The sequence below is a fragment of the Microtus pennsylvanicus genome, chromosome 18 (genome assembly GCF_037038515.1).
Source record: "Microtus pennsylvanicus isolate mMicPen1 chromosome 18, mMicPen1.hap1, whole genome shotgun sequence".
Classification (NCBI taxonomy): domain Eukaryota; kingdom Metazoa; phylum Chordata; class Mammalia; order Rodentia; family Cricetidae; genus Microtus; species Microtus pennsylvanicus.
In genome coordinates this window covers 23,217,244-23,361,422 of record NC_134596.1, presented here as the reverse complement: position 1 = coordinate 23,361,422, position 144,179 = coordinate 23,217,244, and the positions used below count along the sequence as shown (strand labels likewise).

The 144,179-nt window shown below is 46.3% G+C and overlaps 1 protein-coding gene and 1 non-coding gene across 2 annotated transcripts; both read left to right on the top strand.

Annotated features, from left to right (window-relative positions):
* The first annotated feature begins 62,991 nt into the window (after positions 1-62,991).
* On the top strand, positions 62,992-131,894 carry St8sia2 (ST8 alpha-N-acetyl-neuraminide alpha-2,8-sialyltransferase 2). Its single transcript, XM_075952822.1, has 6 exons — positions 62,992-63,251; positions 98,161-98,223; positions 102,532-102,660; positions 107,099-107,356; positions 112,990-113,283; positions 128,935-131,894. The coding sequence occupies exons 1-6, from the start codon at positions 63,154-63,156 to the stop codon at positions 129,218-129,220; spliced, it is 1,128 nt and encodes a 375-aa protein (XP_075808937.1). The 5' UTR covers positions 62,992-63,153; the 3' UTR covers positions 129,221-131,894.
* On the top strand, positions 84,490-84,632 carry LOC142838001 (small nucleolar RNA U109). The gene has a single exon (XR_012908450.1). It is a non-coding gene; the product is annotated as a small nucleolar RNA U109 (small nucleolar RNA).
* Positions 131,895-144,179: the final 12,285 nt, after the last annotated feature.

The following is a 144,179-nucleotide window of genomic DNA, read 5'->3' as shown; positions in this document are numbered from 1 at the left end:
AAGAGAAACAGATTTTAGCATCCACAGGTGGAGAAAACAAATGAATATAGAGCAGAGATTCTAGCGATGTTACCACAAGCCAAGGAATGCTGGCCAAGGCTGGAAGAGACAGCTTACTTCCCAAGAATCCCCAGATGGAGAACTACTCTCTTATGGTAAAACGCTGCAGATCCCCAAGTGGCGGCAGTGGGCAGCAGACACAAGACCATGGTGGGCCAAGAAAGCAGCCAGTCCCAAGCAGAGAACCATGTGAAGGGTGAGAGACAAAGATGCACCATGCAGAGAAGGTGGATATTTATTTAGTGGGTTATGGAGGGGAAGGAAAAGGGGAAAGGGAAGAAGGGAGAAGAGCAGAGAGAGAGAGGCAGAAAGAGAAAGAGAAGCAGAGAGATAGAGGGGGTAAGGGGAGAAGTGGGTAGAAGGGAGAGAGGCAGACACTGCCTCCTCAGGAGAGAGATGGAAAGCAAGGAGGTCTCAGGCTGGAAGAGGAAGGAAGATCAGCTTGCCTCAGTGGACATGGGGGGAATGGGCAGGGCTTAGATCCACTTGTCTGGGGAAGTGGGTGGGGCTTGTCTGTTAAAGGGACAGAACAGGCCATTACACACTCCATTGGCATGTTTATTTCAGACTCATTCCTCTGAGACAGTGAAAACAATTTCTCTATTATTTGAAGTTACAATCTTATAAAAAAACGTTGCTACAGGAGCCATAAGAAATGAATGCTGAGCTGGAGCAAAATATAAGTCAATTTGGAGAGCAACTAGGTGGGAAAAAAAACTTTCACAGAGTTGTGGAATGCTAAGGATGATGTAGGATATGGGTTCAAGAGTGGCCTATTGAGTGAAGTCTCTGCAAAGCAGATGTCTGGGTGGGCATAGTTGAACACAAAAGGATGGAGCTGTGGCCTAAAGTCTGGGCTAAAGTCTGAAATTTGTAGGTTATTAACAGTCAGAGGAATAAAAGACATATTAACATCTAGAACACTGGGAACAAAGGGCTAGCCTGGGTTTCTCAGTCCTGGTGGCCTGATTGTGTCATCTAGGATGCTTTCCCACCCAACAACTGCTGAGTAAGTACCCTTCCCAGAGAGGCTCATTAACTTGTTCCTTGCTGCCCCTAGCCCTTCCTGGAGTTTCAAAAGCCTCCAGGTGATATTAATATACAAGTCAGGTCAAGAACCAGTAATACAGAGAGCAGGGGAGAGAGAACCACAAATGCCTCTGGCCATGACTACCAAGAAAAGAAAAAAGAAGAGAGGGAAAGAGAGAGAGACAGAGAGACAGAGACAGAGACAGAGAGAGAGAGAGAGAGAGAGAGAGAGAGAGAGAGAGAGAGAGAGTTTTGAAGTGTAATACCCAAGCTCACACAACAGCAACACCTGGAACCTTGATAGACTGTCAACTCCAGGCTTCATGCCAGACCAAATCAGAAATCGGATGTCCAGCCCAAGAGGATGCATGGTCGCAAGACCTGCAGGGGTGTGGATGCATCTAAGAAGTGCTGGGTTAGAGAGCAGTTAGAGCAGAGCCTCTCCTGAGAAAGGAGTAGAAGCAGTCCATAGGGTTCCCAAAGACCCAGGAAAGCATGATATTTGCACGCAAAGAGGATGGTATTTCTTTGTAATTTTTCTGGGTTTTGGTTGGTTGTTGTTAAAGGAGTAACGCTGCTGCCAGTAGGTCAGACACCATAAAGCCTGGCTTTGACAGACAGCTGTAGCACTGAAGCTGCTGCAGGAAAGCACCCTCAGGTCTAGGCATAAGCAGAGACTTCCAGAACAGGACTCCAATCGTTCAGAAAATAATCTTAAGAACTGACAAGTGCAATTAAAAAGCTTCTGCAAAGCAAAGGAAACAATTAGCTTAGCCTGCTATACATCTCAAAGGGGATTACTACCTAGAATGTATAAACAACTCAAAAAAAAAAATAAAGGCAAAACACCCAATCAATAAATGAGCAAATGAAATGAGCAGAGCCTTCTTAAAAGATGGAGTGCAAATGGCCAATAAATATAGGAACCGAATGTTCAGCATCCTTAACCCTCAGGGACATGCAAATAGAAACCGCTCAAATTCCAACCCACTCCAGTCAGAATGGCTGTCATTAAAAGCAGGAAGTAACAAATGCTGCTAAGGATATGGACCACGGGGCCTTTATTCCCGGCTGGAACGGGAGAGTAAACTGAGGCAGCCACTGTGGAAATCGGTATGAAATTTCTTTATAAAAAGATTTTTAAAAACTAACTAAAAATACAACTACCATTAGATCCAACTGTCCTGCTCCTGGAAACACATGCAAAGGCATCTATGAGATGCCTGTGGATCCATGTTTATTGCACACTATTTATAGTAGCCACGTTATAGAATCGGCCCAGGTATTCATCAGCAGGTGTGTGTGTAAGGAAGATGTAGTATACACACACAGTGGAATTTTATTCACTCATAAAGAATGAGATTATGACATCTGCAGGAAAATGGATGGAACAGGAGACCATGAAGCTAAACTAAATAAATTGAACTCAGAAAGATGGACCTCAGGTTTTCTCTCATATGTGGAACCTACATGTTATAACTATTCATGTACACACATATGATTTGGAAGCAAAAGAGGAAGCATTGGGGAAGAAAAAGAACCCATGAGAAGGGAAGGGGGCTACAGAACAGGGCAATGGTGTGTGAATACAAAGTATATAATATGCTTACATGAAAAGGTCATTATTAACTCATTTTTTATACAATGAATATACACTAATAAGTATAGCACGGTTAATAAAAACTCAGAGACAGAAATTGGGGTTCAACCTGAAGGTCAGAAAAGCAAAACAGCCAGCCACTGACTCTTACCTTTACCTTAGTCCGAAATGGTGATCCTGCCTTCAGGGACCTCAGAATGAGACTATCTGAGAGCTGTCTCCTCCCGTTTTATAATTCTCTTTAGTGCTGAGATTAAGAGCATGCACCACTACCACCCGGTTTTTATGACAAACTAGCGTGGCTACTCGGATTAAAGGTGTGTATGACCACTGCCTGGTCTGTAAGGCTGATCAGTGTGGCTATTTTACTCTCTGAGCTTCAGGCAAGTTTTGTTCACTAAAATACAAATAAACTATCACTACAAATGAGTGAAAAAATGGAGGTGTGGCAAGTCACAGGACTGAGGGATGAGTTGGCAATCCTAGACATGGAGCCCGGGACAGAGGAAGCGAACTGGCAGTCATGACTGCTGAGGGGAAGGAGAAATTGCCGGACCTTTGTACAAGTCTATAGGACTGTGCAGTTCCCAAGATGTTTGCTTTGATTGCATTTCTCAGGCGGCTAAGAGTCTCGTCACCTTCTGAGGCTGGATTCGTGTTGGCATAATCGGTTGAACAAAGCAGGACAGGGACCGGCCCGGAGAAAATAGCAGTGCAGGGCATGATTCAGCCCTGCATGGAGTTGAACGTTGCTATCAGTCCATGAGTGCATCATGGTACCCCTCCCTCTTACCAGAGCAGGGTGAAAGGCAGCATCCAGTACCGGAGTTCTGCCGGATGTTGAGGATGCTGGCAAGAGAGCCCTGATGCTGTGGAGAGGCCCTCTGGTCAAAGCTGGAAAGGAAGGCAAGGAGGATGGGGGGATTGTTGATGAAGGGGGGGACATAGGTAGCTCAGGTGATGGGCTGTAAGTGTGAGGATGAAAGAAAGTGGTGGCCATTGGGGAAGGAGGCAAGGGTTTCAGAGAACGGATTGCGTGAAATACCGTGGCTTCAAAGAGGTATTCTTTTTCCTTTAGGGGAACCCTGGTGGGGCATGAACAGATGTGGATCCTATTAGGGCTTGACTGGAGACAGTCAAAGGGAGTGTGTGGTCAGGGTGAGGGAAAAGAGCATCAATTAAAACCACTCATCCCAACAGGTCCAGTTAAAGAGACTAAGGGAAGATAGGAGGAGCTTGGATTACTGTGCTTTTCTACAGACGTGGCCCTCCAGCCTCCAGGGCTGTCCTCGGCAAGGCATGATGAGTCTCCGTGTATGGAAAATGCCAAGAGCTCTCTGTGCTGTACGCACACTGTGTACTCCAGCCTCCTGCACGCCCACTGCCAGACCTGCAATCACAGGCCTGAGGAGTCACGCTTGCTTCGTTGTCTGCTACCACTGACAGGCAGTGTGAGCAAACCAGACTTACAGACAGCCATGTCCGTACCTGCATCATTGGACACTGCTGTCCTTTAAAGAAGCAGGGGAGGATGAAATTGCATCATTATTGATTAAAGATAGCAATCTCTGTGTTCACCAAAATGTTCATTGTCTGGCTCTTTTTTTTTTTTTTTTACTTTCTCTGTTAACTAGTCCCTCCTCTCTCTTTTCCTTCCCAAGCTGGTAAGTGGGAGAAGAGGGGAGCAAAGCCATGGGCTCACTCACTGGTCCTCACAGCCTCATGCTGAGGACCACCCCCCCTTGCCTCCTGGCCAGGGTTTAGGTGTGGAAAGGAAGGAAGGGCTACTATCTATTTCTTGGATACCTTGCTAAAACCCAAGGTAAAAATTGAAGCCTTTGTCATAAGCTTGCACTAGGCGTTCCCTGGAGTGGGTCTCTTTATAGCTACCTTCTTGGAAATGCAGGATTTCTCAGCTTTTGAAATCAACCACAGGGCCATGCAGGAATTTCTGGGGCAGAAGGGGAGTTGGATGCTATCTCAGTGCCCAGTGTTCTTAACCCCGCTCCCTCTGTCTTCCAGACTAATCCATTCTAAGCCAGTGCCAAGACGAATTCTCACAAGCTACATTATGGGACACAAAAAGCAAGCCATATTGTTCTGGAAATGCCCCCAAATGGTATAGATGTTTCTCTAAATTGTCCTCAGCCTTCCAAAGAATTTGGAGGAGGGAGACAGAGACACATCAAGAACATGTGTTTCCAACCCCCGTCTTCCTGTGTGTTCGCTGTCTCTTTCTTCCCCACAGAGGAGGAATGTTCACTCCTCTTCCTTTTCCTCTCTGGCAGTAGCTGCCTTCTGCCACATCTTTCTTCCTTAGTACACTTGTCCCCCACCCCACCCTGAGCCCCACGGAAGGGACTGAAGGCAGAAAAATCAAAGGAAGAAAACTGGGTGAGTGAGAAAGCAACATGAGTGAGGAAAACTTGAAATGTTATTTTAAAATAATATTCCGATTGTACTAATGGCTGGTAACAATGTTAGAGACTTGTGTGCCTCTTTATGAAATATATTAAAAGCCGGTGAGGTGGAACTGCTAACACCATGATATAAGTAAAGAAATCGAGGCCCAGCAAGCCCAGCCACATGCCCAGCATCACAGTTATAAGAAACAGAGGGAAAGTCTCAAGCATAGGTAGGTCCATGTGACTCAAAGTCACAACTGCTGGCTCCTTCCTCTATTGCACTAGGTTGATGGACCCATCTAGCCTGTGTGTGCCTCCAAATCCCAGAAGCCATGGACCTGGCGTTTGCTCTCCCTAACACCTTACATGCTGTGTTTCCTCTCCAAAGCAACTGCCTTATATAAAAGAAAATTACCATCCCTGAAATGTACAATGCATTTAGGAAGAAAGCCGGGCTGATGTTCATCTAGTTGTCTAGATCAGCCAGGACAACTGTCAAAATATTAAATAACTGAACTGTTGAAATATTTTCATCTGGTTGATAAACACCCTCTGTCTCTAATCCCCCAAATAGTGCCATCCTTTGATGCCTAATCTTGATCGACTGCTATCCAAGTTATAGTCACTGATAAATATCTTAAACACAGTGCCTAGAAGAAAGACAGGGAAGTTTCATCCTATTGGGATTTGGGAATATATATATTTCATCTTATTGGGATTGAATATATATGTATATATAAGTATGTATAATTCATCCTATTGGGATTGAATATTTATGTATATTGTGTGTGTACATATTCAGGTGTGTGCACACATGTGTGTGTAAGAGTGTAATTTTCCCTAGAACGTTTTCTACATCGTCTATGGTGTGAATGAGGCACCATGTGAATGCATAGAGCATAAAGCCTAGCACATAGCAGGTGTTCACTAAACAAACATTAGCCGAGCTAGCATCTAAGCCACGTTGCTGAAAGTCTCTCCCTGGAGGGAGAGTCTGGAGCCCAGCAATTCTTGGAGCTGAGAGAATTAACACATATTCTTTAGAAAGGAAGACTAAGGCAATTTTCATTTAAATCCCCAGCATGGAGACATGAATCAGCTGTGGCTGGTGCTGGAACATCTGGATAAGCAAGCCAAGGCAATTGCCTGGCTGTTAGAACCACCGGACATGATTAGGTACTAACTCATTGGCAAAAGCGAAGTGAAATCGAAAGAGATGTGTGCCAATGGCAGAAGCCAATCATACTCCCCACCAAGCCCTCCCCGTGGGCAGATGTTAAATGCTAACATTTGCTGAATGCTATGCCCCCTTTGACTTTCCATGCCCAGTGCAGAAAGCTGATAACATTCCTTTTTTTTTTTTTTTTGGTGTTGGGAAATGGCTGTGGGGAGGGTCAGTAGCCTGTCCAAGGTCACACAGGCAGCAAGACGCAAGGTTAGGCATCCCATCTGCCCTTCCTGGTTCTAAAGCCCTTGCTTGCCTCCTCCACCACGTGTGCCCATTCACTGGGGAAGAGGCAGTAGATTGCTCGTCCAGATGTGCCCACTACTTGCTGCTTTGGTTTGTTTTGACGACTGCTCTGTAAAGAACTCACAAAAGCCATGGTCCAAAGACACATTCCCAATTAGACATGCTTTGAGCAAGGCCCACCCACAAGCCAGAGAAGCCTGCTCGGTCTGTGATCATGGAGAGAAAGCGTAATGAGATGTAAAGAAAGAAACAAAACACACCAGCGCAGTTGCCAAGAAAAACAAGAGATGAGTACAAGTGATGAGACCAGTGAGCCAAAGGCCTCCCAGTGTGTTAAGTGTTCCCCTGGTGGTGGAGTACTCGGTGGTACTGGGACGAACTCTCCCATCAATGACCTCCCTGGGTGAGCTAGCTTAACCTTGGCGTGGGCAAGAGCTCTGAGCCCCAGGGGTAATGAGTGTTGGCTCCGACCACTCTGGTTTTCTGGCTGGGTGGGAGTCAATGTTTCTGAACCACGCATGTTTACAGCTGGCATCCATGCAGAGGCAATGGGTTGGTGTGCAGACCCTGGAGGGACTTCTGCCTTGAGTCTGCCAGCATCCTTACCCTGAATCTCTGATATCTATCCCTGGTTAGGGTTCTATGTAGTCTGTAAACCACTCTCTATCATAGATGGGAGGGCTCTCTTAAGCCTCAGACCTCTCTGCAATGGTATGTTAATCTGTTTGCACTTCTACAACAAAATGCCCTGGCTGGATAATCTATACACAATGGAAAGGTGATGTTTACCCGCATGGTCAGAGTCAGCTAAGGGATATCCTCTACTTCAAGATAGCACTCGGTCACTGTGTCCTCGAGAGGGGACACAGGTTGTGTTCTCACAACGGATGAAACTGTGGACTTGCCCACTTCCATCGTGTCTACGGCATTAATGGCACTCGTAAGGATGAAGTCCTCGTGGATTAATCATCACCTCAAGTCTCACATCTTAATTCTGTTATTTTGGGTTTAAGTTTCAACAGGAATTTTTGAAGCCACACTTTCAGACCTAGCAGATGGAAAAAGAGTTGCATCAAGTTTCCACCCACGCCCAGCCCACATCTTTTTGTCTACTTTCTTTTATTCACTTATTGTTGAGACAGGATGCCACTACATAGTTCAAAATGGTTCCACACGCACTCTGTAGCCCAGTGTGACTGTGGACTTTAGGTTCCTCTCTCTCCACCTCCTGAGCGCTGGGATTAGGTGTGTGCCACTGAGTTCAGCATTTTGTTTTTGCCGTCCACTGTTTTAATCAATAAACAAACCGCCTCCTAGGCGTGAGAAAAATGGTGCTCCTGGAATGGGAAGTAAATGTTTGGTTTTGATTTTGGGGAGCCAAGGGAACAGTATCCGGTAAGAAAAACTCCCTGAATCTCTTTCATCCAGAATCAAGCCCTGACCTCATACTCCCTAGGGAAACTGGCAAATTACTTAATTCATTGGGCCTCCATTTCTTCACCAGTAAATAGAGATAAAAGTATCTAACTCAGAACTGAGAAGTGATAGCACACGCCTTTAATCCCAGCACTCGGGAGGCAGAGGCAGGCAGAACTCTCTGAGTTCGAGGCCAGTCTGGTCTAGAGAGCAAGTTCCAAGGCAGGTTCCAAAAGCTGCACAGGAGAAACCCTGTCTCAAAATAAATAAATAAATAAGTTGATATATACAGAATGCCTAAATGTCCACAAATATTTCTCTTGCCCCCCTTCTGGAACCATACTATTCCCATTGTACTGAATTTCAAGTTGAGAGTTCTGTTATATGGGAGGCTAGGGAGGAGAAGAAGAAAATTGGCTGTAGAGGCCTGAACCTCCTGGTCCCCCACATACATCGCAGCTATAGAAACCCAAAGCAAGGCTGGGCCATACAGTGGGAGTGCCCGGGAGTTCTGGGGGTGACTGGATGACAATTCCCCCATGTCTAGCATTTTTAATTTACTAGAAAACATCCATAAATTTGATTACTAGATTCTCTCAGAGTGCACTATGCTAGTGTGACGTCACGTCGGTGGTTTTCATGGCCGTGTGGGTTTTCTGATTAGTGGGTGTGGTCCAGAGCCCTGTGCCTTGTCACAGAAGGATGGGTAAATCCATCTACAAATGCCCTCCCTTAGTTCCTTTGGGAAGACCTGGAAGAGCAGACTTCCCGTAAGAAAAGATCTCATCTGACCTCCTGGAGAGGCTCTCCTGGCTTCCCCTACTGTGATAACCACCATGACCACAGGGCCAAGGAGCAGAGTGGTTTATTTCACTTTACAATTACACATCAAAGCCCATCATTGAGGGAAGTCGGGGCAGGAAGTCAAAGCAGGACTGAAGCAAAGATGGTGGAGGAACGCTGCCCATTGGCTTACTCTCCATGTATTAATTGTTCATCCTGCTTTCTTTCTTTTCTAATTTGCTTTTTATTTTATATACACTGGTGTTTTGCCTGCATGTATGTCTGGGTAAGGGCGTAGGTCTCCTGGAACTGGAGTTACAGACAGCTGTGTGCCGCTATGTGGGTGCTGGGAACTGAACCAGGGTCCTCTGGTAGAACAGTCAGTACTTTAACTACTGAGCCATCTCTGCAGCCCCCCATCCTGCTTTCTTATACAACTCACGACTTCCTGTGCAGTGGGCTGGGCCCTCCCACAGTCTGAGGGAGGCATTTCCTCAATGGAAGGTTCCTCTTTCCCGGTGACTCTGGTTTGTGATCAGTTGACAAAACAAAACCTAACTAGCACAGACTCCACATCTCCTACCCTAAACTCACATAAAATAACCTTTTCTAACCATCCAGGCTTTCTGTGTAGCATCGTCTGGCAGATGAAGCATTGTGAAGTCTCTGAAAAAAAAAATACCGTGACTTGCGGCATTTTCCTTCCGTGGGGTACACATCACAACTGTGGCTGGTTTCAAATGATCGTGGAGCTATTGACATGAAGTTAGGAGAAATAGCTCTTGGGAACTGGTGTAATTTGACTGTTTCAGGTTTACTGCTAAATTTACCCACATTATCTCATATTTTTCCTGTCGAGAGTTCTGTGAATTAGGCATTGCTGTCTCCGTTTTATAAGAGAGGGACTTGAGGAAGAGGAGGGAAGTAGCCTGACCAAGTCATAGCGCTCTTGCGACTAGAAGTTGAAGGCCTCACTCTCAAGACTCCCCCATACCCCACCTCCTGGTGCGCGGGAGCTTTTGTGGTTGCTGCTGTTTAGGGTCCTCAGGATCAAACTCGGGTCTCATATACCCACTCCCCTTATTTCCATCGCTCCTCCCACTTCCTCACTCCTCAGCAGATCAGAGAGGATCCAAGCCATCCCTTCAATTCCTCTGTTGTCGTTCCACTGTCTTTTTTCTTCCTCCACTGTCCTTCCCCAGCCCAACACACCAAGGCCTTAATCCACCCCATTCTCTCACCTCAGGATTTCACAAGCATGTTTTGATTTCCTCAATACCAATGCATCACTCTTTCCAGGAGCTGTCCTGCTGTGGGTCTCTCGAGGACATTCCTCTTCCTAGACCACCACAAACCCCAGCACTTCACTTTGTCCTAAGAGACGGTTCGAGACAACTACTTTCTTTAACTGAATGAAGATTGAAGGCACCCTGGCAAGCTGGATGAGTGAGGCCCAGAATGTTCATTAGGGAATGTATGCAAATCTTTCTCTCTCTCTCTCTCTCTCTCTCTCTCTCTCTCTCTCTCTCTCTCTCTCTCTCTCTTCTCTTTGTCTGTCTCTGTCTGTCTGTCTCCCTTTTGGAGAAGGTAAAGTCTGTATTCTTCAAAACCTTCTAAAATACTACCATAACATTGTTATCCAATAGTAGTTATAGTTGATGTATGATTAATAATAAAAAAAAATCTCAGGGAGAGAAATTGGGGTTCAACCTGAAGACCAGAAAAAGCAAAGCAGCCAGCCACTGACTCTTACCTCGACCTCAGTCTGAAATGGTGATCCTGTCTCCAGGAATCTCAGAATGAGAGCTGTCTAGGCTGGGATGAGAGGTGTGCACCACTGGGATTTAAGGCATGTCTATACGGTTTCTATGGCAACTAGTGTGGTTTCTGGGATTAAAGGTGTGTGTTACTATTGGTCTGTAAGACTGGTCAGTGGGGTTGTTTTACTCTCTAATCTTCAGGCAAACTTTATTTATTAAAATACAAATGAAATGAAACATATAGTGGTTAAGAGATAAGGCTCAAGATCCAGGTTCAAATCCCAGCACTGGAATATCGTAGCATCAAGCCTTGGCTTCATTTCTATTCTTTTCTGTACCACAAGTTCCCTAGCTATAAGTGGTAATGACATCTGTTTGAAGGGTTGTGGTTGAAGGGACTGCATGAGATAGCAAGTGCACAGCCCACAGTAGAGAACGCAGCCCACAGAAAAGGGCTCGATGAATTTCTATTACTATGATTATCTTTTAAAGTCCCTTTGATAACTCACTGTGACTCACCATAACCAATCTGCTTGTCTTCCTCCATATTCTGCCATATGCATCCACATTTCTAAGCACTGACCACCTGCCAGACCCTCTCTTCCCCACCTCCCTACATCCAAACTCCTCATCATTCGAATCACAGGCTCACTGGCAAAGGGCAGTCACCACAGGCATCTTTCCCAGACCCTCTTCCCTTCTCCCTGTCGTTAGAACCACTCCCTGCCCTTTTCAGTTTCTCCACAACCAGTCTTCTTACCTCCTGGGATCTTAATCCCCTTCACTGTGTGACTTCTACCTCCACAGATTTGTCCCTGGTAGGTGGGCTTAATGAAGCTTTTTGATGTCTTGCAATGAGCTCGGACTTTGCAGCCCAACAGGTTTTAACTCTTCCCTGAAAGGCTGGCTCTGTGGCATTGGATTAATTATCTGTGCCCTCATCTACACCTCAGAATTAGGGCTCCTGTCAAATTGCTGTGAGGATTTAGAGTGCCAGCCTAAGAAATACCCAGCATCAGAGCTGACCGGTTCTCTCTCTGGATATCCTGGACTTTGGTCATAGCTGTATGCACAAGTCAGCACAGACATGATGAAAGGGATATCAAACTGACTGGCCAAGCATGTTTGATAAGTGCACAGTGCTCTATCAACATCTATGAGCACATCTGTTTTTAGAGTGTCTACTTTACCGTGCCTTGATGTAAAAATGAGGCAGCTTCTCAGTACGAGGAACCTGATTTCCTTAAAACCTTCTACAGTGACAGAGTCAAAGTCATGGTTGTGACGAAAGTGTGAAGACAGCTCACTAGCACGCTGAGAAGTTAGGCAAGCTTTCACAACTCAACATCAGATATCAATGGGCGTAAGACACAGCTTACTATAGACATCACCCACTGTAGAAGCTGGAAGGCAAAAGGCCTCCATTCCTGGTCCTGGCTCTGCCAATAACTTCTTGTGGAATCCTGAGCAAGACCCTTGCCCTCATAGAGATTGAGTTTGTCCTCTAGCGAGTGAGAACAATGGTTGGGCAGATAACTAAGATCTCATCGAAACCTGCATCTGTGGCAAACCCTGCTACCCTCTCAATTGCCTCAAGTCTCAGGCATGTGGCAATTAGCTCTCATTTTGGTGTTGGCATGTCACGCTAACAGCATCCACCTCTCCGCGTTGCTGTCCACCACTGAAGGGCCATTCTGAACCATCTGCTCAGCCTGGAGCTGCATGTGTGACCCAGAGCACAGCAGGAGGAAACCTATGAACCGAGGGGCTCGTCAGTAAGAAAGGCAAAATGAGAAACTGTTTCCGTTCTACTGACCCGGTACATTTGGGTGGTCTTTGATTGACGTGTAATTAGTAAATTGCTCCCCCATTTTAGCACTAAAGATTACAGATTTGATTTTATGGCTCAACTGCTATTATTTGGTCACTGCATGCCCCTACTGCAAGGTCCATATGTTAAAGGGATGGTCTCTGGTATGGTGGTGTTAGGAGGCCTTGGAACCTGTAGTGGGTGGGGCTGTGTGGGAGGCCTTTAGATAGAGGCATGCCTTTGGAGACCCTGTATTCTCTTCCATTTCCTCCAGCACATGTTCCTGCCATGATACATCCCTTCACCACAGAGCCTAAAGGCATAAGTCATAAACAATCCCACACCGGTTTGGAATTATGATTAATAGAATAGTTATTTATTTAAAGGGGAAAACTTACAGATCACCATCCCAGACAACAGCCCTCTGAGCAATCAGAAAAGGAGATTAGTCGCTGGAAGCGGAGCCAGAAGCAAGAGAGTGAGCGGAGGGCAGTTGCTGCTTTTTTAAAGAGAGAGAGACCACGCCCCAATGGGCTGGTATCTTACGGATATTGGCTGAAGGAGCAGAAGGAGCTCCCGCAAGAGCCTAAGCAACAGGGCCGGCCAACTTTGTACTAGAACCTCTGAGACCATGAGCCGAATGACTGTTTTCTTCAGGTAAGTAGAGCACTGCAGGTATTTGCTGCAGGAATGGCAAGCTGACTTACATGTTAGCCATTTGGTTATCACTAAAAAGATAATACTGATCAAGTCTCTGCTATGTAAGAGACGGTGGGTTGTCCAGTGTGGCAGTCTTTCCTGAGCGTTGATTGACTTGCCGAATTTGTACCAACCCTGTGAAGAATGGCATGAGCAGTGGGAAGAAGACTAACCCTTTGAGAGCTGGACTAATGGCTTTTATATTACTGTCTGCATTTAATTTCCGGGGAATGTTATAGAGATGAAACTCCATCTCTATGCAAAGGGTTATCATTAGGTGGGAAAGTTCTTGGTGTTTCCTGGTAGACACATAAAATGTTCTCCAGCTAGCTGAGAGCATTGATTTATTATAATGTCTTACATAGCCCTTTTCTAATGAGCTCATAAAGATAAATAAGTACTCATGTAAAAAAAAATCCTAAAAATCCCACAAAGTAAAAACACAGAAATGAGAAACCTGAAGATGTTTAAAAAGTTCTTCTGGCATGAATTGTTAGGTCAATTACATCTTAAGGATCCAGTTTTTCATAGTTTAAGTAAAATTTGACCAGTGACATTGATCTAAGGAACAAGCAGCTACATTTTCCTGATTTTTTTAATGTTAAATATAATACAGTAGTATGCGTCATTTTCCTTGGGTTTGTTTGCTCAAGAAAAAAAAAGTCTACTAAATTTATACAGGTTTACTAATCAAGTAAGCTAATGCTACTCATAAATGATGTTTAACGTGATGAGAATCATCAATTTGTATTCAACCAAATTGAATCATTATTCTGACGAACTTTATCAACAGTAATTATGCTTCACATTGAACTAGGTTAGATACAATTTTCAACATCGTTAGGTGGATTGAAACCTTGAACAAATACCAAGTTAATTAATGTATTTTTAGGTATCTAGCTATTTTACAAAGTAAGAATAATGAAACATTAATCACTAAACAAAATTTAAGGTTTATGTAATTTGCCTCTTCTTTTTGTATGCTATCCAGTTATATCTTGGGTCATGCTGATGAGTTTTGATTTTGAAGTGTCCAAGTGATTTCTTTGACTGAAAAAGAGAATGCATACACTTATATGCAGCCTAAGTTTTGTTGGCCTTCTCAAATCCTTACGTTTGACAGGTGGTTCCCAGTTCTCTGCACTTGACTTCCTCCATGAATTAGGAGTGAGTCACTGTGGGTAAGCCATAATCAACATACGGTTGAAGACATACCAGGAGCCTCATGAAACACAAGAACCTATGTGCTTTTGTTATCTCAAGAAGGAATATGAAAGAAAATAAAGAACAGACTATGGGGTGAAGAAAAAATTATTTTTTCCCTAGTTTATAATACCAGAATCTAAAAAACCATGAAAAATGTTCATATTTGAGATAAGTCCCTTCCCTTCCCCTCCCTCCTTCTCTCCTTCCCTTCCTCTCTTTCTCTCTCCCTCTTTCTCCTTTCTCTCATATATTACATTTAGATGACAATTTCTCCTCCATCCCCTCCCCCATCCTCTCCTTTTTCTACCCACCCTCCCCACCAGATCCACGCACTCCGTCTTCCCTTAGATAAGAGCAGTCTTTCCAGGCACATCAACCAAACATGGTGTAACAAGCTACAATATGACCAAGCACATACCATGACATCAAGGCTGGACGAGGCAGCCCAGTAGGAAAAAAAGTGTTCCATATGTAGGGAAAAGAGTCAATCACTGCCTCCACCCCCACTCTTAGGAATCCTGCAATAACACCAAGCTACTCAGGCATAAACATATATCCAGAGGACCTAGGTCAGATCTCTACAGGCTCCCTGATACCTGTAAGCCCCCAAGAGTCTTAGTAAATTAATTCTGTGGGTCGTTTTCCTATGGTGTACCTGATCCCTCTGACTCTCCTATTCTTCCTCCCCTTTCTCGTCAGGACTCCCAGAGCTCTGTCTAATGTTTGGCTGTGGGACTCTGCATCTCTTCTCATCAGTTACTGAATGAAGTCTCTCTGGTCTCTTTAATGAAGATTATGCTAGGTTCCGGTCCCAGAATACTCTGCGAGCAGGACTAACTGTAAGTCAAAAGTTTTATAGCTGAGTTATCATCTGAGTCCATCCATTTGACGTCTTGCTAGGTTACAAAAGATGGCTGGTTCAGGCTTGGTGTCCCCATTGCTAGGAGTCTTTGCTAGGGTTACTCTTACAGATTCCATAGAGTTTCCATTGCACTGGGTTTCCACCTTGGCCACCAAGCACCCCAATTCCAGTCATTTCTCCCAGTATTTTCTACATCCTCCCCTTGATTTCTCCTGGTCCCAAGACCATCCTTAAAATTTGTTCTATTTCCCCTTCCCAGGGAGATCCTTGTGCCCCTCTTAAGCCTCTCTGGTTACTTAGCCTCTCTGGGTCTATGGACCACAGTGTGATTATATTTTACTTTACAGCTAATAATGACCTATGAATTATACCATGTTTGTCTTTCTGGGTCTGGCTTACCTCACTCAGGATGATTTTTTTCTAGTCCTTTCCATTTGCCTATAAATTTCGTGATGTCCTTGCTTTTTACAGTTGAGTAATGCACCATTGTGTAAATATATCACATTTTCTTTATCCATTCTTCGGGTGACGAACATCTAGGTTGTTTTCAGTGTCTGGCTATTATGAATAAAGATGTTATGAACATAGTTGAGCAAGTGTCGTGATAGGGTGGGGTGTCCTTTGTGTATAAGCTCAGGAATAATATAGCTGAGGCTGGAGGTAGATGGACTCCCAATTTTCTGTGAAACTACTATATTGATTTCCAAACGAGATGTACAAGTTTGCACTCCCAGCAACAGTGGAAGTTGCTCCACAGCCTCACCAGCACGAGCCATGATCATGTGACTTTTTTTCTTTCAGTTTTTTTTTTTACATGGTGAATCACATTGACAGATTTCCATATGTTGAACCATCCGTGCATCTCTGAGATGAAGCCTACTTGATCATGGTATTCTTTGATTCAGTTTGCCAGTATTTTATTGAATAGTTTTGTATCAATGTTCCTAAGAGAAATTGGTCTGTAATTCTCTTTTATTGATGCATCTTTGTGTGGTTTGGCTATCAGGGTAACTGCAGCCTCATAAAAAGAATTTGTCATCCATGTTGTTTTCAGGTTCTAGCTATTACAAATAATGCTGCTATGAACATAGCTGAGCACATGTCCTTGTGGTACGATTGAGCATCCTTTGGGCATATACCCAAAAGTGGTATTGCTGGGTCGTGAGGTAGGTTGTTTTCTAATTTTCTGAGAAATCACCATACTGATTTTCAAAGTGGCTGTACCAGTTTGCACTCCCACCAGCAATGGAAGAGTGTTGCTTTCATACTGCAATCAGTGTTTTTGATCTTGGCCATTCTTAAATGCCCCTCAACCTAAGAATGGATAAAGAAAATGTGGTACATTTACACAATGGAGTACTACACAGCAGAAAAATAAAGACATTTTGAAATTTGCAGGCAAATGGATGGATCTAGAAAACATCATATTGAGTGAGGTAACCCAGACCCAGAAATATCATATGTACTCACTCATAAATGGGTTGTAGACATAAAGCAAAGAAAAACCAGCCTACAATTCAGAATCCCAGAGAACCTAGACAACAAAGAGGACCCTGAGAGAGATGTGCATAAATCTAATCTATGTGGGAAGTAGAAAAAGACAAGATCTCCTGAGTAAATTGGGAGCATGGAGACCATGAGAAAGAGTAGAAGGGGAGGGGAGAGGAAATGGGGAGAGGAAAGAAAATACATAGCTGAATAAAAACAATAAAAAAAATACTTTGGCAATGTTCCTTCTGTTTCTATTGTGTGGAATAATTTGAGGAGTACTGATATTAGTTCTTCTTTGAAAATATGGTAGAATTCTCCACTGAAATCATCTGACCCAGGTTTTGTTTGGTTTGGTTTGGTTTTTTTGTTTGTTTGGGAGACTTTTAATGACTGCTTCTATTTCCTTATAGGTTTAAATTATAAACAGATTTAAACAGGGGTTAGTTTAAAGAGTTTTTATGATCCCGGTTAATTTGGGTATGTTGTATCTATCAAGAAATTTGTCCACTTCTTTTAGATTTTCCAGTTTTATGGAGTACGGGATTTTGAAAAATGATCTGATGATTTTCTGGATTTCCTCCATGTCTGTTGTTATGCTCGCTCTTTCATTTCTGATTTTGTTAATTTGGAAAGTCTCTCTCTGCCTTTTAGTTGGTTTGGATAAGGATTTGTCTATCTTGATGATTTTCTCAAAGAACAAACTGTTTGTTCCATTATTTTCTGTACTGTTCTCTTTGTTTCTATTTTATTGATTTCAATCCTCAGTTTGATTATTTCCTTCTGTCTACTCATCTTGGGTGTGTTTGATTTTTGTTGTTGTTGTTCTAGAGCTTTCAGGTGTGTTGATAAGTGGCTAGTATGAGATTTTTTTCCAAATTCTTTATGAAAGCACTTAGTGCTATAAACTCTTCTCTTAGCACTGCTTCAATTGTGTTCCATAAGTTTGGGTATATTGTACATTCATTTTCTAGGAAGTCTTTAACTTCTTTATTTCCAACTTGACCCAGCATCATTCAGTAGAGAGTTGTTGAGTTTCCATGAATTTGTAGGCTTTCTGTGGCTTCTGTTGTTGTTGAAATACAGCTTTAGTCTATTGCGGACTGATAAGATACGGGGTGTTATTTCAATTTTTTGTATCTGTTGAGACTTGTTTTGTAACCAAGGATGTGGCCAGTTATGGAGAATGCGCAATAAGATGCTAAGAAGCAGGTATATTCTTATGTATTTGGGTGACATGTTCTATAGAAGTCTATTAGCTCTACTTGATCCATAATATCTGTTAGCGCTATTATTTCTTTGGGATCCTTGCTGTGGATGTTTGCTCTGGGTGATAAAATCTACCATCTCTGACCCAAATGTAAGAGGAAAACAACCCATACCATCTTACCAAGTAGGATGAAGACTCAGATACTGACAGTTCTTCTCAAGGGTGGCCTCTCAAGGTTTCAAGGTCTTCTTCAAAATGCAGTGATCATCAGTTAATTTACATTATATAGAGATATAATTATATATATAATATTTAGTGTGTGTGTATGCATGTGATTACATGTGTGTGATACAGTTTTGTACATATGACTGAGTAAAAGTGTGAACACACACCTGTCTGTGCTGTGCCTTTGAATACATTCAAATACTTGGTGGAACTGTTTGGGAAGGGCTATGAGGTCTTGTTGGAGGAAGTGTGCCATTGGGAGTCAGCTTCAATGTTTTAAAAGCCTACAAAATCCAGTTAATTTTCTCTCCTCTCCTCTCCTCTTCTCTTCTCTTCTCTTCTCTTCTCTTCTCTTCTCTTCTCTTCCCTTCCCTTCCCTTCCCTTCCCTTCCCTTCCCTTCCCTTCCCTTCCCTTCCCTTCCCTTCCCTTCCCTTCCCTTCCCTTCCCTTCCCTTCCCTTCCCTTCTCTCTCTCTCTCTCTCTCTCTCTCTCTCTCTCTCTCTCTCTCTCTCTCTCTCTCTCTCTCTGCCTCTTGGTTACTGTCTCAGTACATAAGCTCTCAGCTACTGCTTCAGTGCCAGTTTTGCTTGCCTACTGCCCTGCTCCCTGCCATGATGATCATGGACTCTCTCTACTACCCTCTGGAATGGTGATTCCCACCCCCAGATTAAATGCTTTCTTTTAGAAGTTGCCTTGGTCATGGTGTTTTTTCACAGCAATGGAAAGTAACTAAGACCCTGTGTAAGTCAGTGGTTAATGTTGGACATTTTCTTCAATCACTCACACCTTTGGGGGGGTGGTGGAAACAGATTCTGTCACTTTACCTGGAGCTCACAGATGCCACAAAGCTAGACTGCCAGCAAATTGCAGAGATCTGTCTGTCCCCACCTCCCAGCACTGGGCTCGCAGACCCCAAGTGCTGTGCTTGGCTCTTTATATGGGTGTTGGAGATCCAAACTCACATACTTATGATTTCACAGAAGATACTCTACCAGGTTAGCTCTCCTCCTCTAACCAAGCCCCGCACTGATCACAGTGACTCACTACCCTTAGTTATGTGTGACCTTCTCTAAAAGTCTGCCATTTAACATAGAGCCGAAGGCATCCAGGAGGCCCTGAGTTCTAGTCCCTCTTCAAGAAAAAAAAAGTGAAATAAAAAAATTAACAGATAACGGTGAGCAGTAGAAGCCAGCCAGGATGCCATACCTCATGGCGCATGCAGTGGGCATCACTATAATGAACAAATATGTGTTGGAGATATGGGAAAGATAGAAAAGCAGAGCAGTATATGCGCTGTGGAGAGACAGAACTGAAGATGCAAAGGCAATGGCAGATAGAAGAGTCTTAAGAGCGACATGTTGTCATTGCCCAGTCAGGCCGGCGGGAAGGTGTGCAGCAGCCTGGAGCTGAACAGATTCAGCCCTCAAACAAGCTGCCTGGCTGCTGGATCACCCTGGTTCTGTGCAATGATAGGGGTCTGAGACAAGGAATGGATCACTTTCCAAATGGGACGGCCTCCAAAGACCATCCTTGATGCCACCAGAGGCCACATTGGTGCACATAGTCCATGTGTGTGTATGTAGTCCATGTGTGTGTACGTAGTCCATGCGTGTGTACGTAGTTCATGCATGTATACGTAGTTCATGCATGTATACGTAGTCCATGCATGTGTATGTAGTCCATATGTGTGTATGTAGTCCATGCGTGTGTACGTAGTCCATGCATGTGTACGTAGTTCATGCATGTATACGTAATCCATGCATGTGTACGTAGTCCATGCATATGTATGTAGCCCATGAATGTGTATGTACTCCATGCATGTGTATGTACTCCATGCATGTGTACGTAGTCCATGCATATGTATGTAGCCCATGAATGTGTATGTACTCCATGCATGTGTATGTAGCCCATGCATATGTATGTAGCCCATGAATGTGTATGTACTCCATGCATGTGTATGTACTCCATGCATGTGTACGTAGTCCATGCATATGTATGTAGCCCATGAATGTGTATGTACTCCATGCATGTGTATGTAGCCCATGCATATGTATGTAGCCCATGAATGTGTATGTACTCCATGCATGTGTATGTACTCCATGCATGTGTACGTAGTCCATGCATATGTATGTAGCCCATGAATGTGTATGTACTCCATGCATGTGTATCTACTCCATGCATGTGTACGTAGTCCATGCATATGTATGTAGCCCATGCATGTGCATGTAGTCCATGCTGTTGCCCCAGATCATGATGAAACCTGAGGTCCATGAAGATGAACACAGTCTTTGCTGCTAAATGAAGCCTTGGTGATGCCCCCCGGCTTTGCTATCTGGCAGGGAGAGGGCAACATGTGGTTGTAATGTAGACACCTACAGCCATATAGAGAGCCATGGTCCATGCTGCCGCTGGTCCTGATAAGGCCAGGGGGCTGTGTTGATGTCTGTGACCCACGTTACCACTGAGAGTCATTCGGATGTCCATGATATGTGCTCCGGTCTCAAACCATGTTAATGTCTGTGGGCACAGCTACTGTGGGGCACCATATCAATGTGAGTGGCCTGCAGTGCCACCTGTGCCCATGTTGATGACGGTGGTCTGAGATGCCGCCAAGAATCTTGTCTAGGTCTCTTTGTAACACACCACCCCCGTCTGTGCTCTATGCGCTACCATACAGTTTGTGAACCAGGCAAGGGGCTGGAGATTGAAGCACACAAAGATACACAGAGACACGGGTCATCCTTGAAACAGGAATGCCCCAAGAATTCCTGCCCTTTATTGTGTACCAGAGCCGTTTATATAGGAATCCTTAACTGATAGCCACACCCCAGCCAAACCCACCAGAAACTACTCCCCGGCCATCAGGAACCCCTGAGGGTCTTGTGCTCAGAGTAGCTGCAAATATTACAAGTTGTTTACCAGAAACTCAGGATCTGGGGGGTTCACAGCTCCCAACAACTATTGCAGATGGGGGCCATGTTTGTGGTTTGTTTTGTCACCTAAACCACAGGCCCCCACCTTCACCAACTGGAGGAAGGGGGACCCCTGAAGCACAGGCCCACTTGCACCCACTGGAGGAAGGGATGAGCAGACAGCGGTGTAAGAACACATCCAACAACATAAAGGCCAATATGGCACCACCACAACCTAGTGAACCTACAAGAAGACATGAACATCCTAACGCAGAAGAAGCAGAAGAAAACAACCTTCAATATAAACTTATGAAGATGCTAGAGACCCTTAAAGAGGAAATGAAAAATTCCCTTAAAGAAAACAAAAGATTGGAAGAAATCAAGAAATCTCTTAAAGAACCCCAAGAAAAACAATCAGGCGGGTGAAGCAAACAGTTCACACTGTTCAAGTCTTGAAAACTGAAATAGAGTCAATTAAGAAGACACAAACCGAGAAAAAATTCTGGAACTGGAAAATATGGGTAAATGAACAAGAACTACAGATACAAGCATAACCATCAGATAACAAGAGATGGAAAGAATAATCTCAGGAGTGGAGGATATGATAAAGGAATTAGACTCATTGGTCAAAGAAAACATTAAATCCAACAAATCCTTAACACAAAAACAACCAGGAAATCTGAGACACCATGAAAAGAACAAACAAAAGGATAATAGAGATAGAAGAAGTCCAATGGGGTACAGATCTATATAGAGAATTCTCAGCAGAAGAATCTCAAATGGCCTAAAAACACTTAAGGAATTGCTCAGCATCCTTAGCCATCAGGGAAATGCAAAACAACGCAGAGATGCCGTCTTATACTGGTCAGAATGGCTAAGGTCACCAGAGAGGATGTAGAGGAGTCAGGGGAACACTCCTCCATTGCTGGTAGGCATGAAAACTTTTACAACCTCTTTGAAAATCAATATGGCAGTTTCTCAGATAATTGAGAATCAATCTACCTCAAGACCCAGCAATACTACTCTTGGGTATATGCCCAAATGATACACACTCATACCGCAAGGATATTAGCTCAGCTATGTTCATAGCAGCATTATTCATAATACCCAGAGCCTGGAAACAACGTAGGTGCCTTTCAACCAAAGAATGGATAAAGAAAATGTGGCACATTTACCACAATGGAGTACTACTCAGTAGTTTAAAAAAAATGACATCTTGAAATTTGCATTTGAATGAATGGAACTAGAAAAAAATCCATCCTGAGTGAGGTAACCCAAACTCAGATAGACAAACATGGTGTGTACTCACTCATAAGAGAATATTATAGCAAAAGATCGTCAGCATATAGTTCACGTTCCCAGAGAAGTTAGGTAATAAGGAGAACCTTAAGAGAGATATACATGGATTACCCTGGGAAGGGGGAAACAGACAAAATCTCCTGAAAAAATTGGGAGTGTGGGGGGGATAGAAGGGAGGGAAAAAGAAGAGGGGAGGAGAGAAGGGGAGGGGGAAGAGAACATGAGGGAACAGGAATGCTCCAAAATGCAGACGTTCAGAGAGGGAAAGAGCTGTCTTGATTGAGGGAGCCATTAAAGGGCTAGCAAGAAACACGGCTCTAGAGAAAATTTCCAGGAATCTGCAAGTATGACTCCAGTTAAAACTCTAAGCAACGGTGGAGAGGACACCTTTTCTCTGTGGCCTTCCCCTGCAATCAGATTGATGACTGCCTTAATTGTCATCATAGAACCTTCATCCAGCAACTGATGGAAGCAGATACAGAGACTTACAACAAAGCACTGGGCCAAGCTACTGGAGACCAATCCAAGAGAGGGTGGAGAGAAGGGGTCAAAACCATGATGGTGATACCCACAGAATCAGCTGACCTGAGCTAGGGAGAGCTCACTGATTCTGGACTGAGAGCCAGGAAACCTGCATAGGACCAAACTAGGCCCACTGAATGTCAGGGACGTTGCGGGGCTTGGGCAGTCTATAGGGCCAATGGCAATGGGACCAGGATTTATCCCTAGTGTTTAAACTGGCATCTAGGAGCACATTCTTTATGGAGAGATCCCTTGCTCAGCCTAGATAGAGGAGAAAGGCCTTGGTCATGCCTTGACGTGAAGGGAAGTGTCAGATTTTGTTGACTCCCCATGGGAAGCTTTACCCTTTCTGGGGAGTTGATGGGGATTAGATGGGGAGAAGGGCTGGGTGGAAGGAGTGGAGGGGGTAGGGATGAGGATAGCTATGTAAAATGAGAAAAGACTGTATTTAAAAAATTCTTAATAAAAAGGGAAGGAAGAAGAAGAAAGGAGGAGAAAAAGGAGCAGCTGCAGGTGGTACCACACCACCAAAGCAGCAGCATAGAATTTCATGCCCCACCTACCCCTGACTAATTAGGCAGGCACCTGTGCCTAGAAACCAAAACCACCATCGCCAGCACCCCCAGTAGCCTGCCTCACGCAAAGGGCTCATGGCTTCTCCGAGCTGAGATCTTGATCTGTGGGGAGGAAGCATCCACCCATCCAATCCTGCTTCTTAACCCGCTGCTAGAAAACACTTACATTCCCAGACTCTGCACAGCCCTTCCAGACAAGTCTTCAAAGCTAATTAAGCTTAGCATTATTATTGTTTTTATCACACGCAGCTCCCACTTGGCCCTCAGCCGCAGAGACCACAGAGTCGGCCCTGCATCTTTAAACAGAAACAACAGATTTGGGTTCAATTAAAAATTCATTAAAATGCAAATTAGTTTGTAAATTTTTTCCCCTCCTTCTGACGATTTCTCGATGTGGCTTTTTAATCATAGCTGGTGCGAAAGATGAGGTGAGCCCTGGGAGGATAGAAGGGAATATCTAGGGAGAGCCACCCTTGGTAAGGTACGCTGCTATGGAGGCTTAACCCCTTCCTTACCCCACCATACCTGCGTTCTCCCGAGAGAGGATCACTTTACTACTCTTACAAGGTGCTCCGTAGATAAACTCAAAGTAACTTTCCTATCTCAATTTCATTGCGTGGCGTGATCCTAACAGGAAAATGACTGCTTGACCTTCTCCGTGTATATTCCTTGCCTACCTGGGCACCTCATTGTGTACTGATAATGCTTTTCCCTGAAGACTTCACCTCTTGGCACTGCATTGAAATTTGCCGGGGGGTGGGGGGGAGGTGATGGGTTCCAGCTATGACAACTGACCCCTTCTTCTGGGACTTATCCAAGTAAAATCTTTGTCAAACCCTCTGAATGACAGAAGTCACAGAGAAATGTCTAGAGATGAATGACAAAGTTTCCTGTGTGTGGAAAACAGACGTCTTAAACTTTCATACTCAGGTCAATCTCCGCAGCAACCGTGTGAGCTCTACACTGTTATATCTAGCTTAAACGTGGAAGCTGGAGGATCTTTTCCCAAGTCATTGCTAGGGTTTGAAAGTATCCTCCAGGGGCTGGAGAGATGGCTCAGAGGTTAAGCCTGCTCTTCCAAAGGTCCTGAGTTCAATTCCCAGCAACCACATGGTGGCTCACAACCATCTGTAATGAGGTCTGGTGCCCTCTTCTGGCCAGCAGGCATACACACAGACACAACATTGTATACATAATAAATAAATAAATAAATATTTTTTAAAAAAGTGTCCTCCACAATCCATGCTTTGGCAACTTCATCCCCACATGTATATATTAATGTCATTTCAGGAGAGACCTTTTGGGAGGTGAGCAGATTCATTCACTTGGAGGCTAATGGGTGGGGTATTTGGTTTCTTCAAGAGTGGCTTCATCATAAAAACGTTAGCTCAGTGTTGCTTGTACTTTCTCGTTATGTGATGCCCTCTACAGTAGCATGGTGTGGTAAGAAGACTCTCAACAGGTACCGGGGACACAATCTTTTTATTTGTTTGTTGTTGTTGAGAGGAACACTGCCAAGAGACACCGTGCTAGTTTATTGTGTTATTAAGAGGACTTTTAGTGCACAGATGACGAGATTCACTATGGTGCTTTCGTGCATGACGTCATGGACCCTGTTCTTATTTGCCCATCTTTTCCTTTCTTTCCCCATCATTCCTCCTGCCGTCTCCCACTGGTCTCCCTTCTCTCGCCAAATAGTAATAGTTCCAAGCTCATTTCATGGTGTGTGTGTGTGAGTATGTGTATGTTTGTATGTGTATGATGTGTGTGTTTGTGTGTGTATCTTGCCAAATAGTAATAGTTCCAAGCTCATTTCATGGTGTGTGTGTGTGTGAGTATGTATATGTTTGTATGTGTATGATGTGTGTGTTTGTGTGTGTATGTGTGTGTTTGTGTATGTACGGTTTGTGTGTGTTTGTGTATGTATGATGTATGTATGTGTGTACATGTGGTTTTTGTGTGTGTTTATGATGTATGTGTATGTCTGTGTGTACATATGTGTGTATTTGTGTGAATGTATATGTGTATGTAAGTGTGTGTATATGTGTGTTTGTGTGTGTGTATGTTTAAATCTAGATTCTGCATCTAAGAGACAAACATGAGATCTGTCCTATTAAGTCTAGATTATTTAGCTTAGCATGATGATTTCCAGTTTTATTCCAGATCATATAAACTAATTTTGCCCTTCACAGCTGAATAAAAAAAACTCCATTGTGTATATATACCACATTTTTGATCCATTCATTCGTTAATTGGACATCTTAGTTTCATATCTTGACTATTGGAACCAATACTCCAATAAATGTGCATGTGCAAATAATTCTGTGGTGTATTAACCTGACTTCCTTTGGGTTATATATCCAGGAACCGCATAGCTGGATCGTGCTGTTCCAGTTTGATTGTTTATTTCCATAGTGGCTCACCAGTTTACATTCCCTACCCCAGTGACTAACTTTTGCCCTACATCTTTTCCAGCAACTACTATCGTTCATTCTCTTCATCCTAGCCATCCTGACAGGGGAGAGATGGACTCTGAATGCAGATTTCATTTCTGTTTTTCTGAGGACTAAAAATCCTCTTCTTTGGAGATTACTCATTCTCAAGAATTTTTAGAATAGAAAACGAACTATGACGATCACATAACTAAAAAGCAATAGCCAGGACTTGAACCCATAACTCTAGGCTCCCACAGGCAAAGATCCTTACAGTACACTAACACTAATCCGTCACTCTGTTGACATATTTTCTTGCTCCAGCCTACTGTCTCGCTGACTTGGCTGGCTCTATGTTTAGCCGATCTTGAGACAGGCTGGTTGCATCCCCTGATGCTGGCTTCAAGAAGGAAAAGCTCTGCTTGCCTCCGACTCAAAGAGAGATGCTCTCTCTTGTCTTCCTGCTGACTGTGAGAAGCTGAGCAGTTCCTCCAAGTTCATTAGATGTCCCTAATTGCTTAGAACACATCCAGCAAGTATGGCAAATGCAACTTAATTGAGAACTAATTAACTTGTTATAGTTATCTCATTATATGCCAATTATATGTCTAAATATTTCTTTCTTCTCAGATAAAGGAATAGAGAAGTCCGTAATAAAACTGGAACTCCGAATGAGAGAATTCCTGACCAGGTCCTGGGTAGACTCGAGCCTGCAGGAGCCGCAGGGAGGAACTGTGGTCCTGAAGTCGTCAAGCTCATTAACACAGCTTTAGAGGAAGACGTTCAAAGGCACTGGGCAGAGTTTTGACCTTCAGAAAAATTCTCTGTTAAATCTGGTGTGAAATGGAATTTGGCCTCAAAGTTCTAAGAGATGGGACCTGGCAAAGGCCCACCCAGCTTTTTTTCTAGCTGTTTAAGGTTTGGGCTTTTTATCCCTTTGTGTACTTTTAATCTGCCCTCTTCTGAGGAGATTCAAGGAGACCTTAACATGTGTCTGCCTGCTGCTATCGGGAGCATATTGCCAGGGTGGGCTCAGCATCCACCCAGCTCCCAGGTAATCACTGCCTTTTAATCTGGTTTCAGTGGCAATGTACTTGAACTCCTTCCTCTGCTGAGTTTCCAAACAAGCTCTTCCAAAAAAGAATCACCAGGGGTGGGACTTCTAAAAGTCACGTGCCTCCTGGCCAGTAAAAAAAAAAAAAAAAAAAAAAAAAGAGGAAAGAGAGAAGGCAGTGTATTCTCCGGCTGTTATGGTTTACTTTCTGCTCTGATGGTTCTTTCTCAAGCAGGTCCGTTGAAATCACAGAGAAAAAACACAGTTGATTTCTTCCCATCAGAAACTCCCATCAACATTCAGACCCGGCAGATAAAGGGAGCCAGATCCTATTCTCGCTGGCACGCCACCATAGGAAGTGATGAGCCAGCGAGCTTGGGCTGTCTTGTGGAGATCAGTTGACTCTGTGAGGGACGAGTGTATCCGGGTTTTCATCTTAATGAAAAGCAGGGATGACTGCTTTGAAACGCTCCACTTGATCCCCCAACCTTTCCAGTTTGACAGCTGGAGTGCTCTCCACATCATTGTGGCTCCTGTCTCATTACAGAACCTCCCAGATGCATGATTCCCATGGCTTTTCAATTCCTTGGGCCTCACAGTTGATGTGTATGCTCTGGCCCGATGGTGTTAGCACTGGGTGTAGCATCCTAGAGAGGAATTTGAATGCTGCCAAGGTACCAGGTCCATGGCAGGAGCTCCTTCCCTTCCCAGTCACCAAGCCAGATACCCAAACTCTCTTGCCCATATACGCTTCTATAAAAGAGTGTAGTAGGATTCCTTAGCTCTGGGATTCATAGCAACAACAAAAGAATTAATTAAAAATGATGAGTGTCCTCTGGAATTAAAAGGATAAAGAACTTACTCTACAGACAATTTAAACTGGGTGGAGCCCTCAAATTACAAATAACCCACAGTGAGCTCCCAATAGGAACCTCCAATTCCATCTCACCCTGAAAACACTGTGACCCACCAATTCAGTATCACTGGATACCTTCCAGAAACCTCAATCATCAGGGTTTGAGGAAATGTACTTTTCTGCCTAAGTTCTTCTGGGCAACTTCCACAGAGTCTGCAACTACTTTTAAATTTTATTTTGTTTTTAATTGAGTATGTATGTATGCACATATATGCGCGCATGGGTGCAGGCACTTGTAGAGGCCAGAGAAGATCCCCTGATGTGAGAGTTACAGGTGCTTGTATGCTGCCTCGCATGGATGCTGGGAACTGAACTCTGGGTCCTCTGCAAGAGCAGTACATGTTCTTACCCACTGAGTCATCTCAGAGTCCCCAGCTTGGCTGTTATTCCACTTGGGTCTACGCGGCAGGGACACGGTTTCTTTGTAACAAGCCCTTAATGTGCTACTCCTTGCACAAAGCACTCCATCTCTTCTCGGGCATTTGTTCAAAGTTCACTTTAAGTACCGAGTATTTATCAACTGTATTGCTCTGCAAAGCGCCCGCCACAGGTTGCTCATTATGGCTAACGGCTCCTTGGTCTGCTCCGCATGGCCCTCCAGCTCTACCTGGGAGTCTCCCCTGTTAGCGTTCTGTTCTCTTTGGTCAGCTGCCTCTCCCTCAGCCTGCATCCTCGTGACTGATGGCAAATTTCAGGTTCTCCTCCTGGAGGGAGGAGTGTTAACGACTGGCTTGGGACAGTCGTTAAAAGAGTCCCTCCATGGCACAGAGAGGTGGCGGAAGAAGCGTAACCCCGGGCTGCTGCAATGAGGTCGGGACAGCAGCTGTAGGGAGGTGTGGCTGTCTACTTCTAAATGGTTGTCAATCCTTGCTGCCCGCTGAGATCCCCTGGGGAGCACGGGGAAAAGATCTGACTTCTCTGTCCCACTTCAAAAGTCGCCATGGAATTGTCTCTCCCTACGGTTGTTATTGGCGCTGTTGAGGCAATTCCATAGGCAACCAGACCCAGGTGAGGTACTTTCTCCCCAGGTGAGGCAAAAAAGAGTCCACCAGGAAGAACTAAGATGAACATTCAGGGGGAAACAAATGTTAACCTCAAGTTCAAAGGATCAGGAGTAGGAAAGAAGTTCAGACTTAGAGCCGAGAGCTCAGAAAAGGAGCACATGGCTTCAAACAATGGCTAGAAGCGGGGGAGGATAAACCTAAGGGACACACATTGAATCAGAACAAAGGATATGGCATGTGAACGTGAGGATGTCATACCAAGACCCACCATTCTGCACAACAGACATATGGTAACAGCAACTAAGTAACTAAGAAACAAGAGCCACAATGATCCATAATGGTGGCTATAAGTGTATGGCCTGGTGGAGACACAGCTCAGTCCTGAAGGCCTGCGGTGTCCATAGCTCCATTGGTCAGCTTGATTTAAACTCCAAGGCAGGACCCGTGGGAATATGTGAACCCTGCTTAGAGCTATCGCCTGCCCTTCTGTCTGCGGTACTACAGTTTGAACCAATTCATACCTGTGCTTCACAGATCATAATGACAGATCTAATGGTATAAAATCACAGAGTGTCGGAACTAAAAGAAATGGCTTCATCCAACCGCCTGCATTACATCAAAATGAGATTCTTCCTTCCAAGGTCTTCGCTGTGCCGTTTTAAAGTCTCGAGCTTGTAATGGCAAGCAGAAGGAGCTCGCGTTTATTAAGAAGATAGAAGGATCATCAGTGCAGGGTGGCGCGAAATGGGAGTCAGTTGATCTTTTAGTCAGACTTTCTCAAATCTAAGGGAGTTTACAAATAATCTAAGACAGTGTGTGTTCAAATACATCCTTTGGCCACTCTACAGAATCTGACTCAGTAGGTCTAGAGTAGGACCCAAGAATCTGTATTCCCATGCAGGGTCCAGGAACAGGCTTTAAGAAATACCTATACAAGTAAAAGAATACAAACTGACTACTGAGCAATAGGGGGATGCTCCAGATTGGGAGTTTCAACCTCTTGACTGCCCAGTGAAATTATACAGGAAGCATTTTCAGGGAACACAGAGTCAGAGTACAAATCTATAATACCAGTGCCCAGAAAAACAAGGCAGGAGATCATAAGGTTGAGGCCAGGCTGGTTTCATAGCAAGTCTGAGACCGAGCTGAACGGCTGGACCACATTCTAGTAGCTTAAAACCATCTGCGACTCCAGTGACAGGGGTTCTGATGTGTTCTTCTGACCTCCAGGGGCACCTGGCACCCACGTGGTACACATTCTTACATTCAGGCAAAGCAATCATACACATAATTTTTTTAATCTATAAAGAAAAGAAGAAGAAGAGCAAAGGAAGAGAAAGGAAGAAAATACAGAGAGAGAAGCAGGGAGAAAAATAGCTGGGAAGGAAGCAAAAAAGGAGCTATCTGTAACCTGTGGTGAGGTAAGTCCTCTTGTTTTATTAATTGAGATAAAAGTCCACACAAATTTGCAAAAGTTTTAAGACAAAGCGACAGAAACTCTCAGAATAGACTGCAGTGGGGAGGAAGGTCAGAGAAGTGAAATTACTCAGGGGCCCTGATTAGCATCTGGGGCCAGGGGAAGGAGGAGCTTGGTTCCTGAGGGGCACAATGCAGGTGCTTCTGCTTTGATTAATAGATTAGGTCATAATAATCATTTTTCTGCATCTGATTTTATATCTAATTATGCATAAGCAGAGGAGATTCTTTCTAGAAGTCTACTTAAAGGCCAGGTTACTAAATTATTCCTGTGTTTAGCTACTTCAGAAGGAAGGAAGGAGGAATGGGTAGGGAGGGAAGGAAAGAAGGAAGGAAGGAAGGAAGGAAGGAAGGAAGGAAGGAAGGAAGGAAGGAAGGAAGGGTGGGAAAGAAGGAAAACAGGAAGGAAGAAAGAAGACAGAAGAAAGGAAGGAAGAGAAGGAGGGAGGGAGGAAGGAAGAAGGAAGAGGAAGGAAGGGAGGGAGGGAAGGAGGGAGAGAGGGAGGGAAGAAGGGTGGGAAAGAAGGAAAACAGGGAGGAAGAAAGAAGACAGAAGAAAGGAAGGAAGAAGGGAAGGAAAAGGAAGGAAGGAAGGAAGGAAGGAAGGAAGGAAGGAAGGAAGGAAGGAAGGAAGGAAGGAAGGAAGGATGATTCAATTACCCTTACCCAACCTGGAAGTCTGAACTGGCTCAGATTGCTTCTTTTTCCTCCATAGGAGCCATAACTTCCTCCACCTGGAAAGATCCTAAATGTGTTATCTATCTACTTTCCTTCCCGCTAGCCTTGGTGCTCCTGTTTCTTCTGAAACATTCTAACCAAATGACTGGTTTGGTCTTGGGTGGCACAGGAGGACTGGGCTGCCCCGCAGTGCAAAATGTCTGACTCTTGTTCCTTCGCCCTCTGACTCTTTCTGCTTCTCACCACTTCCTGAACGCTAAGCTTGTGTGAAATAGATTTGGTTTCTGCATTCCAGGTCTCTATTGAGATCAGGGACCTAGTCTTTTTCCTTATTTAGGGCAAAGCCTGCCCCCCTCAGAAGGCATCCTGGATTTTCTGATGGACCTGTTTCGGGAGAATGAAATTGACGTGTGCTGCTCCCTGGTCCCAGATTAGAGTCCAGAGGCATCGTTCTCAGCATCAAACTCCCCCCGGAGTATTTTAAGAGGCCAGCTGCTCCTTGAGTCCCTAGGGTTTGGACCTTTGCTCTCATGATTACCTGTTTAACAGCTGCCCAGAAGTACCATGACTAAGGCAGCAACCAGAATTCCGCTGACTCCTTAAAACCCCAGGAAAACATCACAGAGAAACACGGGCCTGCTAAGCAGGAGTTAGTGGGAAGACATACCACACAGAACACCCAAGAACTACGGAATTACTCCCCACCACGCTCCCACTCTAGTTATGCTGGGAATGGCAGCGAAACACCATGTCTATAAGAGGTAAACAATACTTTCACTTTAAAAATGAAAAAAAACCTGAGGCACAAAGAGAAACTACGTCATACCAACTGTTAAGTGGCTGCATCTAGCTGAAGACAAATCTGATTCTAAAGCCTTGCACCCTCGTTGATAATGGGTGTCCTTGTTTATCTGGCTCTGCAGTGATTAAAACATACTGCATGGCATCTCTATAATAATCTGGAAAACATACGTGTTTCATAAAAATAAAGAATATAAACATGCATGTGTGATCAATTCATACTGTAGATGTTTTAAGTGCCTTAAAATGTTTGAAAGGGCCAGGAGGGGTTACTCTCCAGTTGGTAAAGTGCTCGCTGTACCAGTGTGAGGACCCAAGTTTGACCCCCAGCACCCATATAAAAAGCTAGGTGTTGTGGGATATTTATACTGGGTGAAAATGTATGGCTGTGATTGATGTAATAAAGAGCTGAACAACCTGGAGTGATATTTCATGGTATTTTAATAAATAAAGCTTACCTGAAGATCAGAGAGTAAAACAGCTGCATTGGTCAGCCTTACAGACCAGGCAGTGGTGACACACACCTTTAATCCCAGTAGCCACACGAGTTTGCCATACAAACCAGGCAGCAGGGTGCATGCTTTTCATCTCAACCCTAGAGAGGACTATAAGACAGCTCTCAAACGCAGTCTCATTCTGAGGATTCCTGAAGGCAGGATCACTCTTTTGGACTGAGGTAGAGGTAAGAACCAGTGGCTGGCTGTTTTGCTTTTCTGACCTTCAGATTGAACCCCAATATCTGTCTCTGGGTTTTTATGAATCACGCTAAAGTGACCAATAGCTCAGCTCATTTCCAAAAACAGAGAGAACTTTAGGAAGAAGAGAGGTGGAGAGATGTCAGTAAGCCTTGAAGAAGTTGAATATACGGTACAGAGCCACACAGCAGAATGTAGATTAATAAAAGTAGGTTCATTGGAGTTACAAGAGCTACTTGGAGACAAACCTAAGCTAAAGGCCAAACTTTGATAACTAATAATAAATTTCCAGGTCATTATTTGTGGGCTGGCAGTCCTGACAGAAAAAGTACTGCTACATTTTATGCCCAACATATGGTATATAAATCCACATAGGGTCTTGGAAAGCTGGGGAAAAAAAAAGTTCTGAACACAGAGTTGGGTATGGCTTCCTGGCAACCACCAGGTAGGCCCAGTGCTTATGGATACAGAGGCATGGCTCATTTGAGAGTCCCTGCTGTGAGCAGCCAATGTGCTACTCTGCCATGGTACAGACACAGCAGCTTCTCAGAGCCGGGACAATTAGGTGCAGCTCCTGCCACTGCCTGCAGGACCTGAAGGGGGTCAAGCCAGCCACCAGCATCATGTGCTTAGCAACCATACAGCAGCCACAGAAATGTTGTGGATGCACACACACACACACACACACACACACACACACACACACACACGCCAGATCCAGGTTAAAAAAAAACCCTCTGAACAGGTTACAATGTGCTTGAAAATATGCGTAAGTGCTAAAGTAAGGGGAAAATGAATATAGTCAGTCATAAAAGGTAAATTAATAAATTAAATAGTTTAAAAATAATAAAGGCTTTAAAGAAAGAGTAAAGTAATAATAATACTACTAAAAGCTACATAAGGATGTGAAATACACAGGGTACTTAGATCCTGTATGTTGCTTTGTTGAATTTAATTTTTTGAATACTGATGAGCAAAGGGCAAACGCTGCTGAGAGACATTGGATTGTAGAAAAAAACACTAAATTAAATCAACTTATATATTTTAAGAAGTCTTAACTTCAGAATGGAAGTCAGGAAATACATTGCATTAGGGAAAAAGTTATCCCTTTGTTTCCACAAAAAAAAACCCAAAGCTATGAATTTCTTCAAAATTAATAAAGATCGAATTTGTTTGGGGGAGACTTCCTGAAAACCATAGCTACAAAGATGACGGAAGAAACCAATAAAAACTACAAGATACATGACATATACACTGATCACTCTGCTATGGGAACGGATCAGAGACTGGATGAGACATGATAAATCTTGTTGGTTACAAAGTCCTCATGAGTTATTATTACACACCATCCTTTGATATGGTGTGGCTGGAAATTTATACTACAGTTTAGTTATATACTCCAAATGTACTCATAAATTTGACAGATGTCTTTTACCTGCTTAAACACAGAGCACAGAATCATCGTTAGCTGATTTGTGCACACCACACATTCCAGACTTGTGTTAATACAGATATATGTGTTACCTTCAAAAGTCTGTGTGTTTTCAGAACAAAAGGACCAGACGCCAGTGAAGACAAGTAGCCCAGGTGATCTAGCCTTCAGAATGCCTCTGTTGTAGTTTCCTCAAAAATCTGCACCCACAACTTCAAAGCTGCTAGCTAAGATGGTTCAGACCCACAAACCACTCTAGCCAGGACTTAAGATAAGCCCTGTACTTTTCCATTACACAGAGACTAGACAACAAATGATGTAGCTAGCTCTTCCAGGACTTAACCATTATTTCTGTTTTCTCCTAAAGATACTGTTGCCTCAGACAAGAGACAAGTAATCATAAGAATTTGACACCCACATTCTCAAGAGCTGGGGGTGGGTAGTTTTTGGTCATTCAGAGATTTATGGATATTTGTCATCATTTAGGGGAGTTTATTACAAATTGTTACTGGTCATAGTAAGGGAGAAAACTAAGCAAGGGAGACTGGACTGATGGATTTCTTTTGGAAAAGAAAAAGGGGAATATAGGAATGATAAGATAAAAGGGTAAATTAATGAATCTACTTTCAAACTAACAAAAAACTATTAATCTCAAATATTTTACACTTTTATGGATTTTTGTGCACTAGTACAAATTTATGGTTATTTTTGTTACAGCATACTATATATATATAGTATATATATATAAACATATATATATTTATGTTTCTACTCTTGTAAGGTATTGTATCTATGCAGCTCATTTTAAAATGTAATGTGAAGTTCTAGTCCTTGAAAGCTATTATTACAAACATTTAAGAAAGGCAGGTTAGAAGTTAGTATAATGATCAAACTTGTAGTCATGTTAGGAATGTTTTCATGGTTAAACAGATATATTTTAGATAGATAGATAAATAGATAGATAGATAGATAGATAGATAGATAGATAGATAGATAGATAGACTTCAAACACTTCAGATATCTACAGAATATGGTACTTCAGATGCTTCAATAACACAAGGCTTTTCATGACAGTGAGAGATGTCTGTTGCTGGCAGCACCAATCTACTTCAGAAAAGAATCATAGGCATTGAAGAAAGTCCATATAGTTTGCTTTCAATATGGCAAATCTAGCCACCAGGCAAGAAACTCCCTTGCCTCGGCTGTTGACAGTGCGCTATCCAAATTGAACGATCAGAATACAAAAGAAAGCAACTGCTGAACCTCATCAAGATGATATAAGACAGTCCTTCAAAATTTCTGCTTCACAGAAAAGTCTGTCAGATATTCTAGATCTGTTAAGTCAAAGATGGGTGACCCAACATTATAGAGGAAACTTGGGTGACTGTCCAGACAGCCTGATGTTTCTATAGCTTGGGAAGGTATTTACTCTGCACTTCCTGTTTACTCAAGTAATATTTTACCTTTGCAGGTTTCTGGTAGGGTTGAAGACAAGATAGATATAGTTATAGTTTTTCTTGTTTCAAGATTTAAAAAAACTCACAAAAGAAATGCAAAGTCTATAAGGTGGAGAGACATAAAAGCTTAAGCTGTTTATCTAAGAGAATATTTTAAGGTCTAAAAAGATATTTTTAGGAGGGTAATACAAGTTATAAAAGAAAATGATTTAGGTATAAAACTTTGGATTCATCAAGATAGTATAGATAATAGAGTATTTTCTCCGAAATTGCCAAATACGCAGGACTAGACATTGTGAATGTAATTCTTACCTGATAATTGCTCTTATTATATATAGTTTTACTGTTAAATTCTTCCCTTTTTATTTATAGAAAAGGGGGGAGTTTTACAGAATGTTTGTTTACACTGTGTGGAGATGTGTCACTGTGATTGGTTTCATAAAGAGTTGAATGGCCAATAGCTAGGCAGGAGAGAAGAGGTGGAACTTCCAGGCAGTGAGAGGACCTCTGAGTGAATCCAGGCATGATAGAGACACAGCCATACACTGAAGAAGTCAGACATATAGTACAGAGGAGAGGTAACCAACACATGGCAGAATATAGATTAATAATAACAGCTTAATTTGAATTATAAGAGCTAGTTGGGGACAAGCCTAAGCTAAAAGTCAAACTTTCATAATCAATAAGAAGTCTCCAGGTTATTGTTTGTGGGCTGGCAGTCATTGTGGGTGGCAGAGAGACACAGGAAAATCGCTGGGGCTACTCCAGCCAAACTATTGAGTTCCACATTCAAGGAGAGAACTTGTACCCAAAATAAATAAGGTGGGAAGTGATTGAACTTCTTCAATCACATTTGACATGATTCTTGTCCTGCGTGCATGTGCATACACACACACACACACACACACACATAATTATTTAAAATACAAACAACCAAACAACAAAGCAATTTCCTGGGCCAGAAAGATGGCTTAGGCAGCAAAGCACAGCCACCAAGTTTGACAGCCTAGGTTTCAGCCCCAGGACCCACATAGTGGTGGTAGATGGCCCGCGACTTCCATGGCGCTCATGCGTTCAATACATTTGTTCAAAGGGAAGCTTACCAGCTCTTCTCTACCCACAGAAGGACATCTTCTGAGAGCACAGATCTCTAATTCCATTCGGTGCCTTGGTGGTTAGACAGAGAACAGAATTGGTCTTTCAAGCCGTAACTTAGGGAACAGAGGGAAGTTACAAAGGTTGGGCCTAAACTAAGGTAGGATTTCACCCCTAGAGCCAAGGACCCCTGGGGTCAGAGAATCCTAAAGTAATGACCAATGGCAAAACCACCTCGGGGCAAAGGTCTCAACCCAAGATTATTCTAGAAGAGAAGCAGAACATGAACTTGGTACACGCTCAGTCCCCTTTCTCTTACAAGGGGCACTTTCCATCTTTTTGTGGGTGTTTTGGAGCTGCTGTGCTCTCTGAGAAGCCCTTAATATGGCTTTCGCTTTTAGATGTTTTGACAGATGTCTGATCAACTCAGAACGAGCCTAGTGTTCCTTTCAGTCAAGCCTGTTTTCTAAAGGCAAAAATTGGTGAATATTGGAAGGACGGCTTCCCTGAGTGAGTGCCCCCTGCTATGTTGGACTTTGTAATTTTGTGAGAGACAGCTCCATAGAACCCATGACTGTGCAATGTTCTTGGACTTCCTGGATTCAAAGGAAGAAAATTAAATACCTGCCTTTGAGCAGTACCCCAACGTCATCATTAAACACTACAAACAACCCCCCTAAGTGCTATGGGCTTCTCAGATGAGGAAGTTGGTGTGTGTTTCATTGTGAATTACTTCACTGTCACTGTGTGGTCAGCCAAAAGACAATGTAAAGTTATAGATGGCCCTGGAGAGATGTCACAGTGTTCCAGGCTGGACAGGCTGCATTCCAACAGACCTGTGCTAAAACTCAGTATCCTAGCTCCGGCAGTCAGACAATGCCGTGGGGGTATTCTGGGGCAGGCTAGACAGATTTAGGAATAGAAATGCTTTCCTCATGGTTTTGGAAGTTATATATCTGAAATCACAGTGCCAGTATGGCTGGGTTCTGGTGCTAAGTAATGTTCTTTCTGGCTTATAGACTGTGACCTCGATGTGTCCTCACACAGCAGAGACAAAGAGAAGGAAGTAAACTCTCCAGTGATATCCCGAAAAGACACAAATCACATCATGAAGGCTCCATTCTCCTGACCTCACCTAAATATCATCTCCCAGAATCCCCACTGTCCAATACCATCACATGGAGGGCTGGGGCCTCAACACAGGGGTTGGGGTGGGATTCAGTTAAACACGCTATTCTTTAGCTGGGGCCTGATGGGGGAGAGGCTCATTCCCTTTCTGAGTCTCAAATTTGTCAAATATAGTGAGACTTCTTAGATATTTGTCAAAATTATCTGAGCTAAAGAGTATAGACCTCTCAACATGGGACATGCAGGAGATGTTGGGATTCAGGAATTATCCTGCTTGTCACCTGGCAGGATGCATTCAGGCAGTACCCTGGCCAGCCCACAACTGCTACGTCACTACGTAGTCTGTACACAGGCACAAAAGGTCCCTTTAAGAGACAAGCTCTGCTCATTCTCTCACTCTTTCCGGATGGTCTTCTAAGGAGGCAAGTAGGTCTTTGCCTGCCTCTCTGTCTCTATCTCTGTCTCTGTCTTTCTCCCTCTCTATCTCTCTCCCTTCCCTTCCCCCACACTCTTTATATCAATAAAACTCCCCACTAAGCTCTGTCTGCATGGCATATATGTCCCTCTCCCTTCCCTTCCCCCACACTCTTTATATCAATAAAACTCCCCACTAAGCTCTGTCTGCATGGCATATATGTCCCTCATCCGCCTTGGGCTCTTGCCTGCAGTGGTTTGGACCCACCCGCCACCAAGGTCTCTCTCCCACAGAATCATTACAGGAGACACCTTAGATTTATTTCTACCCTCCAACAAGCCACTTCATAGACAGAAGCACCATCTGAGCAGGCTATAAGAACAGAACTGCCCTTCCGTCTGCATCTCCCATACCCTGGAATCACAGAGCATCGCTCAAATGCCGTTTATCTGATACCTCTCCACTGCAGCTACTGAGTGCCATTTCCCCCATGCCGTCTAGAAATCCTACAGATGGAGCATGCACCTGATGATATAGTGCTGGGATCTGAATAAAAAGTGTCCTCTGAAAAGGCTCACATGTTGAAGGCTTGGACTACAGCTGGTGATACTACTGGATAATGATTGGATCATAAGGGTGCCCACTCCATCAACTGTCTTATCTATTAGTTCATAGCTAGCAGAATGGGCTGATAAGGGCTTCTCAGCAAAAAGTGAGCCCCCGGGGCATGCCTTTAAAAAGTGTATCTTATCTCTACTTCCTCTCTGGCTCTTTCTGCTTCCTGGCCACCAGGAACTAGGCAGTTTTCCTCCACCACAGCTTCCTGTCATTGTGTCTGTGCATTCCACAAACCTAAGACAATAGAGACAGCTGACCATGGACTGAGCCCGCTGAAACTGTAAGCCAAAAAACAAAAACAAAACCAACCAACCAAAAACCCTTCCTTCTTTGTTTATCCTAGGGATTTTGTCACTACAATAGAAAGCCAACAGCTACCACACATTCAAAGACTTTTGAGGAAAGGTGGACTTTGGGGGACCACATCCACGCTCTTGCACCTGTACCAGCCTTTAATCCCAATGCCCTGAGCTCCCTCTCCAACATCAGTGCTAGGACCACATCCCCATAGATGGATTTAGGTTGACCCTCAAGTCTCCTCTCAACAGGACGTGTGTGATATCACCCCCTTAAAAATCCGAAAGATTTCTTTCTTTCATGTTCAGGGTTAAAAATTTGGAATACTACCAGGGGTAGGCATGCATGAATACACCATGGATCTCGGCTTAGACAAATTTACTAGATTTCAGAGTCTTGTTTCCACTTGAAGAGTTGTTTGATGGGTTGAAAAGCATATGATTCATATGTTTTGCATTCATTAGTATCATTTCTGTGTTGCCAAATGCATAATTTTGACTCACAGTTCCCACTGAACCCATAAGCAAGAGGATCTATTTTATCATTTCATTTTACCCACTGCCCCTGCTTCCGTGTTTCGCAGCACCGTGTCACAGGTAAAACTGCATGTGATTAGATGTGGGGTTGAAGTGGTGAGGATTAGGAACCCAAGGACAAACCTCAGGAAGGAAGGTGCCCACCACCAAGTGTGGTGGAGGTGTTTCTGCAGAGCAATGGCCTCAATGGGATGTTCCAAAGCAGGCAAAAGGAGGCCACGTTTTCTAGAAAGAAAAACACCCTTCTGTGATGCCAGTGTTTAAAAATCTTTCCTTAGGGTGCTAGGACCTCCGACTCAATGTTTGTATTTTCGCTTAGTAGGTTTGAACAAAACGTATCCCCCCCCATAGTCTACCCTTACTTTATAAGAAAGCCCCATCACAAGTAGGCAGCCCACAGAAACAGTACAGGAAGCACACAGGGCCTTCGAGTCCTTTACATGGAAGCCATGCCAGCCCCGCACTTGATAAACCTTTGATTTCTCTCGGCTGGATACTTCTTTGTAAGCTTCATTGAGAACAAGATGCATATAAGAGCTGGTTTTCCCTGTTAAGACACTGTCAGTCAGGTTCCGTCAAGAGAGAGCTTGTGTTTGGTGACATTCAGCCTCAGGGATAAATGAACCTCCCCCAGGTTATTTAAACCTTCAGAAGTTCAGGTGTATCGTTAAATAACCGAGATTCTGATGATGAAGGAGAGGAATCAACTATTCTTATGTTTTTTGGCCTAAGAAGTTGCACAGGCGCATGGTAAAGGCTTAGTTCGGTGGGTTTGGATCTTGGGCTAACACAGTAGTGCCTCCCACTCTTCTGTTTAGGTGCAAGGTGACACGGGGGTCGGGGATGCAGAGGGTGGCTCAGAAGTGAAGCACATGCAGACATTTTCGGCATGTGAGGTTGGGGGTAAAAAGCCTCTCAAAGAGGGAAGGAGCACAAGCCATGGGAGGGCACTGGAGCCAGCTTGCTCTCCTGGCAGAGAGGGAGAGTATCGCAGGGTGTTGAGGAAATGGGATATACACAGGCAGGGATTCTGAGAAATATACTTGGTCAATTCCAGTCCCTAGAGGAAAGGACAGAGTGTGAAAGGGAAGAAAAACATCGGCTTTGCAATAGACTTTATGGAGCTGTGGGTAGGAAGTGGAGGAGTAAGGAGTTATGTTTGGAGTGCAGATGGCATATTCCAATGGAGATGTGACATAAATGATTGACTCTCTGCAACTGAAAGTCACGGGCAAAGTCAGGCTGGAGATCTAAATGTGAGGGTCCTCAGCACATAGATGGCATCAAAAACCTCAGAGTCCCAAGACGACAGCGTCAGACGGACACACAGTTACAGGATACTCAGGGACGCAGCTCTGGCCAGAAGAGAAACAAGAGCCAAGGATCCAGAGAAGAACGGGATGTCTTAGATGAAGTGGTTGCTTGGAAACCTGGAATCAGGAGAGTGTGACCTGAGTAGATGCGGCTGGGAAGTCATCAGTCCCGCAAGATACGGAGCAGTTTCCTTTGAGTTGAAACAAGCCTCACTGGAGAGAGATTCCTTAAGACTCAGGAAATAAATAACTCACAAATCTCAAATCCCTGAAACTTACCAAATTCATAATGTTCCTTCCTCTAAATATATAAGCATTTATAGAAGCATATATATACATATATATGTATGTATATACATACATTTATATAAGCATATTTTAAGGACTGGTGGGGAAAGACACATCACATGCAGGGTTCCATCTTCCATGCTTGGACAAACAAGCCGACGAGGGCTTTTGGATGATATGACTACTTTTGAGTGGTCCAGGCTCCTGTACATAACCCCATAAACTCATCATTGGTTCACCAAGCCAGACATTGATAGAATCATTACACTGTCTACAGTCCATTAGGCCTTTATAGACATTTGTTTGTGTCTCCCTAGGAAACCATCTCACACAGCAGGAGGTCAACACGGGCCTTTTGAGGAACCGTGAGGATGGGGCTGTTTGGGATTGTCAGGAAAAATGCATGAGCATAAGAGACAGAATCCATTCAAGGACATTACTACAAAGAGGACAAAAAAGAAATAGGCTATGATCTTTGCCTGAAGAAACTGAGTGTCCAATAGTTTATATAATGATAGATTATAGCAGGAGGCAGCCTTTCAATCCATCCACCCCGAGGCTGACTGTCACCGAACCCCATGTTGTCTTCTTTCCCGCGGACCTTTTACAAGTTTCAAGTTGGTCTTTTGTGCGGGCTTGCTTTCTCCAAGTTATAGGAAAGAAACTAAATTCTCTGGTTATGGTCTCAAAGCCTCTTGTCAAAAGGGGACTTCTTATTGGAAAAGGGATGATACTAGACAGAAGTGGGAATGAGGCCTCGGGCTGGTGTTTATAGCTTCAAAAACAAAATCCTTCACTAATTCCCTTCCATAAGCACCTTCACAGAAGCGGAACTTTCAAAGAGAGGAGAAAGGGGAGGAAGATTGACACTCCCTCCTTCTGATCATGGCAGGTGAATAAGCCAGCATTTTGGTGGATGGATCAACTTCAATGGAGGCGCAAATCTAAACCAGTGGAGAAGAAATAATTCCAAAAGTGAGCGCACCGTGAGTCAGTCAACCCAGCATGGAGATGGGGATCAGAAGGCTGCTCCATGTCTTCACTAAGGACATCTGATAGCCTGACTGACCGGAGCTTGGGACAAGAGTTTGGCCATTAGCTCGCTTCTAAACAGATACTATGGATTCAAATTAGAACCAAATGCCGTATTCCCACAAAGCAAGCTGAGGAAGGAGATGTGGTTTGAATTTCACTTCGAAATAAAAAATTTTGGATTGTCATTCCCAACACCAGGCATGAAATTCTTCAGTCCAGAGCTCCCCAGGAGTTGGGCTAAGGTCTTGTTAAGGCTACATGCTTGTCTCCACTCCCTCTTTAGCCCAGTTATTCAACCTTCTCACTGATGTTTGTCACCATAAAAACTACCATATCATTATCTGCTCCTGGAAAACCCAGCGTCCTCATTAGGGTTATCACTGCTGTGATGGAACACTGTGACCAAAAGCAGGTTGGGGAGGAAAGGGCTTTATTTGTCTTACACGTCCACATCATAATCCATCACTGAAAAAAGTCAGGACAGGAACTCAGACTCCTCCTGGAGGCGGGAGCTCATGCAGAGGCCATGGAGGGGTGCTGTTTGCTGGCTTACTCCCCACGGCTTCCTTGCCTGCTTTCTTATAAACTGTAGGACCACCAGCCCAGAAGTGGAACCTCCCACAATGGCCTGGGCCCTTTCCCACCAACTACTAATTAAGAAAATGCTCCACAGACTTGCCTACAGCTTGATCTTATGGAGACCTTTTCTCAGTCGAGGCTTCCTCCTCTTAGATGATTCTAGCTTGCGTCAAGTTGACAAGAAGCTAGCCATCCTGCCCCATGAGGAATAATTCTACTGGAAGGTCATAGAAAGAGGCAGTGACGGAGGCTAGGGAGGAAACCTGCTGACGGCTGGCTGTTCGTGACTCCATTTTGAGTGGTAGGTGGGCTGTGAAGAGCCTCTGGCATAAGATGAGAATCCAATTGTTAAACCTTTTATTCTTGATAAGCTGGGGATGGCATGCTGGTGGAAAGGAATGGTGTAGCTGGTGCAATTTATCAGAAATGTGTCCTGGAGGGGTGTGGAGATATGTCTTGTCCAGCATGGTGTGATCCTGGAAATCTGATGAGTGTGACCCAGGAATGAACAAGTGACAGACACTGAAGAAATGACAGACACACACACAGAAAAGCTGGGATTCAGTAGGCTGTGCTTCCTCTAATGGAGGGTACCTACTACACAACCCAGAAACTCAGCAATGTTATGATATACAGCACAAGGAGGGGCTTAACTAATCTCTCAGTTCGAGATCTAAGAGAGCAATCTCAGTCTGTAAACATCCAGGGGGAGGAATACATACATCTGCACACTCTGTCAACATCTGCACATGGACCAAGGGAAGGCTTTGCTTTCTTGTGGGTCTTAGGCATGCATGGGGGTGCTCAATATGACATGGCCATGATCATGTCAACAAGACACATTCTCTCTGGACTTCATTGGCTTTCCACAGGGCCATAACACCAACGACAGTGTATTGATAAGCACCATTTATATTTAGAAAAATACTTAGATCAGCAATTGAAAGGCAATTGTGGGAGCCACGAGACCTTCCTGGCACTTAATAAAGAGGTTTTTATAGCCTCAGCTGGGAAGAAAGAAGAAGAGATAGGTTCAGGACTTCATGGTAAGAGAAAGTGAACTCCTGGAGCTGGAGAGATGGCTCAGAAGTTAAGAGCACTGCTGCCTTCCAGAGGACCCAGGTTTGGGTCCCAGTGCCCACCCTGGGTAGCTCACAAGTACTCCAGTTCCAGAGAATCTGATTCTCTTCTCTGGCCTCCTAGAGAACTGCATGCACACTGTACACATACCTATACCCAGGGTGTGTGTGTGCACGCGCGCATGTGTCTTTTGAGAGACAAAAAAGAAAATATCATGAGAAGTACAACCTATACCTTGAGCTCTGTGATGTCAAGCTCAAGGACCTAAAGAATGAATGAATGAATGAATGAATGAATGAATGAATGAATGAATAGGAGCAAGTGATGACTAAATAAATAGACCAAACCTTTAACGCTGAAAATATTCAGGCAGATATTTCTACAATTTTGAGTCTGCAGATTCCTCTGAACTCTCTTAGCCCTCAGGAAAATCCTCACCCTCACTGATATGGTTTAGGGCTCAGTGAAGCCGCTAGTTCCTGACAAGACATCGTGCATGTGTCTCCTTCTTGCCATTAGGGCTGTTATTTTGTCTAAATTACCACATAACCTGCTGTGGACCAACTGTGCCTGACAGAAGGAGAAAGTCCACACCACCCCAAAACTGCAAGCCTAGCCATCCTGGGCCAACAAGACCCAGGAATTATTCATTAGTGCTGATCAATAGGGTCAGAATTTAAGACTGGATAGGGCAGAAGGGTTATTGATTTGAGATTTCTCTTCCAAGATCCCTTCTGTCAAAGACCCCAAGGAATGATGCAAAGTGGCTGGGAGGCCGCCGTCTAAAAGCACAGAACTCGTGACAGTGAAAGCAAGGAGAGCTGAGGTGCTCAGCCTTCCAGCAGAGACACTGGGAGACACCAGGCTCCGGGAAAAGCCAGCACATTCAGTGGATGATCTGCCGTTCAGTGCAGTTCAGGGACAATGTCGTTCCCTGGGGCCAGAGATCATGGCGCCAGAATATCACTGTCTTCTGCAAGCCAAGGCGGTAGGAGGGGCTGCTTCAGAGCTAAGCTTCCTGAAGGCAGTGAGCATGGTAGCACCAGGAGCAGTAAAATACTGAAGCCAGATGGACACAAGGACCACAGTAAGGATCAGGGGAGGAGCACAACCCAACATAATCCGACCCACAGGGAGTTCAGAGCACCATGGAGAGGAGTAAGAGGACATTGGCTTTTGTTCCTCTGAGACTCTTCTCCGTCCATAAAAAAAAAAAAGGATGAGGCTTGCTGCAATCCTAGAGAAGATACCAGCAGAACACATATACAGAAGAATGTCAAACATGAAAATGGCAGACTGTGAACAGAAATGTCCACCCAGGTCCTCGTAAGAGGAAGGATTTTCTGTAACGGTGGTGGGGTCTGTCTGCCAGATCCTTCAGGATCAGCCTTGCCAATGAAACCGGCCTCCCCCACGGGCTTGCCCATTCTGATGGTTATGAGCACGCACTGACCCACTGCAAAGGGTTTACACCCAATGAGAAGACACTTACCTGGGTCCAATATGCTCCAGACTTCCCTGTGTGGCTGGACAAACATTTGTTGGGTCTGAAGAGCAGCTCAATCCTCCCCTAGCCAAGCTCTGAACTTACAGTGTCTCTTCCACTGAGGTCTACTCAGAAATGAAGCACCCACAGGCATATTCAAATAAAGACCTACTGCCCAGAGCTGGAAGTAGAGTCAGAAGACAGTCTTCGGTGGCCAGCCTGTCTCAGGACTGTCTCAGGAGCAGAGTGTCACATATTCCAAGGTCACTCCTTTTTTAGGAACAGCCAGCATCCACTGGCTGAAGGAGGCAGGACTACAGAGGCCTGACCATTTAGGACACGGAGTCGTAGGGGGCACCATCATGCAGCTTTCCTGGCTCCATTCTGCTCCTTGCCTGCCTCTTTTGCACATGGTGGTGACCATGAACATCTGAGTCGGCTTCCCAAGAGCCCAACCTACAACAAAAAGAGAGACAAAAATGTGAATCAAAGTCGCCTCAAATCATACATCATAACAACCCCTGTGCTGGCTAGTTTTATGTCAACTGGACACGAGCTAGAGTTATCAAAAAGAGGAGCAGGAACTTCTGCTGAGAAGATGTTTTCTTAAGATCTGGCCTTAAAGCATTTTCTTAACTAGTGTTTAATGAAGGGGGACCCAGCCCATTGTGGGTGGGGCTACTCTTGAGCTAATGGTCTTAAGTTCTGTAAGAAAACAGGCTGAGCAAACTATGATGAGGAAACCAGTAAGAAGCATTCCTCCATGGCCTCTGCGTCAGTTCCTGCCTCCAGGTCCCTGCCCTGTTCAAGTTCCTGCCTTGACTCCCTTCAATAACGGATTGCAAGGTGAAAGTATAAGCTGAATAAACCCTTTCCTCTCCAACTTGCTCTTGGTCATGGTGTTTCATCAGAGAAATAGAAACCCTAAGACACACCCTATGTGTCTTAAATAATCCATAGATCCAGAGTGTGTCTCAGAGCTGCAATAACTCTGTCTTAAGTATATGAAATCAGGCAGATAAATTTGTAAGCTGCTAAGTCACCCTTTATTTTTAAAGGCTTATTCAATGCCAATGTCAAATCACAAGTTCTCATCAGAATAAATGTAAAAGACGACCAGTCCCACGCTGAAGGAATCTCTAGGCCCCAAACATTTTAAGGATGCTGTATTTGTGCCACCCAGACATAACAATATCTAATACATTATAGTTTAGAACTCAAAGTGTGAGTCATCATTTAGGATAAACAAACTTAGAGCTCACCCCAGGGGCTGAAGGTGAGGAACCTGCACAACTAGGCTGGAGTCTCCTCAGGGGGTCCAGAGGGATGCAAACAAGGGTGCTGACTGGAAAGGGTTCTCATCCAAATGCAACCGGGAAAGAGTCACTTCAAAGCTCATTCCATTGCTGGCAGAATTCAGTTCCCTTCCACTATGGGACAAACATTAGTGTCCCTGTGGCTCTTGGCTGAAGACCACCCTTGGATCCTTGCCACATGGGCATTTCCAGTGTGGAATCTGGTTTCATCAAAATAAGTAACCAAGAAGGCAGTAGGGAGAGCTCCATGGTGTGATGATTAGCCTTCATCACCAACTTGGCTAGATTCAAAATCATCTAGGGAACTCACATCAAGGAAAGGCTGTGAGGGCATTTCTAGAGAAGTTTAAATAAAAAAAGGTTTTCCCTGAACATGGACAGCATCATTTCATGAGCTGGGTGCCCAGACTCAATAAACAACGGAAGAAAGCAGGAAGCCAAGAGAGTCCCGGTGTCACCCTCTCTGCTTCTTGATTCCCTGGATGGGAACCAGCATCCTCACATTCCTGCCACCACAACTGAGAGACACCTCCATTACCATGGCTTTCCTGTTCTTCCCTATCATGGTGGACTATACCCTCAAGCCACGAGCCAAAATCAGTCTTCTCTCTTAGTCCCTATGTCTGCTACTCCGGCACATGACAAGTAAAACAACCAATACAGAGAGCGAAGGGAAGCCACGACGGGCGCAACCTCATCATGAGTGAGCTTACAGCTCCAGGTCACCATATTCTATTAGACAGAGGCAAATTACTCAAGGGAAGAAAGTTTGGGGATGCAGCGGCCAGGCATCGCTCAGTTCCAGTTCAGAGGCCGCCCATCACTCCAGACATGCACATAAGTATGTATGCAGATGCAAATGTGAACAAAACACTTGGGTCTTCTTTAGCTTAGAAAAATGCAAGTAGTCTCCATCCCAGAAGATCACAGTGTGTCATTCGTAATGACTGCCTAGGATCCCACTGAAGGCGGTCATGTGATTTACTGACAAAGCCCTACTGCTGGAATGTCGGCTTTCAGTTATAATTCTAAAAATGATGCTGTTATGAACATCCTTGTATCTAAACATTTCCCTACTCGTTTACACGTCTTCTTATGGAAAAAGTCCTAAAGATGGTGGAATTGTTGGGTTGAAAGGCATGTCGTTGTGATTTTAAGAGTCTTACTACTTTGTGGATTGGTATGTGTGTGTATCTATAACGTTATTGTTAAGAGATTGCTTATGAAAACTATCACACAGACAGAGTAACATCGCCACTCAAATAAGCACTTCCCAGACCCAAAGTCTATGCATCTCCAAGATGAATCTCTACGCAGTTAGAAGAGCCATTCTAAGCCCATGAGTGCTGCTTTGGATTTTACTTTTAGCTACTAGTACATTTTATGCACTTACCTGCCAAAAATAAAAGAAAGAAAGAAAAATCCATGAGAGTTGAAACTAGAAAAACAGTTGACTTAATATATCCTCTTTCATGGCTCACATGTCCTTTACCTGCATTCTGTCCTTCCTCGTCATCTTCCTCAACCTTTCTTGTCCTCTGTGTGTTGTATTTACCCAGATGTATGTTTGTTTGCATGTATACATGCATACATTATAGGCTGGGATTTGAGTATGAGGGAGAATGTTCACTCTTTCCTTTTAAAGACTGAGTGACCTCACTTAATATTATACATTCTAAGTCCATCTGTTCTCACACAAATTTTGTGATTTCACTGTTATTTAGCACTGAATAGTATTTATTATTCCATTTCGCATATGTACCTGTACTGGTTGGTTTTCTTTGTCAGCTTAACTCAAGCTAAAGCCATCTGGGAAAAGGGACCTGCAAGTGAGGAATTGCCTTTACATGACTAACCTGTAGGCAAGTCTGTGAGGGCGTTTCCCTAATAAATGATAGATGTGGAAGGGCCTAGCCCATAGTGGGTGGTGCTTCCCCTTGACAGGTGATGCTGCCTTGTTAAGAAAGCCAACTGAACAAGCCAGGAATAGCAAGCCAGCAAGTAAGCAGTGTTCTTCTTCAGCCGCTGCTCCAGTATCTACCTCAAGGTTCCTGCTTGGCTTCCCTTGATGACAAATTAGTGATATGGAAGTTTAAGCCAAATTCACCCTTTCCTTCCCAAGTTACTTTGGTTATGGTGTTTACCACGGCTTTTAGAAAACAAACTAAGACAGTATCAGGTTTGCACTACCCAGTCAACTGTTGACAGCCAACTAGAGTGGCTCCATTTCTTTACCACAGTGAGTAAGGCAGAAATAAAATGGCGTGGAAATATCTCTGTGTATGGAGGCCCCTGAGTACAGGCTCAGGAGCGAAATAGCTGGGCTGTAAGGTAGTACTGCTTTGAACTCTTTGAGGAACCTCAAAACTGGTTTCTACAATGGCTGTGTTTACTTGAACCCCCGCCAACAGTGAGTAAGGGAGCCTCTCTTTCTCACAAACTCTCCAATATTTCTTGTCAGATTTCTTCATCGAAGACATTCTGAAATAGGCAAGGAGGAATCTTGGAGTAGTTTTAATTTGCATTTCTCTAACGACTAGGAATGTTGGGCACTTTTAAAAAATAGCTATTGGCCGTTTCTGTTCTTTTTATTGAAAACTGCCTTTTCATTCGCCCATTTGTTGATTGGCAGTTTTATTTCCTTGGTATTCAATTTCGGGAATTCTTCGTAAATTCTGGCTATTATCCTCCCGTCTGAGGGGAGCTGGTAAAATTTTTCTCCTGCTCTGTGGGCTGCTGCGTGCTGTACTGAGAGTTTCCTTCATTCAGCACAGACAGTTTTGTCTCATGTGGTCCTACGTGTTGGTAACCAGGGCTACTCCCATGCTAGTGGTGTCCTGAGAACAGAACTAAACAGAGAAAATCCTTGCCTGCCCCAGTGTCTATTCCCCGCATAAACTGAAAAGCACCAACAATTAGATGAACTTCTAATGGGGGGGTGAGGAGTTTGAATCAATCTCTTTATAGGCTAGATTGTCAAGAGTCCCCCTTTTCCCAGTGGGAAAGGCCCACACCCAGAGTGTTCCAGAGGGGCAGGAAGGGCAGACCTCCTCCTCACGGTTCTAGAGGATTCCTTTCTCACCAACTTCCAAAATCACCCTATAGACCAGGTCCCCATATATCAAGATTTCTTTCATGTTGACAAAGTTTCCTTTACAGAAGTCATTCCGATTTACCCTTGTATGAACAGTGTGCAAGATTTGTCCCCATTTCCTTTAAATCTTTTATGAGTAAGGGTGCCTACCCCCAGCAAAGGACAGACATCTGTGCGTCAGGCTGATCCGCTTGTGAGATGCCACAGGAGCCAGCCAGAGATCTCAAGTATGAGAGCTAGACCTACTGTAAAAATACCAAGCTGTGGAGAACTGGGGTGCCTGTGGCCCACTGGAAGCCTTCAGATTCCAGGGCATCTTTAAATGCTGTGGTTTCTATGAAAGCAACCGTGTGTTTTTAACATGTGCTATGAAGGCTCAGGAGATGGCTTAGCTGGCAAAGTCCTTGCCTTGCAAACATGAGTGGCTGAACTGGGACCCCAGAACCTAAGCCAAAACATGACATGTGTTGGCACACCCCTGTAATCCCAGCCCTGGGAGGTAGAGTCACATGGATTCTCACAGCCAATTCGAAGAGCTCCAGGCCAACGAGAGAACTTGTCTCAAAAGTTGGCTAGACTGGATGGTGTTCCTGAGAAATGAAACCTGTCCTCTGGCCACTACATGCATGTACGCACATGTGCATGAACACACGCATAAACATGCACCCACACATAAGTAATAAACAAGGCCGAACTATAAGTTCGTGGCTCATGATCACCCTTGAGACACAGCCGATAAAAATTTAAGTTATTTTTTGTTGTTGTTGTTGTTGTTGTTTTTGTTTTTCGAGACAGGGTTTCTCTGTAGCTTTGGTGCCTGTCCTGGAACTAGCTCTTGTAGACCAGGCTGGCCTCGAACTCCCAGAGATCCGCCTGTCTCTGCCTCCTGAGTGCTGGGATTAAAGGCGTGCGCCACCACCGCCTGGCAAAATAATTTAAGTTATTGGCTATGTTTTTGTTTGTTTTTTTTTTGTTTGTTTAAAATTTTTACATCTGGTTAGGACTTGGTTTTATTTCGTTTTCTTTTTTTTTAATATTTATTTATTTACAGATGGTTGTGAGCCACCAAGTGGTTGCTGGGAATTGAACTCAGGGCCTTTGGCGCTATCTCTCCAGCCCTTTTATCTGATTTTCGAAACAGTCTTAATGTCATGATCCCCGTGCCTGGGTCTCCCAAGAGCTAGGATCACAGACATGTACCACCACACCCGGAGTGAGATTTCGACTTTGAACGGAGAAAAAAAAAAAGATTTCCCTAATCTTTTTTGCTGCCCCATCAGTGACCTGTGATCAGTCTAAACTACAGACGAAGTCCGAGCCGCGGGCCAGCAGGAAAGCTGAGATGGACAAAGAGCAGGCAGCTTAATCAGCTCTCATTTGGGGTGACTTGAAAGCATAGGTGAGGATGATGACAGCTACCTGCCACCGTACCCACTTTCTCCTTTCGCACTTCCTGAGCGGAGAGAGCGCTGTGGCTTTCAGAGCCGGGGAGTAGGAAGACGCATTTACAAACACAGCCACACTTGCCACAAAACTTAGGGGCTTCAACTCCTCATCCATAGAGGACTGACAATGAGAATCCATTAAGTTAATGAGAGATGGGGTACAGCTATATCTGAGCAACGTGTGACGGGCACACCCCATAATTAAGTCAGGAGAGTTTGCTTTTTTTGCAAAAACCTGGGGTGCTATGGTTTCTATTGCTTAACTCCCCGATCGCTGGGCATGGGCCTGGGCACATAGGGGAAGGTGTTTCATTATTTTATAATTCCCTGGTGCTTGGTGTGTGGGCTTTGAGTATACAAATGCCATATTGACGCTGCCCTTTCTGGCATCCCTTGGAGAAGTGGATTTGCTGGTTTGTATATTTTCCATGAGATGAGAGGCATTAAGGAAAAGACTGTTGGTCTAATTGCAAAATAAATAAATAACGGTACTAAGTGGAGACAATTTTATGTTTTAGCTTGTAAATTGAAACAGCCAGAACCACACATTTACTATAGCCTTGCCCACATCGGGGACAGTGCAAGGTGTCAATCTGTTATTGATTTTGGTATTGATTATTTAAAGAACTGCTCAAATTTAATTTCTTCACTAAGGCTAGATGGAGTGTAAAATGAAAGGGCTTCTCTGTAGAGATTACCGGGACTCTCCAACCAATCTTGGGTAATCCATGAGCATTTCGCCCCGATTCTTCTGCCTTGAATACTGATTTCCACAGACCATATGCCCCCTTTTCATCTCAATTCCAGCTACGTGGCTTCCGTTTCACCAAGATCAGTCCACGGGCAAAATGCAAGATGCTTGCCTTCCAGGCAGCTTTATCCACTTCCCCTCCGTTTCCTCATGTCCCAGTCTACTCCTTCCGTCTTCCCTAGCTAGGAATTTTCCTGATGGGAGCTAAACCCGGCAATCTCCCTCTCGGCGCTCCGAGAGCCTCGTCTGGCACAGTGCCACCTGGTGGCAACTCCCAGTCATCGCAACAAGACAACAAAGAGAAACGCTATCAAGAGAAAACTGACAAATGACAGGAAAGGAACCCTTCCTGTAAGTGCCCAAGTTATATGAAAACAGAGTGACAGAATAAGAATTGATTCTCCATAGACTGTTTACGAAAACCACAACTACGTTCCTGCCCGCATCCTCTCTCGAAATACCTGCTTTATGGTATTTTGTCAGAGGATGGGGATGAATTTGGAGTTAACAAGTCCCTGTGGGAGCCCTTCTCTTGACTGGCTTCTGGAAGCAAAGCTGTAAAATGGTCTTCGATTAGCCACACATTAGGACGGATATCAATATTATTGATACCTAAGAATTTATCCTTTCAAATGGCTACTGTAGCCGCAGAAGGGCAATTCCTGTTTCATTTAAAGCACCCATCGGCAGGGGCTAGCCGTGTGCTGCTATCCTGGGGCCGAGCTCCTACTTGGTCATGCAAAGAAAAACACTAAACAAAGTGGCAATTTCTTTTGCCCCTAAGCTTCAGAAATACATTTTTTAAATTGCTGAATGTGATTTTAAAAAAAAAAATCTTCTTGCCTTGTGATTTCTGCCCTATCATTATTTGTGGTCGATCCCATTCTACAGAGGGAAAAAAGTCCTTTCCCTGGCAGCTTCATTTTTCCCATTCATTTCCTCGCCCAACACATGCCCCTAATGGAGCTTGAAATGACTGCAGCTCAGCTTTTGTTTTCGACTTTTGTTGGCACACCTCTGGCAGAGGCCAGCTGTGGTGTGGGCCCAGGGGCCCTCAGGCTGCAGGCAGGCCCCTCCCACAGGCTGGCAAACAGAAGGTAAAAAGAAGGGGAAGGGAGAACCCTGCATCCCTTCCGCTTAGGCCTCGGATCATCAGCTGTTAGCGCAGCCTTTGAAATGAGCCACGGGACAGGGGAAATGAAAGCTTTAGAAAAACACAAGAGGGCTAGAAAGTTACTAATCCAGCTGAAAAGGTAGAAAGAAAATGCTGGAAACCTGGACCATCCCCAGGAAATGACAGATGAAGAGTGGATATCCCCACACACACACCCCAAACCACACTATAAATACAGTTGCCCTTTGGGATACATGAGAGATGGGTTCCAGTATCCCCGTAGTTGCCAGGGTCTGTGGATGCTCAAATTCCTTCTAGGAAACATTGTGCTATGCGTATGGCACCCAAATCCTCTCCCATTCCTTCAGTCATCTCTTGATCGCAAGAACTTGACACAATGTAACATAAATTCACATGGTTTGTTACTTTGTATTTAGGGAGGAGCAAGAAGGAAGGAAAGGTGTGTGCATGTTTGGTACAAGTGTCGTTTGTTTTCCTCTAATCTTTTTGCTATTCTTTTGGTTGAACCCACAGAGAAGCAACTGAGGATCCTAAACGATCCAAATAGAAATTATTACTAGGGAGAAGGAAGAATCTCCTTCTTGGTCAGTCCCCCCCAAGTACCCTAGCTATCTGGTTCTCCACTCCTTCTGACCTCCATGCTCACAGCCAATAGCCTCAATCTATAATCATCAGTGGGCTTCAGGAAGTGGATCGCTCCGATAAAATTTAGAGAGTTCTGCCAAAAATCTTGTTCATTTAATTAGGTATGGTAGTCCTCTAAAAATGTTTTCCCTACATCTAAACTCCCCTGCCCCAAACTTTCCCTCCAGAAGAAAACAAAAGTCCCGAACTAGCTGTATTAATGAGCTACGAGGCAATGAACTTAAAAAGAGAAAAGTGCTGCTAAGTTGTTGGGTTTGAAGGTTTCCATCAGAGATACTGGCCTGCCTGTTTGCTTTGTGCCTTTGATAAAGCTACTAGATATCCACAGTGGACAGCAGGAATCAGGAGCTAGACTAAGAAGGACCAAGGTCCCAGGACCCCTTTTACAGCCACTTTCAAAATAGCTTAAGGACTTTACACAAAGTCTCATCTCTTAAGGTTCCACAGGACTTCCAATAACACCACCTTGGGGACAGGTCTCTAGACTATGGGCTCCTGGGGTCCAGACAGTGGAATTTCCCATCCCTGAGACCCATGATCTGCTGCATTGAAAAACTACATGTGTTTTGATAACTCAGTGTTTGAGTAATTTAAATACTACAGGGGCTGCTGTGACAGGCCCAAGCTAACCCTGGGTATGTTAAATGGCTTGAGGCCACAACTTCTCCCAGAGCCACTCAGGAAATTGTATTAAATTGCTTTCAGGAGAGAGGAGCAGCCCAGAGCTCTCTTGTCATCGTGGTGGATTTCCAGAAACAGACTGCGCGTTCTTCACTGGACGCAGGCTCTAACTGGAGGCGCTGCTACTGACCGAGGACTTGGAAGTAAATAAATCATCGCTATTAGCAATAACATGTTGACATAAAGGCCGACGCATAGCCACAGAGCTCCATAATCACTCAGATTCGCCTAAATTATCTCTCTGTTAGTAAACATTTACTCTAAGCTTCGGTGACACATCGGATTCCAATGTCCTCTAAAGAATATTTGAAACAGAAGAGCTTGTGACACTACCAAGTCATAAAACAGCCTTCCCAAACATGTTAACAATAATAAAGTTAAGGAGCCATATTGTCCTCTTCAAATTCGGAAAGGCTAAGACAATTTGGTCTTTTTTATACATCTCCAACAAGCTATCTGGGGAAACTAAAACGGTGGTCTTCCTTTTTATCTCCTAGCCAATTGTTTTAGAAGTTATTCTAAATGGATGGTAGTTTCAAAGCTATATTCACCATGAGGGTTACTCTTCTCAAAGACGGCAAGGCCTGCAAGATGACCCGGAGGCCTCAAGAAAGGCGCTACCGCAGACAATCTGAGAAGTCGAGGCTCTTGCTTCTCCCCTGCACTATCACCAAGGTGGAGTTTAAGCAGCCGTGTGCAGTGAGGAAACCCCAGCCCTCTGGATGGGGCCCACTCTCCTGCAAAGCCGGCAGCAGAAGAATCTAAGTCGGATGACAGACTGGCTGGCTGAGAAGAGGACACAGCAGCGTGAAACCCTGAAGCACCCTCCAGAGCTGGTCATTTGAGCGGAGGAAGGTTTTGTGTTTTCCTCCCTTGGAAATGGCACTATGAAGTCTAGGTAGATGCTTACAAAATACCAAAGGAAGGTTGCAAACTGTTTGCAAAACCAATTTTACTAAATATGTGTGTTTATATTGGATTATTGAGAAAGAGTATTAAACCCTGCCAAAAAAATATCAGTGCAGAGAAAATAGACACCACAAATTTTAATGGCTTTTTTCTGATTAGAGAGTAATTTGTGAACAGTGGAGAAAATTTTTTTAGGCAGAAAAGAGTGTGAAGAAAAATCGAGACCATTCCACATTTCACTACGTAGAGGTACCTATTGTTACACATATACTACATATGTAGTAGATATTACTTGTTCTTATATACGTGTATAAACATGTCCTTTATATTTTGTATCGTACTAAATAATAAATGTAGCTCTTTGTGCCACATACTTAGTTGATGCTAGTTTCATACACAGTTTGGATATACTATTTTAGTTCATTCTTACTGAAGCTTGTGAGTTAAGTACTACAATCGTCTCCATTTAACATCAAGAAGACTGAAACTTAGACCAAGAGCAGACAGTAAGAAGGCTCTGAATCCTAATGCATATGACCTCAGGAACAAGTCTAAACCGGAACAGTTCAACGTGCGGCCCAGAATCCAGCACTCATGTGTGATCTATACAGGATGCATCTACACTGGAGCCATGTTCCATGCATCGACTCTGAGATGAATCAGAAGACTGAGCAGCATTTGGAAGCCTCTGCAGAGTTTCACAAAACTCCCGAATCAGTGACTCCTGCTGGTGAAGAGGCTTGGGCACTGTCCCAGGACACATACCGTTCTACAATCCGTTAAACATTTAAGAACAAATGACCTGTTTCTTCTCCACAAATTTCTTGATAAGCATTGCTTTACATCAATAGACCCAACCCCCTTGTGTGAAAATAGTAAAATAAGGATGCTAAAGGATTATGAAGACACCATAGCATTGATGCCCAGCTCCACAAATACCTCAGTTATTCATGGTCTGTGACTCTGATCAGTCCTTGCCCCACACAAACATAAGGCAAGAATAATAAGATTGCACTGTGTAAAACTTGTGTTCGATTCTCCCATTGTGGCAAACTGCAGTGGCTATCTCCACCTATGTATCCCTTCTCCCCTGATAGAACCTCAGCTGAGTACATAAAACCTAGAACAAACACGAGTTCCCTTGCAGCTAGCACATCCCCGCTTCCCTTGCAGCTAGCTGTGCCACTTAAGCTTTCCAGACAGAAGTAACTTTCTTTCTTATCTCTTCCCCTACTTTATTACCTGGAAATTGAATGAAATGAGCCATGAAAAAGAGGGCTTGCTATTAGGAATGGCACAAGGTTCGGGAACTAGTCTTGCATTCAAATTAAAACACTCATGCAAGCAAACCGACTCATCCCTAGATCTTTCTGTAGTCCTCCATCTGCCATTTGTCAAGGAAAATATGGGGATGGCAAGTGCTGATGTATAGTCTTACAGACTCTATTTGAGCAGGAGACATGGGAAAGGGAATTCCCAAAGGGAATTATAAAGGAAACCAAACTGAAGCCTAGGACCTCTCTCGTGTGCACAATGCTGTGTGCTCTCATGCTGGCAAGTCAGCATTGCAGTCAGTGGTGACATACCATTGTGGATTAACCCTTCTGGGGTTTGTGTTAGAGATGGCATTTCATTAAGAATGCCTCTCAAGTTTTAGAAGTGTGGCCACTCCATGTTGCCCCTGGAAACTAATATTATGCTAGAAACAGCTTGTTTTCACTGTTTGGTGCAGTCATTAAAAAAAAACAAAGTATGAGGTTAACAGGGTGGTTTAGAAGGTAAAGGCAGCTGCTACCAAGACTGACAAACCCAAGTTCAATCCCTGATATCCACATGGTGGAAAGAGAGAAACAGCTCATTGAAGCTGTCTTCTGACCTCCACATACACACAGTGGCATGCACACATGTAATAGAACTGTAATAATAAGTATTATTTCATTTGCAAGGTAATGTATTATTATCTATAATATAATAATAAATAAATGTAACAGAAATGCATTTTAAAGTATATTAAATATATTAAATAATATTAAATATTAGCATACATGGGATACATAAATTTTCAATTCAATAAATTGTACCAGAAACAAAAACAGTAAGCACTTAGAACCTATCACTTTTTCATTTTTTAACCCTTTACTAGTTTCTGTATTCTTGAGGTGTTTTCATTACTTTCAGGCATGGTAGCCATGCTCGGTCATGGTGTGCCTGCCACTAGTTTCTCTTTCCAACTACGACTTTAACAACATGGGTATGATGGTTTGAAGAAGGTCATGATAAAATAAAAAAAAAACTATATTGCTCGTCCATCGTACATCACAGTGTGGAACCAGAAAGTAATATATATCTTTATCCCTTAGAAGTTTCTAATTTCATTGAAATTTCATGGAAAACAAATGAAAGGACCTGGTGTATATGAGAGAAAACTAATACTGCATTTGATCAGAGACAAGCAAGCTGAAATGTGTTCCCAGTTTTGAAACATCTGGAGATCGGGAAAAGCCCCACGAGACTTCATCAGGAAGAAGTCCACCTGCCTCAGTCACCACATCCCAACTGTCAACAGTGTCAGACACAAAACAGTGATGAAAAAAAGAACCCTGTGTGTGAATGGAGAAGGGTTGTGATTGCTACAAACACTCCCAACTTTATGAATGAGAGATCCACCATTCAAATGGAAGCAAAGGGAAGAGATGCGAAATGGACCCAAGGATGGCCAGCATGGCCTAGCCCTGGATGCCTGAGGATGGGGATGTCACACTGGACTGCAGGGAAAGCTGGCAGGCTGAGAGGGCGGACTCAGAAGTCACAGTGGTCATCTTAAAGAACCATGAGGGAACACTCTCTTCTATTCTCTGCCACCTGCTACTAGACTTCACGGCTCGGTTCTGAGATGTCTTTCACCTCCACTGAAGGGTTTGTCAAAATCCCAAAGGAAAAAAATGCAACAACACCCCCTGACATGCACACTTCTCTCCCTCCCAGCTCAGTGTGGAGCACATCCCCACGGCCTCCCCACATCGCTGGCTGATCATTTCAGAGACATTTGCAGCAATTGCCTGAGTATATTTCTTTCCATTCCCTGGCTAAACTACAATTCTGCTATGTAGGAAAGTTACAGATAGGATGCAAATGTGCCCCTTCCTGGTTCTATATTGTCACCACTCTGATTCGGATTTGGAAGAGGGGAGCGTGGCATTTTTTGAGAACACTCAAATGTAGTGTAAATTTCAAATGAAAAGGCAGGCTCTTTCAGTTATCGAAGGTGCAGAAACACATTAACTTATTAATCTACCCAGACTATGATGTCTTGCCTCTTTCCACTCCCCTCCCAGGCTATCTTCCAACTCTCTCTCCTCTCTCTCTCTCTCTCTCTCTCTCTCTCTCTCTCTCTCTCTCTCTCTCCTCTTTCAGAGATAATGAACAAGCAAAAGTATCAGTGTTTTCTGCCTCCAAGGGTGTTAGGTACAATGTTCAAATGTTGGATAATCATTATTTATTCTGTAACGATTGAAAGGACTTTTCTGTGTGGAAAGAAGAAAATGGAGATTTATGGTTACTGTCTCGTCGATGATGGAGGCTGTGCAGAAGTGAAGACGGATTTGCTCCCCAAGCCCCAGGCACGACAAAACTAAGGGGATACAGTCCAAATCAAAGGAGAAGCTATTTACAAACAGATTTAGGACTACCAGAGTCCTGGGGGAGCGTTGGCATTCCAGGATCATGGTGGAAGCATCTGAATTGGAATTCCCTCCACTAACTGAGCCACTTAGAAAATTTAGCATTTCCGAGCCTGAGTTTGTCTGGTGAAAAGTGGAGATGACGCTCTTTATGAAAGAGGGAGTCTGAGAGAGCGAAGGGAAATGCCTGTCAGCCTGCCTTGCAGTCACGTGTGCTCATGAATGTCAGTGTGTTACCGGACGCTCCTGCCCCCATCTGACATGTCCCTAGGCAGTGTGTTCAAGTGCCAATTTTCCAGAGCCAGTCTGTATTAAGAGGGTTAGTTAGAAAAGTGATGGTGAAGTTGACGCGTGCTCATGAATTCCAACTCTTGTTAAGTTCCGCTTCTTGAGGTTGGCATTTCACAGGACAATTGCAGCCCTCAGCCCGAATAGTGACAAAGGGCTGTCTGACTGCCGTGTGCTACAGACTTATGCACAGCCTCCTTCTACAGTATCCCTCATTAACACAAACTTCTGAGCCCCTCAGAGTTGCCTGAACAGCTACTATACTCTATTAATTCGAATTAAAATGTTAATGAGTGGTAATGACTTTTAATTTGCTGACATTCCCATGTAAGTCCTGCATTTTAGCCCAAGCATTCAATGACTTGGCCTAAAAAAAAAATATGATTGCTGTAGGACATCCAGTTTTCCTGAGAAATCCAGTGTAGGAAAAGGGGACCTGCTTAAATGAGATGGAAAAGGAGAAGGACCAGAGTGTCAAACCAAGCAACCAAAAGCTTGTGCTGTATAGCTGTGCTGGCTAGTGTTGTGTCAGCTCGATACAGCTAGAGTCAGCTGAAAGGCAGGAACCTCAATTAAGAAGATGCCTCTATAAGATCCAGATGTAGGGCATTTTCTTATTTAATGACCAATGGAGAAGGGCCCAGCCCGTTGTGGGCGGTGCCATCCCTGGGCTGGTGGACCTGGGTTCTATTAGAAAGCAGGCTGAGTAAGTCATGATGAGCAAGTCAGTAAGCAGCACCCTTCACGGCCTCTGTATCAGCTCCTGCCTCCGGGATCCTGATCTGTTTGAGTTCCTGTCCTGGCTTTCTTCAATGATAGACTACAATAAGTCGAAGCCAAAGAAACCCTTTTCTCCCCAACTTGCTTATGGTCATGGTGTTTCGTTGCATCGACAGAAACCCAACTAAAGCAGTAGCTATCGACACTTGCTGCCACTCTGATCATCCATTCTCATTCCAAATTCCAGGGATGAACTCAGGTTGCAGAGAAAACACACAGGTCACTGATAAGGTCACAAGAAGAGTGCCTAAATGCCTTAGATAATATTCTATGGTGAGTAGTGACAAGGTCCCACACTACACTACAAGCCAAATCCCACCTCAATGACTCATTGGAAGGAGAGCCTCTACAATGTTAAGTTCTTTTTTTTCCCCCAGTAGATATGCCCGGGATGCCTTCTCCAAGAGCCTGGGCGCACGAATTTCTCTATAAGGAATGGTATTTGGTGCAAGTTTCCATTGTTTGCTGGCCACTCGGAATGGTTCCTTTCTGGTGGATGCAAAGGAGGAATACTGCTGAGCCTGGAATGAGAACATGAGTCACCACACAGAAAATGGAAAGACTTCATTGTAATGGCCTTCACAGCAGTGAGGTTTCCCGACCTGATGAACTGAGCACTGTGGCACTACCTCATGAGGTTCTGCCACAAGAAGGAGAATTGTTGGGGACTAGGGAGAGGGCGCAGCGGGTAAGGCATTTGCTGTGCAAGCATGAGGCCTGGAGCTGATAGTCTCAGAAATCCACATAATTACAGGTGGGTCTAGGAGCCCATCTATAGTTCCAGCCTCAGAAGGCAGAGTCAGGGATTCCCAGGGCAACCTGGCTAGCAAGGCTCGCTACATCGGTGAGCTTGGGGTTTGATGGAGAGACCCCGCCCCATTGCACAAAATGCAAGATTGATCAAAGGTCATTCCCAGCATCAACCTCAGACCTCCACATAATGCATGCATGCATACATATGCATACACACACATATAAAACCACACACACACCCACACACACGCACAAAATGCAGGAAAAAAGGAAAATATATAGCTAGAGAAACATTCAGAGCCAAGCTGGTTGCTTCTTGCTCTTTGGAGTGATCTTACTAATCAGTTAGTTACAAATAGGAGACCACAGCTCCGCTGCAGCTTATATCCTATGTCATCATCAGACACTTGCATGTTTGCCTTCCTTCTGAACCCTGACGGCTACTAGAGGGCAGGAAACAACTTGACTCTTGTTATCTCTAGCCTCTAGCACAGAACCTGGCACAGGATAGCTGTTCAATAACTACTGCTGGTGAATGAGGCCAATGGGGAAAAACAAGACAAAATATTGTCAAGAATAACACACACCTCCTGAATGCCCATCAAATCAGAGAAAGGCGCTTAGAAAATCCTGTCACACGGACAGAAAAGGTAGCTCTCTCTCTCTCTCTCTCTCTCTCTCTCTCTCTCTCTCTCTCTCTCTCTCTCTGTGTGTGTGTGTGTGTGTGTGTTGTATTGCTCATGTTCATGTAGGGTGTACAATGTATTACAAATGCATACACATATGCTTGTATGAGTGTATGGAGTCCAGAAGTTGATGCTGGCTGTCTTCCTCAGGAATGCTCTACCCTCATTTTTGAGATGTAATTTTTGAGTCACTCACTGAACCTGGAGCTTGTCGATTCAGCTACATTGGCTGACCAGCAAGCCCCAGGACCTGCCTCTTTCGGCCCTTACCCCTTGGCACTGGAGGTAGAGATGCAGTTACTTTCACAGCTGCGGACTTGGGTGCTGGGCATCCAACATCAGGTGCTCATGCTTCATGAACACTAAACCCTTTGCTGACTGAGCCACCTCCTCAGCTCTGAGATACTGTCTTCTGATGTCTGGGGACAAAAGGGGGGGTGCTACTCTCAGGGACTCGCTGTGAAGGGAACAGACATGCATGATCATGGCAAGGGGGAGGGAAAGCGAGGGAGTACTGTGGAAGGGGCACAGCCCTCCTCTGGGAAAAGACATCTGCTCCTGGAAAGTTACATGTAGGGCGGTGTGTGTGTGTGTGTGTGTGTGTGTGTGTGTGTGTGTTACCTAGTTCTAGTAAAACTTAATGAATGGGTCCTTTCACTTAACGAGGCAGTGCAAAATGCAACGTGAGCTAAAGTGTGTGAAGGAGCGAACAGTCCAGTATAGGGTATGGGAAAGTGCATCTTCCTTTGTGGGAACCGTATTTTTCTAGAAGGCCTTTGATCATGATAGGACTCCAGGGGGTTATTGATTAGACCAGAAAAGAGCAAGAGCTAGGGAGATGAGCATACAGCATCAGCCACAATGAGGGTACTATGCCTGCTATTGGAGGTAGAACAGGTACTACACGGGGATCCGAGGGTTCTAGCCAAGACCTCAAACAACTCGGTGAGCTCCAGACTCCCAGGTTTGGGTATAAAATGGATGGAGATGACCGCCCATAGAGGAGGTGATGTTTTTCAGGCTGAGTACCTCGCCCACAAATTACCATGAGCATCTCTGCTGAAGTTGACCTGTCTTAGGCATTTCTTCTTCCCTCCTCTCTTCCACTTCCCCTCCCAATTTGTCAACTGCTGAAACATAGCCCAGAGGAAACCGCTTCCTCGTTGCGCGCTGGAGACCGTCCCCAGGTGTTAGTCTTTGTGTCGGGAAAACTTTGAGAGGAAGCGAGGGCGCTGGACAAAGAGAGGAAGGCGGAGGCCACTTGCCAGCCAGCCCTAGTGCCCCGAGTTACCCCGTGGCTCAGGCCAGTCTCCGGATCGCTTTCCATAGCCCAAGCCCAGCCTGCCTAGGCCGGGAGTGGCAGACTCTGAGCACTCCCGGGTGGGAGTCGCAAAGGCAGCTGGCTGGCCGCTGGAGTTAGTGGGAGGAGGCTAGGCAAGGCGCGGAGCAAAGCTGTCAAACTGCGCCCGGAGCCCGGTGTGGGGCGTGGGGAGGGGAAAAAAGGAGGAGGGAGGGGAGGGGAGAGGGGAGGGGCGGGCAGGAGCAGGGAGAGAGAGAGAGAGAGAGAGAGAGAGAGAGAGAGAGAGAGAGAGAGAGAGAGAGAGAGAGAGAGAGAGAGAGAGAGAGAGAGAGAGAGAGAGAGAGAGAGAGAGAGAGAGAGAGGGCTCGCCGCGCCTGAGCAACCCCTGTCTGTCGCTGCCGCTGTCGCCTTGGCCGCCGCCGGCCCGGACTCGCCCAGAGCGCAGGGTGTGTGCCCCGCTGCGCGTGGAGCGCGGAGGCTCCTCCAGCCCCAGCTCCTCGCCCCGGCCTGCGCGCGCGGGTCCCGGAGGGCGCCGACCCCACCATGCAGCTGCAGTTCCGGAGCTGGATGCTGGCCGCGCTCACGCTGCTTGTGGTCTTCCTCATCTTCGCAGACATTTCGGAGATCGAAGAAGAAATCGGGTAAATAGCCACCCCGGGTCCGTGCCGCGAGCTCCGGCGGGATCTCTTCCTCCCCTCCCCAGGCTCCGCGCTCCCCATCCGCTTTGTGTGCGCCGCGCCCCCCTGTCGCTCCGCTGGAGGGATGGGGCTGGCGGTTTGGGCTGGGGTTGTTAGTGTCAGGGGCCCGGGACGCTTTGGGGAGTGGATGATGGGGGCGCGGCTACCGAGGGGTGTCCCCGGGCGGGGTACACGGGCAGCTGTAGCCGCACGGCGTGGAAAAAGCGGACTCGCCCACCCTGTTCCCTGTCCCCTGGTCCCTTCCCCTGGCGTTTGCGCTCGCCGGTGTCGCCGGGGTCGAGGGAGGGCGCCGGGGAGTGTCTCGGGCGGGTAGAAGGACGGAGAGTGGAGGGAGGCAGGAGTTTCTTTGTCTCCGGCTCGGCCGCTTTCTCGCCTTGGCAAAGTGGGCAGGGGGCGCGCGGGGATCTCTGAGCTGGGGGAGGGGAATCCCCTGGCGGGAGCTGAGTAAGATAGACTCTGCACCGACTCCGGAGAAGGGGAATATGCTCTACACACACAGGCACGCTCCCACGCCTCCCGCCAGCCAGCTCAGGATCCCGGCGTGGGGGGTTGGCACTGCTTAAGGTGTGGCGCGCGGGGCTGGAGACCCGGGCTCTCTGCTGGCTTTGAATGTTCAGCCAAACCTGCGACTCCCCAGGCGACCCCGGGTTGCTGTGCGCTCACAGCAGGCGCAGAGAGACGGAGACCTTGCCGGAAAGTCGGCCGGTGGGCTCCAGGGTCCCCAAGAGCGCACGATCTCAGCTTGTTCTCATCTCTTCATGGGTGGGCGGGACCACAACCTCGAGCTGCTCCTGGTCCGGGACTTCTTGGAATGCGCTCTCTGAAGGAGCCTGTCACACCATCAGGGTGCCCCCTGGATTGAGGCTGGCGCCCGGCCCTTCAGACTTCTGCACGCGGAGCCCGACCCCTGTCCGGAGCCTCCAAATCGTGGTGGACATGTGGGAAGCAGGGCTCTGAGGTGGCCTTTAGGAAAAGGGTGAGGTCTCAGAGAGGATGGCAGACAGTGGGCGAATCCGGTCCTCTGTGGGATTTGTGAGGAGCCAAACATACGGGCGTCCCATGCTGCGTGCGCCCCTCCTTTGTCCAACTTCATTATCCACACGAACAGAGGATGCGCCGTGCTGTCAGGCCCCTCCAAAACAGAGAGCGACCAGAATCCAAAATGCTGAAGCCCTGGGGACCCCAGCCTGCAGGCAGGTGTCTCTTCCCGCTCTTTGCTTTCGCTCTGACACTATCTCTCTCCGTAATGCACAATACATCCTATGGACTCCATTATGCTTCACGAGCCCCTTTGGGCGTTATTCTTCTCCTCATCCTCGGTTTCCCCAAGAACTCTGAAAACTTTCACCGATGTTCAGTTAACACACCACGTGCCGCCAGCGCCTAAGCACAGGCAGAAACGGGCTACTTTCCCATGGCTGTTCTGGTATGTTGCCAGAGAACCACCGGTCGCAACAGAAGTTGGTGAAGTCACATTCTGGGATACTTGAAGATACCGTGATGCTAAGATGGGCCTTCTGCACTTCCGGGTTTCTGCCTGGCCCAGACCACTGGGTGACCTTTGGCGATGGGGAAACGAAGGGCCTAGATGCCCACTAGTTCTGTTATAAGAACATGTGCTGCCTCTCCCATAAGCAAACACCCTTGCTCATCAATTTGCTAAACTTCTTACTGAGTATCTTCTATTTCGCCAGGGACTTTTAATTTTTAAAATGTAATGAGAAGATCAGTTACACGTAGTGTCTCTCTTTCCTGTCAAAGGCATTTTGAAAGTTCCACTTTCCATAGTCAGATTTTTCCAGCAGGCCATCAGGAGTTTCCAGAGGAGCATTTACATTTAGAGTGTATACTGAAACTCAGGGCTCGGTGCTGTGAGCAAATCCTCTGTGATATGTTTCACCTGGGGATCCCGACTGCTTTTTGTTTTGCCCCTTACCTGAAGAAAACCACCACCTAGCCCACACTGAGGTCTGCTGCAGCACCTTGCCCTGCGCTGACTCTGGCGTTTGGGCTGACTGACATTTAGCTTGGTCAGTCATTATGACTTCCTCCTAGTTTGATGTAGTCACCTTGGTCCTATATCTATGCCACATGATCGTCATTGATAGACCAGTTCCATTTGCACTCGGTCCCATCCATGTTTAACCTGGGGGGAGGAGGCTTATTGCATTGGCCACGCATGGAGAAGGAAACAACAATGTGGGCAGGGAGGATGGGAATCCCACTTGTTAAAACCTCCCTCCTTAGCTGACTCCTAGAACAGTCGCTGACTCCTAGAACCACCTCGGGTGTGAATAGTAAGGTGTAGGTAAATGACCCATCACAGAGACTGGGGAGGGTTGTCAAGAGGACTCTCTCCCGTGTCCTGTGCTTTTCAGGATAGCCTGGGATCCTACTCAGGACCACAGTGTTCTTGGACCAGTCCTTGCTACCTCTGCTAGAAAGAATAACCAATACCCACCAGAGAGAACCATGGTCCTGGGGTGCTGGGGATGGTGATTCTGGAAGGCAGTAGACAGTGGGAACCTGAGATCTAGTGATCGGGCAAGCAAGACAGAGAGTCACTTTAGGGATAGGTTTCCCAAGAATTAAGGAATGGACAGTGAAAGAAGCAAGCAACTCTCTCTCTCTCTCTCTCTCTCTCTCTCTCTCTCTCTCTCTCTCACGCACGCACACACACACACACGCACACACATGCACGCACGCATGGCCTGGAGACCCATTTTTCAGAAGTCTCTCAATGCTTTCTTAGAAGATGAGATCGTAGGTTAGTGGCGTCTGTGGTCCTGACCCGCCTCCTGCACTACATATGCTCTGGCCAGGGGTAAAGCTCTCTTTCAGAGGTTTCGTCTGAGAGACATCTCTTCTTTCTGAGTGATTTTCTTCCAAGTTCCACTCTTGACACTCTGGTTCTCATTCAGCTGGGACTGCACCAGGCAGGAAAACATGCATGTACAAAGGCAAATTCTCTGCTAAGCACCCAAGGAAGCTTGCCTGAGAGCAAAGAACACAGGCGAGTTCTGAGCCAGCAATCGAATGGGGCTTTGGTGAAGCAGCGCATACCTAACCCAGGAGCACTGAGCTTTAACGTCGGCTGGCCCATGTTGGATCAGGCATATTCAGCATTTAGATATTGTGACATGATATTGTTATTTGCAAAGTCCACAATATGCTGTCTAGTTACCAAAAGAAATGGCAAAACAAAAACTTATGACATTTTAATTAAGTTTATACTTTTGTGCTGGCCTATGTTCATAGCTCCTTTGGTGCGTGTAGTACCTGTGGGCTGCACCATTGACACACCTACTAGGTAAACTGAGTCATTCTGGTTATCACCTGGGCTTTAGTCTTGAGTGTGACACCTCCTTAGGAGTGTGGTTCATGGTTGTTGTGTCAAGCACATTGTCTTTCCAATAGGCCCTCAGAAGTCATTCAAGAAGTATGGGTTTTCCCAGTTTGTCGCAGGTAGGCATACAACATCCTTGGGCAAAGTGGCACTCGGAGGTCCTCAGGCCACAAAGGGCTCCTCCTGTAGAAACAGCTCCCTGGGTTATGAGTTAGGCTTAGTTTGATGTAATATCAAATATCTAAGCCATACTGTGGTTGCTTCCATGTAAGGCAGCCTCATACAGATCTCCACCTTTTCCGTCCAATGCTCTAGTCACCAGATGAGCCATTATAATCCCAGGAACACTACAGAACTCTGTTTAAAAGATAAATGCGTAACTGGTGACCCTAACAATCCCAGATGTGGCACTAAGGGGGATGGTAATGATGGTTAGCATGAACTGAGTACTTACCAGACGAGAGCTATCCTTAGTTGTCCAAGACATTAACATATTCTATCCTTGTGGTACCCCAACGGCAAGCAACCAGGGACACCAAGAACTTCTTTCTTCATTGTGTTCCGTGTACCAGGCCCACACTGACCACCTGGGAGCATCTGTTCACTGGCCCATCACTCCACCCATCTCCAGCGGGGACTGCTGCTACCCCTAGTTTATCCGGAAGGAAACTGAAGCTGTGAGTTAATTCGCTAATAATGAACCTCTTAGTACTTGACCCTAGGTCTACATAGGCCAGAGGTCAGGCAGACGGTGGGCTAAATCTTCTGCAGGAGGTAGCGTTCTCATTCTCTTGCCACCTAGACTCCAGTGGCAGCTGAATCAGACTTTCCTTATTGTATCCAGGCATCCAGAGCAAGGGTGATAGTAAAGATATTTAGAAACCTATCCATCTCAAGAACTGATGTGTTAAGACGGCTATCTGAGTGGTCAGAATTGATGCCATCTAGTAATCATGCCAGGGTCCTAGTACCATATTAAATGTCAAATCATGTCTAAGAAAGTAACAGAGGAGGAGAAGTTAGCGCTGTTCATCAATGAGACCCGGTCTGTGAGCAGGCAGTGACTCCTGCCATCCAGGGCCAGCAAGGTTAAATACACTTCTCAGAGGAAGAGTCTGGGTGGATGCGGATGCAGAAGAACATGGCCTTGGGCAGCTGCATCCTCCGCTCTGTGAGAAGAGTTTGTGTTTATTCAAGGTGGTCCTTGTCATTGGGGGAGGCATTCATTTTTTTTTCCTCCTCCACCATCCTAGTATAGTTCACCCAAGCATAAACACAATTAAAAGATAAAATAGAAGAGAAAGACGTTCTGGTTTTAACTCCCTTGCTCTGAGTCCTTGATGCCAACTGTTTCAGCATCCAATTTGAATTGTAAATAGATATCCGTCTTGGAAACCAACTCAGCGCGCAAGGCCTCTCTCCCCTTGTAGTACAGAGTTGCTAGGTTTTAAAACTGTTTAGGTTTCACAATCTGGGAAATGGTGAAAAGTGAAAAATCATAACTACTTGACACAAAGGGTGGGATTCTGGGGAGCTTCTCGCTTCTTTAAGGAGAGAATTCACAGAAGTGGCTGCCACCTGGTCATGGCCTCCCGTTCATCCCTCCACGGCTTTACCTGTTCCGTTCTGTGCTGTTTACAAGCTTCTGCATTGCTCCATGATTGCCCGTTTCTATCCCTTTGCACACACACATCCCCCTTTCAGGGACTTCCGACTCAAGCTAGCCTTCCTGCTCTCCCTGCCCCCCTCCCATGTCCCATTTCCTCACTGCTCTGCCATTACCTCCTTGGTGTCACATTCCCAGCCCCACCTTCCTTAGCTTCTCACCCTGTGTGCACCTTGACCATCCCATCATTCAAGTGCCCTATGAAGACAGAGTTCACAATTATGTTTTATTTAGCCTATGTCCGAGCTCCTCCTGAGAAGTATATGGTCCAGGAATACCTGACCTTTTGATATTGCAACATGACATTGCCATCTACAAGTTCACCCTCCAGAGCCACTTGGTCGAGTTATTAAAACAAATCACTTTTTTTTCCCCCAAAAGTCGTAATGTTTTAAGGTAGTTTGGAGTGAGCTGCATTCGTAGCTTCATTGCTATCCTGGAGTGCTTGTGGCCCAAGACTCCAAGCTGGAAATAATGAAACCCGTGAAGTACCTTTTTTGAATGAACAAACCTAGGTCTGAGGTTTAGTGAAATCAGGTCCTAGTCTCTCTCACTCAAAAGATCCCCACTTAATGAGAAAGTCATGGCATGTCTGCCAGGTGCAGCATGAAGGGTACAGCCCGGGAAGGACGCTGAAAGTGACCTCTCTGAGACACGGCCCACATAGAAATGCAAAGTCCCCCACCCTTATGTATACCGTCTCCAAATGTTCTTTATGGATACTTAAAAGTAGTGCATTTATTTTTAAAACGCTGTCAAACTAGGGGATCATGATGACCCATCAAGCCTGGGGATGCTGCACAGATCTAGATAAGCTCGAGAGGATCCGATCTCACATCTGCCCAGAGCAAAACTGAGTTAGACAGGCAGATGGCAGATAGGAACGCCACAGCCCGCTGAGCCCGTGGCTGTGTCTCTCTCCTTCTGGAGGGAGGGGGGTGATGGAGACAGGTCCCTCCCTAGAGGTCTGTCAGGGCGACAACCCCAGTGGCTGCCTTCTTGCCAGTCTGGGTCTGGCTTGCTATCTCTGCTGTGCTAGTCTCGTCCTTAAGTGTTGAGATTAGTCACTCTCTTAGGTGGCAGCTGGGCTGGTTTTAAATTCTCCCCAGTTGTCCGCAATTCATCACCCAGCCAGGAGGCTGTCCAGTGTCCTGACGGGACCTGTTTGTCCCTGACTGTGCTTGGCTTCAGCTGTCACCTACTGCACAGTAGCACGGAGGGAATGGCTTCAGTGGAGGAGAGCAGAGAGCGCGGCTGCGCTACACACAGGCAGCTGTGTTCCTCCTGATACACTTGCAAGCACTTGGGGGAGCTGATTTGTTTCCCTGGAAAATCCTGCATCACGCCTGGCTTGCTGTGTGAGTTGTAAATCTGCATTGCAAGAGGGAGCCTCTCCACTCTGTCAAGGGGATTTCCCTGCGCCAGCGCAGCCACCCCAACCCCCACCCCAAACTTCAGGGATGCAGTTTCTGCTCCTGTCGCTTCTTAATCCATAGCTTAGGGGTCCAGATGATCCCCCTGACCAGTGGTCCCCCAGATGCTGACGTGCAGAAAGGACAAAGGATGCAAAAGAGAAGAATAAAAAAGAGAGAAAAGGCGCAATGTGTCCAGAGCAGTTAGACAGTTTTCACTTACCAGCTGCCATTGCTTCAGAGCCTCTATGCCCTGAGATGCTGCTCTCCTTTTCTTGTGGCTACTAAGATGACCCCACGTGGAAGAAAGTCTTAGAAGATGGCCCAAACATCCTCTTCTTTGGCTAAACGGGTTGGGAACCAGTGTCTGTGAACCCCAGTTTGTTTGTTTGGTTTGTTTTGTTTTGATTTTTAATGCTACCAGCTTTTAAAATCTTACTTTCTGAGATCTGGTTCCTAACGGTTCATGGTGGGAACCACACCAAAAACACAACGCCCCTCCACATACAGTTTGTTGTTTTTCCTCCAGAGGGAAGGTGCCAATAATAGACAGTAACTACAAAGTCATTTTGCCGGGTACTAGATATCTAAGCCTCGCGGCAATCTGATAAGGTCGATGTCATTATCATCCCCACTGCACAGGTGAGGAAACCAAGGCACAGAGTCATCAAACAATTCATCCAGAGTCACACAGCTAGTAAAGGGCAGAAGTGAGACCTGAACCCCATCCCCAGGGGGCAAGAACCACGCGAAAGTGGTGCATTGAGTGGCATCTGGTGACGAGATGGGCGTACTTATCTCCAAGGGAGTAGTCACCAAAACCGCAATATTTGTGTGACACACCAAGGCTGGGGGAGGTTTTCAGGGGTAGGGTGCTGGTGCCCAGGACACAATGGGCCATAGGAATGGGGGGGGCAGCTTCGAAATGCCACTGCCTTTGCCTCCCCTCCAGCAGCCTTCTGCCCCCAACCGCTCCCTTCAGAGTGGCTGTGGAAGATGTTTGTTAGGGAAGGGGTGAGGGTGGGGGGAGGAAGAGGGGAGGAGGCTGACTGACTCACTGAGGGAAGGAGAAGCAAGGCACATGGTGAAGGCCTGGAGGAATTTTCTTCCAGAGAAGAAAGGATGGCTCACATTGCCAACTGCCCCAAGCCAGGGAAGCCTGGTTCAGAAGCTACACAGCAGGGAATCATGGACTTCATCAGGGAGAGGTCAGGCTCAGTTCCAGGGTGCCCCCATTTCCAGGGCCTGACCCCCCTGAGAGCTCACTTTGATAGCCTCACTAAGTACCCCAGTTGTGCTGTTCGACCATCTAGAGATAAGTACTGAAGGCTCAGAGAGGTCCCGGAAGTTGTGACCACATGGCAAGTTCAAGAAGAGCTGTATTCATTTAGCCCTGGCCTCGGCTCGCTGCTCCTAGCTACTTTTTGGTACTGAAGATGTTTAGACCGCCCTTCTAGTCTTGCCCTGGACCTCCCCTACTCTGTTCCATTGTCTGTGCCACACTGCAGGTTTGTAAAAGGATACTGGAAACTTCTGAGTCTGGAGGAGAGACTCGCGGACGGTCTGTAGACTAGCAGGCTGGTGACATCGCTGAGGTCTGGCAGTTCAGCCAAGGCTGAGGAAAGGGCAGACACTCCTGGACTCTCTGCCCAGTAAGACCTAAGTGTTTGCTGTTGGGTTTCCTAATCTCTAGTTTCTAGGCTAAGCGCGTTGACCTCACTCAGGAGAGCGATACCTCGGGTAACTCACGCCTTCTTTCACGCTATTGCCAGGACAGTTTAAATAATAGAGGTGAAGGCATAGGGTGTCTGGAGAGAGGGAGCTTGCTGGCCCAGTGGCTTTGGCTTGCTGTTTTGTAGGTCACGAACGCACTCAGAGTGCCTTCCTAAGACTTGACTTTAAGTGAACTGTGCAAGGTGTCCAAGCTAATGCCCTAAGCAAAATGTTTATTTCTGAGAAGCGAAGGGACAGGTGAGAGGGACCGCAGTGCTGCTGGCTGTGTCTGGGCATGCTTGCAGAAGGCCTCAAAAAAGATTCTGGACAGTGTGGAAACAACTATGGCTTGCAGGCCTTCCCACAGCCTACCCATGCTGCCAACTGTGGCTCTGACCCCACAGAGTGAGGTCTTGGGTCTTCCTATAAATCTCTTCCTACCCATGCTGCCAACTGTGGCTCTGACTCCACAGAGTGAGGTCTTGGGTCTTCCTATAAATCTCTTCCTGATGCCACCCAGAGCCTTACTTCTGCACTACCTTCTGGCTGGAGCTGTGCTCGCTGCCCCTGATGCAGGACACCAGGCTCCACCTTAGTACCAACAAGGAGCTATTATTGGGTGGTGGAAATGCTGGCCTCTGGAGAAACGCTTACTACCCATGTGCCCTCAAGCAAATGGCCCCCTTTTCTGAACCTCAGTTTCCTAAACCACAGTCTCCTCATGATTATGCAGACTACAGACAGTAGGGTACAAAATGCTGCAGCTACTAAGGAAAGCGATAGAACAGTCCCCAAAACCCTAATACAGACTCCATACCATCCAGTCTAGCAATCTCACTAATGGGTATGCTTAAAACAAAACAGAGGGGCTGATGAGATGGCTCAGTGATTTAGAGCACTAGCTGCTCTTCCAGAGGACCCAGGTTCAAGTACCAGCACCCACCTGGACAGCCATCTCCAACTCCAATTCTAGAGAATTCGATTCCCTCTTCTGACCTCTATGGGTTAGCACACATGTGGTACACAGACATCTATGCAAGCAAAACACTCATATGCATAAAAGGGAAATAAATAAAATCACCCAAAACTTTATAAAAATTGAAAGCCAACACTTGAACAGATAGGTGTACAATAATACCATTGTTCACAGAGGAGTCAGTAACAATGGGCAAAAGGTAGGAGCAGCTCATATCCATTGGCAGATGAATGGACGATCAGAATGTGTTTCACATATAATGAAATACTATTCAGCCTTAAAAATGAAGGAACTTCTAACAATGCTCCATTCAGCGCAGATGAACCTTGATGCCATTAACCTAAGTGAAATTAATGCAGTCACAAAAAGACAGCCAGCGCCTGATTCCTTATATAGGAGCTTCCTAGAAGAGCCAGATTCTCCATAGAACAGGGATTATCACCGTTGGAAGGGGGGAGAGTGAGGAGTTATTATTTAATGAGTGTAAAGTTTCTGTTTTGCAAGATGAAAAAAGTTCTATAGAGGGATGGTGGCGAAGATTGCACAGCAATAGAAATGTACCAAAGGCCACTAGCAGAACACTCACACAAGTTCAAAGTAGTATGTGTTTCACGTGCTTTACTACAATTTTCGAAAACGCACACACACGCGCGCACACACACACAGACACACACACACAAATGAGGGAATGCCTGGCAGGTGCTCGGGCACGTTGGTTTATTTTAAGAGCATGGTGTGGTTTTAACAAAGCAACATCAATGAGGGTACTATTTCATTTGGAAGGTAATACGATGCCAAGAAGCATGGGAGGGAGGCAATCATGCCAGAGAGTGAGGGAGTGGCAGAAACAGGGGATTAGAAAGCCAACACCATCACTATATAGCATGAGTGTGTTTGGCTAGACTTGCTGAACGTGGCCCAAATCCCTAACCCTTGGGATTTAGAACTATGGAAAGTACAGGCTCATGCTTTTCTGTGTGGCCACTGTGTAAATACTTGCTGGCTTGCCTGCCTATCTAAATTCAGTGGAGGGGGGCCCTGGGGTCCCATAAACACTCAAGTGCATGGACGGCACAGGGCAGTGGTGGAGATGAGGGAGGCCAAAGGTACTCAGACCCCTCCCAACGCCTTGTACAGCTTCCTCCTCTCTCTTGCTCTGTCTCTGCAGGGGCGGGGGGATGCCCTTTGGCTCAAGAGTGAACTCGACAAGAGCCTAAAACCTTGGATTTTCTGATTTGGCAACCACAAGACTAGGAAAATTGGAGGCATGTGGTTCCTTTCTCATCAGGTTCACACCATACAGTACCTGCAAGAAAATGGGACTATGCAGTTGGTATGGCTTCTGGGAAGTATGAGGTCCATAAAATGGCCCTCGAACCAGAAAGAGCATCCTCAAAGGCTTGTCCAAACGAGAGAATTTGCATCTTGGACAAGTTCCAGGAGATCCTGTCACTGCTAGGCCCTCTGAGGAATTGAGAGACACTAGGCTAGGGTCTTTTCACTCAAAGTGTGGTCCTTAGACCATCAACTCTGGATATCACCTAGAGGTCTGGAAGACATGCCGAATCTCAGGCCTGCGCACGCTTACACACACACACACACACACACACACACACACGCACACTAGTGGCAATATAGTTACACACCACAAAATGATGTTTTGCTCAACCCCAAGCTGCACATGGCGAAGCCTCTCCCTATGGTTGTAATGGAGCTGAAAAATAATGTGCCTTTCCTGTGTTTGGATAAACAAACACATAGCACTGTGTGCAGTTGTCTGTAGGACACAATATAGAAACATGGTATTTGGTCCTTGGAGCAATAGGCCATAGCCTACAGTCAGCAGACAGAAGGCTGCACCGCCCGTGTTTGCAAGAACACTTGGTAGCATTCCCACAACTTCGCTTAATGATGCATTTCTGCAGACATGTCCCGGTCACTAAAGGATACATCAGTGTAACTGCTCTCTCCCTGCCTTCTGTAGTGACCCTGTGCCTACTCACCAGGGAGAATTTGTCTATGTCTCTCCGTCCAAAACAGAGTTGCCCTAGAGTGACTCTCCAATGGATGTAAAAAGAAAAGAAGTAACTCGTCCCAGGCACAAGGGAGATCCCCATGTGTATATGAAGAGCTTTTTATGTAGACCACACATTTGTTATAAGAACACTACAGGAGGTACTGGGGAGATGGCTCGGTGGGCAAACTGCTTATCAGACAAGCACAAGGACCTGAGTTTGAATCCCCAGGACCCATGTAAAGCTAGGTGCAGTAGCACACATCTCTAATCCCAATTCTGCTACAGCAGCTTGGGAGGCAGAGATAGGAGAATCTCCAGAACCTGCAAGGCCAGGGGTATGCATTGGCAAACAGCAGAAAGACCAGCTCAAATGAGGCTGAAAGTGAAGACCATTGCCCAAGGTTGTCCTCCAACCTCCATGGCTGTGCTATGGTGAACACACACACACACATACACACACCCTGTAAGAGCAACCTGACTGGTAACTGAAACCCGAGTACAGTAATCGCTTCATAAAGCCAGAAGAGGGACCTGAATTTTTTCCATCTAGCTGGCTGCGTTCCTAGGCCATGAGGTAAAGCCGGAAGGAATCGTCAAAGGTTGACCTGACTCAGGAGTCTAAAGAGGCTCCGGTGCGTCTAGGCACAGCCTTGACCGAGGCCTGTAGTACCAGATGGTAATTTCTGGAGAAGCAGGACAGCAAAGCAGTCCTCAGCTTCACTGAGACTTCTGGTGAGTTGGTTGGCCGTGATCATTTAGATGACAAATGGCCTGGCTTCACGGTTGGCACACGCCATAGTACTTCCTCCAGAGGTCTGGGGCTTCCTCGGCAGATCTGGTGGCCTGCCTGGCATGTAGTCTAATTCCATACACCACTGTCGTGAATGGAGACGGGAGGCCTCTAGGGGTGATGAAGGCTAAGTATAGGGGAGACTTTTAAAACCCATCTGCTCTTCCTGATAAAGAGAGCCCCTGAGCAGGATGGCAGCCAAGAATTTAATTGTATTTATTTTTGCTATTACCTTCTATTTAGGGCAAGGGATATTGGTATTCTATTTATGGTAGTGATATAAAGATGTCTTTTGTGATAAATTCATTTAAGTTTTTAAGTGAGTCAATTTAAAGGCAAGTGTTGAGTCAATAAAGTTGAGTTAGCAAAATACAGGAGAATAGACCCAAAAAAATGTTATGGTTGATGTAGGAAACACACTAGTCTGATTTCTTCCCTGTGCCATTAAGCAACCCAAAGGTAGCGAAGCCAAAACAACTCCTTGAGGCATTTCTATACAGAGTGAGTTAATTCCCTAGAAGGATCCCTGGTTACAGAAATGATCCATTCACTGTACTTGAGGAAGTACCCAATGGAAGACTCCTCCCAGGAAGCAATCATACAGGTGATTTGAATAGTGGTGTGTGTGTGTGTGTGTGTGTGTGTGTGTGTGTGTGTGTGTGTGTGCGCGCGTGCGTGCGCGCGCACGCGCGCGCGCTTATTGCCACACTCATGCAACCTTCAAGCCACCACCTTCAAGGCAGTACCATCTGGACAAGAGGAAGGTCAGGATGAGTCAGGTCCGAGAAGACCTTCCTCTCTCTGCATCACTACCAGGCCAACGCCGGCTGCAATTCTTTAGGAACGCCCTGCCTCTCCTGGGTACCACTTCGTATCTATTGTGTGGTAGTGTTCATGGCTGCTACCCAGGAGCTCACCGAGAGACAGGACCAATTCAGATCTGTGCTGTGTTGACCTTCCAGGTCCTTATCCATCCAGTGCCTGATAGAGAATGTGTGCTTGTTTGGAAAACCCAGGAAAGAAGAGGGAAGGCAGAGAAAGAGAGGAGAGGGAACTAATTCCCTGAGGAAGGCCCAGCAAGGTCCTGTCAAATACATTCTGGGATCCTTTAAATACCTCTTTGTGCTGCCAGAGAAGAGGAAACCTGCGAGGTATTACATGGGGCTCTGCAGCCATCTGATATGAAACTTACCATTACTTTTTGAACATGAGATGCCCCCAACAGGCTCGGTCTCAGCTGGTGGCGCTATTTGGGGAGGTCCCAGAAACCGTAAGAGGTACAGTCTACCTGGAGAAAGCAGGCCACAGGGAACATGCTTTTGATGAGTCTACCCGGTGCCCAGTCCCTTCCTCACTATCTGCTTCCTGTCCACCCTGAAGAGAAGAGGCTCTTCACTATGCTCTCACTGCCATGAGATTCTGCATAAGCCCCTGTGCTGAGCTGTGGACAGAACCCTCTGAGAGAGTGAGCAAAATAAACCTTTTCTTCTTTGTTAGATATTTTGTTCACAACACAACAAAGCTAACTAATGCATATGTTGACTTCTGTCTTAGTTAGTAAACCTACTCACTCCCAGTTCCGTGAAGAAAGATCAGCCCATGGTTGAAGTTAGTATTCCTAGCTAGCTGCTTCATGGTTCCACACGGCCGTCATATACAGAAACCAGAAGATTGGAGGAATGTGGCCAGAATTGAGAATCAAGCGTGCTGGCTCCTGGCAGGCTGAGATCCAGCTGATAACAAGAAGATTAACAGAGGTCCACAACCTCCTCAATCCTGAGGCACAGAAGAGGGTTTTTAAATCAATGCTGGCCAGGCTGGCTTAATGGTATCTAATCTTGCCTTTTGAAGCTCAGATATTTGGGAGTTGAGATCTATTGAGATAAAATAGAGTGAAGCGTGTTGGGGTTTAGATTTTTTTTTTAGACTTCATCCAAGTCTTATTGTGCAGCGTTGTTTTTATTTTCTTAGAAGCAGGCAGGGATTAGCCTCGCTCCATCTGCATGAGGGGTGGTCTATTTTTACTCTTTCATCTCACACTAGATCATATTCCGTGAGGGAAGGAGTTTATGTCTGTGCTTGCTCATTTCTATGGACCCAGTGCATGGTTCTGTAGATGCTCAGTAACTATTTTTCAAAGGCAGCGTCTCAGAGAAACCAGTGAGGACAACGTACCCCAAGCCTGTCTTTCGGGGGAATAAAGGAAGAAGAAGAAGAAACAAAAAGCCATCTATTTCTGACTAAGTGTGCACACAGCAGCCTCCCATGGTACTCTCCTTATTCCTGGAGGAAAGCGTCGGGTCAACTCCCTGCTACCTGCTTTCTGTGATAGTTCCACGAGCTTTGTGACGTCATCACACAGTTGTGTGTGCACTGTGCACATGACCCACTGCACCCAGGGACTTCTGAGTTCTGTGCTAGATGCTAGTGGCATGCAGATATGGACACAGCTTAGATGAGGGGCTCAAGGAAACTGTGATCTGGCTGAGCAGAGGTCTTGTGTGATAAAGAGGAAAGGAGCCTTTAGAGTTCTGGATTCGGGTTGTAGTCTCGCAGGCTGCCTCAGTGGCAGGCCCTTGCCTCCCAGGGCCGGTTTCCCTATCCATGCAACACTGTCTAGATAAAGTCATGGGTTTTCCCTAGTTCTGTATCCTCGGGATTGGGTGACCATCACAGACACCTTCCCTGAAACAGGGTTTAGACTCCCTGGAGGTAGCTAGGTTCTTTGTTATGTATCTGAATGTTTTACCCTGTAGGCTGGAATGGTGCAGTAGATAGATTCTGATCTATTTTCACTTCCTACCTGCTACACATAGAAAGGTGGAGGATAGAAGGGGAGGGGAGGGCCACCCAAGGAAAAAGAAAGTCCAACTGGCTACAGTGTCTGCACCATGCCAACTATGGCACAGGACACTTTCTCATCTCAGAGAAACATCTTCAGAGATTGCAAACTGGGGGTCCATCATCATTCCTGCCACCGCTCAGGGTCACCAGAGAAAACATTGTATTACAGTAGGATTGGTATTCTTGATAAATAATATACCACATTTCAGAGAAGTGCATGGGTGTGTGTAATGAGACACAGGAAAGCTCCCACTACACATAGCTAAATTTAGTGATTTGGCAATCAATCGGGAAAACTCATCATTGCATAGGGCCTGTGTTTGTGGTCTTCCATCAGCCTAGCTGCAACACCTGACCTTGGTGGTGAGTGCTACTGTGCTAAAATAAATAAATAAAATCTTAAAGTATGATTTGATTTGGAGGAAGTTAGAAGTCTCTGATGTAAGTTGAGGAGTCAGAAGCCCGAGAGAATCTATAGTGAGTCTTAGGTGCTCTGTGAACCCCTTCAGATGACAGGCACAGGGTCCATATGCTTCAAAGGAGTCAAAAAGAAAAAAGAACCACTGTGGACCCCTGAGTGCCAACAAGGAGCTGTTTACTAGGGGGCACGGAGAGTAAGGGAGCTGAGAGGACCACCCACACTGCCAATGGGAGCCACAGCATGAAGGGTCTACCTGTGGCGATGTCCATGCAAAGACAGGAAGAGTTAGGGAATAATCCAAATATTGGGGCATGGAGAAAGGAAGCTGTTCTGTGTGACTCTTGGGTGGGTTTGGTCTTTGGTTTCACACCTGATTATTTTCAACAGAGGCATCCATCTGTGTGGTCATGAACATGGGTGAACCAGAACAAAGGGCAATGGCACCTGAGAAATAGCCAGAAAAGAAAAAAAAAACAGTTCACCAGCTATTAGAGCAAAGAGGGACACAGGAGGCCACCTTATTATTATTATTATTATTATTATTATTATTATAGCAACAATTATAAGATATGAATGACTTGTCCAGAGTCCCCTAAGTGGTAAGAACCAGGAGCATTTTAGAGAGCAATTGGGGCTGAGACTAAAGTGTAGATGAACCTCTATCATAGCAAAGGCTCCAGAAATAAGCCTTGGTCTGTGGCCTCACTTGGAGAGTCAGAGCAGAAGCCAGATGGCAGAGGTCAAAGGGCAGAGTAGCCAGTGAGGGAGGACAGGACAATCGAGAGCAAGGGAGGCATGCTACCAGTACGTGCACCCTTTAAAGATGAGGGTGCCCAGGGCCCTCGGGTTGGGTCATCATCGAGCGTGGTGACTTTGAGAAACTGCTTTGGCTAGAGTGGTCAGGTGGAATGAGATTCTACAGACAGCAGGCTGGCCTTGCCAGAGGTTTGAAAAGGAAGAAAAGAGCAGGAGACAGAAGAAGGGAAACAGTCTACAAATTTAAAAAAAAAAGTGAATTTCCAAAGAAGCCAGGCTGAGGAAATGGCTCAGTGGAAGAAGCCTTGCCAGGCAAGTGTAAGGACCTGAGTTCGAATCCTCAGAACACATATGTCTACTTAGATTCAGTTCTCAACTTGACACAGCCTAGGGTTATCTGACTGGAAAGTCTTTATCCGAGAGGAAAGCCTTGACCAAGGAATAGCTTTTAGATCAAGTTGACTTGTGAGCATGTCGGGGGTCAGGGAATGTTAGTGACGGACTGTGTCCCAGAAGTGTAAGCCAAATAAACCCTTTTCTTCTCTATGTTGTCTTTGGTCATGGTGCTTGTCACAACAACAGAAGGAAACCAGAGCAGCGCAGGAAGTTTGGCAACAGGAGGCTGCAGGCCCAGCACGTCTACTGTGCAATGGGAGGCAGGAGGGAGAGCCCTGGGACCTTGGAAGACAGTTAGCATGCACACACATACACACATGCACGCACATACATGCACATATATACACACGTTGCACATGCACACATGCAATACACGCATGCACACACACACACACATATACACACAGATACGTTGTTTTCACAGTTTAAAAATAAGGTCGTGAGGGAAGAGAAAGGAAGCACAAGAAGTCCTGTGACAGAGCCACAACTTTGGAATGAAGTGGAGCTAAACAGCAGAGAGGGAGAGAGGACAGGGGAGGGTCAATCCAGTGAGCTCGTACTGGGGTGGGGGGCACAGAAACACCATCTACAGAAGGGAAGACCTGAATGCACCGAGCCACAAGGCTGGGCTGGGCTTTTAGTCAATCACCTGAGAGATTCCTTTTCTGTGAGTCTTTCCCAGGGTGCATTTGGAGTCTGGCTCTCCTAGACCTCTAGAAAACAGCCCTTCCCAGTCCACTCTAAACACACACTTCACTGAGGTCTCCTCCATTCCTGCTTCTTATGTGTGTTCTCAGTAGCACCCAAGGCATGGGTAGGTCGTTACACCTCCATGCCTAAGGCCAGGAGGATGTTTGCTTGAGTCTCTCTCCCTCTCTCTCTCTCTCTCTCTCTCTCTCTCTCTCTCTCTCTCTCTCTCTCTCCCTCTCCCTTTCCCTCCCCTTCTCCCCCTCCCCCCCTCTCTCTCTGTGTAACTGTTTGCTACATCTTGGTCACTCTCAGGGTGGGTGTGTAAAACAGAAAACAACCTTCCAGCCTGAACTTCCTTCTGGAAGCTGCTGGAAGCATCCAAAGCGAAGGGCCAGAAGTCCACGAAGAGACACGGGAGTCGGGTCAGAGGGACAGCCCACCCCAGTGCACGCCGCCTCCTTCCCGACATGGCTTTTCACTCCCCTTGCTCTACTTAATGAGCTTTGACATCTCTCTGGAGTACAGTGACCAGGAACACTGACTGCCTCGTCTCGCCCTCTGATACCTCTTCAGTGTGCTCTTATACTGACTCTCGGCTTTAACTTAGTTCAGGCTCTGACCATTTAGAGAGTCTTTTCGAGAGCCCGGTTCAAATTCTGCCTCTTGCTCTCTCCTTGGCTGTCAATCACTGGATATCATCTGAGTTCGCTTTTCTTTTGCCATGATAAAACACTCTTACTGAAAGCAGCTTCGGATGATGAGGGTCTACTTAGCTCACATTTGCAGGGGGCAGCCCAGCACTGAAGGAAGTCAGGGCGGGTACTCAGGGAACCATAGCTCATTGTGGGCAACGCCCACCCTAGCAGTTGGGTCTGGGTTATATGAGAAAGTTAGCTGAACTGGGCCCTCCCATGTCAGTCCTTATTCAAGATAGTTTCTCAGAGCCATGATCACAGGCCAGGCTGCTCTGGGCAATCCCTCAACTAAAACTCCTTCAGATGACTCTGGGCTGTGTCAAATTAACAGCAAAACCTAGTCAGGATAAATACGACACTCAACTTCTCTCTGTGAAATGGAAGCAATGGGAACACTGACCGTAGAGGATTGTGATGGGGATAGAGAGGAGAATTTATAACAGAAGCCCATCCATCACAATGGCTTGGGCTGTGTGGCTTTTTTTTTTTTGTAGTGTTTTATTTCTTTGTTTTGTTTTGGCTCTCCTTAACTGTCAAAGTGAAGTCTTCCTCCAGTCCTCTCTCAGATACATGATATTAGCATCCACCTGGTCATAGCCTTTGAGGCTCCTGTCCTCTCGGAGCTGTTCCCACGGGACCCCTACCTGCTGTGAGCTACAGTGACCTTTCTTGCAGAAAGCCACGTTCTGATCTCTAAACCAACATTGCTGGAGTTCCTGTTTTCCACACAGAGCATGCCCATGACGTCTCATAAGGCAGCAAGGACGTGGTCAGGAGGACCCTAGGACAGAGAAGTCTTCTTCAAGCCCAGTACCTCCCAGAGCCTTGGGGACCCTGAAGAACACTGGTGGGAGCAGCAGACAAGTGGTCATATCCCTGAAGCCCTCAAGGGCTTAGCAAACACCACAGAGACCTACCAACCAGAGACTACCACTGCCAGATCCCCAGAAGGCTCAAAAGAAGCCAGACGAGTTTCTGACTAGTCTGTTCCATTTTAAAGATTGGTCTCTGAATTTTCAAAGCTTTAGCGTTAGATGGGGTGGTAGAGGGCACTCTCTCAAAATAAGTATGCTCAAAATACTTAGTCCATTCCTATCACCTCAGAAAACCAGGTGTGAGGTGTAATGTCACACACCTGTAATGAAGCCCTCAAAAAGTAGAGGCAGGAGGGCTAGGAATTGAAAGTCATCCCCTGCTACATAGAGTTTATAACCAACTTGGGCTACAAGAGACCCTATCAAAGAAAGAAAGAAAAAGAAAGAAAGAAAGAAAGAAAGAAAGAAAGAAAGAAAGAAAGAAAGAAAGAAAGAAAGAAAGAAAGACGGGAGGGAGGGAGGGAGGGAGGGAAGGAGGGAGGGAGGGAAGAAAAGAAAAAGGTTCAGCATAATACAAGTCTCCAAATGCATATTTAAACCAGTTATGATCTGACTCTGGCAATTTATAAATGTTAAATTCAGTACACACACACACACAGAATAAGGTATTTCTTGGAGAGAACTTGATATTCAAAGGTACAGCCATGCGATCCAGCTCCCACACTCCAGGACACTCTTGCATTGCCCGGCAAAGTTAGAAGGAATGGAAAAACAGAAGACCGGGGCAAAGAGCAGCTCAGAAAGGATCTTGCACACAGAAATCTGAACCTGATGTCGAAAGCTGGTGGTGCCCATGACAGAATCCTGAGGAGTTTACAGGGGGCAGAGAAGCTGCTGAGCTCTGCATCATAGAAACCACGCCCTCCCGGGGAAGACCTGGCAGACTGTGCACCTGGGAGAGATGTCTATCACAATGATGGGGGCACCAGCAGCTCCTCTCATTTTGAGGGGTGAGCTGAAATGCAAAGGTGATGGAACTTGGAAGGGGAGGCATCATGGGGAGAGATGGGGGAGTTGGAGATGCTCCCTGACTTTGAACGAACTAGGCAGGGTTGTCCTTCCCTGCGGGAGAGATCTAGGGGATAGTCTATCAGATGTAAGGCCTGTGCAGGAAGCAGCCATGATGATCAGTGAGTCTGAAAGTAGGATTGAAATTGCAGGGTGAATCGGGCAACTTAGAGAAAGACAGAGGAAGTTGGGGGTTAGTGCATGGGCCACGCTAATATCCCTAATACCCAGGAAGGGCTGGAAGCAAATGGGGAAAAAGAAGTTTCTGGAAAAACCAGAGAAAGTGTTGCCACAGCTGAGGCTGGTCTCTGGGATGTTTTAGAGTCTCACTTGGTTTGTGGGCAATGCAGATACTTGGTGTCTTCCATTCCTTCCTCCATTGCCATGGTTAAATTCTCTTGACAAAAGCAACTTTATGGAGGAGCTTGCTTCGGCTCACAGTTAAAGTTACCCTCTACCGTCTCCCACGACTAGGAATTCGAGGCCACAGGAGATTCAGACAGCTCATCACAGTGCCCTAGTAATCAAAGGAGATCAATGAATGCAAACTTCTACTCAATCCCCTTTCTCCATTTAGACAATCCAGAATGCCAGTCAGGGAATGACACTTCTCACGGTGGGCAGGTCTTCTCACTTGGATTAATCAAAGATAACCCTGCACAACCAAACACCCTTCACCCAGGTCATTCTAGTTTCAACTGAGTTGACAACACCAGCTATTACACTTGGCTTGTGCCCAGCCTGTGCCTTCTCAAGGTGGGATCAGGCCTCTCTACGCAAGGGTTCTGTCCTGCACAGTCCCATGAACTACGGACATGTGACATTCAAATTTGTCTCCTACATGAAGGAAAGAAAAATGCACAAAAATGATCTCTAGCAGCCCTTCCTTCTGGATAGAGCCCAGCTTCACATCTGAGGAAGCCATAGAACATTAGAAAGCTTGATCCTACTATGGCTAACCATCTTGTCCTTCCTTCATGGCTTCTAATGGGACCCTAATGGATTGCACTATGGGGAAAACAGCACAGCAGTCCCAAGAGACTTCTTAAGCTCAGCAAGCAATAATATCTGGTTTATTCTGTTCTGAAGGACAGTGGCTATCACCTTCAATAACACTGCAACAAACACTCATAGGGGTTTCTATTTGAACCCTATAAGACCTGACTTAGAAAAAGCATATCAAGACCAAGAAAGATTCAGCTGTAAGAGCAGAAGCTGTGGGAAGCTAGAGCTCCCAGCCCCTATCCAGTGGTCCCACTCTACCTCTTTCCAGCTAACAGTAAGACTTCCTGAGTGTTGACCAGCATTGCTGCTGAGGAAGAGGGAATGGCCATTGTCCTAGGACCAGGCAGGGTCACAAGGAGACACATCAAAGCCCCCAGAAGAAAAGCACCTTCAAAGTCTTCCCTGTCCGGGTGTCCTCTAGAAATTCTGTCATGAAAAGGCAGCAGCTGACGTTAATAGGAACACTGCCGCGTCTGAATGCAAGGCCATCAAGAAAGGAACAAAAGAAGAAGAAGAAAGCCTGGTTGAACATGGAGGCCTTTCAAGTAGCCGCCCGGCAGGTTCAAGAGCAAAGTGTGGCGCATCAGACGGGCGTTCTGCTCCTCTCTTTAAAGAGCATGGATTTATCCACACCCTACGACATGAATGAAATGAGTTTCCAGGGCTGTCAACTTTCCGGTTAGGGTTCTGCAGTAGTACGCTTCTTCTACAATAAAAGAGAGGGAATGACAGCCAAGGTTAAAGCAGTGGAAGGGCCGTCAATAATGGATGCAAAACAACTGGGTCATAGACTGAGTGTGTTTTCATAGCAAACTGTTTCCAAGCGTAGCCTGCAATGACTGGACCACACTTACCGATCAGCGTAAGGCAAGTAGGAAGCCTAACTCGAATATTTTCCTGAACCATCTGCTTAGCTCTCCCGCTGCGGTTTGTGGAATAACCTTTGCTTCTGCTAAATTCTCTAGCACCCCTGGGCCTACACACTCAATCCTTACCCGCAGCCAATGAAAGGGAGCTACAAAACCCCTTTTCACAGATGCATGATTTCAGGATGATATCCTGAAACCTCTTATTCTGGGGTTATTCACTGGGTGATCCTGCGCAAATTCTGAAGCTTTTTGAAGCTTTGGATATCCTATCTCTAAAATGGTGAGAAATAAGGAAGTGAGCATACCATATTTCTGGTACTGTGTCTGGCATGGGGTAAGATTCCACATATGAAGCCATGATCATTTTTAATGACTCTGGGGATCTTCATGTCCTTCTAGGCAGCGTTTTGTCCACATGGCCAATGGGACAAGAACCGTCACCTGGGGTAGTGAAGACATGGCTCTTGGGGAGGGAACTTTGGTAGTGGGAAGGAGACCACTTGCTCTGAAGGGAAGACTATGTGTACCTACTTACTCTTTTAACAATGTTTGTGTTTGGAAATGTAAATCCAAATTTTGTAGAAAATGATGGGTAATTCTAAGCAAAATCTGCTTGGGTGTGAATATAAAGAAAAATTGAATTCAAGAATGTGGACACCATCTGCCTGGGCACCAGAAAGTGTCAAGGAGGGATTTTATGCCACTGCAGATAGAACCTTAAGGCATTAAAAAGAAAACAATTTAAAATACTGCATCTCTGAGCCAGAAGGACTGATAAAGATGTCCTGTGAACTCTAAAGGACCCCTTTCCTTGCAATAATGTTTCATGTCTCTTCCTAATAGCAAGCTTCCTCCAGGATGTGCCATGGATGGCGTTTTTCATGTGTCTTTTAAGGGAGGGAGGGTCTGTTCAGGGCTACCCAGTGAGCCAGGCAGAGGGTAAGAATTGCACCCAGGAAACCCCCAATATTCTATCCTGGAAGAGAAAAGCAGCTACTGCTGGCAAGTCCTGCTGGAGGCCGAGTAAGATGGCACACTAGTCAGTTTTTGTCAACTTGTCACTAGCCAGAGTCACTTGGGAAGAGAAGCCTCAATTGAAATGTCCCAAGCAGTGTCTGTGGGCAAATCTGCAGGGGTATTTTCTATATTAATGATTGATGTGGAAGAGTCCCGCCCACTGTGGGCGGTGCCACCCCTGGGAAGGTGATCCTGGGTTGTATAGGAAAGCAGGCAGAGTAAGCCATAAAGAGCAAGCCAGCAAGCAGCATTCCTCCGTAGGTTCTACTTCAGTTCCTGCCTCCAAGTTTCTGCCCTGGCTTCCTTCATGGTGGACTATAAACTGTGAGTGAAGTGATCACTTTCCTCCCCAAGTTCCCTTTGATCATGGCATTTATTATAGCAATAAAATGCACACAAAGACAGATATGGACTGAGAAATTCTGTTGCTAGGTGATCCTACAAGAATTCTTTGAGGGCTGGAGAGATGGCTCAGTGGTTAAGAGCATTGCCTGCTCTTCCAAAGGTCCTGAGTTCAATTCCTGGCAACCACATGGTGGCTCACAACCTCACAACCATCTGTAATGAGGTCTGGTGCCCTCTTCTGGCCTACATACAGACAGAATATTGTATATATAATAAATAAATTTAAAAAAAAAAAGAATTCTTTGACTAGAAGTATGAGAGATTAGAGGGAGACAAATAGAGAACGGGGTAGAAAGGAAGAGACGGCTAACAGAGAGGAGACTTTGCAAATCTTCGCAAAGTTATAGGAAGAAATATAGAATTGGCTGAGGAGAATAGGGGATGAAGGGCCATTTAAATTTAAGGCAAGATTAAGTAAATCTATATTGAAATGAGAACGGAAGGGTGTGGCAAGCCTGGATTGTAATTCAGAGCTGAGATCTTTGACCAATTTTCTAGGTTCAAATCCTGAGGTCCTCACTTGCTGTGTAGCTCTGATGCTATTCTCATGTTCCCTGTGCCTGTATAAATGAACGTCTGTTCCTCCCTCAAGGGCTATAGGCAGGCAACAGTGAGGTAAGGTAAGATTTGTGGAACTTAGCCTGACTTACAAGAGCCCTGGGATACGTATCAAATTATGCAGCTAGTGGGAATTGTTAAGTTCATGGAGGACGGAAGGTACGGTGGCTAGAGAGCCTCAAGGCAGAAGGGATGCGATTCAGAACAGAGATAGATCACTGGCTTTGGATAAGGAGACAGCTGGTTCCTCTGTTGTAGCACAAGAAAGGTGGGAGGCTGAGTTCTTCCATTAATGAATATTAATTGAACCCTGGAGGCGATGTACCCAACAGCACTGGGGGTGGCAGTATTAGGCAGACATGCTCCCAACATGGGGCTACCACAGTAGAGGGAGACAGTGCCTTTAATAAGCGGGTGTGGTGATGGGGAGTAAGGAGAAGCACAGTGGGGGCACAGAGAAAGTCCATGCTGTTTTAAACGGTGGTCAGGAAAGGCCTTGCTACACAGATGACATTTGCACACAGACTTCAAGGCGGGGAAGTGGTCCATGGGGATCTCCCCGGAGCAAACATCCCAGGGTGAAGGCACAGCTAACGTGAAGCCCTAGACCAGAGCATGCCCAGTGGATGCAGGTAGAAGAGCATGGGAGGACATCTGAGTTCTCCATCCTTCCTCCCCAAGCCCTGCTCTAGGAAGCTGAGCCTTCTCTGTAGAAGGGGGCACCTGCGACTGTTTTGGCTCATCTCTTCATTCCTAGAACACAATGGATATGCAGAAAGTTGCTTCCTATGAAAATACTGGCGTAGGCAGGACCCCAGACATGTGTTTGGCCATGGTCTATGGTGGGGGCACTGAGAACCGAGTGGAGAGAACCTTGCTGCAAATAGACTAGAACAGGAAGGCAGGGGGGCGGGCTGACTTGTAGGGAAGAAGGATGCATGAACTCAGAAAAGGCTTTGTAGCCATGAACACCGTGTTGGTTGCTCTTGCTGCTGTAACTAAAGATACGACCAGAGCAACTTGAGGAGGGCAGGGTTTATTTTGGCTCGCAGTAAAAGTGATACAGCCTTTCATGGTGGGGGAGGCTTGGAAGCAGGAGCAGAAGGCATCTAGTCACATTGCCTTCCCTGTCACCAAAGGGCAAGCAAGCTATACAACCTCAAGACCCCCCCCCCTTCCAATTACACACTTCCTCTCCTCAGGCTCCACCTCCCAAAGGTTCCACATACCTCCCATAACAGTGTCACCTTTTGGAGACCACAGGATAGAACACATGAACGCAAGGAAGACACTTCATAGTCAAACCACAATAATACCTTCCATTTAAAAGTCACTGGGGCTAGAGGGATGGTCCGCTACTTAAAGAGCATTTCTGGCTCTCAGAGAGGACCAGAGTTTGGTTCCCAGCACTCACAGTAGGTCACCCATAGCCTGTCACTGCAGTTCCTGGGGATCCAGTGCCCTCTTCTGGCCTGAGTGAACACTCATGCCGATGTGCATACTAGCACACACATACATGTAGGTAAAAATAGAATGTTTTTATAAGCCTGTCCCACTCTTCACCAGTTTCAGCTCATTTATTAATACAGATGTCACCACCTTTGAGTTTTAAGTGCTGTTATCTGGATCTCAGAACCGCAGGGACTGTAGGGTGCAGCACTATTTTAGTTAGCGATGTATAAAGTCTGTCTCCTTTAACAATTTGGAGGTCAAGTCCCACATGAATTGGTAACCCCAGTTTATGCATCTTCTCAGGTCTGCGCCTCCATTTGCTCTGGAATCACTCTGGCTGGGGTGATAAATCATACTGTCTGCCCCTGGCTAGAGGTAAGAAAGAGGAAAGACCCGGAATAAGCCTAGCATGGCATGCTGGCATCCAAGAGGCTTGTTTACTTGCATTTTGATGTGCAGATGCCTAGAAGTACTTTTTATATAAAGTCTGGGGAAATTGGCTGGAGCATAATCAAAGCTCTGGGTTCCCAGGGTTGTTTTCTGAACTGAAGCAGAGGGGAGAGCAAGGAGTGAGCTGGTACCTTTTTGTACAGCAAGGGAAACTGATTGACAAGGAAAAAAAAAGTTGGCTGAAATCAAAGCGAATGTATAAATCAAATCAAGCTAGTATTTAAAATAGAAGACGGGATGGCATGGGGAATGTGGAGAAGCGGGGAAGGAGAGCTCAAGGGCACAGAAGACAGCCATCCTCGTTAGCTGAGTTAACCTTCGGCTTCAAACACACTCTTGGAAACCCAGTACCGGAGACTTCAACTGTTACAGAAGTAACACTGTCAATTTGACACCTACACACATTCCAGCCTTTGTGTGTTCTGTGGAGCCTCCCTGTCTATGGGGTTTAAGTAGTCCGCTAAAAAAAAAAAAAATAAGACTCGAGGGGCTGGAGAGATGGCTCAGAGGTTAAGAGCACTGGCTGCTCTTCCAAAGGTCCTGAGTTCAATTCCCAGCAGCCACATGGTGGCTCACAACCATCTGTACTGAGATCTGGCGCCCTGCTCTGGCGTGCGGGCACACATCGAGGCAGAATGTTGTATACATAATAAATAAATAAACCTTTAAAAAAAATAAGGCTCGATGTATAGAAAAGGAGCCTCAAATACTGGCGAGCACATTGTAAAACTGTTATTCCCGACCTGAGAACCAACCGCGAGAGAAACTGCCAGTCTGCATGGGCAGCGCCAACGACGAAATGTGTCGCCTCCTGTGAAGCCGAAGCGGTTGGGAGGAATGTCTCATGCTGTCACTCCACCTCCTGAAAATGACCACCGATCAGTTCCAGCATGATCACGATCGTGATGGTTCCGCACTGGTAACGAGCCGGCCTTGCTGGAGTTCACGACCTATGTTAGACCCGTGAACGCCACATACAAGCATAAGGAAGTCCTCGGGGGGACAGGGGGAAATGTGGCACTGATGTCTCCGAGAATATAAGGAGCATCTTGCATCCTACGATAGGGATCACCAACCTTCTACAGCCAGCAGGTCAAATCTGGCCAGCTCCCTGGTACCAATTTCTGCCGTCGTCACTGTTCTATTGCTGTGAAGAGACACCATAAATAAGGCAACTCTTACAAAAGAAAAGGATTTGTTTCAGAGCTTTAGTCTATTACCATCGTGGTGGCACATAGGCAGACATGGTGCTGGAGCCATGTATGAGAGTTCTACATCTGTATCTGTATCGGGCAGTAGGAAAAGAGAAAGCCACTGGGCCCACCCCCAGCAACACACTTCTTCCAACAAGGCCACATTTCCTGACCCTTCTAAAGTAGTGCCATTCCCTGATGACTATATTCAAGCATCCAAGGCTATGGGGCCCTTCTTATCCAAACCACCACATGGTCCTTAGGTCGAGGATGGAAAAGAATCAAAAGAACAACATTCATGTTCAATGGTTTGCAGTGTGCTCTGCATTTAGGGGATCATTGCATTAGATCATGTAACCTTTTCAACAATCATACCAACCAGATACTATTGATCTATAGGCATACAAGCACCTAGAAGCTTCTAGATAGGTCAAGGGATGATCTAAGATCAAACAGCTAATGACTAGTTCATGGAGAAATCAGACACTTGGAATTTCACCTCAGAGCTTGTTCTTCTAGCTTGTTTCCTGGTGTGGGATGTCCTTGTCCTTCTGTATACTGTGACTATGTGTTTCTATTACTAGTTAATGAATAACGCTGGCACGGTCAATGGCCAGGCAGAATATACCTAGGCGGGAAATCGAAACAAAGATTGGAAAAGAGAGAAGGCAGAGTCAGAGAGATGCCATGAAGCCAGGGTATTACTAGTAAGCCACAGCCACGTGGTGATACATAGATTAATAGAAATGGGTTGATTTATAAAAGAGAACTAGCCAGTAAGAAGCCTAAGGCATTGGCCAAACAATTGTAACTGATATTAAGCCACAGAGTGATTATTTTATAAGCGGCTGCAGGGACCAGGTGAATGGAGAGAAACCATCCAGTTGGACCAGCAGGATGGAGAAGAATCTCCCATCTATGATTCCCCCCATCAGAAAATTACTGGAAGGGCAGAGCCTAAGTTCCAACAGAAAGATTAAGGTGACATGAGTTCACAGAGGAAAGACAAAGGATCTCAGAGGATCATGGGAAGAGTGTAGGAGAACGAGGCCTCCTACCCGTAACAATGGCAGGAGCAGTAACTTTTAATTAAGCAAAAACCTTATCCATCCTGTCCCACCCCCCAGGAGAATTACGTTCTTCTCATCAGCAGACTGATGGAACATTTGAGTAAAAAAATTCTACTGAATTATTATATTTTTTAATGTCATCAATAAAACATTTGTGGAAAATTTTTCTCTCTTATTTCTGAAGGGTGTGCATATCTTTAATTTTTTCCTCTTGGTTCATAAAGCCTAAAATACTTAACTGTCTGATTCTTTAAAGGAAATCTTAACTGACTCATACCCCAGAGGCTACAAAACCTTGGAGGTGACTTGGAATGTGATTGGAAAAGCCAACTATAAGGTGGGTCTGGCCACTCCTGTACCCTAGGACACCTGTGAAGATCAAAGGGCCATCCCAGGTGTTGGTCCTTGCCTTCCAGTTGTTTGAGATCAAGTGCCTTGTTCACCACTCCCCATGCTGGGCTAGCCTGCTTACATGATCCTGGACGTCCTCCAATCTCTACCTCTTGTCTCTCAGTAGAAGCCCTGGGATTATTACAGACATGCAGTACTGCATCGGGCTCTATATTTATGTTCTGGGGATCAGAACTCAGATCCTTATGGTTGTGTACCAAGAGTTCTACCCTCTGAGTCATCTCCCTAGTTCCACTTTTAAGGCAGTGAAGGGCAAGGACATGAGAGCTTCCACATCTTAGAGTTTGGGAAGGATGACCTTGAACTTCTTGTCTCCTGATGCCAGCAGTTACATCACTGTAGTCTTGCAGACAGGCATATTCCCTTCATCAAGGATTCTCTAATGGTGATCACTGAAGATGCCTTGGGCCAGGATTACTGGAAGGGGATACTTAGAGCAAAGTCTTCCCTGGTCCAAGCCATATCCCAATGGAGGCATTCTTCTTGATGTGACCATTGGTGGTGGTTTGAAAGAAAATGGCCCCCAAAGGGAGTGGCACTATTAGGAGTTGTGACCTTATTAGAGTAAATGTGGTCCCATTGGAGGATGTGGTCACTGTGGAGGTGGGTTTTAGGTCTCATATATGCTTAAGCCATGCCCAGTGAGACAGTCTGCTTCCTGTTTTCTGCATATCAACATGTATCAGCTCCTTCTGCAACACATGCCTTACTCCCCGCCATGCTCCCCACCATGATGAAGAACTAAATAAATCTCTGAAACTGTAAGCCAGCACTTCAATGAAATGTTTCCTGTATAAGAGTTGCCACGGTCATGGTGTCTACTCACAGCAATAGAAACCCTAACATACCACCCCAAACCAAACTACAAAAGCTCCAGGCAAGCACATATGAACCTCCTCCCACTCAGAGTAAGCAAAGTCATTATGTTTGCTAACTTTTTGTTCAGGACTTGTCCTGAATCAATCAGTTGGGGGTCCCTTGCTCATATGCCAGGTCTCCATGGCAGACTGTTAAAGACAGACCATGGAATCAAAGCTATGGGAATGGTGAGGATTGCTTATTGACTATAGTTTCTCTTTGGGATAAGATGTTCTGGGGATGGATGCTGAAGGGTAATAACTTTATTAGTGCTTTAATATCCCTGTGCTGCTGCTGCTGAAAATGATGACAGTGGTGTCAGGTATAGAGGGGAAAGGACGTCCTTAAAACAAAACCCTTTCTTGACCCTCAGTAGGAACCCCAGGTCTGCTCACATGACTAATTCCAAATTGTCCCTTCCCTCACCGCTTTCCCTAGCATATGCTCATAGGACCATATGTTAGTGTACCCCTGGGAGCCAGCAGGTAGGAGCTCAGTGGGTTTCATGTAGGAATTGGAAAAAGGCACTCAGTACCCTCCCAACAATGTGAAGCATCTACAAATTCAGGAATGGCTCTTCAGTTTCATCATCTACTCTCAAGATTAATCAACTGTTTAAGTTGGGTCCAGACTCTTAATTAAAGCTGTCAGCGCCCGAAAGTTTGTTCTCCTAGCCCAACTCTCCGGTGAGGAACTGCAAATGCGGGAAATTCTAACAGGGATAGACACTGGGCATGACCTTGAGTATAAAGAATGGCGTCTGATGTTCACATACAACAACAGCACATTGTGCCCCAGTAACGGATACGTTTGTGACTTGTCTGCGCACGGGAGGGGGGAGGAGACAACAGTTAACACAAAATTTAAGAACCTGCAATCTGGGATTGTCGTTTAGTGGGCAGAGGATTTGCTAACAAGCGTGAACCCTGAGTTCTGTTCAATAGCACTACAGAAACCGGGTGTGTAGAGCACACCTGTAATCCCAAACTCAAGAGGTAGAAGTGGGAGGGTAAGGAATTCAAGATAACCTAGGTTATGAGTTCAAGGCTAGCCTAGACTGTGAGAGACACTGTCTCATAGATAAATATATATTTTAAAATAACTGGGTTCTGATGCAGAAGCTGAGCAGAAATTCCGTTCGGTGTGCTTCCCAGTTGCTTTCAGCAGAACGGATCCGACCGCGCATGGTTTTGTTGTGTCTTGCTAACCTACCATCTCGCTTTCTTGTCTTAGTCACTGTGTGCTCTGCTAGAGGACATCACAGCTGTGGCAGCAAACACTTCCTAAACTGTAAAACTTTCAAGTGACCAAACTGCATCAACATTTTAGCTGAGACTATTGTAGAAAGATCAAACGGACACTTGCCATTGCTGATATTTGGGCTCGGTTTTGAGGCTTTATGGTACGCAAAGTACTTTCTCGGGGGTGGCTGTGGTTGTCATCATTGTTGGTTTAGGTAGGCTAAGCATCTGTGGTCTTATAAATTCACTTTGTGAATTATTTTTAGCAATTTTTTCGCCCGATCATCATATTTTTCCCTTAACGAAGCAAGTATTAATTTATTTTAATAAAATTTGAGGTAAAATATTATAAAACGAAAACAAACATCTCATCAGTTTGTGTTCTTCCTTCTCAAGCCGAATACCTTCAGAATCCCTGGGAGTGATGCCCTGCCCTAGGGATTATGACAACACAGTGTCTTATTAAATGGGTGTAATGAAGGTGTGTGATCAGGCGTGCAGAATTCCCAGCTGAGCATCTCATCATTGAAGTCTAACTTAGTTCACCAAGTTCTGGGGCAAGGCATTCTATGATTTGCAGGACTGAAAAGGACAGGGTCTCACCCTGTTTAGCTTTTCATGGTAATATTTCTCATGGGGAGAGGGCATACATGCCAGATCGTGTGGGCACACAGAAAAGACTGGGTAAGCCGGGAGACACAGTAAGAGGAATAGATTGGCAAGAGCCTTTAGTGTGGTTTCTGTAAGAAGGTGATGGTCAAGGCTGGTGAGCAGGCTAGGGTGAATAATGTCTGCAGGCTATGGAGCATAGGATGTGGTCCTGGGATTCTCCTATCTGCTCTTAGGGTTATTGCGCAAGAGGAATAATGACCTCTAGTGGGACCCCCATCAATGAGGCGATGGCAAGTGCATCATGTCATGGCTGGCTGGTACTTGAAGGACTCATGTCCATGCAAGCCTTGGTTATCTGCAGGGTTAGTTAGCCTTAGGAGGGATGCTATCTGCAGAGACAGCAAGACCCAAATGTCAAAACATCAGAACATGGAAAATAAAATACAAGGTTATTGTTCATCCTTAAGGGAAACACGCTGCAGTGGATTGAGAAGGCAAGGAAGCTGAAATGGGAACAAAGACTCAGACCTCGGCCGGCCGCTCAGCAGTAAGAGGAGGGGTCAGACTGTGAGATGACAGACGGGAAAAGATGCCGAGAAAGAAGCAGATGCTTTCTAAGGAGAAGGAAAGAGTGGCTGAGGATGCAAACCCCAAGTAGCTCTGAGGGAGGCGCAGGTGTTGGGCTTGGGGGCTAGCATGGAAGCATGATAAGGACCATCTGGTTGCCTGGGAGACGCTAGGCTGAAAGCAATAGCATGATGCAGGTTCTGGACCAGCAGCAAGTCTCTGCCCCACATCCCAGGGGATGCTGTTGATAGTTGGAGACATTTTTGATTGTCACACCTTGGAGATGAGGAAGAAGTCTACTGCTAGAAGGCAGTAGGCAGAAGTCAAGGGTGGAGCTGGGCAGGGTGGACACACTGTCTTCAGTAATTGACTGTAGGACTCTCCCACGGCTACTAAATTCCACAAGTGCTCGAGTCCTTTATATAAAGTGGTGCAGTATTTGCCTGTGACCTATGCACATCCTTTTTTTATACTTTGGATTTGTTACTGCTAATTTCTAATACACTCTAAGGGCTATGGTGTAGTGTTTGGGTACCAACAAGAAAAATGTCTGTTCAGTAAGCACAAAGTAAACACAAATTTTTTTTCTTTTCTTTCTTTTCTTTTTTCGTTCTTATTTTGAGGCAGGGTTTCTCTGTGTAACAGTCCTGGAACTCACTCTGTAAACCAGGCCCCTTTCGAACTCAGAGATCTACTTGCCTCTGCCTCCTGAGTGCTGGGATTAAAGGCGTGTGCCACCACCACCTGACACAAAAGTTTTCAGGCTGTGTGTGTGTGTGTGTGTGTGTGTGTGTGTGTGTGTGTGTGTGTGTAAAATGAAGAATCCTTGTGGTATCCTGTACTTCGTGAGGGCGGGAACTGGGGAACTGTATGTGGTCAGCTTTGCAAGCAACCCAGCTATGATGTTATTCAAATATTTTTGTTGAATGAATAATTTTTAAAAGTTAAATCAGATGCAGCCTTCACCTCACCCGGAGCCCTTGTAAGTTTGATGGAAGCCCCCATGAGCTGGGTTTGCCTTTTAAATAATCAGCGTTTTAGATTCTGATGAAGGCAGAGCATTCCCTGGAATCTACTATCTCTATTATCTCATTTACCCTCAAACATACTCCTGGGCCCTCATCAAACACTTCATAAATACACTGCCATATTTTTAACCCATTTCTCGCCTTTCTTTTGTTGGCACTTTCATATGTGGGTACAGTATGTTCTCTGCTCCCTGGTCGACTCCTGGTGGACCCCACCTGCCACATGTCCTTCCAAATTCATGTTTGCTTTTCCTTCTAAGCATTTTCCTCTTTTGTCTGGTTGTTCCCAGAGGGAGATGCAAGTATCCCCACTATTCCTCATGGTGATGTGAGATGATCTGAGGAGTTCTTCAGATTAATAATTTCCTAGCAATGGTTCTGTGGGTTTTGTGAATAAGCACATGGCTCCAACTTCATACCTCTGGTTCTTGGGTGGTCTTGTTTAGGACAAAGGTGCATTTTCAAAGATGAATCCATTTTAAAATTTAAATAAATGGTACCCTTGATGACAAAGGAAATTGGTTATAGAGATATAAGAATCACTGGTTTGGGGAACATTTGCATGCTGGTCAATGTTTTGTCAACTTAATACGAACCAGAGTCCCCAGGAAGAAGGGACATCGACTGAAAAGAGCCTCCATCAGACTGATCTGTGGTCAAGCCTGTGGTACATTTTTTGATTAATACATAAGAAAGCAGGCCGAGCAAGCCAGTAGGCAGAGTTCCTCCATGGCCTCTGCTCCGGTTCCTGCCTTGACTTACCTGGGAGCTGTAAGAAGAAATAAATCTTTTTTCCCATCTTTCTTGGTTTGGGCCAATGTTTTGTCTCAGCGACAGAATGTGAACTATGATAACCAGCTAAACCCATTTAAAGTTCGCTTTGCTATCCACAGGAAGGTGCTTGTTATTTCTTCCAAGATTGTTAGTCAATTATTCCAAACCATTTACTTAATTTCCCTTTGAAACATGCTTTAAAAATCATGTATCAGTTCTTATGCACGTGGTATCGCTAGACAATCTCTTTTGCTAGTCTGGAACTATTACTGCACGTTTGACTTACTACCCAGCCCAGCAGCTCGTCCGTCCCTCGAAGACAGCTGCTTTGATGGCTAGGGTCTGAGAGAGAGGTGCGTGTGGACCGTGATAGTGGGGACCATGATAGTGGGGACGGCACACCGAAAGAAGCCCTTAGGGTCAACCCTAAGACTGTGGTTCGGAACTGGGACCCGTGAGGTGTTCAGAATCCCAGTCAGAAGGTCAAGAGCTTTGCCTTCCGAAGAGAATGGAAAGACTATAAAAACCAAATGAATTAAGTATTAGACAATAAATGAGAGTTAAGTGTGATGTTACTCTGTGTCATAAAGAACTAGGCTTCGAGGGGTAACACTCAATGGTGGCGACATCCTAGAGACCCTCATGCCACCTCCGATTGTCTGACTATGAAACAGAAGACTAAATGACTATTAGTCAGGAATGTTGAAACTGTATTTCAACAGATCAGAAAAAAACCATCTCTCTATATATATGCATATATATGTATGTATGTATATACATGCAGATGCACATATGATGATATATGTATAAATCCAGTGTGCTGCTTTGCTATAACTTCTTCCCAAAGACTTCTCATTTAATGACAGTTTGCCCCAATACACAGCTTCCCCAGGGATGTTCATTGTTTCTTTGCTGTATACTAACCCCTTCTTTGAAGGGTTCAGTAGAACTTTAACACACAAGTAAAATTCAAAATACCTTCTTGTTCGCATCGCCTATAAATCGGGGTGGGGAGTTTTTAATAAAGAAAAATAGTTAGCCTTGTGTATGAATTTTCTATGGCACAGCAGAGAGTGGGGCGCCAAGAGCATGCACTCAGGTTTTACCTAAAGTCTTGAGCTTTTCAAGAGCATGTTCCCCAGAACAAAGGACCCCCTTCATCGCCCACCTGCCTCCTGTCCCATCCATGCTACACTAACAACAGTGTGCATCCTGCCACAAAAAAAAAAAAAAAAAAAAAAAAAAAAAAAAAAAAAGACCACTGCCGCGTTTGGTTAGAGGCACTGCCGAGTTAGTGCTGCTGCCTCTGTTGGATTTCCGGTGGCTTCTGTTTCTGGTGAATGTGAGGAAAAACATCTCACGACCCGTGAATGAAAGCAAGGGATGATGAGAGTCAGAGTGAGCGCTGCTGGTGCCAATGCCACGTTGTGCTAAATCATGTCATCACACGGATTAGCCAAGGGAGACGTCTCCAAAGCCGTCTCTCACCAATCTCAAATGAGTGTCTCAGTTGGTCGCATTCATCTGGGAGATGGGAGGCTCTGAGAGACCCCAATATCCCATCAGATTCCTGGGCTATGGCAGAAAACAAGACATGGCCCATTATGAAAAGTCCAGAGTCAGATGTTGTCATCTTTCTGTGGTCCCCCAGGTGAGCTCTGGGGTCTCCTGGTGATTGAAGAGGGCTTTGCAAGGAAGAGCTGCGCTGATAAATAATGCATTTCCTTTGTCTTGCAGGAATTCTGGAGGCAGAGGTACAATCAGATCAGCTGTGAACAGCTTACATAGCAAATCTAATAGGTTTGTAAATTAGATTTTGTGTTCATTTGTTTTTGCTGTAAGGCAGCTATTAATCTGCCTCTCCTCTTTGCTGGGTGGTGCTCTTCTTACTTAGCAAATAGATCTGTTTCATTTCACTTTGGTTTTGCATTTCCTTAATCACTTTCGAGGGGAGCTGTCAGTGGGAGATCATGAAATGGTCCATGGGGCTAGAGAGGCTATAGAGATGGAAAACACAGGTGGGCACAAGTTACCTTCTGGCAAAGAGCCCACCCACTTCATTGAGCTTGAACTCCTACCAACTTCCTTAGAACCCGCATTTTTGCTGAGCAGTGGAGCCCCGGAAGCAAGCCAGGACTTTAATCCAATTTCACTGTAGTTGATGACTTGTCTGGGAGGTTGAGATGGGGATAAAGCATTTAAGAACTTTGCTGAGACATCTTAAAATACGTAGGAAGTCAACTAAGTAATGTTAACTCTAATTGTGGGATTGCAGTCTCAATTCTGGAAGCACACTCATGCTTAACACTGTGGGACTGGAAGTCTTTGGGACAGTCCCCAGCTGTTGGGGAGACTGGTGCAGGGAACTGTGCAAACACTCTGCAAGGCATGCTGCAGATACTTGGCGCTTCCCCTTCTCCGTTCTCCACAAAAGGATGAGTCTACCGTCGCTCGGACCTCTGTCTCAAAACCCACATATAAGGAGCCAAGATGCTTGCCATGAACAGAGGCTACTGTTCAAACTGAAGTTCTTGTGGTACTTCCTCCACGTCCTGTTTTGCTGCTGTTGGGATTGAGAGGTTCACAACAGCCAGAGGCCGCCACACTCAGTTTCATTATTTACTCTTCCGTGGTATTTTTAGGTCTTTTTTGACCGTACCCGACCTATAAAGTATGTTTGATCTTGACCTTGTGTAACTGGCATGAGAAACTGTTTCCTCTATCCTTGCCCTCACCGCCTCTACAGTGCCAGCGGCCTCGACCCTATGGCATTTCAAACGAAGTGAATCTTTTGGCTAGCATGCAAATACGGCAGAAATAAAGAAAGTCACATGCCCTACACTTCTCTCTGTTCCCCCTTTTGGATAAAGGCGACCCTGTCCCCAAGACCCAGGTCTCCATGGTAACTTGAAGAGGCACTGTCAGATTGAGTCTGAGAACTAGGCAGAAACCAGGCAGCCCTGAATTTAAACCCTGGGTTCTCTAGGTAGGGCTTCGGGCAAACACATTCACCTTTCAAACACTGATAAAGCAGCAGCTTTGAACTACTGATGGCTCTAAGGCTCTACATAGCCGATCTTCTGAGATGACTAAGACATTCAGTAGATGTTTGCCGCTGTCATTGGACATACTGATAGCCTCGAAGATTGGTGACTGAGGGCAAAGTTCAAGAGTTGAAAGTGAAGCAACTCAATCCAAAAATGTACCTGTAGCGTTTGGGAGATGAAAGAAGAATCCTGGGACCTGACGGGCACATTCACAGAAGACAATAAATCTCCCTCAGTTGTCCAGCTGGGTTTGGATAGTGCAGAATATCTGATAGCTGTAAACAGTGGCCGTCCCTAAGGATAACTAAGCTGCCGCCTTTATTGCCTAGAAATGAAGGTGGAGGCCAGGAGCCTGAAGCGACCTTTTCATGCCCTCTAGTCAGATAGTCACAGAGCCAGGGTTGAAGTTCAGCACCAAGGATGTCTATGCAAGATTCCCCTGTCAGCTAGGAACCAGGATCAGAATGACATGTTACCATTATCAGTGCCTGGATCCTTCTTTTACCACCTTGGGCCCAGGAGAAGCCTGGAGACCCCACCTAGAGATTTCCGAGCAGGTCCCCATTACAAGCCTCCGTGAGTCCAGAGCTCTGCAGATGCTTTCTACCTGAGCGTGCCTGACGCCATGCAAAATGTCCAGTTTTTAGGGAGCATCATCACCAGGTACCAAATCCACCTAAAACTACAAGATGGCAGCCATGATGCTCTGAAGAAGACCATGTCCCATCTCAAACAGTAAACTATTTCCCTACTAATGGGAGTTGCCGTGAATATTGGAGGCCTTAGAATGTGACCGCTGTACTCGTGGTCCTGAGTTTACTGCTCTTGCCTCTAGACACACATAAGGAGGCAGTAAGTACCAGGGCTGGAAAGATAGCTCAGTGGGGAGAGTGTTTGCTGAGCAAGTCTGGGGAGATGCATTTAATCTGAAGAACCTATATTAAACAAAACCAAAATTAAAGCCAGGTGCAGAGGTGTGCACTCGGAAGGCAGACAGGTAGGCCTCTGGAGCAGCTGGCTAGACAGTCCAGATGAACTGGGAACTCCAAGTTCAGTGAGAGACACCACCTCAAAAAATAAGATGGGCCAGATGGTAATGTCACATGCTTTTCATTCTAAGCACTCAGGAGGCAGAGACAGGTGGATCTCTGTGAGTTTGAAGTCAGCCTGGTCTACAGAGCAAGTTCCAGGACAGGTTCCAAAGCTACAGATACCTTGTCTTAAAAACCCAAAATAATAATGATAATAATAATAATAATAATAGGAGAATAATTGAGAAAGAAACCTGACATGCTACACACAGAGAAAGAGAGAGAGCCAGAGAGAGGGAACAGTACTAGAGAAGATGCAGCCATACCAGCCTCCCTGGACCCCTGAGAGGTGGTAGGAAACATAGCCATCCTCTAAGGACTCTAGAACCTCAGAGCCTGGTGTGTTCCTCTTAGCTCCCTTCTTTCTGTAAATACTTAGACTGTGGCCTGGAGAGGTTAGGCGATTTGCCCACAGATGCCCAGTTTGTGAAATACCTACACAATACATTCCGCTTCCTTTCATGAAACCATAACAATTCCAAAGTTTGGGCTTTCTGTTCTCTTCCATAAGATCCTTGAAGCCCCTCTGATAGATAGCTGCCTGGTCTATCCCCTGCAAAGCTACAAGACAAGTGCGGAGAGCCAGAAGGATACAGAAGGATGGAGGTGGGCAGATGCGGCGCGGGTGCCATATAGGACAGGCCCCCTGAAAAGAATTTCTCTGCCTGCGAAAAGCAAAACAGAGTATTGAGTTCAGGCTTCACTAACAGGATTTGGTCTTTCTGAACTTGGCTGTTCCAAGATAAATGTAGAGGATAGAGGTGTCTGGTTTGAACTCTCAAAAGCTCTAGAATCCAGCCTTACAAACCCACTTATCATTCTAGCCAAGAGAATGTGCTGCCGGCTAGACAAAAGGAACTTGGGACGTGACCCACATATATCTGTGTGTGTTGGCAGGAGGCAGGCTGGCTCCTAGACTGCCTTCAAAGCCATCAGTGGAGCCTGGTTTCTTACAAACCTACTAGCATAGATTTCAAGTATCTGCGTTCAAAAGCCCTCCCGTGCCTGCTGTCCCTGAGTTGGACAGGAAGATGGTTTATATCCAGCCTATGGATCTGCCTCAGGAATACAAAACCAGCCAGCTCCTTCCTCCACACCAGGCTTCTCAGGACCAAGTTCAACGTCAAATTCAACAGGTGGTTACTTATAGGACACCTGCTATGCTAAACCGTTAGGAAATGGAAACATAGGAGAAAAATCCCACACTTGGAACCTGGTAAGACAGGCAGATAGAAGACTAATAATCCAATGGGTATTTTTTTCTATGAGCAATGAAAGGGGGGCACGATGAGATGGCATAGTAATCAAAGGGACACTCCCCAAAGGCTGACAATCTGAGCTTAACTCCCAGAACCCACATAACAGAAAAAGAGAATGAACTCTTGCCAGTTGTTCTGACTCCCCCACACGCAGGCACACACATGCACACATGTGCGCACACACACATGTACACGCGCACATGTGCACACACACACAACACACATACAAACACAAATGTATTTGAAAAGGTTTTACAAAGAAGAAAATGAGAGGAATGAGGGAAGGAGGGCGGAGCCACAGACTCTAAGGACATTGTCCTACGTGGGGTTTAGCTATCTCTTAACGTTTGCGGGCCACCACGTAACAGCTGGCACCTTGTTCTTGTGGACAGTCCTCTCTGTACTGAGAAGGGAACCTGCACTGTCCTGGCCGAGACTGCAGGCCCCCTGGAGGGTCAGAGATGGGAGGAGGGAAGAGGAGTTGCAGGGCCCCCACTTCCTGCTTCTAAGAACCAATGTCTGCAGGCTATTCCTGAGGGAGCAAGTTCGTGCATTCTCCAAGATAAATAGACTTCCCTTCTCAGGTAATAACTGCAATTTCGCTCTTGTGAAGTTTACATTCAAGCCCGTGCGAAAACAAAGCTATTAGACTTGTCATGGGCAGGCTCACAGATCATGTCTACCTTCACGATTTTTTTTCCCCCTTTCCAGAGCTGAAGTCGTTATAAATGGGTCTTCACTGCCAGCTGTTGTTGACAGAAGTAATGAGAGCATTAAACACGGCATCCAGCCGGCTTCATCCAAATGGAGACACAACCAGACGCTCTCTCTGAGGATCAGGTATGGGTCATTACCTACAGGACAAGGGGAGGGGGGGCAGGCCTGGGCTTTCTGTACCATGAGTCACCAAACTGCAACTCTCTGTTATCAAAAGAAGCTAGGATAGAAATGAATGTTTTTCTCCTGAGGAAGCAGGTTCCATCTATTAAATGACAATTAGAAATCAAAATCTAGGACAAGCCCAGCCACCTGACCCATGTGGATATGCAGCCATGTGGGCAAGGGGAGGTGGCATGTGTGACCAGCCCCCTAGGGTCATCAGTTTAAGTCAGGAGCTCTGCTTCTGGGCAGTGCAGGCCACAGGTATCTTTCTCTGGCATCAAGAGTTGTTTCTTGTTTGCCTTTATCTGGTACTTATGTCCCGAATCTGTGGCAGTCCTTCACCTTGTCTGCCACCTCCCATGGCCCTTAAAGAATGAAAGACTGTCTCCCTACCTCCACCCACATGAAAACGCAGAGCTATAGCTGAGGGACACAGAATTGATCTGACATCTGGTCGACCTCCAAGAGACTGATCTGTCCAAGTCAGAGATAAGTTTTTGTCCTGGCCTTGGCACCCTCAGACAACAGTCATCCTCGGGTGATGGACATGGAGAAAATGATGACTTCGGTGCTTGAGACTTTGGCTCAGATGCAGTCATGACTGACCCATCCGATGTTCATTTCCAAGCACTGACCTGTGGCCCATAACTAGGCAAGTTAGGCAGAAAAATACAAAAGTAAGCAGAGACAGGACAACATGGTAGGATGTTCACACCAGACGGTGCTATATCTTGCAAAGAGGTAAAGCTAAGGAGATTGTACTGAAGGGAGCCATTCATTTTCTAAGGGATCCAAGAAGGCTACTAGGTAAGGCTGGCCTATGTTCTGAAGGGTAAGTGGGAGTTTATCAGGGGCACCATGCACATCCTGAATGCACACATTCTGAATATGTGATTTGTGACCAGGGCTGAAAGAGCACTGAACAGAAGACAGGGAATGGGGGATGGGAATGAGGCAGCCAGGACCAGGTAAGGAAAGGTTTGATTCCCCAGGCTATCAGTTTGTCATCCCAGCCCAGATTTGGTTGTTCTAGAGCTGAGGATACTCTCGGATAGTTATGCAAGAAAGGTGAAGGACCACATACATACACTATCACACAAAGCAGGGAGTTGCCCCCTTCAGTGACTCTACCTCATAGTTCTAGATGCTTCATGGGGAGAAAAAATAAGGGTGTGGGACTAAAAAGCGTTTGCCATCTGGGAGCCCGACAACTGAGAGGCCCCCTGGAGGAGCTGCCACCAGGCCGTCTTTCTCAGCACCTCTTTTGGGGTTACCTAAGCGAGACCCATCCCTGTTGCACTGTCCTGACCGTCATGTCCTTTCCTTTGTGTACCATGGAGCTAACAGAGCAGCAACCCCCACCAACCTAAGGCTAAAACCAAGCAGTTATTCTCCCCTAGATGGTTCTAGAAGTCGCAGTTCTGAGTGCTGTCCCAGCAGCTCCAGGAGAGCCCTCCTTGCTGCTTCTGCTGACTTCTGGGGGGCCCTGGATGTCCCCATGGCTGTATCATCTCCATATCTATCTAGTCTGTCTCCTCATCTGAGTCGGTGTAACTTCATCCTCCATCTCTCACCGGACACTGTCACTGGATTTAGAGCCCACAGGGGATCCAAGATGATCTCATCTCAAGATCCTTAATCATATCTGCCAGGATGCTGTTTCTGAGTAAAATCACATTCACAGGTTCCAGGGATTCAGAGTTGGCCATATATTTTGGGTTGACCACCATATTTCATGTTCCTCATTATAGCACCTGAGGTAAAATCCTACTGCCAGCACCCACCCACATCAGCTCTTTCTGGACCTTTCCTGTAGGAACTCTGAAAAGACGGTGAGGGATAGAGAGACGCACACATGCGCACACATACAAACATGCACACTCACACACAGGGGTGCACATATGTATACACACATACTCTCACACACAGTTGTGGATGCACACATGCATGCACGCACACACTCGCGCACACGCGTGTACACACACACACACACACACACACACACACACACACACACACCCTGTCTGTGTAGAAGAGAAGACCATTGCTTCTGTAAGGAGCCTGCAAATAGCAGTCACTGTAGAAGGAACAATATGCCTTCTACATATCTACCCAGAGGGAAAAGGAATCTCCCTCTACTCAATTAGTTCCCAAAATTATTCACAATAAAAGATTCTGTGAGTGATTTGGAATGATATTTAATAATTGATTGTAATTTCTCATAATTAGTTAGAAATTAATTCCCTCACAGAGGTATTTATTTATGAGCTTTCTGGGGGCTCTCTTTGCTTTTAAATACTTTGGGGTAAGTAATTGCAAGGGATATTAGCAATTTACAAAGTATATTAGCGTGTCAAGTTGTATAGTCTTTCATGGAGTGGAGTAAATAAGTCGCGTTTGTTTCCTGCTAAGACGTAAGAAGTTCTCAGCCAAGGTGGATTCTCCCTGCGCAGTAACAGGAGACTCCACTCACTAATAGGCAGTGGCTAGAAGATGGAACGTGCCATCCCCAAGGAGTGCTGGCTGCCCCCTTGGCTGTCTCAGAACATCCCAGACCTAGATGTATATTAATCATCTGACCCAGATCCCCACAGAATCAGGTTTCCTCAGGTGTCAGCCACAGCTTCCAGATTCTTCCTCCTTTCCAAGTATACAGACTTGCGACGCTCCTAGGACTTGCCTCAGGGTGCTCTGCAGGCTCAGGGCTCAGTGTGACCAAGCGCACATCCAAGAAGATGTGCACACATTTGCAAGCCACACGAACACTTGTGGATGGAAGACAAGCTTCCCTGGCTCGGTTTTCAAAGGCAAAATGGGGACCTGCTGCAGGAGATACAACTAGACCAGCTGACCCGAGCACCCAGCTCCTTTCTCTGGATGACTGCAATCACCACCATGTCTTAAAACTGGTGGCTTAGGCATTTTATGTGCGTGTCTGTCATCTGTGGATGCATGGGTGTATGTAGGCATGAGCATGCAGAAGGCAGAGGTCACCCTCTGGTATTGTTCCTCACAAGCTGTCCACATTGGTCTTGGAGACAGTCTCCCATTAGTCCAGAACCTGCTGAGTAGGCTAGACTGGCTCGCAATGGAGCCCCAGGGATCTGTGCATCTTCACCTCCCCAGCCTGGGATGACAGGCACCTGACACTGTGCCTGGGTTCCTGAGATGAGACTTAAGCCCTCGAGCTTGCATGACAAGCACTTTGCCGACTCGCTGTCTCTCTAGCTCCTTAAGCAGTTCTTTTTAAAATTTAATTAAAATATAATTGCATCATTTTCCCCTTCCCTTTTCTCCCTCCAGCCTCCCTCATGTGTCTGCTGCCATTTCAAACTCATAGCATTGTTACATATGGGTGTGTCCGTGCATACATATATCTATATATGAATGTTTATAGTCCTAAATATATAAACACAACCTGCTCGGTCTGTATGTTGCTTATATGTGTGTATGACTTCAAGGCTGAGCACTTGGCATTGGATAACCAGCTGGGGAGACTATCCTTCTTTTGGTATTGCCTGGTTGTTTGTAGTTCCTTGTCTAGTGTCGTGGGTCCTGTGAGAGTTCTCCCTCCCCTCCATGTTAGCAAGCCTATGGGTGTCATCCTTGCTCCAATCCTTAGGTTTCTATAAGTAGACCTCACACTGGTGCTCAGACTCCTAGAGACAGGCTGTGTTTGGCTAAATTTTTGTGATTTCATGAAGATACCTACTCCAGTGTCTTCCAGCCTTTCCCTGTGCTCTTCTAGAACTTTCCCTCTAGATCTAACTTAACCCCAGAACCTAGAGAATGATGTGTTGTATTTTGATCATGCTGTTCTGAACAGACACAGAGGATCCCGTCTCTGTAGGACCAAGGAGATGTCATGATTCACAACCCCCACCAGACAACACTAGGGAAATAAGAGGCAGTACACAAAATGGGCCAGGGCACAGGCCAGGAGGCTACACTCACAGAATCTTATAAGTGGAAGTAGTGATTCCCCATCACAGTTCCACAGACCCATCTACATATCTGCCACCTCTGCTGCCCCACCACCACCACCATGGTCACCCGTAGAAGCCTTCTAGGAAAAGCAGAGGCCAATGGGGAATCAGGGCACACATCACTCTCACTCCCTGTTTGATGGAAGTTTCCCTAAGACAGGAAGTTTGGTGTAGGCTGGGCCAAAGGGCTGGGGTTGCCCACTACTGAAGATTTCCTGGCGTTGGTGCAGCACCCTTTCATCTAGGGCCTTCTGCAAAGCCAGAGAGCATCCTTGAAGGCATTTGAGTCTCGGGGTATGCTCACCTGGTTGCTGGGTGATAGCACCCTTGCAGGGTGACATGGAGTAGAACATCTGAGCCTGTTAAGAGCATCTCGTAGCATGGAGACTTTCTTCATTTGGTTTCTACAGGAAGCAGATTTTAAAGTTTTTGGATGCAGAGAAGGATATTTCCGTCCTTAAGGGGACCCTGAAGCCCGGAGACATTATTCATTATATCTTTGATCGAGACAGCACAATGAACGTTTCCCAGAACCTCTACGAACTCCTTCCCAGAACCTCACCCCTGAAGAATAAGCATTTTCAGACTTGTGCCATCGTGGGCAACTCGGGGGTGTTGCTGAACAGCGGCTGTGGGCAGGAGATTGACACGCACAGCTTCGTCATAAGGTAACCAACCATCTACGGCAAGGGTTTGGGCCCCAAGTGGCAGGTATATTTAAGTCAGGTGGCTGAAACAAGACATATTTGTCAGGTGCCTCCTGTTCTCAACTTTCACTGCTTGTTATGCTTGCTTTGGGGGAGCATCAGTGATCTGTCTCATCACTGTACCCTAACATCTGACAAAAGCACCTTAAAGGAGCAAGGGCTTGTTTGCACACGTGGTCTGAGGGTCCATCATGATGGAGAAGGCGTGACAGCAAGAGCATAAGGCATCTGGTAAGATCACATCTGCAGTTAAGAAACAGAGATAAATGTCGGTGCTCAGCTCCTTTCTCCCCTTCTTATTCAGTCTGGAGACCCAGCCGTTAGGATGGAACAACAACATTCGGGGCAGGGCTTACTTCTTCAGTCAAACCTCTCTGGAAAGTTCCTCAAAGTCATATCCAAAGGTGTGTCTCCCAGGGGATTCTAAATTCAATCAGATTGACAATGAAGATTCATCACAAGGATTCTTATTTCCAATCAGAATGCCCATCTAATCTATTAAGTCACTACAGGGACAGGACAGGAGCATTGTGTGACCCAGAGAGTCCAGGTGATTCTGGATTATAAGGTTGGGAATCAGAAAGAAGAGTTTAGAGGTGGGCAGACTATGGCCCTCCGTATGCTTTGTAAATAAAACTTTATTATAACACAGCCACTCGGGCCCACCCTCATCCTTTTAGCTTTCTGGGCAAAGCTGGGATGTTTTGCTAAAGCAATACAGAGTGCACACAGCCTGCAAAGCTGAATATATTTGTTGTTTGGCCCTTACAGAAAGGGCTTGTTCTCTGAACACTAGACAGAGCCTGGCACAAAGGGGATTAAGAAAATCTGGATGGGTAGTTCCTGTGCCGGGGCCATAAAGGTCTTCCCAGTATTCTGGAAGGCGTATTCTACCTGTAACTTTAGTATCCTGTAGTCAAAACCTAGGAAATGAAGAATGATAAAGAAACTCAACAGTCATTTTCTCTGTGACATCAGCTCTTGTTTTGCCATCACTGGGGACATTGCGACAGTTACCCATAGACCTGACACCTAACCCTCGAGCCATACAAACTCTGAAACAAGGTATCACTGTCTTCTAGACAAAAGTAGGACACATGGTGCCTCAAGTTTCATCCCAAAGTGCTCCCAGCCCTGGCAGAAATGTGTGCCGCATCTCATATTGCTGTTAGGACTGCCCTTGTGCAAAGAGAATCTCTCCTTCTGGGGTTTTGGGAGCATCATGACCAGCGAGTTCCCTGAACCTGAGGACATGGGAAGAAATGAGTATAATCACTCCTGCATCCCCTGAGACTGGAGGTGTTACACTAGCCTGGGTACCAGTTACTTCCTTTTTGTTCCCCGACCAGGTCCTCTGTGGCTAGCAGAGCCAATAGCTCTTATCCCTACATTTCTAAGCCCTCCAGTCTAAAGAGAGGGTCTGGAAAAGAAAAGAAAGGAAAATGTGTGGAACTTGTCTGATTGGAAGCCAGAGAGGGGAAGGATAGGAGCATGGCTGTTAAAATGGAGGACACGGGGCAAAGCCTCCTCCAGGGTACAGCCAGCAGTGAGGCAGTCTCTCCAACCTCATTTAACTCTTGGAGGACAGGCAGAGTAATGCGTTTCGACGGTCAGCTTCCCAAGCCACACTAAGCCCCACTCCTAACTGTGGAGAAAAAGATTCACCCTGAAGATGCTTGGCCTTCCCAAAAGAATTTCTAGAAGTCGTGGCCAGGGTCAGCCCATAGTTCCCAGTGTGGGTTTTGAAGCTCAGTCTTGGCCTTGGTTTCATCTGTGAAATGTTTGGGTTGCATTGGCTGATTCTAAGGTCGCCCCGTGATGAAGCCTCTCCAGATGCTAAGCCAGCTTTCTCCACACTTCAATGGGGATGCATGCCTGTTGCCTTATTGAAATACAGAGGCGTGAGATATGAAGTAAGCCTGAGTCTCTGGGTTTCCCATAAGACCATAGGGGGGGAGGGGTTTATGCGTGATGCGGCAACGAATTATATGCAAGATGCAACCATGAATGCATGCAAGATGCACAGAGAGAGCCTAGGCTTCAGCATGCTCTGCTGACCCCATATCCACAAGCATACTTCCACTCACACACACAATCACACATGATGTCATAAATGTTAGATGAAATAACACACGTAGGCATGCCCTGTGTTCCCCACATGATGGGACACCGAGTATTCATTCTCTATAAACCCTGTGTCTCCCCTGTACTGCCTTACCCCCAGACAGCGAGCTCCTGAAATGATAGGCGTTTTTGTAGCTGTGCCTTGATTTCCAGGTCCTGGTGTGCCTAGCACACAGCAGGGCTCCACAGGCCTGAACGCCAATGCCAAATACTGAAACAGTCCCTCCTAACGGATGCCTGTCTCCACCTATCAACGTCTGCAAAATTAGTTTTCCTCATTTATGTTTCTGCCCCACTCTATGTAAGGGACACACAGGACATGGCCACTTTCTCAGAAAACTACTGGGGAACAGGACCCCAGAAGCCCTAGTAGGTCTCAAGACTCGTAGAACAGAGTGAACTTGCAGTGTGCAGCACCTCCCACAAGGAAGAGCAGACCACAAGGGGAAGGATGGGGAAGCAAGTCCGGAAGGCTATATTGAGCAGATGCTGGTTACACCAGCTTCTGGGAACAGAGATGGCCGGGACAGCTAGGCCTGAGAGGATGACACAAGACTACAATGCCAGGATGAGGAGAGATGTCATTCTCAGCTTCCTTCTTAGCAACGTGCACACACACACACACACACACACACACACGCATACACATGGGGAAATCACCATCAGCATAGACCCTTTAGATAGGCTGTCCCCTCAGCGCGTTAGTAATAGCATGTTCATGGCACCTGGTGTTGGCCTGTGCACACCTATGAGTCTATTTAACTTTCAGCACTGTCCTTCCCAGTGAGGAAACTGAGGCACGGATGGCCCAGATCCTGGTGACTAGCTACACAGTAGGGTTAGGCTGTGGAGCTGGCAGCCTAACCAGCTTACTCTACATGTACCTATGGATACAGTTATTTCTGAAAGGGGCCAGTTCCCTTCCTGCCAGAAACCAGGCCTGTCTGCTGTGCAGCTTCTTCTCCTAGAATTCTCTTTGAACGAGAGCGCCTCTGCCAGAGCCAAAGTCAGAAAGGACTTGACCCCACTTAAATGAAGGAAAAAAAATCATGTATTCTATGACAGTGGGAAGAAACATTCAGAGGCCACACGTGTCTCAACTGCTCACCCCCCCCCACGATCCGCCCCCACACATGCCTAGTGGCAATGTCCTCACTAAGACATATCACTGGGCAAGCTTGAATCCCACAGACCCCTTAACTTCCCACCCCAACCCAATGTAGGTTGTGAAGCCACTGCTGTGAACTGCCCTGCCCTCAGAGGGCACAAATACCGTGATGTATTTTTGGTCCTTATGTTAGTAATCAGTCAGTGTGTTCCCTACCACCTGAGCAGCCCTCAAATCTGCTTGACACCCACTCAACCTGTGCTGTCTCCTTCGCCCCGTTACAGTTAGCAGTGGTTATCTCCAGTGAGCCTGTCGGGGGGGGGGGGGGGGATTTAATCAGCCAAGTTTTGGAAGCCTGGCTCAGCTGGCCTTGGAGTAAGCAGGAGATATGGGTGGCCCCAGACAGGCCACTGTGCTGAAAGCATCTCCCACTCTCTGTGGCATGGAGCAGGGGCATCTGAAGAGGTCCCCGGCATTTCTTGCCCCAATAAGACTTAGCCATAGCCAGAGAAGGCAAAGCTGAGGCAAGGGATGGAGACGAGGTGTTGGATGGGGTGAGGCTCCCAAGAGATCACAAGCTTCCAAATCCTACTAGTTTCCCTTCCTGGCTCAGGGAGTTTGGGCAAGTTAATAGGTAGCTGAGGACTTCCTTCCTCTGTCTCTAAAATGGGGTTATTAATACAAGTTCACAGTAAAAATGAACTGACCTGTAGGAGGGAGAATATACTAGCCAAGTGGCCAGTGTAGCCCAGGACTCAGCGAGGCCAGTGTGCTATCCACTTAACTGGCTTTCTTCCCCAGGCAAAGAAGAGAGGTTGTTGCTTAAAGGCAAATGGTGTCTGCATTACACTGTGAAGCTAACACACGGGCAGCCTCCACACTGCTCATACTTGCTCTGGGTTCTCCATTAATTCCCACTGATCCAAAGATCGTTCTTCCCATCCAGGTCTCCAGGGAAGACAGTAAGCGCTTCCTGCCTGCAGACTCAGTCCCAGGGGCCCCTTGACATCTGGGCCAGAACTCTGGAGGAAGGGACCCAAGGCGGTCCTTCGGGGGATAGGCAGGCTGACCGGTTCAGCAAGGAGATAGCGGGATACAGATCGGCCCATTTGCTCTTTCCCTCAGCACCCTTCGGATGGCTTCCTACTGCCTTCGGTGACAAGCCCTTGCATATCCAGCCTCTGAGGTCTCATCTAACTTTCCTCTTGTTCCCTGTCTCACCGATGGAATCCGTGCTAGTCAGACCAATTCATGTCCCTCCTCTGAACACCCATACTGCTTCACATTCCCTGCCCTCGGGCAAATTTCCTGTGCCTCAAATTTCATAGCATCGTGGTTTTTTTTAAAGTTGCTTAGAACCCAAAGAGGAAGAGATTTTTAGAAAGTATATGTATGCACATGCATATACATATATACATATAAATTCCTAAGCTCTGAGGCTTGCTGAATCAGGACCTGGGGAATCCTATTTTTAACAAGTCTCTGTGGGAATCTTCTGACTTTACAAACTAGAGACCAGCTCTTCTTCCGTCGCTATCCAACACTGCTCATCCATCCTTTAGATTTCCCTCCCCGCTCTGACACCTGATAGTCTCCTACCACCACCACCACCACCCCCCCCCCCGATAGAAACATGACAGCACTTACCATGGGCTATGTTCTCGTTATGGTCCAGGAGCATCCTGAGTACCCACTGTTCTTGTGGTCTCTGCCACCAGCCAAAGTCATGGAAGCCTCGCGGGAAGCGCAGAGAGGCTGAGAAAGTCACCACACAGGTAGAGAGTGTCAGATCCGAGTATTGAACCTGGAAATCTGTCTTCTGAGTCTCCACTCTAAGGTGTCACCTAATGGGCCAGGACACACCTACTAAGAGCCACCTCTTTGTGGGGGCTGAGGGCCAGCACTGTGCTTCCTCTTTTAGATACTGACCTCCAAGTGGTGTTTTGTGTTTAAGGATATGACAGGGGTTCAGAAAACATTGAGACAGGAAGAAAGAGATGGGAAACGCTTGGGACCAATCAAGTACCCATGATGCATCCATGAGAAGAAAGAAAGAAGCAAGAAGGGGCTGGAAAGATGGCTCAATGGTTAAGAGAACTGCCTGCTCTTCCAAAGGTCCTGAGTTCGATTCCCAGCAACCACATGGTGGCTCACAGCCATCTGTAATGATATCTGGTGCCCTCTTCTGGCCGCAGGCATACATGCAGACAGAATACTGAGAATACTGTACGCATAATAAATAAATAAATCTTTAAAAAAAGAAAGAAAGAAAGAAAAAAAGAAGCAAGAGGAGGCAGAGGGCAGGGTAAAGTTCATGTCAGAAGGACCATCCCAAATGACCAGGTTGCTTTTTACCCCTCAGGTGCAACCTGGCTCCAGTTCAGGAGTATGCCCGGGACGTGGGCCTCAAGACAGACCTAGTGACTATGAACCCCTCAGTCATCCAGCGGGCCTTTGAGGACCTGGTGAACGCCACGTGGCGGGAGAAGCTGCTGCAGCGGCTGCATGGCCTCAACGGCAGCATCCTGTGGATCCCTGCCTTTATGGCCCGGGGCGGCAAAGAACGTGTGGAGTGGGTTAACACGCTCATCCTGAAGCATCATGTCAACGTCCGCACGGCCTACCCTTCCCTGCGCCTGCTGCACGCAGTCCGAGGGTGAGTGTGGCGTCATTGAGGAGGGTTGGGTGTGAGTGGCAAACAGGGCTGCCTCTCAGATGCGCTTCCATCTCCACACCGTTAGTTGAATGCTCTTAGCGAGCTTCCTGGCCTTTCTGGAAGCTCGATCAGCAATGAGGGCGGTTGGCAGATGGGTTTCGTCTGGGTGAGCTCCCTACTCCCTGTGCTCTTAAGAAAGTAATTGGAGGTTGCTTTGAGGCTCGATGCGAACAGATGCAATGGACTTGGGGAGGAAGATGGTGACAGGTATTGTCACATACCCGCCATCTCAGGTAGGTGGTTTCCACCAGGAGCAAATGGCTTTGACTTCAACATGTCACCCGAAGCACTGTAGACTTTAATTTCCTCATCAGTAATCGGGAGTGGGAAGGGTAACATTGCCAGAGTGTAAAGACTAAATGAAATAACATCTGGACAGCAACTAATACAGATGCACTGTCATTGTAAACACATTGTCAGCACCATCCTTGATTCTTGTACTCAGCTCTGGGTCCAGTCCCCAGCACTGCACAACCAGGGTGTGGTGACTGAAAGCTCTGGAGGGAGGCAGGAGGATCAGAAGTTCAAGGCCATTCTCAGCAACAAAGTGAGTTTAAGGCCTGCTTGGGCTGCATGAGACCCTGTCTCAAAACAGTAAAAAAAAAAAATTTTTTTTTAATTGATTAAATCCACATTGAACCAGTTGGGCTTTTCAGCAGCCCAGCCAGACTGGTAATTCCTAACTTCCTGCTTATTTCTTCCCAACTGTGAGATCAGGCACAGGCCCACTCCCCAGGGCTCTCTCTGGGCCAGGAGACTTCCTGGGGTCACAAATTGGGTCACAGCAAGCAGCAGAGCTGGATGGTAAGCCCTCACTCCCTTGGTTCCAGTTATCTACGACAGGGTCAGAAGTCACCCCCAAATCTTAGAATCCTGAAAAAAACAGTACCTGTGTTTTTCCTAATTGCTGTTAGTTGGAAACTCAGGAATAGTTTGTCTGGACGGTTCTGGGCAAAGGTGCAGTCTGATGGTGCATCTCTGGTTACATCATTTTGGGGTCAGAGCTTAAGCACATGGGTGGATGGTGGTACTATATTCTAGCATATGAGAGAATCTACGGAAGCCTAGGTGGTGAGGCGGGAGGGAGTAGGTTTTGAAGACTTGGGTACCTGCCTAGATATAGATTTGATATGTCTGTCAGGAATATGTATCACCTACTGACCTATCCAACTGTCCACCCAACCAACGGGCCAATCACAGCCCTACTCCAAAGACAGTGGACGCTCCCCAGAACTGATTTCTTGCCAACTGAGGCACATGGCAATGCTCCAAGGTGGCACCTCAACATAATAACTGGAAAGCCATCTGAATCCCCTTCATAAAACCCATGCTCATGAATAAAAGATGACCCTAAGACATTCATGGCTATGACCAAAATTGGACGTATTTTGTTATGTGTGATCACAGGGAATATCCCGGTCCCAAGACAGATCTCAAGAAACAAACCACAAGGGTAACCACATTCGAGGGTGGAAGGACAGAGTGACCCCTGTTCCAGAGGGACACAGAGGCCCCAGGGAACCTCTTCAGCATCTTTTCACTGAGTTCTGTCAGAGTGGGTCTGTCAGAGTAACCTCGCTCTCCGGGGCTTAGGCCCCAAGCCTTGAAGGCCTTTTATTCCTGGAAGGAGGCCCCTCCTGAGTTGATTTGGAGGTTCTGGAAGATAACCTGGGGCAGACAACTTTTGCAACAAGAGCAAAAGTCCTTTGGATGGGCCAGGCAGCCACCTGGAAGAAACCTCTGCAGCCAGAGCTATTTTTAGCTATAATTGACTCACTTTCATCTGTCAAAATAGCATTAAGCTGCAGTAATGAGCCCTTTAAACAAACAGGCTGTTGATCCCGGGGAAGAAGGCAGCTCTCTCTGCCCGCAGTCCAAGAGGGAATACTGCAGGGGCAACAGGTGGGCTGCCCCACCTCCAGCTCTGAGCCAGGAGAGGAGGGAAAAGAAGAGATGCCTTGGGGTGAGAAAGTGGGCAGCCTGTGTCCCTGGGAAAGGACTTGCCTCCATCTCTGGCCTTACCTGGGGTTCACTGAAAAAATGAAAGAACATATTTGCAAGGGGTGCAGAGTGAAATCGTGAGAGAAATGTCCAAGGGATGGTGGAGAAGAAGGCAGGGGACCGACTGTGTATAAATGATGATCAATTGGGGAAGTGAAAAAAAAAAACCTATAGAATAGGCAGAAATATTTGGAGGTAGTAAGTTTGGTGAGGGATGAACATCCAGGACCTGTAAAGAACTCCTACAGCGTTAACAGCAGAAGCACAAACAACCCAATTCAGAAAATGGGAGAAGGATTTGAATAGACACTTCTCCACAGAAGACACGCAATTGGATAATTAGCATATGACAAGCCATTCAGGATTGCAGATGACTGCAGAGAGCATAAAACCACAGCGGGGTACCACTTCTCACCTAGAAGCATAGCTGTCATCAAACAAATTAATAAAGTGGCCAGAAGACAACACACGTCTGTGGGGACCTGGAGAATACAGCACTCTCGCGCCGCTGGTGCTGGTGAGGATCTCCAAGGAGAGGCAACTTTTGAGGCATGCCAGTATCTTCACTTATTAATGCTCAGGAACGTCCGGTGATCCATACAAGGTGACCCAGCCAGTAAGCCGCACAACCAAGAATAGACTCGTGGCATCTGCCTCCCAGTCTATCGGGTGCAGTGGGGATTTGTGCCTCTTCATGTCCAGATCTGCAGGGGCCGGAGAAGTTCAGTGGGCCTGGGAGCAATCACCCTGGCATAGAGATTCTGTGTCCACATAGCAGTTATCCAGGGCCTGGGGCAGCGTTCCCAACAGTCAGGACAAGGTGAACTGTCCAAACACTTCAGAGTCGCAACACACATAATAGCATCTAGTGGGATACTATCTTCTTCAAACCTTCTTATCCCTGGACCAGATGGGTTTGTCTTCCCTGACTCACCTGGCTGTTTCTTTGCACACGAGACAGCCTTCTGAAGAGAAGCAAACATGCGTAGACGTCACCAGTTCCATCACACATTCTGAATGTGCTGTGGCGGAACCGAAATGAAAAACGGAAAAATAGATGTGGGGCACAATGCTATCATAGCTACTATGCTTAGGGGCCAGACGCCATGCTGAGCCTTGTCCCATGTAATCACAAGACTAGACTTAGTCCCATTATCCCCATTTTAAAGATGGAAAAACTGAGCCTCATAGAGTAACCCATTTGCTCAAGGCCGCCTCGTAAGGGACAGATTCTGGACCCTTCCATTGCTCTTCATCAGCTTCTGCTTACTTCTAGCGCACGTGACCAGGAAACGGCAAAGGAACTCTAGAAGAATAAAGTCAAGACTACCAAAGCCAAAATGGACTTCAGCTTGTAGAAGTAGTAAGAGAAGCAATAACAGTGCCAAAAAAAAAAATGCATTATCTTTCAGGCAGACAACAAAACAAACAAGCAAACAATAGAGGAAGATGATACTGAGGCTACCAAGGATAAAGATAGGCTGGGAGTGTAGTACATACTCTTGCTTTGCATACGTGAAGCTCTGGGTTCGATCCCCAGCACTACCAAAAGAAAATAAAAACAAAATACAGAGGTAAAACAAAACCCTCCACTCCTGTTTTCTCCGCAAAGACAGTGGTGGTGGATCTGTGGCCTGGACAAAGTGAGGTGATCTTTGATCCCTGACCTGCAGTTCCATTTGCTGCCCCAGCGGCTCTCGATGTAAACCCTGGATGAACAGCATCAGCATCACCTGGGTGTTTGTTAGCGAGGCAGAATGCTCACGTCACCTCAGACGCTCAGAACCGCAAGGCGTAGGAAAGCGTACACCAATCTATGTTTTAACAGGTCTGCCTGATTCTGGTGCATGGCTTAAATTTCCGAACCGAACCGTTGCCATCAATAAATGAAGACCAGTTGACACCACAATTTTATGTCCTCTGAGCCGCTGACCGTGGCCTCTTCTAAACTGAGCTGCACCGGAAGGACAATGGGGGCAGTCATCTTGACTCTGATTTGTTTTTAGATATGGGAAAACTACAGACACCTGTGAGCCCAGTTTAGGAAGATTATCCATCCAGGGATTCATAAGAGAGGTAGAAAGAAACATTGCAAGTAGGAGTGCTCACCAGAAAATATCACGGTGTGCTGTCCCAGGGTCCCTGACTGTAGGGAGAGCAGACAGGTATGCGCCATCTGCATACTTCCTTCATTTACACAGAGTGTCGGTCAGCTGTGGTGATGAGGCTCTTCGTGGCAACTAAAAGAGCTGCGTGCGTCCTGTTTAACAATCAGGAGAATAAAAGGGGCAAATGTTAGCTTTCAGCTGGAACAGCCTTGTGGGTAGGATACCTTTAACCCAGAAGGAAATCAAGACTCAGATGTTAGGTAAAGTGTCTCTCTTACAGATGAGAAGAGAGGAGCCAGAGTTGGTCTCTGCCTATATAAGATTGAGATGTCTACATATCTTTCCACCACCTCCCCATAGCCCTGCCAGACCGACCAACCATTCTCCACCTACCCATCCACTGACCCTTTGAGCATTCTCATTCATCATATACGTTTATGTTGACCTTATCGAGACCTCTGCGACCCTGGCAGCCAGGCTCAGACCCTGTCTCCATTTTTGCCAGTGGCTCACTTAGCAAATTCACAAGTGAGATGATTTTAGTGAAAGTCTCGGTATTCAGAGTCTCAGAGTGAAACCTAAGCCAATCAGAGGGAAGAAACTGAGAATTCTGACAAATCCCAAACTCTCCAGCTAGGCAGAAAACAATGGTGACTTGAAACTGAGAGGATGGATGGATACCCCCAAAGGTTCCCATGCTCTCTGGGCACAGCAAAGGATGTTTTGACATCTTTTGCGTGGTAGGTAGGTCAGGGGTTGCTTTGTTACTCTGCATGGCCAGATCCCACTTGAAGAGTCACATGCACTTGGGGGTACCCAACTGCAAAAGGACCACAATAGCAGAAAAATCAAGGACTTGAAACATTTTGGGGAGAGAAGGAGCTAGGGAGAATGAGAATATCTTCCTTCAGTCAGCCGCTCTCATCAGACACTTAAAGGCTCCCAGGGTGCTTTAGGCTGGTGAAATAGAGCCCTTGAGGATCCACTAGATTGAGCCTGTGAAGCTGCAGGGCAGGTGAGGAAAAGGGGTTGGGGGGAGGAAACCATCTGGCCCACGGTAAAAACATCCCAACACCTGAGAGCCTCAGCAACAAGGTAGCACCTTTAAGAAATGATGGATTCAGTATCTTTTGAAATGTCTGGGCAGAGTGAGCTCCCTTTCTGGGGCTGTGAGGAGGGGAATCCGTGTCATTCCCACAGAATTGATACATTGTTCTGTGAGGGTTGCCTGGTCGAAGTACCAGCCTGAGATGGTCAAACTGTAGAAATGGGTTGTCTCGTAGCTCTAGAGGCTGGACACCCAAAAATTAAAATGTAGGCAGGGTTGGTCCCCTGTGAGGGCTATGAAACATGAATCTTGGTCTCTCTTTGTCAGAGGAAGGCTGTCTTCACACTCAGTGGCACGGACCTTTCCATCTACAAGGATATATATCTTGGATTAAAGCCCATCCTAATTTTGACTATCTATAATTTGACTATGACTAATTTTAATTTGGATACTTCTATGAGATCTTATCATCAAATAAGGTCACATGACAAGGTATTAAGAGTTAGGACAGATTTCAACCAATGAATCTGAGGAATACAATTCAGTCCCTAACAGTTATACCCCCCTCCAGAATTCTTTGATTCAATGAATCAGTACACTTGGCAGCTACCAGCCCAGCTGAGATAGTGACCTGGGCATTGCAAGAAGCAGAGAGCACTGTGGAAAGCCCGGAGCTGGCAGAGCTTACCTTCGAATACCAAGAAAGATTCAGGAGGAGCAGCTCTCCCAAAGGCTTTGAGAGCCAGCAGAGTGGCCCAGTGCCCTGGCTAGCTAGCTGTTGTTAGTCAGGAAGGAGAGTAACAGAGTGGACAGCCAGCCAGGCGGTTGAGCGAGGCACAGTAAGAAAACTCCTCAGCAGTTGGTCATGAATGGTTCTGATTTAATTACAACAAGGGAGGCCGTGACCTACAGAGAGGGCCACGCCTTGGGCGGGGCATCGGCCTGCTTGTCCTGAGCAGACACCTGTAGTAAGGAGGCAGCTAGTAATTTGTTGCAAAGAGAGACCACTTGTTTCCCGACTGCCCGGCAGCTTAGCCCCGAAAATCATCACACAGAAACCATATTATTTAAATCACTGCTTGGCCCATTAGCTCTAGCTTCTTATTGGCTAACTCGTACATATTAATTTAACCCATCTCTATTAATCTGTGTATTGCCAGGAGGCAGTGGCTTATCTGCAAATTTCCAGCGTCTGTCTCTGGCAGGGCTACCTGGCTTCTCCCTAACTCCGCCTCCTTTCTCCCAGCATTCAGCCTAGCTTTCCCTGCCTAAGTTCTGTCCTGCTATAGGTCCAAAGCAGTGTTCGTTATTAATCAATGGTAATCACAGCATACAGAGGGAAATCCCACATCAGACACCCTGTGAATTGGTGCCAAATTAAGTACCAGCAATGCTGAGCCTGGTCTTGGGATGGCTCTGAGTCAGGTCCCCTCCTGCCAGGGCTTAGAAGGGACAGTCAAGGGAGGGGGCCCTGCCACCTGTCGCTGTGAACAGAAGCCTAGAAGCCAGAGAGGGGGCTGGGTGAGAGGGTGGAAGGTGCAGAGAACAAAGGGACACCCCAGCACAGAGATGACACTCTCTCCAGGGATGCCACCCCAGGCTAGAGTGTGCATTCCTAGTCCACATCCTTCTCCTGGCTGGTCCCACTCTGCTCCAGTGGGCAGGTAATCAAGGAACTAGAGTTATCTTTCTGGAAGTACCATCTATAGAAGAGAAAGACAGTCGTAGTATTGGGCATTTATTTATTTGTGTACATGTATGTGCTTGTGTGGTGGTGGATAGTGATGGTGTATGTATGTGGGTACATGTGTGTATATGTGTGTGTGTGTATATATGTGTGTGTAAGGGTGTACCAAGATGTCAATACCAGAGATGACATTCCTCAAGAATCATCCACATTTTTCCCCATGCCCAGTCTCTTACAGGAAAATGAAGCTCAGCAATTAAACTGGACTGGTTGACCAGCAAACCCCAGGGGTCTCCCTGTCTCTCTCTGCCCAGCACTGGCATTACAAACATGTCCCAGCACACCCGACTTTTTAAACACGGGCTCTGGAGATCAGGCTCACATCTCCACGCTAAGAACTGAGCTATCTCCCAGCCTCATTCATTTTTAATGTGTGTGTGTGTGTGTTAAATAACAGTGCACATTATAAAAAGAAAAATCTAAATTATATGAGGGAAGTTTGGTTGACAGAAAGTTAAACTCCTCATCGCTTGTCTTCCTCTAAGAGGCAAGCAGTGAAACTGGCTCTTGGTATCTATGTCTCTTTTCACACATGGGGAATGTGTGTTCCCTCACACCTTTCTAAACTCCCAAAATTATTCCATATGGATACACATCACCTCGCGGTCCCGCAAAGCTGCCTGGCCAGACGTGGTACATCTGGCGTATCACCTGTGCAGGCAAAGGCATTGTTCCCAGTCTTGGCTGCAGTAATCAGGCATCCATCCATCCATCACTTACGATGAGTTCTGCTAACGCCTATGCATCTGTGGGCTTGCTCTTTAGACGTGTCTTCTAAACGGGGAGATGGATACATGCCTTGTTGATTTTTATGGATAGCGCCAAAGTCTCCTCCCTAGCAACAGGTACCAATTTACTTTCACCTACAATTACTGAAGGTACCTGCTTTCCCAGAACCTCTCCAAACTATGTCCTATCAACTTTTGTCGTCTCTACCAAGCCACTGAAAACTGTCAGCTGATTATTGTTCAGAACTGGATTCCTTTGGTTATGAACAAGATTGAATAAGATCTGTTTGTAGGTGGCATCAGTTTAAACTTTAGAATCTGACCACAAATTTAAGCTCAACAAATTGTCTTTCCGGAGCCCTCTAGGGTTACAGGTGAGAGTTAAGTCTGAAAAACAGTCTCACTACATGCAAGGCGCTGTAACAGGAGGGACCCCTCAAATAACCAGCATCATGGTTTTTATTCCTTTGTTGGAACAATGTGTGGTCTACACTGGTGTTAGCTGTCGCATGCACAGTCCTGGTCCACTGGATGTGTTGAATAAAATTGAGTGAGCCCACACACCTCTCCTGGCAGTCCCCCCACGGTGACCCATGAGCTCAACTTGCCAGTCATCACTGGAGATTTGTGAAGTGTGCACTTCATGCATGCCTTATGCTAGGATCTAGGGTGACACCGACATAGGAAGTCAATCAACTTCCTTACAGAATTAAGAAGGGAGGAAAACCGGGCGGTGGTGGAGCACGCCTTTAATCCCAGCACTCAGGAGGCAGAGGCAGGCGGATCTCTGGGAGTTGGAGGCAAGCCTGGTCTACGAGAGCTAGTTCCGGGACAGGCACCAAAGCTACAGAAAAACCCTGTCTCGAAAAACCAAAAAAAAAAAAAAAAAAAAAAAAAAGGAAGGGAGGAAATGAGAGGCAAACAAAGCATTGTGGTAAGGGAAGCAACACACAGAGCCAAAGCCATTCAAGGAGGTTCTGAAGGCTTCAGCAGGAAGATGCGTGACAATTGAGAGCATTCAAGAGCAGTTGACCAATAAACCTTAGGAAAGGGCTTCATTGGAAACCAAGATGCAGCAATTGCAGTTGGGTAGAGTGGTGATGAGGATGGTTTGCAGGCCCAGATCACTGGTGTATCCAACCTGAGTAGCCATTGCTTTTGTCCTGTACTCATAGGGTCACTGAAACGTTTGGTAGTCCGGTCATGTTTCAGGTATACGTGAACTTAGGTAGAACATTGGTGTAAGTAAGCCTGGATACCTAGAGACCAGAAGCCTCCCTCATTCTCGTGGATTCAGTAGTGTGTGTGTGTGTGTGTGTGTAAGTAAATATGCATCCATATGTGTGTATGTAAGTCAACCTTGGGTGCCTTTCCTCAAGTATCAACCACCTACTTGTTTTTTTTTGTTTTGTTTTGTTTTTTATTTTTATTTTTTTGAGGGAGTGTCTCAGCACAGGACTCAAGACTCAAAGATTAGGCTAACCCTCAGCTTTTGAGGGTTTAAGCTCAGGTTCTCATGTTTGCAAGGCAGGCACTTTACCAACTGAACTTTTTACCAACTCTTGACAACAGCCCCAGATTCTAAGATAAAAGCCAGAACTTACCTGTTATGCGGAATGGGCAGGTTCATCCTGAGATAAACCAGGGTGCAAAAGAAACCTCAGTGTACACCCAAGGAAAGAACAGCAATGAGCTGTGGTACCTTCAGATCAGAGTGAATTCCCTTCCATGTTCTGCTGCCAGGTTTACACAAAGCATAACCAAGTGCCCTTCACATCTCCCTTCAAGGACATTACGGGCCTGTCCCACAGTGTCACTAGCTTCTTAGAGAAAGTCCTCTTTGTCCCATATGGGGGGGACAACCGCTAACCAGTGGCAGCCGCTATTCTCACCACATACCGTATCCAAAAATCCAGGGACGGAAGGAGGCACTTTAAAGATGAAAATATTTTGGCAATCATCATTGATTGTTGTCCATGCTCATAAAATACGGTGCTTAACTGTCACAGTCATTGGGGTGGTCAATTGGAAAAATAATTACCGCCTTCTTTGAGATTACTTTGCCTTCTAATTAAAATCTCAAGACTAGGATATTAAAGGTGCATTGTCAATACAACTCTCTGGATGCACCCAGCTGACCTCGTTTGGGAAGGCAAAATTAATTAGTTTGTGTTTTAACACCCAGTTGTTATCCCAAGGAATGGAATCCTCGGCAAGTCAGCCACGTACAGTCTCTAAATTGGCCAGAGTGACTGAGGAGACAGAAAGGAAATCTAGAATGATGTGTCCCTACATAACACAGTCAGCTTCTATTACAAGCTGCTCACTAAACAGAGCCCCTGTGTCCCTGTCAGACGCTGCTCAGGAGTTCTTGTTTACCTTGGAGGCAGAGCCGGAAGTAAGTGGGTCCCTCTGCCAAGAGCCATCACACTTCCGATTTATGCTGGAAACTTGTGGGCCATTAACACCTTCCCCAGTTAGCAATTCTGGGTGGAAAATCTGGCACTGGATCTGCGGAGCTGGGTGTCCTCTTCCTGTCCCCGTTGTTTACACTTCCAAAGCTGTACACACTGTGAGCGTTCCCTTTCTGCTTCCCCACATCTTCCCCTTTTTTCAGTTTTATTTGTATAGAAGATATTTGGCACACAGAGACCTCAGGACCACCATTTCCAGACCCGCTACAACGACAAAGCCTCCAGTCCCAGCCGTCTTTGCTTCTCACTCTTATCGAATGTGGTAAGAGTAGTTCGAGGCTCTCTTCCAGTCAGCGGTCTGGAGATCCGTGATGGATGCATCTTGTTTTAGGCAACCCATCTCCAGATCAGGAAAGAGGAAGTAGAAGAAGCTTCTCTTGTTGTCGACTGGGCGCTAGAACCGCTGGTATGACCCAGCTTAGTCGTAAGGATGCTGGGATGTGTGGAGGAGAAATGCTATCGTCTCTGTCTAGGTCCTCAGGTACAGCAGGCAGGGAGGGCTGGATGACTGAATCCTACAAAGGAATCTAACTAAGTAAGCCTTGGCCCCAGTTGCTAAGCACCGAAAAGGAGTACGGGGAAAGCTCATGGTGATCAGGTAGGGTGATTACAGGTTGAGAGCCAGGGAGGAGCTAGAGGAACAAAGGGAACAGAGACTGTTTCCATGAAGGTGAAATGCGTGCACTTAATTTGGGGAAACTAAGCTTAGGCAGAGGTGGAGACAGGTATGGGGTGGGGGAGATCCCAGCATGAATATGTCACCCTCCCCTGCTCGCTGGGTGACTGTCCCATTGATTAAACTCACCTCTTCCCCCACCCCTTTTCTGGACATAGCACTACTGACCTAAAAAGAAATCCATTACTGAAAGCCTTCCCCTGCTAAGGCCCTACTATCAGAAAGTAAACAAAGTACAAATCCCTAGGATGGCATCTGGCAGCGTTAGCTCAGGGAGGAAGCACCAATAAACCCACGCACAGGGCACCACCCGTGGCTCACGTGTCCCTGGAAAATGTCAGGGACAGCTCGATGGCCTCTGGCTAACGCTAATTGTAGCTACAGCCATGCCGCCCTAACTCTGACTCATATGAAATCACCACAGGGTGAAAAATGCCCCAGAGGCCAAGACTCGGAAACACACCTTTTTATAGCCAAACCCTGTCTAATTGTGTGCTTATGAATCTGGCTTCTGTTCTAGAAAACCTCCCTTGTCCACTACATTTGCCTCTGCTCACCCAAAGAGGAAGCGCAGGCTAACTCAGGAGGCTGCTATCCTAGCCTCAGGCCTAGTCTATCTGACCCACCCAATAAGGTCTCACAGGATATTTTTAAAGAAATAAATTTTTGACAGTGTTGGGAGTTAAAGCCAGAGCCTCGTGCATGCCGGGCAAGTGTTCTACCACTGAATACACTCCATGTTCTAAAGGCATTTTAATTAGTTACCAACAGTTTAAAATTTGGAGAATGTATATGAAAAAAATTCGAATATCGGTGCTATTTTTTTTTCCTTAAATCAGAAAATCTTAGTGTCAGCCTTCAGTGCAACCATAAACTGGTCATTCCTGGAGATGCCACTGTCACCACTGCCCCCTTTTATACGACAACACTGAGACTGCACACCCATTTTTCTTTCCTAGAGCCCAACTCTCAGTTTATTCCATTTTCCTTCTGCCAGGCTGCTGAGCTGGCTGAGTTCTCACCTGTCCTTACACTGACTCTGTCCCCGCTTCCCTTCCAAAGGTAACCCGTATTTGGCTCTTTCTAAAGATCCACCTCCTAGTCAGAGCAGGATTTAACGGAGGGCACCGTAGGGATCTCGGTGGGCAGGCTACTGGGAGTGGGTCCCTAGGCATCTGCTGAAGCTCCTGGTGTTACAGTGGGCAACTAATTAAGAAACTTGGCGTCGGGGTTGAGATGTAATAGGCTAGCTTAGCAAAGGGCAAGCTCCCCAGTATGAATGTGTGTCAGTTAAGGCAGATGAACATTCCCCAGGATGTGTGGGAGGACCTGCCATTACTGGCTGTCCTTTCGGGTATCATCTTTAAAAAAAATAATAATAAAATAAAAACACAACAACAAAAAAACCTCATCACAAAAGAGCCTTTTAGAAACACCCAAGTAAGCACAATAGTGGTCCAGGTATCCTGTGGATTCTTGGGATAGTGGTAATAATTCCCCACTTGTCTTAGGATCTCCAGCTTCATGGTCCCCATAGAGTTCTCTCATCTACAGTAAGGCTGGCTGATGTTACCTAGCCTATCGATTCCAAACCATATATGTCCAGGGCCACACGGTGTGGGTCTTAATGTGAATTCAGCCTGGCTGGTGCCTCCTATGCTCAAGAGGACTAGGGAGGAGATCCTCCCTCCTCAGAGTTCCAGGCCCATTTGCATTATGGGGAGCAGAGCAGACACAAAAAGGCCAGCATACTGCTTCTGTGTTCAATCTACCCAGGCTTCCCTGTGACCAGAGGGAAGAAGTTCCCAGCCACTGAGGGACATCAATTAACCCATCCTGGACCACAGCGGGACTCACAACACGTAGGCTGCCCCTCGCATTCTCAGTATATTTTCTTTTAGACAAGTGGTACCCCAACCCTTGCCCCTACCCTAACCCACTGAAAGTAGGCGATAGCCCTGTGGAATCTTCGAGTGAGGGGAGGAAAGACTAAACACAGCACCCCCATTCTCAAATCAGCCCTCCCTCCTCCTGAGTGATAATACACCTCTTCAACAGTCCTGGCGCCTCAGTACAGAGGCAGCAAGCAAGACAGATGAGCCCCCCCCCCCCCCGAGAACCCAGCATATAACGGAAAAGCAAGCATGTGCCCTACAGTCCCGTGAGAATTCAGCAGCCTGGGAAAGAAATTATTACGCAGGTGACCTCAGCTACAGCCCAGAGGCCAGAACAAAAGAGCAACAGCATCTTGATGGGGGGGGGGGAGTACACTATGACAGGGCACAGGGCCTTGGAAGAGAGCTGTGGCCAATCATACTGGGAAGGCTGGTGCTGCCAGGGAAAGGCAAAGCTAAGGGTGTAGCCAGGGAGGGTCCTGCAGAGAACCCACTGTGGAATTTAAATGCATGAAGAACAGGGATAGGTTTCTGAGAGCTGCCCAGGAGGCTGTGAGAGGGAGCTGGAGGACAGTGGCCGACCATCACCATAGAAACGTGAGCAGTATGGAGAAGAAAGGACAGGTCTGTATTGTGTCCACAGACTTGCTCCATGCTGTTTTCCAATTGTGTTGTGCCTGCAGTTGCCAGAGCCGCTGCTCGGCTCATTTTCTCACTCCATCTGATTCCCTGTTGGAAAAGCAGTTGCTAAGACGTTTCTAGGTTCATACAGCATAAAATAGGAGGAGACACAAGGACAAGGATCTCCAAGTGACAGACCTACAGAACAACCATGGTTGCCCAAAGGACCGCCCAGCTCCCACTGTGCCCAGAAGAATCATAGGCCTGGTTGTGACCATCTGGACCACTGCTTTCTATCTCAAGGTCCAAAGTGACATGGAGATCACACCAGACAGACAAGTTCTGTTGGAGGGGCAGATTGTGGCAGTCCTCAGAACACCTTTTATTTGAGCAAACCTGGAAATATTGCATACTTTACTGTAATTGCATGGGTTTCTAGGCATCTGTGACTTCATCTGATCCAGGAGCCAGTGCTTCCTCCAAACAGAGATGCAAGGAACTCCTCTAGGGTGGACTCTGGAATCTTTTGGGTTCCTTTTTTTGAGCTGCAGAACAAGCCATGGTGTGTAAAGAGTTTTCTTGGACTTCTTGGAAGCCTTTACATCCCCACCCCTCCTTGCCAGCTAAAGTCGCTGCAAAGAACACACACACACACACACACACACATACACACATCAACAAATAAATGTTATGTTCTAGTGTCCTTCCACTTCCAGCATGAATTTAATTGGCTCATTTGAGGTACTGGCCTTCCCTTTAGTGGAAGAGTGGCAAGTTTGAGCCCATGGGATGCAGTCCCATGGAGGTGTTTTGTTTAAAGACAGAAAATCATGCTCTGGATCTGGTTTAGAGACACACTGGCCCAGCTCAGTGGTCAGCAATCCTGCCTTCGCACTGGAACAGGAGCCTGGCTATTAGAGCCGTGCAGCCAGGGTCAAACAGAGCTTTAACCACAAATAAACAGGTGGGGACCACTCAGGGTGAACTCTGGATCCATACAGCAAGAATCACAACAAGCAGAAGGGTTCTCACTTGCAGAGATTTTTCTAGGTTCTTGTGGAATGTTTGAACCTGGAGGTATCTGGACTATGTGTGAGGGAAAAATAAGGTCCATCAGAGAGAAGTGACTTTCTCAAAGACACAGAGAGCTAGCAACAGGGCCGTCTGAGTTATAGACCTCCATCCTCCGGGCATGGGTCCTCATCCAGAACGCAGATGGTCCATTCCATGCTCTGGCTCTGGCTAAGGCACAGAGAGACACACAGCTGAGCTGTCTCGTCAACAACCTGCTCCCTGCCCTTCTCCATGTTTCCTCCCATCTCTCTTTGACAGAGCCCCAACAACAGGAAACACTGACTCCCTAATCAAGATGGCTAGTAAGATCCAGTGACAGATCTTTGGAACTAACGTGTAGACAGAGTCCAGCCCTGCAGGCCAGAGCTCCTTGGCTCTGCAGAGAAGCTATACACATGGTCAGGGAAGGTCAGCTGCCGCAGAGGGTGGGGCTTCTGGGAACACTGAGAGGAAAGAAGTCTACCTATATGATGTGGAGAAGACTAATAACCGTCTGTGAGGCAGTGGGCACTAGGCAAACAAACATTCCTTAAAATGTGACCAAACCTGAACACATTTGTGTATGTTGGTGGTGGCTCTTTCATGCTCTAACTACAGCATGGTTGCATAGTCATAATTGAAGCCATAGACTTGCAAGCCCAAAAGCATTTATCGCCCGGCCCATTACAGAAAACTGCCAACCCTGCTTCAGTTGTCAATGGGTCTTGTGTTCAAGACAAGGTACTGCCGCTTCCCACATGGGGAACCATGGGTGCCAGTTTTTATCGTGGTGCCCCAGACATCACGGACGCATGCACAGGAAAGCTCCAACTCAAGGCGTAGTCCTGGTTTAATCAGCAGTAGTTGTCAATCTCCCGAGAAGGAAGCCTAGGACATGTGACTTGAAGTCACAGGAGGCAGGAGGTGGGCTGCTGGGCAGAATAGAATTTCTTTCTTTTTGGGAAGTGTTCACAAACACATTTCTTTATTGTTTCTGTGTGTGTTTATTTATAATGTATATCGCTAGTGGATGCATGTGTGCATGTGCGAATGAATGTTTGCATGCGTGTGTTGTACCTTTGCACAACTGGGTTGCTGGTATATTCTATCATGCCTTTCTTTTTTTTACATAAGTGCTAAGGAATCCAAATAGATTCTCATACTCGCAAGGCAGGCATTTTACCAGCTGAGCCATCTTCCCAGATCTTATTATCTTTCTTAACTTTTTTTTCTTATCCAGATATTGGCTGACCAACAAAGTTCACATAAAAAGACCCACTACTGGCCTCTTGATGTACACTCTGGCTACACGCTTCTGCAATCAGATCTACCTCTATGGCTTCTGGCCCTTTCCACTGGATCAGAATCAGAACCCCGTCAAGTACCACTATTATGACAGCCTCAAGTACGGCTACACCTCCCAGGCCAGCCCCCACACCATGCCCTTGGAATTCAAGGCCCTCAAGAGCCTGCATGAGCAGGGAGCATTGAAACTGACGGTCGGCCAGTGTGACGGGGCTACGTAAGGATGGCAGCTCGTGGGACTCAGTGGCTCACTTTCCTGCCAGCTACACCACAGGCAGATGGGAGTCGGGTTGGCACAAACAATAGAACAAGCAGGATAGAGGTTTCCTTTGTTAAAGTGTAAAACAGTGACCAGAATATATATATCTATACCTGCATATATATATTGACCTGAGTATTTATAACTGTGTGGTGTTCATCTAGCGTTAGGCAGATAAGCCACAGGAAGAAGGTGTGGAGAACCCACCTGGACCAGATGGAGACTCAGTCCATCTTTAGGGGGCAGAAGGACTTGACAGGCCAAGAAGCCAGTCCCATGACTTTGGATGACAACCCGCCTCCTGGGTTGGACGGATCTCTGGGCTCATGGATGAATGGAGAGCCACCTGTTGTCAGCTTCCCCAAACCTCTGAGTGATGTGGATTCTGGGTAGCCCAGACCTAGAGAGGACAGTTTGAACCAGTCTAAAGAGGTGCAGTTCCTGGAGGAGAGACTTGGGGAGTTCCACTGGGCAAAGAGGCACAAGGAGACCAAACATCGGAGGTCACAACAGAGCTGAGGACCTTGTTCAGGAACTTGAGAGTTTAAGTGCCCAAACTACACATGGACAGCACCTGTGTCCCAGAGAGGCCTTCCCAGCTACAGAGACAGGCTGGAGGAAACCCACTCGACAGCCCTGTATCCTGGTTAGACAAGGACCACCCAGGACTTAGTAGGGTGGATCGGCAGATGGCCCTAAACAGGTAGAGTGTTATAAATCATGGTTTTAGAAGCTTGAGACCTTCCAGGGGTTTGCTCCGCCTCAGAAAAGAACAAAAGAGTGTCCAAAATATGGTCGTTTTGTTGGGTGTGCTTTAAAGCAACTGAGCCCCACTGAGGAAGAAGTGGTCCTGGGACTTCAAACCTCCCCCAGTTAGCCTGCATCCCATCTTTCCGAGACTGTCACACGGGAGAACTCTACTGTCCTGTCTACCGCCAGAAAGACACAGCGAATGCTTGAAAGGGCACAGTCACAATAGGTCTCATCCTGTTCAAAACATACACAATGGTACACGACGGCCTTTCTAGGCGCCACACAGAGACCCAGACCGGGACACCTGGAGGACTGTGAAGCGCCTGGCTCTAGGTCTCTGTGTCACTCTGTTTGCTGTTCACATCCTGCACTCTGAGGGTCCCCTGCAGCCTTCTCATCCCTGTTCCATCCTGACAGTCGTACCTGCCACACTAAGCTCCACCGTGGAGACTTTCAACTCTTCCGGGAGAGGTCCTAATGCCCACTTCTACACACCTGCCCACCCTCACCCCCCTACACAAGCAATGACGGCAGAGTTTTGGCAAAAATCCTTTCCCCCCTCTATTTAGATTCACACTTAAGACTTGTTTTTGTTGTAAAAGCCCAAAGCCAAACACAGAAACACGGGACATAATCTCCAGGGGAAATCTGGGCTCACTGCCAGTAACTTAGAGGTTGGGCTTACAGGTCACACGCAGCAAAGCGTTATCCAGCCTGATTTGCTAGATGCAGTCCCTCGCCTGATAAATAACAGTTTTTTAAAACATGTTTGAAAGATAAGAAAGAAAAGTATTATCTGGAAGGTGAGCAGAGTAACAGAAAGTAATCCGGAGCCGTTCCCAAGCCTATGAGGCCTGACGTAATTAATCAACAGCCATTCAGAACACAACGTTTGCTCTAAATCAGTGGCTGACGGGAAATGAACAGAGACAATGGAGACACCCTAGAACCATTAACCGTGGTAACCCCGTGTATCGTCCTCCCACCCTAAACCAGGATGGCGATTGTACATCTCCACGTTCCTCGCTTCGTTCCTGGTGCAGTAAGAAGCGTGTGATTTGGTTTGGGATTTGCATCATAAAATGAATATTTAAAAAAGCAACAGCCCTAACAGCTACCCGGGGAACTGAGTGGTTCAGCCTTCCCCATGAGCAGTGGAAATAATTAGCATCATATTTTACATGTCTCCGGAGCCTTTCATCTTAAAGATCTCAAAGTCTCTAGAAGACATTTAATTTCTAAAGTTTGCGATGCCCTGGAGGAACCGGTAAAATCACCAGCAGGGTCTTGCATTAGTAAAGCCCCTGAATGTCAGATTAGTCCATGTGGCAGACCAGAGGTCAGGTTCTGGAGGTGACCCCGAGATCCACCCAGCATCCTCTCTCTGCAGAGGAGGTAGAGGACCGGTTGTCTAACTGGATTTAAGCAGGCTGTAACCTAACCAGAAAAAGTCAGCAATCCCCGGACTACCCGCATATGCCATTTCCCTGACTCAGCAGGTCCTTGGCTATCAACATGATCCGGGCATAGAGCAGCAAGGACTCTATGAACCTTAGCTTCCCCTCTCCTTGTTCTCCTCCAGGCAAACTCACAGTCAGCAGCCAACTGCCCTTGACTGCCTGCTGAGAACTCACTTGGGGCTGGCTTTCACTGAAGTCTTTAGCACAGGCTGGCTGACCTTGGCTGTTCCCCAAGAGGCACAGCCTGCCCTCTTAACTTGATTGCTGCCCCTGCGGTCAATCCTAACATCCCATCAGCCTCAGCCGGTCCCCTCTACTTTTGGCTGTCAGTCACCTCCTCAGTCCACCCACGTAAGCCTACAGGACCTCCATTTACTTTGAGCCCCCAGTGACTCTACCCTTAACCTCTGCTATCACCAAATTTAAAAAAAAAAAAAAAATACTAAGCATTTGACATGAGACCTTTCCTCAGACTCTCTTGGCCTCTCCTTTCCATTTATAACCTTAATTCTCCCATTTCTGAGTGAGTGAGGTCCCTCCTCTGGCCAGGGACTTTTTCCCCGCTCGTACCTTCAGTCTCTCCACCAGCCCTCTCGCATTCGGTCTGATTCCTATAGCCTCTTCACTTAATTCCTCCACTATGAGACCTTGGCAGGGTCTCCAGGCCCTATTGCCACCAATCCCCCCCTGACCACACCTTAGTGTTCCTTCCTAGCCCACTCCTGGGACCAACATCTCAGTGCTAACTCAAAAGGCCACTCTACCTGCAAAGTTCTCCCGTGGATTCTCCTGGGCAAGATACTATGTTCTTAAGATTTTACCCCTTTCCTGATCCCAACCTCCACGACCATTTATTTATATATTTATTTATGTATTTATGAGTTATTTATTGGCACTCCTACCTTGAGCTGAGAAAGGACCCAAGGACGATCTGCCCATTTCCCCCTCCCTTCTCCCTGTCCCACAAAGTAGCCATTCCTTCAGATAAGATCCTCCCCACGGGCCCATGCCCGCTGCACGGGCAGTTCCACGCCTCCCTTCAGACCTAGCTACCACCACCCAAAGACTGCCTCCCACTCCACTCCCCTTAGCCGCTTAGCTCCACCGGATGCTCCAGCCCCCGGATGACATGCTGCTTGGTAAACATACTGTCTGCTCTGACATCTTGAATTCAACACATCTGAAGCTCAGTAGACCATCTTCCCTGCACGACCCCTTATCTTCCCACCAGAACACCAATGACTCTTTCAACATCATCTGGGACCCTAAGGTGACCACTGACTCTTCCGTGCATTCCGTCATTCCGCTTTCCAATTAGTCCCGACCTCACTTCTACTCGTCCCTTGGACCCCTTGGTAGTGCTCTCCTCTCCCAGACCTCCCCGAGCATGTGCAATGGTCAGTCCCTGCAGTCCTTCGCAAACCTGCGATAAGATTCCCTGGCCCACAAAAATGTGCCCGTCTTTATCCTGACATTACAGAGCACCCAATCAGGTCCCTTCATGCCCTGCACTGGCCAATCCAGAAGAGTTGTCATTACTGGAAAAGGGGCCATGCTTCCTGGCTCTGTGCTTTTGGCCTTATAGTCCTCGCCTTCTGGATCACTCTTGAGTTCCTCCCGAGGCCCCTGCAGAGACCGCATCCTCCATGAAGCCCTTCCTGACCCACCGAGGCTGGGCTCTCTCCCTCCACGGAACCACCACAGCACTTTATTTGTCCCTTTCCCATGGCACTTACCATGCTCTGCCTTGTATTATAGCTACTTGTGCACTTGTCCGAGGCCTGTTCTTAGACTGGAAGCTTGCCAGGGGCGGGCTCTGTTTTGTTCATCTGTATCCATCACAGCGCTAGGCGTGGTGCATAGCACACAATGGTTGCTCAATAAATGTTTGTTGATTAAGTCCTGGGTGTCTAGAGAGGTCTTTGTAGTGAGCGAAGCCGTTTTTGCGCGTATCATATCACAAGAACCTTCTGAAAAGTCACGTGGGTTGGACATAAGCAGAATAAGTAGGTCATTAAACTGAGGCAGAGGCCTACATGGAATTTTCACCACAGTTCCGCCCTCACTGTAGGGCTTTTTCTAGAAGTCCATATGGTTGGAGCACTCATCGTAAAACTAAAAACTGACTTTAGCTGGATGGGGCCTTGGTCTTCCCTTGGCGAAGCTTAGTATGAACACCAGCACACGTGCCCATTGACACGGGCTGATTTTCACTCTTTCTGGGGAGGACAAACACCATTTGGGTTCTCTCAGACCCCGAGGGCGTTGAGATGTGGGACCTCATTCATCATTCCCACGGCCGTGGTCGCAGTGTGGGAAACCATCCATCCAGATGGCAGTGAAGCCAATGGCTCCAAGAGGCTGCTGTTTGATAAATCTCTTCAGGCCTAATTAAGGCTTCCCTTCCAGAATGGAACAGAGACGTTTATTGATGCCAGTCTGACGGGACTCCAGACATGAATGCTGCCTCATAAACGCCCTTAACAAACAGCCCACCCCCACCCACCATCTCTCATCAGCCCTCCGGACGCCATCTTGGCCATCTCTATCCCTTCTGCTACCCTTCTTCAAAATTGGGGGGTGCGGGTGGAGAGGGGTCATACAGGTCTGTTTCCTGAATGAGCAAGCAGCCACCCCCCTGAGGTAATAGCTAATGTCTCTGTCTCTGTAGTAACCATTCCCTGGCTCTGAGTGTCCCCTTTTATTATTGGATACCTGAACCCTAACGGAGGTGTTGAGAGATGGCAGTGAGAAAAAGAGGAGGCTAAGCACTTAATACCATCCCTCAGGGAGGAAAAAAAAAATGGCTCCTGTTGTAGTGGTGGGCTGTTCACAACAATGGGAGGTTTCCATGGTTACCATCTAGCATCAGTGTTAGTCGCCTTTGGGCATTATAAGGACAGTTGCATTTTTATTCTTAGCGGTCCAGGTGGTGGGGAATCTTCATTCTTGGTGCATATACGGCCTCTAGGCAGGGCTTTGTCTGGTTATTCTAGTCACCTTCAGCCAAAGCCCGGGAGAGTCACCCAACCAGACATGTAAGGACCTTTGTGGCCTGTCTCATCCCATCTTCCTGAGCCATTACACCTTCCCATGCAAGAAACCTAGCAGGGAAATGGGCCTCCAAGAACTGTCGAGAAAGATGCAAAGGCTTCAAATAATAAAAAGGCTTCTACGGAGCTGGTGAAAAACCAGGTAGAAGCAGTCAATCATCAGGGAATTGTTAGAAAACAAAGACCCAGTGAGTAGGAAGATTATTCTTGGTGTGCAAACCACACAGAGGCAAGCAGGTTCTCAGACAACAGACAGCGATGATGAGTCAAGATAAGGCCGGGGGCAAGAAAACACCCTTCAGTGCGGCTCCCTTTGCTTAGGTGAGGCTGTAACAGTGAAGCCGCTAAACAGCCGGTGCAGGGTTCACTGTTCGTCAGAATTGGGCCACTGTGACTTAGAGACGACACTAATGATTCCTTTGTGGTGGTGTTGTGAAAATACAAATTCGGGATGCACTAGATGGGGAAATGACGTGAGGAAGAGTCGGAAAGTGCAGCGCTGTGGAACAAAGCTCTGACAGATGTTCGGGCTTCTACCAACACCCAATCAGGCCCCTGACCTGGTCAGACCCACTCCAACAAAGCCACACCCACTCTAACAAAGCCACACCCACTCTAGCAAAGCCACACCTCCCAATAGTGCCACTCCCTGTAGAGGCCATTTCCCTTCAAACCACCACACCTACCTCTGGAAAAAATGTCAGAACTTCCTCAAGAGGAGAAAAAATTAGTCCCACTTTTTCACAAAATACCTGAGATAACTTATAAAGGGCAAAAGTTGGGCTGGGACTGTAGTTCAATGGATAAATTGTTTTTATTGCAAGCACAAGGATGAAGAGACTGATTGCCAGGACAGATGACTAAGAAAAAAAAGGTATGTGGTATGCACTTGTAATACCTATACTGGAAATACAGCTTTAGGTGAGCCCCGGGAGCTCCCTAGCCAAGCATCCTAGCCTTCACAGCCAGCCTGTCTCAAAACAACCAACCAACCAACAAACAAACAAACAAAAAACAGTACACAGTGTCTAAAGAATGACACCTAAGGTTGTCTTCTAGCCCCTTGTATTAGTACACATATGCATTTTACCCTCACACACATGTACACACACACAAACGTGAGCTTATACACATGCACACCAAACTAAAAAGAAACCCAAAAGTTTATCTGGGCTCACAATTTCCAGTTTCAGTTTATAGAAACCTGACCAAATCTTGTTGGGCCTAACACTAAAGAACATTGTGGCACACGCAGAGGAAAACCACTTATTTATGGCGGATGGTAGAGGGGGCAGGGCTAGCATTCCACATCCATTAAAAGCACACCCCCAATGACCTAACTTCCTCCCACAAAGCCCCATCTCCTGAACATCCTATCACCTCCCAAAAGTGCCATAGGCTGATAACCAAGTCTTTAATACCTGGGCCTTTGGGGACATTTAAGACTCAAATCATAGAACCTCCTGCAGTGTTCAACCTTATCAACAGCTCTGTGTGCTATAATTGGATTGTATTACCAAGGTCCTCTGAGATGAAAAATATGTCCAAGATGCCAAAGTTCATGAATATGAACGCATAGCCTGAGAACCATGTCAACACTGTTCACACCATCTGCCAACACCGTTCACACCATCTGCCAACACCATTCACACCAGCCTACCCAAAGCCATCGAAGGCCACCTAATTGCATCACCTCTCAAACATTTGATCATTACACGAACCCATACCAGAAGGGGAGGAAGATGGGACTCTACCACTCAGACCCCGTCCCCAAGATTCTGTTCTGATTTGGCTCTCCCCACTAGTGTGACGGGTATAGATTCAGAACCCACATGCACAGCAGTGTGTGTTAAAATGTTTTCTAGGCAGGATCCTTGCTCCAGCACTGCAGTCATGGTCTAGTCTAATATCCGAGGCCCTACTGGGACATCAAACATTTTATTGATCCCTCGGGCCCTATAAGCAAGTTAGGAGACAGAAGGGATTTTGGCAGTGTTTGAACCATGGAAGAGGACACCAGAGAGTCCCTCCATGGTGTTTCTGTGATAGAACTGCCCGGAGAAGGAAGAGGCTTTCCTCTTTCTGGTTTGGCATGGACACATCTTTGACCCATAGCAGACGTTCTGTGTAGCTCATGTGTGTACAGATTACAAACTCAGTTAGGAGAGCCCCGAGAGGCACAAGGAAGAGAAGCATCTTCTGACAGTACGTCTGGATGGATAACTGGTGAACGGCTGCCTCAAATACTATCTGGGGCACACAGGGGAGTGCTGGAGGGGGACTGGAGACTGATGAAGTGGCCAGGATCAGGAGTAGGTGACCGTTAATTGTGTACTGACTGGATGAGGGGTCCCATAAACTAACTCCGATTTCTCAGAACGACCTCTTTTGTGTAGCTTTTTGTTTTTCCAGTTCCATCGACAAGGAAACTGAGGCAGAGGGGTTGGTTAACTTTCGCAAAGCCAAAACCCTAGGAAGAGGTTGAACTATAGTTTAAACCCGAGTTCTCATGATCCCAGATGGCGCAGGAAGTCCCTAAACTTCACCAGGTCCCCAGGGGTGCATCAGCTTTGGCCGTGACTTGATGCAGCTGGTTCCCAAAGTCCTGTTCCCGCCCCAGGCTCAGTTTCCAGCCCCTCCTGCTCCTGGCTAATAAAGGAACTGCCTTGGCCCATTTCATTGGTTAGAAGATAGGTGGGAGGAGTAAACAGAACAAAACGCTGAGAGGAAGAGGAAGTGAGCTCAGACTCTCCTCTCCGGAGCAGATGCCTCAGAGAGACGCCATGCTCCCCGCTCCAGGGAAGATGCACACCATGCCCCAGCTCCGACCCAGGATGGACTTAGGCTAGAATCTTCCCGGTAAGCGCACCTAGGGGCGCTACACAGATGATTAGAAATGGGCTAAATTAATATGTGAGAATTAGCCTAGAAGAGGCTAGATAGGAATGGGCCAAAGCAGTGTTTAAATGAATACAGTTTGTGTGTTGTTATTTCGGGTCAAAAGCTAGCCGAGCAGGCAGCTGGAGTGTTGGGGACGCAGCCCCGCCGCTCCCTATTACTACACCTGGCTGCTGAGCCAAAAGCACCAATCAGAGATGCTCATCAGTGCAGTGTAGGGTGTAGGTGACAGACGCCATGACTGCAGCTGCTGCCTTTTGGACTTGGCCAGAAGCTGAACATCGTCTTCCCATCCTCCTCCATGAACTATGGCCATTTGACTCAGAGTCTGGGAATAAGATGAGGCAGGCCTCAGGAATGGGTTCATCGTTTGTAGATTTGGAGCTTAATGGTCTGTGGCGGCTTGAATAGAAATGGTCCCCATATAGGTTCATATATTTATATTTGAACACTTGGCCCCCAGTTGGTGGAATTATTTGGGAAGGATGAGGAGGTGTGTCCTTGTTAGAGGAAGTGAATCAAAAAAAAAAAAGCCTACACCATTCCCAGTTAGCGCTTCTCTCTCTCTCTCTCTCTCTCTCTCTCTCTCTCTCTCTCTCTCTCTCTCTGCCTTTTGCTTGTGGCTCAGACAGGTGTAAGCTCTCAGCTCCCATTCCAGCACTATGCTTGCTTGCCTTTGGCCATGCTATGCACCATGATAACCATGGCCACTAACCCTCTGAAACTGTGAGCCCTCAAATTAAATACTTTTTTCTATTTATTAATAAATTGTCTTGGTCCTGGTGTTTTGTCACAACAGTAGAAAAGTAACTGAGATGTGGGCTAATGAGATACAGTGGAGACTTTAGGAGATGGGACCTACTTAGAGGAAGTAGGGCGTCAGAATTGCTCTTGGAGGATGGATCTTTTCCTCAGTTACGTCTTCGCTCTTTCTTTTAGCTTCCTGGCCCCTATGAAATGGTCCCTCCTCTAACATATTCTCCCGACATCACAAGGTTCTACCTCACAGTAGGCCGCAGAGCAACTAAGCCGGCCATGGACTGAAACCTTGAGCTCATAAGCCAAAAATAAAGCTTTTCTCCCCAAAATTGATTTACCTCCAGTATTTTATCACAGCAGTGGAGAACTGACTGACACACCACTCAATTATGATCTTACGTAGCAGAGAGAAAACTGAGAGAAATTGGATTTCGTGTGCCATTCTATAAGGACACTAACATCATCAGAGAAGTTGTACTCTTATGATAGAATTACCCTCCAAACGCCTGACCTCCATACAACCGAACTGGAATAGCTCAGCGCATACGTTTTAATAGGACAGAACTGTTCAGTCTAGAAATCTCTTTCAGCATTCACTCAAGGAAATGGATGGCCACTGGATGGCATGCCACATAACACTGGGCCCTGGCTTTTGCAAGGCCCATAGTCCAGTAGCTGGAGAGGGTGAGGTTTCTATGATAGGGAGGGAGAGAGCCAGAGAGGAAAAACATGCAAGGAAAGGATCAGCCCCATCTCCCCTTGAAAACAGCTGTCCTTTCCTCTTCTCTGCAGACACAAGGGCCAAAGAGGGAGAGAGAAGGCTGTGGCAGCCAGGTCTTCATATCCACCCCTATAATCAGGTGTCCATCCACATATGGGGCTCCGGACTAACCACCAACACCAGTGAGCCACGCAGGGGAAGGAGGAGTCTCTATGTGTTCTAGAATATCTACGTTTGTTCATCCAACTTTACAGACCTCATTGAAAGGCACAGGCACGAAGGCCATCTCTGAGGAGCATACACACATAGCTCCAGCCTCGGAAAGGCTTAAATATAATGGGAGGAACAGTGGTACACAAAGGAAGGCAGAATAAAATATAAAGGAAATGTTGGTCCAAGCAACTGGGAATATTCCGAGAAGGATTCATGGGAGAGATGACAGATGGGCTAGGCCTGGAAGATGGAGTGGGACTTTGCTTGTTGGACCTCGACTCTCCAGCCAGCTCCCTCTGGGAAGGCTTTATCCTTCTTAGCAGCAGCAATGGGCAAGAAAATCAATCAAGCAGCCAGCTATCACACGAAAGCTAATTCCTACCAATTTTCAAAAGCCACCAAGGGAGTTAGCTCTGCTATCACCTATATATTCTCTCCTACAGATCTTGATGATGCCCCAGCTGAGGTCACAGTACTGGATCCATATGACCCTGGACCTTTAGAGAGTGATCTCAGCCATTCCAAAACAGAAAGACAGCCGGGTGCCTATGTGACATGCAGGAGATCCTCACTTTCAGCACATTTTCTTCTGAGACTGTCTCTCCTGCCCTTGTCTGATGCAGGAACCCACAGAAGTCTATTAACCAATTTATTAAGGGGTACAATGAAAAGACAAACTCACAAATACAGACAAAGCAGACAATGAGCTAATCCAGCTGCCTTTGTCCTGCCGTTGTGCCCAGGGGTGAAGAACACCAACCACCGCTTCCTCCAGCTAGGACCATACCAAGAGAGTGACCGCGTGCTCCTTCCCCAGTTTATCAGGTCATGTACCCAGAGAAAACCACACCCATGGCATGTCACCCCCAAATGTCATTGGCTGATTAGATCACATTCCCATGACACTTGTCCTCATTCTAATGCCCCTTTTCTCGAGGTCCCACCAGAGGAATTTTAGTGCTGCATATCAGCTTCCCTTGGTTTCCTCCCAGCCCTTCTCCTTGTAGCATCAAACTCCAGGCCTGTCTTCAAGGACATGCTGCAGTTTCCCAGGACGGCAGGCAACTGCCTAGTCTGTTGATGTATGCACACATCGGTTGTTCTTGGTCTTTCTCCTGGAAGATGGAAGCTATTTGGTCTCCTCACAGAAGTCAACAGTCCAGAAGGGAAATCTGGTGGGGAAAGGAGCAGGTGCTCCATAAATTTCTAAGAAGGACCCCGCACTTTCTCTAACAATAGTAACGGGTGCAGGTCGGGTGGGGCCCGCTCAGGGGGACTTTGGCTGCATTCTTCACAATCACTGTGTACCCGGGCTCTTGGACCCCCTCACCCGTGGCTTTGTGCTCCATGACTCCCTCCAGTCTCCTCCCTTTTTGCTAGTCCTTATTGATCAGGACTTGCCTTCCAGGTCTATGTAAGATTTTTTTTAATTCTAACCACATAACAAACAAAACGATGACCACGCATAAAGACAAGACTACACCTTCGCAAATCCCTTAAATCATTACTAAGCAGAGACATGTTTGTTACTTATCCTACTATGCATGATTCCTCCAAAACACCAGATTATCTGATCAGCTCTACCGAGCAGTGGAGAGCTGGAGTTAAAGATGGAAGCCTGCAGTCTGGCATGGGAACCCAAGGCCATGAATAAAAGCCACACAAAAAGTGCAGCCCAGCCTGGCGCCAAGTCCCTCTGTCTCTGGTAGTCTTTCAGGCTCTCTGAGCTCTGAGCCCACTCTTTCCAAGTTCCTTAGCCACCGCCTCACTAGAGCTCATCTTCAGACATAAGGTCTCCATTTGCCTGCTCCTCCTTCACTTCACTTGACGTGTCCCGTCTTAACGTATGTCTTCTCTGGAAACTTCTCTTCCATATGAAACAGTATAGTGACCCAGAGAATGGCAGGTCTTGGGCTCATCGGAAGCATTTTCTTCTTGGGCAACCCAGGGATAGGAATGCCCTGGGTCCCACCTCCTAGTCACTTTATCTTTAATCAGGCTTAGTGCAGGGGAAAGTGCGTCAAACCTCAAAAGTTCGGACGTGAGAAATGAACACAGAACACTTAACACAGACATTGAATCTCTTTACCCCTATTCAAGTAGCCATCAACAGACAATGGAAGAGACACTTCCCTGTCACTGCATAAAGTCTCTCCATAGTTATTCCCTTATCGAGCTGATCCTGTTAAAAATAAGATAACAGACTCTGTGTTTAAAATAAAATTTTGTGTTTTCCCTAAACCTGCATAAGAGAACACAGTAGCGGTAGTACTCACAAGCAGAAGTACACTGACAATCACACTGATAAATATAGAAAAATTACAGGCTTTCTGTTATGCCAGGATAGAGTCCAAGACCCTCTCCAAGAAGTGCCTGGAAATCTGCACAGGAAGAGGGGCTCCATGCTCCTCTGCAGAAAAGGGGGAGACAATGTGGAAATTGGGTATGTGGAGATAGGCCCAGGGTGCCTAATAACTATCTAGCATAGACAGGAAAGCAATAGTAGAAGGGCTGGAGATATGGTCTAGTCAATAGAGTACTTGCTTTGCACGCATGAAATTCTGGATTCAATCCCCAACCCTGCAGGGAGAAAGAAAGAAAGAAAGAAAGAAAGAAAGAAAGAAAGAAAGAAAGAAAGAAAGAAAGAAAGAAAGAAAGAAAAGAGGGAGGGAGGGAGGGAGGGGAGGGAGGGAGGGAAAAAGGGGTATTGGGTAACTAAGTCTGACTACCCTTTTAAACACTGTGTCAAAGACTCAAAGCTAAACCCAAGCACAGAGCATTCTGTTTTTCCCCTTTGGAAGACACAAAAATGATGGTCCATTTATATCAGAGCCCAAAGAAAGGCTATAGAACATAGAGAAGTCTACTTCAGACTACAGCCTCAACAAACTGCCCAAGAGTCCCACATATGCCCCCCAAGTCTTCCTTACTCTGCCCTATTCTCCTAGAAAAATAATACCTAAGCTACAGTGTGTTTCCAGATGCTGGGTCTTTTATAACTCCCATGTGTTGTAACTAGATATTATGCAAACTCACAAAACATTAAGAGATGCCATGCCTCTTCTAGAAGCCATGGTCTGAGGGCCCATAGCAGAACAGTCTCCAGTCTTGAGGGTGTGCTGGATAGATCAAGTTTTGCTCTGGACACTCAATGGATCTGCTCTACCAAGCTTCCTTGAACTACTCATAATCAATACAAAAATACACATACAAAAACAGCCCCAAGCTAACAGATGTATTGACCACATTTGCCAAAGAAAAAACATATAGGGTGAATTACAATGTCTTTTTCTTCTCCCAAGTGATAGTTGGGCAAAAGCATCCCAGGTTCCACTAAAAATAGCTCGGAGTGACAATATTTGCATCTAAGAGTCCAAGTATGGTGATCCAATAAGAGACTTTCAATGCTGTGGGAATAAGCCTTCTGTCGAAAGACAGAGAAAGGAGCAGCAAGCATCCATTCACCTCTGCTCCACCCCCCCCCCCAGGAACCACATTAAAATGGTTTTTCAGTGACACACATCCAATGGCGCATAAGGAATGGGAGAGGAAACAGGAAGAGGCATTTGGAAGCTAAGAAGCACATAGAGGAGTGAGCACTGACTTGTCAAAGCTGAAGTTGGCAGCAGGGATGATGCTACCAGGTACTCATGAATGTGGGAGCAGAGAGGAGGCTGAGAATGAGAACGCCGGTTTAAGAACTTAAAAGGAAGAACTCGATCGTCAGACCGCCTCCCCTCTGGGAAACTGGAGGACGTCTTCTCCTAAACAGAACTCTGGGGAGCGTAGAAACAAAGAACTCTAGACCCCAGGGGCAGGGGCAACACCAATAACAAGGTACCCAGGGCCTACATATTTACTGCATATGAAATCACTCCCATCACCCATGGCTTTGGCCTCCTTCCTCATCTCAGCTTCCAGAGTTTTGACGGTCAGGACTCTGTCTCTAGTGAAGCGATTAGAAGAGACTCCTTTTGAGACCCAGACCAACTCAAGAGAAAAACCACAAGAGGTTTAGAACCAGACAGTCTTAGTGTTCTGTGGCTGTGAAAAGACACCATGACCATGGTGGCTCTTATGAAGGAGGAGGAGGGGGGAGGGGGAGGGGGGAGGAGAGAAGAAGGAAGGAAGGAAGGAAGGAAGGAAGGAAGGAAGGAAGGAAGGAAGGAAGGAAGGAGGGAGGGAGGGAGGGAGGGAGGGAGGGAGGGAAGAAGGGAGGGAGGGAGGGAAGAAGGGAGGGAGGGAGGAAAGAGAAAGAAAGAAAGAAAGAAAGAAAGAAAGAAAGAAAGAAAGAAAGAAGGCATTTAACTGGGGCTTGTTTACAGTTTCAGAAGTTTAGTTTGTTATCCTCATGGTGGGGAGCATGGCTGAACGCACATATCCATACACACATGTCCGTATCTATACACATGCACACATACATACAGACACATAGACACATACTTGTGCATACATAAAAACACATGTGCACACGCACACATACACACACAGTTTTCGATAACCATTTTTTGTGCCTAGTGTAATATATAAGCACTTGAAGATCCTGGCATCGTAAGGGTCCTTTCCAATGCACAGAGGAGACTAGTAGAAGGCGGCAGTTTGTGGAGAGACAGTGACTCAGCCAGGGAAGCCAAACCTCTGAAGTAGTAGATATTTCACTCTGAAAACCAGACCACAAGGGCTAGATGAGAGAGAACTGTTCAGAGAACCATGAGAACAAATGCTCTTAGAATTAAAAAACACTACTGCAAAATGTAAAAATTCAATAAAATCGTTGAACAGGCATTGAGAATTTCTCCCAGAAAATGAGGCAAAAAGATCAAAATGGGGGAGGAAAGGACACGAAACAAGAAAATTAGAGCACGGATACAAATGGCCAATCTTCCAAATAATTATCTCCATCGTCTTTGGAGAAAACCAGAGGCAAATGAAAACACAAAAGTTATGAAATACATAACTCAATATAATTTTTCAAATAGAAGAAAGTTTTATACTTTAAAAAAGGCTCAGCAAAGGAGCTAACACACACTTCTCTTGTGCGAACTTTTTCTGGGAGGGTCAGAC

Excerpts from the sequence above, each read along its gene's own strand:
- St8sia2 (XM_075952822.1), top strand. The coding sequence starts at position 63,154 with ATGCAGCTGCAGTTCCGGAGCTGGATGCTGGCCGCGCTCACGCTGCTT. Across the intron at positions 63,252-98,160 it reads GAGATCGAAGAAGAAATCGG|GAATTCTGGAGGCAGAGGTA; the intron begins GTAAATAGCCAC and ends TTTGTCTTGCAG. Across the intron at positions 102,661-107,098 it reads ACGCTCTCTCTGAGGATCAG|GAAGCAGATTTTAAAGTTTT; the intron begins GTATGGGTCATT and ends TGGTTTCTACAG.